At 35.8% G+C, this 144,179-nt stretch overlaps 1 protein-coding gene, 1 non-coding gene and 1 pseudogene across 2 annotated transcripts; all 3 read right to left on the bottom strand.

The window, feature by feature from the left end:
* Positions 1-26,824: 26,824 nt before the first annotated feature.
* On the bottom strand, positions 26,825-91,049 carry COLEC10 (collectin subfamily member 10). The gene is made up of 6 exons (XM_049773495.1): positions 90,809-91,049; positions 58,635-58,706; positions 50,836-50,907; positions 38,028-38,081; positions 35,646-35,741; positions 26,825-27,349 (listed from the first exon to the last, which is right to left on the bottom strand). The coding sequence occupies exons 1-6, from the start codon at positions 90,960-90,962 to the stop codon at positions 26,958-26,960; spliced, it is 840 nt and encodes a 279-aa protein (XP_049629452.1). The 5' UTR covers positions 90,963-91,049; the 3' UTR covers positions 26,825-26,957.
* LOC126009877 (U1 spliceosomal RNA) lies at positions 50,347-50,510 on the bottom strand. Its single transcript, XR_007496055.1, has one exon. It is a non-coding gene; the product is annotated as a U1 spliceosomal RNA (small nuclear RNA).
* Positions 91,050-131,252: 40,203 nt separating the features above from the next.
* LOC126010221 (uncharacterized) lies at positions 131,253-131,357 on the bottom strand (annotated as a pseudogene).
* Between the last annotated feature and the right edge of the window lie 12,822 nt (positions 131,358-144,179).

The raw sequence follows: 144,179 nt of genomic DNA, 5'->3' as shown, positions 1-144,179 counted from the left end.
ATTTCTTACTAACTTTGTTACATCTTCAAGCATATACAGCCATTATTCTCCCTCCTTAAATAATCAACATTGTTTTCTTTTTTTTTACACTGTATACTTTATTCTTATTCTATGTGTGTAGATAGCCTCACCCTCAACAACACTAGAACTGTTTTTATCATAAATAATATGGTGGCTTCTATATTTAGGCACAGTCAGATAGAATGAGATAGAGAAAAATGAATAAGAACTAAAGATATAGAAAAATGAGCAAGAATTAATGAGAGACAAATTTGAAAGAGAAAGAAGAGACAGTCAGCAGAAAAGAGTATTGTAAAAATATAAAATAGATAACAAATATTACAGTAAGGAAAGCCAATGAATTTTGATAAAGGTAGCTATAAGCTTTTGCTGATTGCTTGAATTTAAAGGAAATTCCTAATCTGAGTAGTAAACAGTCACCAAAATGGGACTGTCTACTGAGCTCTATTCAAGCAATAATCGGAGGAGGAACTCAATAAGAGGAATATAAAAAATGATATTTGTTATAAATTAAAATACCATATTAAAATTTAGAAATTTTGTTATTATAAATAGAATAGTCAGGTATAATTTTGAGTGTAGTCTAACTTGCCAAATAGTAATGAGCATTTTTGATGCTCTTACTTGTCATCTGTTTCTTTCTTGGTAATGTGTCTGTTAGCTCTTCTCTCTAGTTCCTGATGAGGATTTTTGTGCTGTTTTTTAACTTCATTTCTTACATATCCTGGATATTAGTTCTTTGCAAGATCTATGGCATATGGCTACTTTCCCTTTATTCAGAAAATCTTTTCATTTTGAATAATAGTTTCTGTCTCTAGATAGAAGCTTTTTTGTTTGATGTTGCCCATTAGTTTAATTAGGTTCCCTTGCCTTTGGGGTGACTCCCTGAAGACCTCTGAAGCCAATATTATGTAGTATTTTGCTTGTTTTTGTCAATAGTACTTAATGGATTGAAATCCACCATAAAAGTCTTTAATTCATTTCAAATAAAATTTTGTTCTTGGTATGGAATTATGACCCAGTTTTACTCTTTTTCATGTGACTATGTCCAGTTTTTCCAACCCCATTGTTAAAAAAAGGCTTCCTTTTGTCAATGTTTTCTTTTTTTGGCTCTTTTGTTATAAAGTTACTGCCAATACATGTGAAGAATAAATTCTGAACTCTTAGTTCTAGTCTTTTTTATCTAGAAGACACCAACATTCTGCAAGCACAGACATAATTTAGAAAAGAGATTTAAAATGTCTTATTAGTCCAAAGGCATTTTGCAATACTTATTTTGTAGCACAGGGTCATTATTTATAGTTAGGATAACCATTTTAACTATTAAAATGTTTCTATATCCAGGATGTTGAAGATAGTGTTCAATTATAATAATATTCACCCCTCTGAATTAGCTAATATTGTTCAGGAGCCACAGTGTCTAGCACTAGCCTTGCACATGGCCAACACAAATTCACTCCCTTGCACCTTGGTCCCTCAAGCACTACCAGGATTGACCCCTGAGCTGAGAACCAGCAGTAAGTAAGAAGCATTGCTAAATGTGGTACAAAAACTAACAACAAAAACTAGCTAACATTGTTCAAAAGCTTGATCACTGAATAGCAAAATTTGTATTAATTGATACACTTTTCAGTAAAATACCATACTTCTTAATAATTGGGTAAATCAGTCACTTTTATTTGTGTTAAATCTTTATTTCTAGATTTTTCATCTAATTTCTTGTTATATGGTTACATTGATGAAATGCAGTGTTGTGTATATTAAAAAAGAATTATTTGCTTCATCTGGTTATAATATGAGTTTAGCATTTGTGGTCATCTTTGGTGAAAAACTCATTAGATATTAGATTGTACCTAGATAAGTGTTATATAAAATTATCTAAGTTTAGATAATTATAAAAGTATTGTACTTTCTTTTTTGGGGTGGTGGTGGTTGATCACAGCCAGCAGTGTGTAGTGATTACTCCAGTAATAATAAGTGAACCATATGTTATGTCAGAGAATGAGCCAGGGTCAGTTGCACAGAAGGCCAGTGTTTTAATCCCTGTATATCTCCTTGGCCTCTATACTGTAATTTTAAAGTGATTTCATAGTTATAATATGTCATTTTTCATTTACAGTTTTATCTACTTAATTGAGGATATTTTGTTAACACATGTAAATTTATCCTAATCACATACATTTATTGACTACTGATATTCGTTCTTTTGTATTCCTAATTAGTAAAAATAGATGACTTAAAAATGTTCTGAATGTTATCACTGCACACTTTATCTATTTTAATTCTTCTTTAGGATTTTTTTTTTTTTTACCAAATTATCCATAGTAGAGTTTCATGAATACAACATTTTGGTTGCTGTCACCAGGGTCAACTACCCTCCACCAAGTCCCTCCCATGTTTCATTGTTGTTAGTTCTGTTATTTAAATATGTAAATATCTTTTTATTGTTGTTGTTGTTTTGTTTGTTTTTGGGTCACACCCGGCGGTGCTCAGAGGTTACTCCTGGCTGTCTGCTCAGAAATAGCTCCTGGAAGGCACGGGGTCCATATGGGACACCGGGATTTGAACCAACCACCTTTGGTCCTGGATCAGCTGCTTGCAAGGCAAAGGCCGCTGTGCTATCTCTCCGGGCCCCTTAAATATGTAAATATCTTAATTATTTACATAACAACTAAGGTTTATTATAAAATTTGTGTTTTAATTCAGACCTGGAAGTTTAGTGATTATGAATTTTTATTTTATATTTCTTCTTTTGTTTTTTTTTTCTTTTTTTTTTTCTTTTTTCTTCTTTTTAGTTTTTGGGTCAGTGCTCAGAGGTTACTTCAGGCTCTACACTCAGAAATCACTCCTAGGGGACCATATGAGATGCCGGGATTCAAATCATGGTCCTTCTGCATGCAAGGCAAATGCTCTACCTCCATGCTATCTCTCCCACCCCTCTTTTCTTTTTGCATTTCACTTTCTTCTGGAAATTCACATTAATCTTTCCTTTTATTTAGTCCAATTTGTCTTACCCATTTAGTGTTTCTTCATTCCATGTCCATCAGAATTTCCTGTTTTCTGTTGGTCAATAGAAATCTAAAATGTTAGTCTGTAGTTTAAGTTAGCATAAGCAACTCATCAAGGATAGCAGAAATATTATAAATTTTATGCTCTACCTTAGAGAAAGGATTAGTAATAAGTTATATTTTTTCTGTGTTAAATTAAGCTGTTATCTTTATTTTTCACATTTACTCCATATAAATTATTTCCTCCATGAGATAAGATGTATGTGATTACAAATCTAAGAAAAAGAGATATATAATCTACCATATCAAAATTTTAAGCTTGAATAAAAGTCAAGCCTTGACCTTGAGTCTCATATCCATTCTTGAACGAACAGTAGTGATTGACAAAGATCAAGACAGGTTCTGTATTTGGCTGCTCTAATGTGACCAACGGAAAAAATACTGAAAAAATTACCAATATCCAAATGCTGAACAAATGACCAATTGTACTCAATGATGCTATTTTAGTATAGACCTGGTTTTGTTGCAATATTAAAGGCATGAATCTTTCACTAAAGCAATGTTATCTTGATTGAAATGTCTCTTTTGTTAAAACTGCAACTCTGTAGTAAATGTCTTTATTTCATTAAATAGATCGTGGTAAATTGTCACCCAGAATGTAAATTGATTTTTATGAAATGTAATCTGTGAGCCTAACAATGACAAGTTACAACACATAAACAAGGAACATGAAAATCAAGACCACACAAGAGCAAAATCATGTTAACAGTAGTGAAATCTATTTTAAATCCATTAGAAATGCTTCAGTAGGTACCAGTAATGAGTTTTAACGTACCTAGGTCAGAAAAACCAAACAAGCGGCTAGTTCACCACACAGGATTTATTAATCATTTATGTTACCTGTAAAACTAGTCTGTTGAAATGAACTAAGTTTAAGGTGGGGAAGATGCCCAACCATGAAAATCTCAGACAGAAGAACTACACAGCTATTAAGCACCAAAGGCAGCCTCAATAAGAAACTGATGATTGTTTATACTATAAAGAAGAAAAGATTAGAAAAAATGACATTGGGCTTTCTAAACAGATATATGTGTTTTTATTTCGAATTTTTTTTTATCAAGAAAAATGACCAGAGGCTCAGCTTAGTGCTTCACTGGAAAATTTTTTCCTACAACCTTTCAATCTGGTTTTCTAGTTTTATTGATGTGCTCCATCACTTCTTAAATCACAATCATGCATCCTGCTGACCATGAAATTCTTGCAGAAAGTAGACAACTGCATTAATGTTTCCAAACTTCAACTATGACCTATAGATATGTGGACTTAGAGAATAAGTTCTTTGCTCCGTGGTATGCTTCTGCTTATCCACATGTTTAGTACTATCATAAAATTATTGAATGTTAATAAATGGAGGTAATGTCTATAGTTAAATTGTTATTTTTATGAAAAACTAAATCTACTGTGAGATATTGACAAAAATATTTTTTAAAAGATTTCCATTCCAGTCATCTTTTTTTTTTTTGGACATTTGGGTTGTTTTCAGATTTTGGATATTGTAAATAGTTTTAAAATGAATATAAGAGTACAAATATATTTTCTGCATGGATGAGTGGATGAAGAAGCTATGGTACATATACAAAACAAAATATTTGACTACAGAAAAATGAACTCATGCAATTTGTTGCATTATATGTGGGTCTGGAGAGCATCATATTGTGTGAAGTGAGTCAGGAAAAGGAAAGATTCAGAATTATCTTGCTTCTACTCGGGATATAAAGAAACAGTAATGAAACAACAAATGTCCCAAATATAGAGATTCTGTAATTGGTCTTTTGTAGAAAGTTTGCCATGGCAGGGGGTCAGGAAAGGGAGAAGAGTGATAGAGGGACACTAAGACAATAGTGGAGGGAAACAAATATTTTGGCAGAGGGTATGGTGCTGGAATGTTTTATGCTTAAAATCTTACCTCTTTTTTTTGCCTCTTAGAACTGTAAATTCTAAAGGTGCTCAGTTGTTAATCATCTTTTTTAAATAATATTTTATTTAAACACCTTGGTTACAAACATGATTGTGGTTGGGTTTCAGTCATATAAGAGGACACACCCCCATCACCAGTGCAACATTCTCCCAACAATGTCCCAAATCTCCCTCCTCCCCACCCCGCCCCACCTGTACTCTAGACAGGTTTTCTATTTTCCTCATACATTCTCATTGTTAGGATAGTTTGCAATGTAGTTATATTTCTCTAACTAAACTCATCACTCTTTGTGATGAGGTTCATGAAGTGGGCTGTAACTTCCAGCTCTCCTTTCTTTCATCTCTGAAAAGTAGTCATTTTTCTCTGAAAATTATTAATTAAATTGTTAATAATCTTTAATCCTAATACTTGTCTTCCAGTATTCATTGTGCTTCCTCATAATTTTCCCACAGTTTTGTTCAGTCTATATTTATAAAATTCATCCTGACTTTTCCACTTTGAATGTGCCAGTTACATCCTGACTAACCATGATGAAAGAGTACAAAGAATATGGGTGCAAATTTGAGAGGGTTGAATGTAGATCTTTATCATTTCCTATGGTAAGTGAAGAAAAAGAAGAGCAGAAAATATTTTTAAATTTTATTTTCTTATACATAAACATCATTAATAATAAATTCCACTCAATTGGAACACAATGTGCTTTTACTATTATAGAGACAATTAGTTCTTAGTTGAACTCTTCTAAACAAATATTTTGTGAGTGAATAAATTTCTTTCCCTTCCCAGACAAGAAGTTTGTATGAGTATATGGTAGACAAAAAGATTTATATTAATATCCTGGTCAATCTGGCAGCCATTAAGCAGAAAACTGACCCAGCTTTTAGGAAGAACATTCATAAAACTGAAGACTTTAACAGCACTATCTGATGAAATTTCACCAATGTCTCATCCCATTGTTTCAAAATCTAAAACAAAATATAAAAAGTTGAAGTGGACCTAATGAAAATAGTTAAAATGAATACATGTAGTTTGACCCTAAAGTCACACATATATGGAACTATATATATGATTTGTCAAATGATCTAAGAATTAAGTATTTTCTGTGCTTATATTTCAAATTTGATATGTAGCACACACATAACTCTATGATTCTTACAGAAATACTACATTTCTTGGGTTTCTTTGACACCAGTTAAGGCCCAATGACTCCCTTCTCACCAGAGAAATGTTGGAAATAATTATGAAACTTTCTATTCTAGGAAAATTTTTAATTTCCATATACTTCCCTTCAATTCTCTCTTACTTGTGGTAAAATAAGAAGCCCGGGGCTTCATATGGAATAAATAAGATACAAAAAAGGGATATGATTCAACTATGATATGAATGAAAAAGAAACTTTTATTGAAAGCAATAACTGTGATGTTAGGGGTAAATTTATTTAGACACAGATTGCTAAGGTTTTGTTTTAAAAATTTTTTGAAACAATTATGTATTACAAGTCCTTCATAGTTGGATTTCAGGCATACAGTGACAGTGAATTAAAGCCATCCTCACCACCAAGGTTGATATCACACCACCAAAGTTCCCAGCATGCATCCTTTTTTTAAAAAAAATAATATCTTTATTTAAACACTGTGGTTGCAAACATGATTGTAGTTGGATTTCAGTTATAAAAAGAACAATCCCCCCATCACCAGTGCAACATTGTCATCAACAATGCCCCATCTCCCCCAAACTACGCCTGTATTTGAGACAGGCTTTCTACTTCTCTTATACCTCCACTCTTATCTACCTGTCCTGCCAGAGAAACAGGCCCATTTTTAAGTTTAGATTGGCATATTTTGGGTCTCTTGATTCTATTGTTGTTTTTTTTTATATTTAATTTAAACACCTTTATTACATACATGATTGTGTTTGGGTTTCAGTCATGTAAAGAACACCACCCATCACCAGTGCAACATTCCCATCATCAATGTCCAAATCTCCTTCCTCCCCACCCAACCCTCGCCAGTACTCTAGACAGGCTTTCTATTTCCCTCATACATTAACATTATTAGGATAGTTCAAAATGTAGTTATTTCTCTAAACTCATCACTCTTTGTGATGAGGTTCATAAGGTGTGCTGTAACTTCCAGCTCTTTTCTCTTTTGTGTCTGAAGATTATTATTGCAAGAATGTCTTTCATTTTTCTTAAAATCCATAGATGAGTGAGACCATTCTGCGTCTCTCTCTCTCCTCTCTCTCTCTCTCTCCTCTCTCTCTCTCTCTCTCTCTCCTCTCTCTCTCTCTCTGACTTATTTCACTCAGCATAATAGATTCGATGTACATCCAAATATAGGAAAATTTCATGACTTCATCTTCTGGCGCCTACATAATATTACATTGTGTATATATACCACAGTTTCTTTAGCCATTCGTCTGTTGAAGGGCATCTTGGTTGTTTCCAGAGTCTTGCTATGGTAAATAGTGCTGCAAGAAATATAGGTGTAAGGAAGGGATTTTTTATTGTATTTTTATGTTCCTAGGGTATATTCCTAGGAGTGGTATAGCTGGATCGTATGGGAGCTCGATTTCCAGTTTTTGGAGGAATCTCCAAGACACTTTTCATAAAGGTTGGACTAGACGGCATTCCCACCAGCGGTGGATAAGAGTTCCTTTCTCTCCACATACCTGCCAACAATATTTGTTCTCATTCTTTGTGATGTGTGCCAATATCTGTGCTGTGAGTGGTGTGAGGTGGTACCTCATAGTTGTTTTAATTTGCATCTCCCTGATGATTAGTGATGTGGAGCATTTTTTCATGTGTCCTTTGGACATTTCTATTTCTTCTTTGTCAAAGTGTCTGTCCATTTCTTCTCCCAATTTTTTGATGGGATTAGATGCTTTTTTCTTGTAAATTTCTGTCAGTGCCTTGTATATTTTGGAGATTAGCCCCTTATCTGATGGGTATTGGGTCAACAGTTTCTCCCACTCAGTGGGTGGCTCTTGTATTCTGGGCGCTATTTCCTTTGAGGTGCAGAAGCTTCTCAGTTTAATATATTCCCATCTGTTAATCTCTGCTTTCACTTGCTTGGAGAGTGCTGTTTCCTCCTTGAACATGCCTGTAGTCTCAATGTCCTTGAGTGTTTTGCTTACTTGTTGTTCTATACATCTTATGGTTTTGGGTTTGATAATGAGGTCTGTATTCCATTTGGATTTTACCTTCGTACATGATTTTAGCTGGGATCTAAGTTCAATTTTTTGCAGGTGGCTATCCAGTTGTGCCAACACCACTTGTTGAAGAGGCTTTCTTTGCTCCACTTAGGATTTCTTGCTCCTTTATCAAAAATTATGTGATTGTATGTCTGGGGAACATTCTCTGAGTATTCAAGCCTATTCCACTGATCTGAGGGTGGGTCTTTATTCAAATACCATGCTGTTTTGATAATTATTGCAGTTTAAAGTTGGGGAAAGTAATTCCTCCCATACTCTTTTTCCCAGTGATTGCTTTAGCTATTCTAGGATGTTTATTGTTCCAAATGAATTTCAAAAGTGCCTGATCCACTTCTTTGAAGACTATCACGGGTAACTTTAGAGCAGGGGTCTCAAACTCAATTTACCTGGGCCGCAGGAGGCAAAGTCAGGGTAAGGTAGGGCCGCATAAGGGATTTTGCTTACCGAATATTCGCAATAAAAATCGCATTAGTAAGAAAAAAAATCGCAAAAAATTGCATTAAACATTTGCATATTCTAACGAAACTGCTCAGGGTATGCAAATGTTTAATGCAACTTTTTTCTTACTAATGCAATTTTTATTGCGATTATTCTGTAAGTGAATAATCGTGAATACTGAGATATTTGAAGGCTGGCTGTGGGCCCACAAAAAGTTGTACAGGGGCTGCAAATGGCTTGCGGGCCATGAGTTTGAGACCCCTGCTTTAGAGGGATTGCATTAAATCTGTACAATGCCTTGGGGAGTATTGCCATTTTGATGATGTTAATCCTGCCAATCCATGAGCAGGGTATATGTTTCCATTTCCACGTGTCCTCTCTTATTTCTTGGAGCAGAGTTTTATAGTTTTCTTTCTATAGGACCTTCATGTTTTTAGTCAAGTTGATTCCAAGATATTTGAGTTTGTGTGGCACTATTGTGAATGGGGTTGTTTACTTAATGTCCATTTCTTCCTTATTACTATTGGTGTATAGCAAGGCCATTGACTTTTGTGTGTTAATATTGTAGCCTGCCACCTTGCTATATGAGTCTATTGTTTCTAGGAGCTTTTTGGTAGAGTCTTTAGGGTTTTCTAAGTAGAGTATCATGTCATCTACAAACAGCGAGAGCTTGACTTCTTCCTTTCCTATCTGGATTCCCTTGATATCTTTTTCTTGCCTAATCACTATAACAAGTAATTCTAGTGCTATGTTGAATAGGAGTGGTGAGAGTGGACAGTCTTTTCTTGTGCCAGAATTTAGAGGGAAGGCTTTTAGTTTTTCTCCAATGAAGATAATATTTGCCACTGGCTTGTGGTAGATGGCCTTAATTATATTGAGAACAGTTCCTTTCATTCCCATTTTGCTGAGAGTTTGATCAAGAATGGGTGTTGAACCTTATCAAATGCTTTCTCTGCATCTATTGATATGATCATATGATTTTTATCTTTCTTTTTGTTGATGTTGTGTATTATGTTGATAGATTTATGGATGTTAAACCATCCTTGCATTCCTGAGATGAACCCTACTTGATCATAGTGGATGTTCTTCTTATTGAGGCATTGAATCCTATTTGCCAGGATTTCGTTGAGGATTTTTGTTGGGAACTGACTTGTTTGAGGACATTTTGCGGTTCTTTCTGCCATAGCCCAGCTTTTCACCTAAAAGCAATATGCAGTCTTGCTGCAAATTTTTGAGCTAAGAGAAAAGAATGTGCAGCTGCAGGACATAATTTAGCTCTAAGCCCGGAGGAGAGTAAAAACTGCCTGGTACAGTTATCAGAAACTAGGCCCCATTCCTTAAGACCACATTCCGGAGTGAATTAGGCTGTTTTCAATAAGTATATGCTACATTGTCTGTTCAAGATCACTGAGACAAGCACATCTTGCACCATTTCCTGATAGTCAAGCAATTAGGAATGCAGCTAGAAGGACACTAAAAGTTTCCATTGAAACAGCACGTTCAGCATAGCTTGAAGGTCATCCAGCCCCCTAGCCCACTGTCCATTTCGCGCCAAAAGTATGATTGACAGCACCTTTGTACTGCCCCCTTCTCCTTCACTATAAAAGAAGGAGTTGTATTTCAATAAACGCCTTTGAGCAGTGAGATATTGCCTTAGGTCTTTATTATTAACCTCTCTCAGATTTTTTACAGGTGTGGTTGTTCTTCTACTCAGCAAAATAGGAGTGCGGTTGTCTGAGAAGCCTTCCCAGCTAATTCCTGCTGGCCGGGCCCCCCTGGGGGGCTTCTGGACCCTGCATTTTGGCGCCCGACGCTGGGCTCGAAGACCACCGCCACACCCCGAACGACTATAGGTCGGCGAGTCCGGAGCTGTTTCATAAATCGCAGGAAATACCTCATCAGGGTAAGCGTTGAAACGAGTTAGCCTTAATCAAAAATTTAAACTGCAGTTTTTTCAGTCGTTCTGATCACCGCCCCTGATTGGCTTTTGGGGCTTCACCCATAGGATACGCTACCATGGGTGTTTTCGTTGAGTACTGAACTTAAATTCATTAAATATATACAGTCTGAGTTGAAAGCCAGACATGTAGAGGTTACCAAAAAAGATATTTGTAATTTTTTAATGTTTGTTCATGATGTTTGCCAGAAATCTAGTGTTCCTGGGCTCCCTCTTGCTCTGACTCTGTCTCTCAGTTTCCTTCCTCTTCTGACCCTTCATCTTTACTTCTGCCGCTGCACCCTCTGTGCAAAATCCTAAACAGCCCTTCACTTCCCTAGTCTCAGCTCCGTCCCTGTTCCACCAAAACCTTTACTCCCCTCACCACCCTCCCCTCCTTAGCCAGCAATTGCAACAATACAAAGCCTTTAATTAAAAAAGCCACACAGCTGTTTCAAGCCGTGTGACCCCAGCCCCTTACACGCTCTCCTGCTTGAAATCTATTGGGGGCGGCGCTGTCTCCCCCGCTGAAAAGCTGAACTCTTGCAAAGTTAACTTTTTCTCCGCAGTAAAATCTTTCCTTCCAGCAAGCAAGCACACATTCTAATCTCTGAGCTCATCGCTGGCTTCACCTTAAAGGGACAGCGCCCATTTTCCAAATCCCAGCTTAAACCCGGTTCCATACGTGGCAACAAACTTTTGCTACTCCCCCCCCCCCCCCCTCTTGGCCATGCGGCAGCTTCAGCAAAATTCAGCGAGCAGGGCGAAAACCTCCCATCCCTTACTATACAAATGCCTATCTTCCCTCAGGCTTTTATAATTGTCTCTCTGGTGCTACAAATGTTCCTTTTTTCCTGAGTTGGGATGCCTAAGTTGAAATGTTTTTCTAAATATAAAGGCCACAGTTGGTAAAATTAAAAAGTCTTAAATGTGTTACAAAATGTCATAAAAATTTCTTTAACCTATGCAAAGGTCACGTATGTGTGGCAATACTTTGTACCTGTTTTTAAAACTGTAAGTTTCTCTGTACCTAAGTGCAAAACATAAAAAAAAAAAATATTTTTAATCTTAAAAGTATATGAAGTTTGTAAAGTGGTTCAGGTCATGGGCATTTTTTAATAGTTTAAGCTCCTTAATCTGCGTTTAAATGTTTCTCATATTTTGTCTTTTTAATTGCTCTTTCCTCTCCATGTTTGCTATTCAAATCTAATAGTCAAATAACATTTTGTAACATTTTTAACTTTGTTTTTGAGGAATAATTTGTAAATATAACACAGGTGTCTTTCTTACCTCTGCATTGGGAAAAAAAGCAAAACTCCTTTGTTAAAATTACTGCACATGTTTAGAAAGTTAATTTTTTAAAAAAACTAAAATAATACAAGTGAGCAAAATAAGTTGGTCAGCTTTCCTTAACAATAATGTGTAAACATTCCAAAACTCTAAGCTAAGCCTAAGCTCTTTTGAATGCATATAAATATAGCAAAATAGCATTGCCATTTGAAAAACTTAAACCAAATAATCTAAACCTTAAAAGTGGTTAGGCAGTTCAAATAGTGGCATAAAAGCCATTTCAATAACAAAAACAATATAATAACTAATTAAATAAATTTGTTCATAAATTATTGTTCATAAACTTAAACCTTAAGTAGCTTTATTTCTTTTCTTAATTTCAAGCTTAATTTTAAACTCAAAGGTAAGTACAAATAATTTTGCATTTTCCAAGTTTAATCTTAAGTTGTCTCTGTTCATGTTGTGCTTAGCCCTTTTTAAAATAATATTGTTAATTAGTATCATAAAAGTAACTAAATTTTATAAGCAAATTAACAAGTATTAAAAATAATTTTGGTCTTAAGCTCTAGGTGTGTAAATGCATCAAATGTCTTTAACTATATTTTATAATGTCTAAACATTTTGTTAATTTGGTATCTAATATTTTTTACAAATTATTCACTTTAAGTCTTCAAAGTAAAAACAGTTGTTTTTTAAAGTCAGTTTTTTATACCTTTAATAATCATAGTTCATGCTCTTGTGTTTAATCATAAAAATTTTAACACTTTATTACAGCTGTTTTACAATTCTACTGTAAAACCAATTTATAACAAACCTGTTCCTTTACAGCAAATGATATCATACTTCAAAGTAAAAACTCCTTCTACAGCGCTCATTTTTTAACTGCTAACATTTTCCTTCATGATTTAAACTTCAAATTAAAATTGTTTTAAAAATGTTTTGTGTTAAAGCTAAACCTTAAAATTTATTTTCAGCAGTTCCACTCCAGCTACGTTAACAATTTTTTACAAACATGCCGGCTAAATATTTAAAAGCGCTTGTCAATTTTTCCAATGCAAATTTTGAATAAGTCCTCTTGTCTGTTCATGTGTGTGTGTTATGCGTGAAAGTGGCCACAATGTTGTGTTTCGTGTTTGTTCTGTCTGTCTATTTGTTATTTTTGCATTTCATATAAATACAATTTTTAAAGCCTTATCCATTTTTAAAATTTCAATTAATTTTTTTACCTGGCTTAGTCTCGTCATCTATAAACTGTGAAATCCTGCCAAAAATCCTGTGCTCAGCTAGCTTTGTTCTATCAGCATGGCAAAAAAGGTAGGGGATGGTAAACCCCAAAAATTTCTCAAATGGCCATCAGGAATAACTTTTTCCTGGAGAATTTCTGGACTTTGCAATCCCCAGTTTTTCTGCTGTGTGTAGTTAAGGCCAATACTATAAGGCCAAATGTGGCTAGAAAAAGAAGCATCTAGCTTTAAAATAATAACTAAGAAGTTTAAAAGAAATCATTTAAGTTCAGTTTAAAGGTTTCAAAATGCATTCCTGTGGCATTCAAAAATAATCATTTTACCTCCTGCCAAGTTGTTTTCTTATAGACCTCCTACAGCTTCCTGCAGTCCTATCTTCACCCACTTCAAAACAGCCTGTCACCCCCTGCTAGCCCACCATTCCTGCCGGACCTGTTTCTAACTGACTCTGCCTAAAGAAAATGCTGAAATTGGTACTCTGCCTGGCTGTCCTTGATGCCCACTGCCACCAACCACCCCCTTCGCACCAAGGCTTCATTAATTTGTTTGCTCCACTTCACTCTCCCTTGCAAGACGATGACAACACCTCTGGTTCCTTCTCTTCACCCTTTGCTGCCCATGCTGTCCTCCGGACCCCCCTCCTCTTCTCAGCTCATCCTTGTCATGATCAACGCTTCCGCCCTCCGTCCAAACGCAGACGCCTTCGGTACCTGCTATTCACCCACCTCGAACCTCATCTTGCAGATGGCCAACGCCTCCACCATCACTGACCCTGCCTATCTGCTATTCATCTCAACCGCCCTTCTGCTTTGGTAACCCCCTGCCTGTCTCTGACCCCTTCGCTCTGCAATCCAGCCCCAAGCCTCACTTCAGCATCACCTTCAAACAGGTGGTGAAACTTGAACTTTGCCTTTTGGTACCCAATATAATTCCCCCTATTGAAAATTGTAATCAAATTCTTGTCATTAATTCCTCCTTTCAGTTCATAATTGCCCCCAATTTAACGTTTCTTGCCTGTTTCACTGGTTTATCTCCCCCATTGTTTCACATTTGTTTTTTCAGTCCTAAAACTACTGTGTTTTCATTGTTTTAATGCCTAACTTACCTGTCAAACCTGCTCTCACCCTAGCCTTAATCATAGGCCTGGGTGCTACCGCTGTAAGCACAATAATTTATTCATTGGTTCATACTCTAAAATCTGTCAATGCCTTAAGTATAACTGTTGTTAATAATGTTTACAAACTTAAACTAAGTTTACAACACTTAAAGCACATTGTTAAATCCCTAGCAAAGATAGTGCAGCAAAACCACCATGCTTTAATTTGGTTTCCTTTTTTTTGAAGAAAGGGGGAGTCTGTGTAGCCCTTAAGGAACAATGTTGTATTTTTAAAGACAAAACAGGTTTAGTTAGAGATAGCGTTCAACATATTGGTGATGGTATAAAAGATTTTGAAAAACATTTCGATGAAGAACAAGGTTGGTACCAGGATTGGTTTTTCTCTTCCCCTTGGTTCCACACAATCTTGTCCACCGTTGTGGGCCCTCTTATTAGCCTCATGCTGCTCTTTTCTCTTGGCCCATGGATTTTCCGCAAAATTACTGCCTTTATTAAAAACCAGGTAGATGAAAAGGCAAAAACCTCTATTCAGGTTAACTACCAGCGTCTAACCCCGCGTGACTCCTGTGAAAACTTGGCTTTAGTCACCAAGCCGCCTTTTCAGCCACTAAGTTTCCAGGAGATAGAGCGCATAGCTAACAGACGGAGCTCGCTCCGGCACTTGTGCTCTCGGCTGTGGAGACACCTACGACGGGATTAGCAAGGTCCCAGTTAGGGCACGGCCCTAAAAGGCTACAACGCATAATTCGGATCTCTGCGCACACCCACGGCGTTTGTAGCCACCTTTTAAATGCGGCTTTGGCCGTGTCCGACCTGGTCAAACCTTGTATGCCTAAGACACGGTTCTTCCACCCGCTCACGACTTTCCTTCTTTTATTAGAAGAGAAAGGGGGAGATTTTTGTGTCTGCATTCATCAGTGATATTGGTCTGTACTTTTCTTTTTTTTAGCATCTCTGTCTGGTTTAGGTATCAAGGTGATGTTGGCTTCATAAAAGCTATTTGGAAGTGTTTCTTTCTTTTTTTTTTTTTTTTTTTTTTTGATTTCATGAAAGTCTTGCCAGGATTGGTAGTAGTTCCTCTTGGAAAGTTTGAAAGAATTCATTAGTGAATCCATCTCGGCCTGAGCTTTTGTTTTAGGGAAGATATTTGATTACCATTTTAATTTCATCAATAGTGATGGGGGTGTTTAGATATGCTATATCCTCTTCATTCAACCATGAAAGATTTTGAGTCCAAGAATTTATCCATTTCTTCCAGTTTCTCATTTTTAGTGGCATAGAGTTTCTCAAAGTAGTTTCTGATTACCTTTTGAATCTCTGCCATACCAGTAGCTGTGCGCTCTTTCTAAGGAAAGAATGCCACTGCAACAAAAAGAAAAACTCACACTAAGAACTGTGCTGGATCAGTGAAGCCCAGCATTTCTCCCCGGACTGTCTTCTCTGCTGTGTACTCGGGCTTAAGATTTGATCCTGTGTGAGGCTTCACCCAAGGAGAACTCCCCTTCCTTGGAGGCAAGTCGACCCACCCAGAGAGGTCAAGCCAGAGAACCGTGGCCACGTACATCATTTTGCCAATGAATACCACCACAGCACATAGAAAACCCACAATGCAAGTGTGACAATGGGGAAACAATGCAGGCCAGCATCAGACATAGAGAATGAAGATGGCAATTCTGATGACCAGAAAATGGCCAACCAACTAATTAATCTTTCAGATAAGGTGTTTAGACAAAAAATATGGAAGATGCTCAAAGAACTCAAAGAAACTGTGGATTGAGTTGAACAGGACACTAATAAAAACCAAGAAAATATGAAGACAGAAATCACAAAACTCCAAACTGAAATAATAGGTCAAATAACAGGCCTGTTTGTTCTTTGGTTTTTTGTTTTTTTTTTTTTTTTTGTCGGGGCATACCCAGTGGAACTCAGGGGTTAACTCCTGGTTCTGTGCTCAGAAATAGCTCCTCGCTTGGGAGACCATATGAAATGTTGGGATTGGACCCAGGTCCGACCGATGTCAATGGCTTGCAAGGCAAAAGCCCTATCACTGTGCAACCCACTCCAGTCCCATTAGATGTCAATTTTATTCAGTGAAAGAACATCTGTTAAAAAAAAACCTTGCCCCTAGTAATAGATCAACAAGCATACATTTTTAACTTGGGTTCTAGGAGACAAGGCCTTAAGTAAGGTGAAATCAAAAGAATTAAGAAGAAAACTAAAAAAGAAAAAGAGAGAGAGAACTAGATAGTGTGTAAGTATTCTAGAAAGAAAATGGAGTCCAGAAATCGGGGCCTTGCTATAGGAGTCAAATTGCTAATGGTAGACAATCCTGAGAAGAAATACAACCAAATGATTTATAATGTGCGGCAAAGAATAGATGAAGAATGTAGACTTCTTATCAATAGTTCTAGAGAAGCACAGATTTAACTTTCAAGAGGGGCTGCAGAAGACACAGAGAAAAGAGACAAAGTAGTATATCAGTGTTCCATATTCTTATCAAAATTTTTTGTGCGTGGTTACTGGCACTGAAATGAAAAGATCACAAGCCTACAAATTCTTGAAGAATGGTATTGCTAAAGGAGGTGAAACTTTGATTTTAAATATATATTAGTTGTTTGAGACCTAAAATATCTTTAGGGTACAAAGTTTTGAGGAAAACAATTGGGCCTTAAAGGCTAGCCCACTCCAAGAGAAGGCATGGTCTCTTATCACTACATTAGATGTGAAAGGAGAATATTAAATAAGGAGGGGCTCCCTGCAGTCCCAGAACCAGGAGCAGTAGAGAACAATGATCAAACGCACTCACTTTAGGAGCAGATGGAGAACAATGTGTCAGAGAAAGAAAAAAGAGCATACATGTGCTTCTGTATTGGCAGCCTGAATGACTTCATAGTCTCAAATTGACTAATGTACCTGTCAAATTACAAGGTGCAATGTCAGTTGAGTAATATTGCTCAATATTATAAATGTATTGTAATATCAACAACACTACCTTTAATATCTCTGATTACCTATTAAATTAATTATTAGTGAATAAGCAATAAAATTATATTAATAATGTCAGCTTAATAATATTTATAATAACAATATGTTTAATCAAAAATTATCCTGTTATATAAAAACTGTTAACTTGAAAAAAATGGTAGATAATAAAACCACTGTGAACATTAAAGCAATTTGTTTCATTGTAAGGGCTAGTTTCTTATTCAGGAACTTTATGATAAATGACAAAATAGGAAAATAGGAGTTTTAGTGTATATTAAAGTGTGATGGTACAATAAGATTAATTTCTAGCTGGCAGTCTGTTTCTGTAGCCTTCTTCCTAGGTTTTGATGTGAGGCAGTAAGCATAGCTTTGTTTACTGGATTGAGGTATTCAGAATAGTGTCTCAAAGAGGTCCAGTGCAAAAGCATCTATCTCCTCAGGTTTGCTTTTATGCTTGGTAAACACAATGTTTTGTAAAAAATAAACACTCCATTGTAGATAAGACAGCAATGTTTGAGTGAAATTTTTTAGATAAACATACAGAATTGCAAACACATTTAAATTTTGCTGCATTAACACACTTCATCTTCCTAGGGCTGAATCATTTGGCAGACACATTTTCAGTCTTTAGTTAACTGAGAAACAGGGGGGTGAGAGTGACAGAAGGAAAAATAGGATGTAGGAGGGCCCTACAGTTTAACAAGATAAGTACTGGTGTCACTTTCTCTCATATATATGTGTGCATATATATATACATCTGTATATAATACCACTAATCTTTGAACATTATATATAATGTACACATAAATGTATACATATTTTTATAATATTATTAGTCATTAGATACTACTTAGAACAACAAATCTAGATGTCTGACTTCTAAGCATGAGTGTTACAATTATTATGTACAATTATTATGCATAATTATAACTAATTATAATGTATTTATGGGCTAACTAAAATTGTATTAGCTATTATTTGTATTAATGTGGCTATTAGTTGTAGCAACTTCAAATCTGTAATCCTGGTGGTGATGAGTATGAAAATATTCTTTAGAAACTCTGGTTTAAGATTGTGTGGATCAATCATTGAGATTATTGTTAAATAATAATAATAAAATTATAGATAATATAAGTTAAATATAAGGATGCTTCAGAATCCATACATACAATGGATATTTAAAAATGTTATAAGTGATGGTAGACACTTTTCTAATAAATATTTGTTGCAGTATAAGGAATTTAATACCAAGATCTAGATCAATATTATGTCTGCTCCTATGTAATTGAGGGTTTGCTCGTGGAGATCAGAGTAACATATTCTTGGTTTCATGTATTTTTACCCTGAACCTATTGAGTTGGTAATTCGTAGAGGTTTGAAATCAGTGAGACCAATGATTCTGCTTTTAAAATATAAAGAGTATGAAGAAGGGCCCAGAGAGATAACACAGCATTGTTTGCCTTGCAAGCAGCTGATCCAGGACCAAAGGTGGTTGGTTCGAATCCTGGTGTCCCATATGGTCCCCCGTGCCTGCCAGGAGCTATTTCTGAGCAGACAGCCAGGAGTAACCCCTGAGCACTGCCAAGAGTTGCCCAAAAACCCCCCAAAAAAAAAAGTATGAAGAAGACTTACATAACTATTTTTCAAAAGACAAGTAGTAGTTTAATGTCCTGTCTCTATAACATAGGTTATTTGACAGAAAAATGCTTAGGAATAAATTCACACCTTAAAATATTTTTTGTTTAAAACATTGAGATTCTAAAAGTTATTCATAATTGGGTTTTAGACATAAAATGTTCCGAGAGCCATCCCACTACTTGTGTCAACCTCCCTCCACCAATATTCCAGAGTCCACCCCATATCACCACCACCAACACCCTACCACCACACCTCACACCAGCCTGCCATCATAACAGGCACCATTTAAAGTTTAGTTGTTAAAGCTTAGATCTCATTATTTGATTTTTGTGAGTCTGGCTTAAATATTTAGTTCTGTTCTTTCTAACATTATCAATGCATCTTGGACCCCTTAGCTACTGTTCCCTGTCATTTCATATGTGTCTTTCTCTTCCACTCAATTTATTTCCTTCTACTCATTATATTTTGAATCCTAGGATAAAACCTTTAGACTTTTAAAGATGTAGACACAATCATATATGCTGTTTTGCTAACTTCATAAAATTTCTTTGAAGGATGTTTATTAAGAAGTAAAGTCCCATGCCCCATGCTTACCAAAAAACTTGCTCTTTGAAACTTCATTTCATTGTCTCTAACATTATAAGCTGATGACCTTTATTTCATTCCAAATGTGGAAACCAAAGTTGTAGAGTTTTTTTGTATTCTTTTCATTCAATATTTTAAGTCCTTAAGGTCCCTTAGGACAGAACAATGTAACTATTTTGAGAATTGTGGGCATATAGTGCTAGTACAAAGTCCTTCATTCACTCTGAAGGTTGAGTTTCTGAAAAGTACTAAGGCCAGTAAAATCAAAGCTCATAAAAAAACAGAAGATTTAGGGAAATATTTTTAAAGGTGGGCATTTCAAGAAAGAATTCAAATAAAAATTCATTATCTCTCTGGTAAGAGTTTTCTAGAATTCAGAAATCTCTGTGTAAAATTGTGATCCATTAGGCCAGAGTTTTCCACTACTCTATGTCAAATATTCTTGGTAAAATTATTTCTCTGTTTTAACTAGAACTTAGTTTAATGTTTCTCACAGTTATATATACCTTTACTTCATTTTCCCCTAGATTGTAAAAAACAGAACTTTTGGTATTCCTGAGCCTTTTACACACTACATACAACATCAAATGTGTGTTTTTTCCTAAGAACTAAGGTTCTATTCATACAGTAAGACCAATGATTCTAGGGAATGATAGGGAATGGCCTCTTCTCTATCTCTTTTATGATCCATTAACATCTTTGTACAAAGACGGAAGCTTCACTATTGACAAATTAGTTTGTTTAATGATTCTAAAGTGAAGAAAATCTATACATATACCAATTGATGAACTAGTCTTAAAATTTTATGGAAGTACATTTATTTGCATTATTTCCAACAGCAGACACCAGCATGATTGTCTTTGTATATTCTATGTATACAATGATATAATCTAATATTGTATTCTATCTTATAAAATATATATAAAATATAAATTAAATATATATCATTATAAATTTGCAGATATAGTCTGTATTCTGAGGAAATTGTGTGGGTAAATACACATTGATATAGAATTTTTTTCACAATAAAATGAGTCAGCCAGAATGAAAGTGTAAATGGATTTAGAAATGTGTCAGTACTATGCTTCAAGAAAGGGTAATGTATTTCAAAAATTACTCTTGTCCAATTTATTTCAGTATATCTTTGAAAGGTGCTGTGTAGGAAAGGAAGTCATTTCAAAAATAGAACAGGTTTATATATTCAATCCCTGACAATGAATTTAATTTTAGACTTGAATTTGGTTGATTTATTCAAAAAACCCGACAGAAAATCTTCTCATAATATTTGAAATTTGCTCTGTTTTCTTTTCAATTGTCTCTACAGTCATTTTCATCTTCTTGTGGAGCTTTTATAACACATTTTATAAATTTTATAAATACATTTGAAGAATTAGTGAAAATTAGTGAATTTTCTTATCCTTCTAAATCAAAGCCTTTTCAGTGGTTTCCCCTATATTATGTATGCACATGGATTCTGATGGTGAATTTCTTTATCCACCTGTGATGGATACTTGTCCTGCTACTTGTCCTGAATCTCTCAAGGAAGTCTTACCAAATATTGTACCTTTTAAGTTAAATTATTTCCATTGAATCCCTCCCTTTCTATTACAAACTTACTATGAATAAATAGATTTTTATGATTGACTGATATTATGCCACAAAAGACTTAGACTATCATTCTTACCCTCCAACTGTACTTCTTATACATCACTAATAATATCTTAATTTACTGGATTTCGGGTATGACATCTAAGTATAGGGAAATATATGATGCTGGATAGAAACCTTATTAACTGGAACAATAATAAAGACAGTTTTCTCTGTCTTATTCTGCACTTTTCTTAAGCCCAAACTAGTCTCAAGGTGAGAACTCTGTGTTATAAATATCAAAAGATCGACTAAAGATAAGAGAAATAAATTTATTAAGTTTACTCTAAAAAAATCATATTTAAGTAGGGCTATTTAATGACCAAAACATTCAAATATGGATGCATAACACTTCTTAGGGTTACAGCTAAAGGAAGTTCTAGATCCATTAAAAGAAAAGAATATATAAAAACACATAACGAATGGTTTCTTTCCTTTAATCCCTATTTGAAAAAACATGATATATTATTTTAATTTTAAGAAACTTAAAATTATTTTTAAGTTATTTAAGCTACTTAAGTTATTTTAAGCTATTTTATGAAGACATAATTTCAAAGTATTACAGTCATATTTTATTTTAAAACTTCAAAGATTTTTGTGATAAGCAGGTTCAGATAAATTGCATTCTCAAAAGAATATTTTAATGTAAATATTATTAATTTAACATTGGTTTGCAGTACAATAGAATTTCAAAAGCAGCACAGCTTAATTTATATCTGAATAGATTCAGTGCACTGGCTTCTAAAATTCCTTTACCATTCTACTTAAAAAAATATCCTCAAGCCATTTTCCCCACTTTTCTCCTTCCCTTTAAGCTTTAGGTATCCATCTTTCTTTTTATAGAGCCTATAATTTAATTGTCTTAGTGTTGCCAGTTTAATTGTTTGTTACTTTTTAATCCACATATGAGAAAAACAATCTGGTAATTAAGACTTAGATTTTAAATTTTAAAGCAATACTGTTAAACCTGAGTAACAGATGTTACTGTTCCGTTAACCTTTCTTAGTCTACATATGTCTTCTTTCTTCAAAATATGCAACCCTGAGAGATGAAAATCATTTGCTTAATCACAAAAGGAGCCCATATTTGTGTAACTCACATCTGTGTAGATGAAAGAGAGTCTTTAATACCTGCCATTTTCGTGAATTAATTTTGCTGTCTTGTTATAGAGTGTATACATTTTTATAGGATTTAGATTCTAGTCTGGATATATTTCTTCTTAGTTAGTTGTAGAATGTAGTTGAGAAGGCAATGTTGTATGTAACATATACTTTCCTTGGAAACCTTTTTAGTTACTGGAATTGCCAAGATATATCTATAAAATATATCTAAAATATATAATATAAATATATAATATAATCTAAAATATATATAAAATATATCTATAAAAACATGTCTCATGCACTCTTAATTCATTGGTTGAGGGAGGTTGACACTGGTGGTGAGAAGGGTCCTAACTCATTGTATATATGTAATTCAACTATGAAGGACTCTGTAGATCAAGAATATTTCAATAGGGGCCTGAGAGATAGCATGGAGGTAAGGCATTTGCCTTGCATGCAGAAAGTCAGTGGTTCAAATTCTGGCATCCCATATGGTCCCCTGAGCCTGCCAGGAGTGATTTCTGAGCATAGAGCCAGGAATTAACCCCGAGCACTTCCAGGTGTGACCCCAAAACCAAAAAAGAATATTTCAATAAAATAAAATAAAATAAAATAAAATAAATGACACCTCCAAAAAGAAAAAAAAAACCTTACGCCTCTAAAAAGTTAAATACTTTGAGCATAAAACTGATATTATGTCATTATTACTTGAGGGATTAAAAATAATTTCTCTAGGGCCAGAGTGATGGTGCAGTGGAAAGGCATTTGCCTTGCACATGGCTGACCTAGGATGAACCACGGCTCGATCCCTGGCATCCCATATGGTCCCCCAAGCCAGGAGCGATTTCTGCACGCATAGCCATGACTAACCCCTGAGTGTTACCAGGTGTGGCCCAAAATCCCCCCAAAAATTCTCTAAGGGGTAAATTTGTTTAAATAAAGATATTAATATAAAAATAAAATAAAATGTCTTTAGTTTCAAAAAAATAAAAGGGGTAAATAATTTCTTGCTTATTTTTATTTAGGGTAAATCTTGATATTTCATCTGCTTTCCTATATGTTCGTAGTGACCTGCAATGTTGTAGTGAGCTGTATTTAGTTACATTTTCAATTCTAGTGCTATGTATAAGATTTCTGAATTAAAAAATAAATCAGTAAATTCTAAATTTGTATTGTTTTAGGAATCCCATAATCTCTGCTAATTGACTTAAATGTAATTTATTTATTTTGGGGGTTTTAACCACACCCAGGTTTGCTTGAAGTTTACTACTGGCTGTGCACTCAGAAACTACTCCTGGAAGGCTCAGGGGATGTTATGGGGTTGCCAGCAGTTGAATCCATGTCTGCCATATGCAAGGCAACAACACCCTACCTAGTACTGTACTATCTCTCTTGCCCTTCCCTAATTTTACTTTGTAAAGTAACAAGACATTTTATTTGAGTCTGCTATCATGAGGGAATTGTCCATGAACTCCCAGCAGTAAACAGAAGCAAAGGAGAACAGAAAATTGGCAGTCTCGATCAGCATGCTGTGATCCTGCTTTTCTCCTAGGACATTGATTTGGTAAATTGCTTAGCTTCCTTGGGCTTCAGTACTCTCAATGTGAAAATAACAGTAAAAATGTGTGCCCTTCATACATTGTAGTTTACTGGGATCAAACAAAAAAAATGATTCGTGAACACATTTGTTTTCTAGAGCACAAGATGCTTACAAAATTTAAGTTTCATGGAAAATATAATTAAGTATGTGATGCTTTCAAAATTTCTTCCGGGCAAGGCTGTAGGATAAACCCTAATTTTTAAGGCTGTCATCTCTTAGGAGCATTAGAAGTGAAGATAAGGCACTGAGAGAGAAGCATTGTTATGATTCTAATAATCATAATAGAAACACTGAGCACACAATAACACACTTCTGGGGGCTTAAAATAAGTTGGAATGTGGATCTCAATAAAAATGTGCCTAAGCAATGCTGCTTGCTCTTCTTTACTGGTTTCATTTTCTTTTTATAGTAATTATAATATATAATAATAATTATTATTATTGTTATGGTTTTAGGGCCATATGCAGCAATGCTCAGGAGTTACTCCTGCCAGGCCTGGTACCATATGGGATGCAGGGGATTAAACTCCGGTAGGTTGCAGGCAAGGCAAACAGCCTACCCACTGTGCTATCACTCCAGCCCTCTCATTTCATTTTCTTCACCTTCACGTTTGTAGATTATTGTTCCTCATTCTTGGTTGACATTTACCTCAAAATTATTTATTTTGATAATGTGTTCTTTTTCTTTTTTCTTTTTTATATTATTTTTTTTGGAGGGAGGTGATGTTTGGGTCAGACTCAATTCTGCCTAAAACTTGCTCCTTGCTCTGCACTCCGGGTTCAGGAGACCTTTTGTGATGCCAGTGACTGAACCCTGGGGAGCCAGGTAATGGATTTATTTCTCTGGATTCTGTTCTTTAATTTTCAATAAACTACTCTGCCTTCTAAGTTCATAAACTATTTTCTCAAAAGTCTGAATAAGTTAGTAAGGTATTTACTTGATGAATGACAAATATTGATTAAATTCCTATTATTGAGTTGAACAGAAAGTGATATTGGTGAGAGATGCCTGCTTTGTTGACATTGCATTTTAAAGGTGAAAGCTACAGAACTTCTCCTTAAAGACATAATATAGATAGGTCATACTTTGGGCTTGCAAACTACTATGCATAACTTTAAATGAATGGGGTTAAAATTACTAATTGCCACCATTAAAAATACAAAGATGTAGGCTCTAGATGACTTCTCTTAATAGCAGGACACACAGTGACACCTGTTCTGAAGGGCAACAAGAACTTTGTCTCCAGAGCAGCTGTTTCCTTTAAGGGGCAAACTGTGTCAGTGCTACAATTCCCACCTGTTCCAGTCCATTTATTTATGTCATCTGTATGGTCCCGGAAGGACCTGAGTTTGTGGCCCTCAGAAATAACCTAATTAAATCCTGTCTCACAACCAGTTAGTCATAGGTAAAATCATGAACAGATGGTTTAAATTGAACATATGTTGTTGATCTGTTTCTCTTTTATTTCATTAACCATTTTGCCAGAATTTTAAGCAGTCTAATCATATGTCACACAGTTTAATTAGAGCAGCAGTTTATAAGGGAATAAGTTTTGTTAAACTGTTAATTTTAAAATTCCATATGGGATTTGTCTTGAGGTTTAATCTGTAGTTCAGAGTAGAATTTTACTAGCTCAAAAAAGGAGAGTTTGGGCCTGGGGCCATAGTTTAGTGGGTAGAGCTCTTAGCTTAAATGTGTCCAACCTGAGTTTTATTCCCAGCATCCCATATGGTCCCCTCAACACTGCCAGAAGTAATTTCTGTGTGTAGAGACAAGAGTAATTCCTGAGCATCGGTGGGTGTGGTCCAAAAATAAGAAACAAACAAAAATTCAAAACAAAGGTTAATTTCAAACAAGTTTTAACTTCTGAAGTTATATTCTTTTATTGTCAGAATGCTAATGAGGCTACCTCTGGTGTGGAAATATTACAACATGTAATCAGAGGAGTCAAGTGTCCAAAAAACTGTCACCATGAGTAGAAGTAAGAATCAGAGGTATAAATTTAAAATACCTAAATTAATAACATCTTGAAACTTTTAGAAGGTTTTATTACCTTCTTACTTCATTTCTTATGTATTTGGGGGAAGAAAGCTGATATGGTAAATAACCAAATACAATAATAAATAGAGCCTATTATTAATAGTAGGTGATTTAGATAGGGGATCAGAAATAATATTGATTAGAAATAAATCTATCCTCTTTTTCTTTGCAAGATATTGATTTCAAATTCTGCTTTTTACTCAAATTATATTCTTACTATCTGGGGACTAGGGTTAAATTGTAGACCTAGATGTATCTTGATCTACGTGGTGTGCTTTAGTGAGGACCATAGATCAGAGGAACAGATTGAATCTGTGTAATTCTGTGTGAACTGAAACACAGCATTGGGCCAAATTTAGTTCCTTATATACAGGTCTTGAGTATAAGTATTTCTGTGTATGTGTAATCAAGATAAATTCACAACTGTAGCTCTAGAAAAGGCAGGTGACAAGTTCAAAAACTTTTCTTCTTGTGTTCAAGGACAGATAGTATCTGATAATTCTTAATAGAAGCCTTCCTTTGTGACTTGCTTTGGGCAAGGGCAGGTTGGAGGAATCACCATCTAACTTTTCAATTACCTTCTGGGCTAGATGAAGAGTGGCTTCAAAATCTGAAAGGATATGGCTGAGCAAATGCAAAGACCTTTAATTTGAGAGATAGAAAATTGACTGGACTATAGTGAAAACTACTTTTTAGGGACACATGTAGCCTAGTGAGTTACTGGCTTATTAATATGCCTTTGTTGAGGCTGGAGTGATAGTACACTGGGTAGAGTGCTTGACTTGCATGCAGGTGACTGGGTATCCCAGATAGCACCCCCCAGACTTCCAGGAGAGATCCCTGAGGCTTAATCAAAAGAAGAAAATGGGGTAATGGGAACATATGGGAACTCCTGAGCACAGCCATGTTTGCTCAAGTCCCTCTTAAAAATTCCATCTATGAAAAAATTAAAATCTTTACAGCATAGCCAAGCAATGGAAATACAAAACCTTAGATTATAATTACCTCCATGTCTTGCATTAGATCCAATGTAGCATGACTAAGCAAACAAGGATATATAAGAATAACTATTATGCTGTCAAAGGAATATAACTAATATGCAGTATAAGGGAAGTTACTTTTTCTTCTTAACAAACTCACAGACAAAATACATGCTTATATGACACTCAGTGTCATTCCATCTGCCTGAACTCAGCATTTCTACACAGTCCTCATGACCATAAGGGTCACTGGGCTCCCCTTCCTTCCAGTTGCTGTAGTTCTGCAGTGGAGTATTGTCTGTGAACACATACTGCCCCTCCCTCTCAAGATCATTCACTCCAATAAATACTCTGAAGAAGCCACTTTTGGCAACATAGTCTGCAATAAGTGTGTTGGCAGCTTGGTCCTTCGGCATGGCGAGCATTCCACCACGGATCCGACAGTGGGTTAGGGATTCCCGGTAGTTCTTCTCTTCTTGCACAATGTAGTAGAATTTCTCTTCAGTTTCCCTAATCCCTGCTATGACTTTGCAGGGAGGAAAAGAAATATGTGAATATACATCTTAAAAAGTGTAAAGGCAAGTACATAACATTGATTGATTTAAACAAATTTACTGTTTGAAAATTATTTCTTAAGCCCAAATTATGAGATAGAAACTGACTGAATCATTTTTCCTGCCATGTTAGCTATCAAATGGGAGAACTGACTGTCCTACTTTCCCAGCCACTTGGAAGCAGAGAACTATTTTAACAAACTGGTTCTATGAACATTTATGCTGCTCATCTCAAACAATACTTCCCAATCATGCTTGCATGCATTTACATATGTAAAGTCCCTGGAACACACCCTTCTCTCATACATAACCATGCTTTTTATGATTAGAAAGTTTAAATAATTATTTACTTAGGAAACTTTAACTCCTCTCAATCTCCAAAGTATTTTCACTTACAAGAATTTTTGTGGTGCTAAAAAGAGACAAGGCCTCTGTACACTGTTCCCACATGTTCCTATTGTATTCATTTACTTATTTCTATTGTGCATTCAATATAATCTATTTTGTACATCACTTCTACTAAACTGTGGATCCTAAACACAGTATACTAACACTAAATACAGGTGTTTTCTGCTAGTTTAAACATTGCTGATAGCAATATAGTAGGGAATGGTAAAGATTATTAAACTGATATAGAAATAATACAAAAAGTTTGTTCATGATGGGTCAAATTTCGGGACTAAAGATAGAGACTGAGATTCTATTTTAATCCAAAACATGTAGTAAACAGAGTAAGTTTCAAAATAGACCTAGGACTTCAAAATCAGCCCAAATTCATAAAAAGAAAAAGCATAAAATTGAAGGTCTGTACATTTATATTTAATTAATTAAAAAATGCTCACTACACGAAACTATGCCTGCCCAGTGGGGCCCGACTGTGAAAAATTGTGAGTGCTGCCTGTGTGTGTCTGTCTCCTGTCCTGTTGTGTGAAACTCTTGGGAGTGGGCCAAAAAGGCTCTCCCAGAAGCTCATTCTAGGGCAAGAACACCATGGAAGTGCTTCATAATGTGAAAACCAGCTATAAGCAGTACTATGCAGAAGCCAGGTCCCCTGTTTGTGATGTCAGGCTCAGAAAATCTACGAAACTATGCCTGCCCAGTGGGGCTAGACTGTGAAAAATTGTGAGTGCTGCCTGTGTGTGTCTGTCTCCTGTCTTGTCACGTGAAACTTGGGGAGTGGGCTGAAAGAGGCTCCAGAAGAGCATGGCTGCTCTACTTAGCTACGCAGCTGTACGCTTTTTCTAAGGAAAAAAAAAAAAACCATTGCAACAAGAAGAAAAAATCACACTAAGAACTCTGCTGGATCACTGAAGCCCAGCATTTCTCTCCGGACTGTCTTTTTTGCTGTGTGCTCAAGCCTAAGATATGATCCTGTGAGAGGCTTCATACACGGAGGACTCCCCTTCCTTGGAGGCAAGTTGACCCACCCAGAAAGGGTGGAGCCAGAGGAGTGTGGCTGCATACATCTTTTAGCGAAGGAATACCACCACAACACCGACAATATAAGTGTGAAAATGGAGAAACAACGCAGGCCAGCATCAGACATAGAGAATGAAGATGACAATTCTGATGACAGATAATGACAAACCAACTAATTAACCTCTCAGATAAGGACTTTAGACAAGCAATATGGAAGATGCTCAAAGAACTCAAAGAAACCATGGATCCAGTTGAACAGAACACCAATAAGAACAAAAAAATATAAAGACAGAAATCACAAAACTCCAAACTGAAATAACATGTCAAATAACAGGCCTGAAAAATTCAGTAAACGAAGTGAAAGACAAAATGGATAAGCTCTGGGACAGAGTAACAGAAGCTGAGAATAGAATTGGTGCTGTGGAAGATGAGATAAATAACAATTCCATACAGCAGGAGAGATTGAAAAAAAAAAACTTAAAGTAAATAAACACTCAGCATAATAGATTCCATGTACATCCATGTATAGGAAAATTTAATGACTTCATCTCTCTTGACAGCTGCATAATATTCCATTGTGTATATGTACCACAGTTTCTTTAGCCATTCCTCTGTTGAAGGGCATCGGGTTGTTTCCAGAGTCTTGCTATGGTAAATAGTGCTGCAATGAATATAGGTGTAAGGAAGGGGTTTTTGTATTGTATTTTTGTGTTCCTAGAGTATATTCCTAGGAGTGGTATAGCTGGATGGTATGGGAGCTCGATTTCCAGTTTTTGGAGGAATCTTCATATCGCTTTCCATAAAGGTTGAACTAGACGGCATTCCCACCAGGATAAGAATTCCTTTCTCTCTACATCCCCGCCAACACTGTTTGTTCTCATTCTTTGTGATGTGTGCCATTCTCTGTGGTGTGAGGTGGTATCTCAACGTTGTTTAGAGTTGCAACTCCGTGATGATTAGTGATGTGGAGCATTTTTTCATGTGTCTTTTGGCCATTTGTATTTCTTCTTTGTCAAAGTGTCTGTTCATTTCTTCTCCCCATTTTTTAATGGGATTAGATGTTTTTTTCTTGTAAAGTTCTGTCAGTGCCTTGTATATTTTGGAGATTAGCCCCTTATCTGATGGGTATTGGGTGAATAGTTTCTCCCACTCAGTGGGTGGCTTTTGTATACTAGGCACTATTTCCTTTGAAGTGCAGAAGATTCTCAGCTTAATATATTCCCATCTGTTAATCTCTGCTTTCACTTGCTTGGAGAGTGCAGTTTCCTCCTTGAAGATGCCTGTAATGTCCTGGAGTGTTTTGCCTATGTGTTGTTCTATATATCTTATGGTTTTGGGGCTGATATCAAGGTCTTTAATCCATTTGGATTTTACCTTCGTACATGATGTTACCTGAGGGTCTAAGTTCAATTTTTTGCAAGTGGCTATCCAGTTGTGCCAACACCACTTGTTGAAGAGGCTTTCCCTGCTCCATTTAGGATTTCCTGCTCCTTAATCAAAAATTAGGTGATTGTATGTCTGGGGAACATTTTCTGAGTATTCAAGCCTATTCCACTGATCTGAGGGCCTGTCCTTATTCCAATACCATGCTGTTTTGATAACTATTGCTTTGTAGTACAGTTTAAAGTTGGGGAAAGTAATTCCTCCCATGTTCTTTTTTCCAATGATTGCTTTAGCTCTTCTAGGTTGTTTATTGTTCCAAATGAATTTCAAAATTGCCTGATCCACTTCTTCGAAGAATATCATGGGTATCTTTAGAGTGATCGCATTAAATCTGTATAAAGCCTTGGGGAGTATTGCCATTTTGATTATGTTAATCCTACCAATCCATGAGCAGGGTATGCGTTTCCATTTTCACATGTCCTCTCTTATTTCTTGGAGCAGAGTTTTTTAGTTTTCTTTGTATAGGTCCTTCATATTTTTAGTCAAGTTTAATCCAAGATATTTGAGTTTGTTTAAATGGGGTTGTTTTCTTAATGTCCATTTCATCCTTATTACTATTGGTGTATAGAATGGCCCCATTGATTTTTGTGTGTTAATTTTGTAACCTGCCACCTTGCTATATGAGTCTATTGTTTCTAGAAACTTTTTGATAGAGTCACTATGGTTTTCTAAGTAGAGTATCATGTCATCTGCAAACAGTAAAAGCTTGATTTCTTCCTTTCCTATCTGAATTCCCTTGATATCTTTTTCTTGCCTAATCGCTATAGCAAGTATTCCAGTGCTATGTTGAATAGGAGTGGTGAGAGAGGACAGCCTTGTCTTGTGCCAGAATTTAGAGGGAAGGCTTTTTAGTTTTTCTTCATTGATGATAATATTTGCCACTGGCTTGTTGTAGATGTCCGTATCTATATTTAGAAAGGTTCCTTCCATTCCCATCTTGCTGAGAGTTTTGATCAAGAATGGGTGTTGGACCTTATCAAATGCTTTCTCTGCATCTATTGATATGATCATGTGGTTTTTATTTTTCTTGTTATTGATGTTGTGTATTATGTTGATAGATTTACGGATGTTAAACCATCCTTGCATTCCTGTGATGAAACCTACTTGATCATAGTGGATGATCTTCTTAATGAGGCATTGAATCCTCTTTGCCAGGATTTTGTTGAGGATCTTTGCATCTGCATTGATCAGCGATATTGGTCTGTAATTTTCTTTTTTTTAGCACCTCTTTCTGGTTTAGGTATCAAGGTAATGTTGGCTTCATAAAAGCTATTTGGAAGTGTTTCCGTTTGTTCAATTTCATGAAAGAGTCTTGCCAGTATTGGTAGTAGTTACTCTTGGAAAGTTTGAAGGAAGTCATTGGTGAATCCATCTGGGCCTGGGCTTTTGTTTTTCGGCAGACATATGATTACCGTTTTAATTTCATCAATGGTGATGGGGGTGTTTGGATACACTACATCATCTTTCTTCAACCGTGGAAGATTATAAGAGTCCAAGAATTTATCCATTTCTTCCAGGTTCTCATTTTTAGTGGCGTAGAGTTTCTCAAAGTAGTTTCTGATTACCCTTTGAATCTCTGTCATATCAGTAGTGATCTCTCCTTTTTCATTCCTAATACAAGTTATCAAGTTTCTCTCTCTCTCTCTTTTTTTGTTAGGTTTGCCAGTGGTCTATCAATCTTGTTTATTTTTTCAAAGAACCAACTTCTGCTTTCGTTGATCTTTCGGATTGTTTTTTGGGTTTCCACTTCGTTGATTTCTACTCTCAGCTGTGTTATTTCCTTCTGTCGTCCTATTTTTGGGTCCTTTTGTTGACCACTTTCTAGTTCATTAGCTGTGTCATTAAGCTACTCAAGTAAGCTCCTTCTTCCTTCCTCATGTGTGCTTGCAAAGCTATAAAATTTCCTCTCAGTACTGCCTTTGCTGTGTCCCATAAGTTCAGATAGTTTGTGTCTTTATTGTCATTTGTTTCCAGGAACCTTTTGATTTCCTCCTTGATTTCATCTTGGACCCACTGGTTATTGAGCATGAGGCTGTTTAACTTCCAGGTGTTAAAGTTTTCCTTCTGAGTCCCTTTGGAATTCAAAAATAATTTCAGAGCCTTGTGGTCAGCGAAGGTAGTCTGCAAAATTTCTATCCTCTTGATATTATGGAGGTATGTTTTATGTGCCAGCATGTAGTCTATCCTGGAGAATGTTCCATGTACATTGGAGAAGAATGTGTATCCAGGTTTCTGGGGATGGATTGTCCTATATATATCCACTAGGCCTCTTTCTTCCATTTCTCTCCTCGGGTCTAGTATATTCTTGTTGGGTTTCAATCTGGTTGACCTATCCATTGATGACAAAGCCATGTTGAGGTTCCCCACAATTATTGTGTTGTAATTGATATTATTTTTCAGATTTGTCAACAGTTGTATTAAATATTTTGCTGGCCCCTCATTCGGTGCATATATGTTTAGGAGAGTTATTTCTTCCTGCTCTACATACCCCTTGATTAATATAAAATGTCCACTTTGTCCCTTACAACCTTCCTGAGTATAATGTTTGCATTATCTGATATTAGTATGGCCACTCCAGCTTTTTTATGGGTGTTGTTTGCTTGGATAATTTTCCTCCAGTCTTTTATTTTGAGTCTATGTTTGTTTTGAGTATTCAGGTGCGTTTCTTATAGGCAGCAGAAGGTTGGATTGAGTTTTTTGATCCACTTAGCCACTCTGTATCTCTTAACTGGTGCTTTTAGTCCATTGACATTGAGAGAAAGAATTGTCCTGGGATTTAATGCCATCTTTATATCGAAATTTGGTGTGTCTTTTGGTTAGTCTTGTCTTAAATTAGGTCTTTCAGTTTTTCTCTTAAGACTGGTTTTGAGTCTGTAAAGTTTCTGAGCTGTTTTTTGTCTGTGAAACCATGTATTCTTCCGTCAAACCAGAAAGTGAGTTTTGCTGGGTATAGTATTCTAGGTGAAGCATTCATTTCATTCAGTCTTGTCATAATTTCCCACCATTGCTTTCTGGTATTGAGTGTTTCTGGTGACAGGTCTGCTGTAAATCTCAAGGATGCTCGCTTGAACGTAATTTCCCCTTTTGATCTTGATGTTTTCAGAATTCCGTCTCTATCTGTGGGATTTGTCATTGTGACTAGGATGTGTCTTGGGGTGGTTTTTCTGGGATCTCTTTTGGTTGGTACTCTTCCAGCATGCAGGATTTGATCATTGATATTCTTTAGCTCTGGAAGTTTCTCTTTAATGATGTTCTTGACCGTTGATTCTTCCTGGAAATTTTCTTCCTGGGTCTCTGGGACTCCAATGATTCTTAAGTTGTTTCTGTTGATCTTATCATAGACTTCTATTTTCATCTGTTCCCATTCTTTGACTAATTTTTCCATTGTCTGTTCATTTACTTTAAGTTTTTTTTTCCAATCTCTCCTGCTGTATGGAATTGTTATGTATCTCATCTTCCACAGCACCAAGTTTATTCTCAGCTTCTGATACCCTGTCCCAGAGCTTATCCATTTTGTCATTTACTTCATTTTCTGACTTTTTCAGGCCTGTTAGTTGACTTGTTATTTCAGTTTGGAGTTTTGTGATTTCTGTCTTCATATTTTCTTGGTTCTTATTAGTGTTCTGTTCAACTGGATCCATGGTTTCTTTGAGTTCATTGAGCATCTACCATATTGCTAGTCTAAAGTCCTTATCTGAGAGGTTGATTAGTTGGTTGGTCATTATCTGGTCATCAGAATTGTCATCTTCATTCTCTATGTCTGATGCTGGCCTGCGTTGTTTCCCCATTGTCACACTTGTATTGTGGGTTTTTCTACGTGTTGTGGTGGTATTCATTGGCTATATGATGCAGGAAGCAAACTCTTCTGGCTCTGCCATTTCTGGATGGGTTGACTTGCCTCTAAGGGAAGGGAGTCATTTGTGGATGAAGCCTCACACTGGATCAAATCTGAGGCCGGAGCATGCAACAGAGAAGACAGTCCGGAGAGAAATGCTTGCTTCTGTGATCCAGCACAGTTCTTAGTGTGATTTTTTCTTCTTGTTGCAATGGTGTTCTTTTCTTAAAAAAAGCGCACGACCGCTAAGTGAAGCTGCCATGCTCTGCTGGAGCCTCTTTTCGGCCCACTCCCAAGACGTTCACGCAAGAGGACAGTAGACAGACATACACAGGTAGACTCACAGTTTTCACAGTAGCGCCCCACTGGGCAGGCTAATTTCGTGGATTTTCCCAGCCTGATGTCACAAACAAGGGACTCAGCTTCTAATTAATTTCAATTTTTAAGCTCTGCTGCTAACACTAATAGCTAACATGATAACAAATAATAAAAATTACTAATACACACAAAGGTACAAAATTTACAATAGCATTATAGTTATACTCACTTGTATTAAGAGTGTGAAATAATTCTAACATATTTAAATTCAAGTTCATTAGCTCTGTCTGTCTTTGGGAATGGTCATCTTGGTCATACTTAACTTTAATTAGCATGCCTCCATCATTGTTATCTTTAACATTATCAACATTACCACCATGTATATTTGGTTCTTTCATCCTTTTTTATTCTGCAAGCATGACTTGTCTACTGTTTGTCTCCCATGGAAAATTACATTATTGGGGCTGGAGAGGTGGTGCTAGAGTTAAGGTGTCTGCCTTGCGAGCACTAGCCAAGGAAGGACTGTGGTTCTATCCCTTGGCGTCCCATATGGTGCCCATCCCCCGAGACAGATGGAATTTCTGAGCACTTAGCCTGGAGTAAGCCCTGAGCAACAAATGGGTGTCTCCCCAAAAAACAAAAAGAAAGAAAGAAAGAAGAAAGAAAGAAAGAAAGAAAGAAAGAAAGAAAGAAAGAAAGAAAGAAAGAAAGAAAGAAAGAAAGAAAGAAAGAAAGAGAAAGAAGAAAGAAATAAAGAAAGAAGAAAGAAGAAAGAAAGAAAGAAAGAAAGAAAGAAAGAAAGAAAGAAAGAAAGAAAGAAAGAAAGAAAGAAAGGAAGGAAGGAAGGAAGGAAGGAAGGAAGGAAGGAGAAAGAAAGGAAGGAAGGAAGGAGAAAGAAAGGAAGAAAGAAAGAAGAAAGAAAGAAAGAAGAAAGAAGAAAGAAAGAAAGAAAAAAGAAGAAAGAAAGAGAAAGAAAGAAACAAACAAAGAAAGAAAGAAAGAAAAAGAAAGAAAAAGAAAGAAAATTCCATTATCAAATTATAGGCAATGTACTTACATATAAATTCCCAGAGTGGTCCTGAAGAAAACTAGCATCTGCATGATTAATAAGCATTTAGAGAGACCATTAAACAGGTGACATTCTCAGTAAGACTGCATCCAGCAGATTTATTTCTGGATTGGAATACAGGGATGCAGGGCTAAAGAGTCTAAATCCATAGATGAATACACCAAGAAAATGAGAAAATACCCACCATTTTTAACAAACTTCATGGATGTCTTGAGGCGAGCAACACTAATATCCAATTGTCCGACTACTTTTCGGTATCTTCCACAGTCACAGACGGTGCCTTTTAAATGATAAAAACTACAAATTCATACTGAAGCACCTGCATTTTCCATGGAAAAGAATAGCAATCGCTCTCTTTCTTACATTTTCTAATGTTTGCTGGGTTGATTTTGTCTTTCTGTGAATAACTATACTTTTAGTCTATTATTCTTTTGTTTGTTTATCTGTATTTGGGGGTCACCCCCTCACCTGTGATCAGAGGCTTGATTCTCAGGGAGGTTGCTGTTGGCATGCTCTGAGGACCACGTGATACCGAAGATCAAATCCTGGACTCCAGCTTGGAAAATATTCATTTCATTTCTTTTGAATTCTTTGCCCTGCACTTAATCTTGGAAACAAGTTTCCACTTAACCTTTACATTAGAAATTCGTCTAATCTAACCTCTCTTGTATGAAACAGAACTATTCTAAGTCAGAATTTTAAAAGAGAAAAAGAGGACAGAGAACGCAGTGCAAGAGGTAAAGTAGATGTTTGACTCATGAGAGATCCTGAGTTTAATCCCACCATGATTCAACCACTAGCTCATATGGGCGAGTCTAAATAACCCCAGTTCACCTGGGAATTTAAGGATCTCCCTATGTAAAGAAAACAACCAAATAAGTATATATGAAAATTTAAAAATATAAACACAAGTTGATTCACACATATTGTGGACCAGTTGGCATTTTTGTTGAACACAGAATGTGCCTTTCTAATTTCAGAATAAAAATCTTTACAGCTTTTTAAAAAACATATTTCTAGTCAGTCTTCTTTTCTGTTTTTGCATTATTCACTGACTCATCCAAATCTCCCAAGATAGGAGAGATAACTCATGATAAATTAAAATGTTAATTGTGATTACCCATTTAGAGTATAACTTGAATGTTTCAAGCACTAAAATTAATATGTGAATAGGTTCAGATTATAGTTTGGAGAGGGCATTATTCCATATGTGTTTCAACTATAATCTTCATTTTACTCCTTCATTCCTCTATATCCATTTGTCTATTTTCAGCAACTTCTTAATATTTGACAGTGAAAAAATGTAAGAAAATGATTTAAAATAAAATTATTGAACTTTTTTCTATTTAATGTCTGCTTCATGCAATTTCTTCATTTGTTTTATATTTAGTGGCTGAGAAACAAAATTAATTTTATTCACCAAATTAATAAAACATTGTGACTCTATACATAGTACTGCTTAATATAAAAAATTTAAAATAGTACTTAGAATTTTTCTTCTCCACACTCCTGTGGATGTGTAGAGAAATGATTGAAGGAAGGGCCTGTGAGAAGCTTGTTTTTTTTTCCCTTTATTTCTGTAATACATGAAATAAAGTCTCTTTTGTCACTCAGGAAGAATATCCCAGGCTACTGAAGGCATTATCTATAACTCTGTTCTCTCTCTCTCTCTCTCTCTCTCTCTCTCTCTCTCTCTCTCTCTCTCTCTCTCTCACACACACACACACACACACACACACACAAACACACACACACTCTCTCTCTCTCTCTCTCTCTCTCTCTCTCTCTCTCTCGATCATGATCATTCATTTCTGGCTGACAGGAATCAATGTTTAGTTAAAATGCCAATGAAGACATAGTTTCTTTGGAGGGTGGTAGTGTTTGTTTGTTTTGTTTTTGGGCCACACCCTGTGATGCTCAGGATTACTCCTGGCTATGTGCTTAAAAATTGCTCCTGGCTCAATCCAGGGATCTAAAACTAAGGTCCGTTCTTGGTCAGCTGTGTGCAAGGCAAATTCCCTACCCATACAGCTGTGCTGTCGCTCCAGCCCTGAAGACACAGTTTTATTGTTGAAGCTCCTATGGAGAATTTGGGAGAGTGAGGTCTCTTTTTTTTAATTTAGATTTTTTAATCACCATTTGATTTTTAATCATAATAAATTTTATTTTAATCAAATTACCAAATTTGAATCATAGTTTTAAATTTTTAATTACCACAAATTATAGGTTCAAAGTTATTTAATATTAGGTTCTGTCATACAATTTTCCAACATCAATTCCTTCACCAATGTCCACTTTCTGAGAGAGTGGTTCTTACTAATGTGCTGGGTTTGTCCTCTCAGAGCAACAGTGATGAGGATAGAATACAAAATTATATCATCTCTTACTTAGAAACTAGAAAGTCACCAGTGATAAAGAAGATAGTTCCTGGAGTCCCCTTTGTTAGCTCAAAGAACACAAAATTAAGCTTATTGAAAACCTCTCATTTTTCTATAAAATACATATACATTGACATAAACATTTGGAAAGATGCAAGGAACAAAAAAGAAAACTGCACATAACATACCTGCTTTTCCTTTTCCTCCAGGAACTCCAGGCAAACCTTTTTCTCCTTTGCCTCCTGAAAATACATGTACATAGCCACAAAAAATATTACTTGAAATGGTATATATGTCAGTGATATGCTATCTTAAAGGACCCAAATCATACAATGCAGTTTTTAAGTTGCTTTTGCAATATCTCCCACTGATGCATATAACTAAGCAAACAAATCATAAGCTATTTAGACTAAGTGTAGAGTTCTACAAGAATGTATAATATTTTTAACTGTGTCACTATCCTATTGATTTTTATAATGTATCCTTCTGTACTATTTTAATTATCTGCAAATTTTTTATTTTAGTATTACTTTTGGTATGTTTGGATCAATTAATTATCATATTTCCATGTTCAAGTATATGTGTTAAGTTGCTTGACATAACTCTTGAACTCTCAAATAATTGCATGCTGTGCCTTTTAATTTAGTAAAAAATATGCTTAGTATTTATTATTCTATTCAAAAAATAGACTAACTTATAAGTATAATAAGTATGACAAGACTAAACTTCTGACTTAAAGTAATTTGCACTTTCTAGAAGCAATGTGATGTGTGCAAAATCTATAATATAGGGTGGTGTCAAACATACTAGACTGAAATATCAGCCTTAATAAGATTTCTATCTGCTCTTCTTGCTTTGTTTGTCACCATTTTCTTATTTACTTAGAGTCACTTTAAGGCATCCACAAAATAATTCTCAGAGAATGGAGATTATCAAAGCAAAGAGAAAAGATGGTCATTTTTCTCAGCTTCAAAAAAAGCTCTTGAAGTCACATTAGATGCAATAACTGAAAGCAAAGCTTTTGATTTTCAAGAAGAAATATTTGGCTGATGTTCTTAATAATCAAACAAAAAAGACCCCTATATGTCAAATTGCTTCAACAGCAATCTGGAAAAAGAAACAAAACTAACAATAGATGAATACAGAATAAAGGTTAACCAGTCTGGTAAATAGAGTGAGGTGGATCCTTAAAGAAACTAGGTGTGATAGAGAATTGACTGACTCAAGGGGGCATGAGAGAAATGAATGGAATTGCTATAGTATTTCTACGAAATCCGTCCTTTACAACAAATGAGAAAAAGCAGGAGTTTCTTTCAAATGCACAGGATTCCTTATTTTCTCAGTACATTTTTTATCTCATCATCTCTTCATCACTTATGTAAAAGGATTTCTGTGAAAGACTTCTACATATGTTGGTCATCCAGAAAGACATGTTTGCCAGAGGTCCTTTACACTTTGATTTCACCCAAGTCCCTTACTTTATAGTGATTTCAGACATTTATTAACTCTCCAAAAGTACATAGAAGGAGACTTCTGGACTTGTATATGGAGCAGAGGTAAAAAAAATTATATGATAAATATTTTAAGAGTGATGTTAGGGAACATGTATTTTGGAAGAGTGCAATCAGAAACAGTATTTCAGATGGACGGTTGAAAGAAGGTTTTGTAAGAAGATAACATGGGGGCCGGTGGCGCTAGAGTTAAGGTGTCTGCCTTGCAAGCACTAGCGTAGGATGGACCGTGGTTCGATCCCCCGGCGTCCCATATGGTCCCCCAAGCCAGGGCGATTTCTGAGCGCATAGCCAGGAGTAACCCCTGAGCGTCAAACGGGTGTGCCCCCCCCCCCCAAAAAAAAAGAAGATAACATGAAATCTTGGTTATCAAAAACTTAAGAAGATGAAATGAGTGAGATAAGATAAATATTTGGATTATTTAGTATATATTTGGGTAAAACTCATGAGCATATGCCAAACACCTTGATAATGTTCTGATTCCTCATTTTCCTTTTAAATGGAATGCAAAAGACTATATTGTAAGCTATATTAATGTAATAAAGGGAAACATATTTGCTCCATATTATTTCAGAAATATTTTTATGCTATTTAATGGCATTCACATACTAAATCTGATGAGTTGGTTACAACGACTAACCTTATCCTACAACTGACAATATGATTAGAGTCATTTGATGCCAATTCTGGGATTAAAATTTGAGCATTTCTGAGTTTTTAATTTCTGGTGCTTCTCCAATGAGTTAAACAATGATTTAATAAAGGGAACAATCATTTTCAAAAATGCAACTAAGGGACCGGAGAGATAGCATGGAGGTAATGTCTTTGCCTTTCATGCAGAAGGTCATCGGTTTGAATCCCGGCATCCCATATGGTCCCCCAAGCCTGCCAGGAGCGATTTCTGAGCATGGAGTAATCCCTGAGTTTTTTGTGACCCAAAAAACAAAACAAACAAAACAAAGTAACTAAAAGTTATAGGAAATAACTGTTTTGTCATCACTAAAAACCAATAAGTACCTAAGAGATAATATGGATATAGTTTCATCTATTTTAATACTATTTTATATGTATATGTATTTTAATTTATATGAACTGAAAGTTGACATTGGACTAAAAGTTGAAGGTCTAGTTCTGCTATGATCCTGGTTCTGGGTGAAACCTAATATTGAACACAAATGAAATATCAATAAAATACTTGTTTTATTAATATTGTAGACTTTTTAAGGGAAAATATAGTACACATTGGAGACCAAAGAGATGGGCAACATGATTGTCATGTATAAGTGGTGTGCAATAAAGGGAATGTTTGATAGGTTTGTTAGAAGCATCAAAAAGAATCATGAATTACAAAAGAAGACTTCTCTAAAGTGGTTGCCTTTAGTTAGATCTTAGTGATGTGGGAAACAGATTTTTGCATTGCTTCAACTTTATGTCATTTTTACAAGAATGCCTTTCCTCTGTTAACAGATGAGGAGCCAAAGTAGTTGTTTCTGTAGGAACTGGGTGGGTGATGTATAAAAAATAATGTATGTAAAAAAAAAAAAAGCACAACTTGAATCTTGGCACTATCATTACTAGCTAGGTGCAGATAAGCTGCTTAATTATTGTTTTTAAAAGGAACTCATAAATCCAAAGAACTTGTTTTATTTCTACAAGACTGACATTTCAACAGTTAAATTTAGTTTAAACACTTGACATCAACGATTTCAATCAATGAATAGAAAACAATGTACAAAACTACTACAGGAAAACATAGATGATCATATCAATATGCACAAAAAGTCATTTCACAAAACCAATAACGCTGTGATTTTTAAGAAAAAAAACATGAAATGGAAAAGCATTAATATGTCCTCATCTTGAAAAAGACTACTTCTATAACCTACTGCTAACATTATAGTTTATGTTGAGAAACATGATGCTTTTCTTTTCTTTTTAGAAATATTTTTGATTTTACTAAATAAGTAAAATTTACATTAATGAATCCTAAAAGGTTACAATGATACCTATGTTTTTTTGAGAATGATGATAGTATTTGCGTTGTTAGGTCTAAATAGTCCAACATTTTCATTCTTTTTTCATTTCTTTTTTAAAAATATTTTTTATTTAAACATCTTGGTTACAAACATGATTATGGTTGGGTTTCATTCATATAAGATGACACCCCCCCATCACCAGTGCAACATTCCCATCACTAATGTCCCAAATATCCCTACTCCCCTCCCTGCCCCCACCTGTATTCTAGACAGGCTTTCTATTTTCCTCATATATTCTCATTGTTAGGATAGTTCGCAATGTAGTTATTTCTCTAACTAAACTCATCATTTTTTGTGGTGAGGTTCATGAGGTGGGCTATAACATCCATCCCTCTTCTCTTTTGTCTCTAAAAATTGTTGAGAAATGTCTACATGATGCTTTTCAAGTAAAAATAGAAACAAGATATAGATGTCCCCAGACAATTTTTAACTTTTTAATGAATGACCACATTATTTTATATATCCCAAATTTTAACACTATTATTACAAAAGATGTATATATATATATATATATATATATATATATATACACATATGGATAGTTTAGATGTCATAGTGAGAACAGTCTTAGTGTTTGTGGTTTGATGTGCATAGTTGCTTAATTTCTTTGAATCTTCATTTCTTTATTTTTTGTTGTTGTTGTTGTCTCTTTTGGCCACACTCAGTGTAGCTTACCCCTAACTCTATGCTCTGGGGTTACTCCTGACAGGCTCAGTAGACCATATGGATCCTAGGGATTGTTCCTGGGCCAACAATATGCAAGGCAAGTAAGAGCCTTACTCACTGTATTATTTCTCTAGCCACCGTTTATTCATTCTTTTTTTTTTTTTTTTTTTTTTGTGGTTTTTTTTGGATCACACCCGGCAGTGCTCAGGGGTTTTTCCTGGCTCTGTGCTCAGAAACTGCTCCTGGCAGGCACGGGGGACCATATGGGACACCGGGATTTGAACCGATGACCTTCTGCATGAAAGGTAAACGCCTTACCTCCATGCCATCTCTCCGGCCCCATGTTTATTCATTCTTAAAGTAAAATTATGATATATAGATAATTATTGACATATGACTAATAAGTTCTTTTTTTTTTTTTTTTTTTTTTTATTGTAACATCTACGTTGAATTTGGAAGCATATTTCAAAATGTCTAATACTAGAATATCAAAATAGAAGCATACATTACATATAGAAAGAACAACATTTGTCAAGGAATTAATTTGTGAGAAAACACGTTTTTTTATGTTAGAAAAAAGGGTATGAGGAATTTAAGTGTATTCAAGAGAACATTCATGATAGAAATTTGGAATGAAGTTGTGTAGATAGAACAGTTGAGAGGAGATAGATGATATTAAAAGTTGTTTATAATTATTAAGAGAGTAGGTTTTCTTGAAGGTAACAGGGATTCATAAAAAGTCCTTAAGAATAGAAGTAATTTTAATTTTCTTTTTTTTTTTTTTTTTTTTTATTTTTTTATTTTTTTTTATTTTTTTTTTTTATTTTTTTTTTATTTAAACACCTTGATTACATACATGATTGTGTTTGGGTTTCAGTCATAAAAGGAACACCACCCATCACCAGTGCAACATTCCCATCACCCAAGTCCCAAATCACCCTCCTCCCCACCCAACCCCCGCCTGTACCCTAAACAGGCTCTACATTTCCCTCATACATTCTCAATATTAGGACAGTTCAAAATGTAGTTATTTCTCTAACTAAACTCATCACTCTTTGTGGTGAGCTTCCTGAGGTGAGCTGGAACTTCCAGCTCTTTTCTCTTTTGTGTCTGAAAATTATTATTACAAGGGTGTCTTTCTTTTTTCTTAAAACCCATAGATGAGTGAGACCATTCTGCGTTTTTCTCTCTCTCTCTGACTTATTTCACTCAGCATAATAGATTCCATGTACATCCATGTATAGGAAAATTTCATGACTTCATCTCTCCTGACAGCTGCATAATATTCCATTGTGTATATGTACCACAGTTTCTTTAGCCATTCATCTGTTGAAGGGCATCTTGGTTGTTTCCAGAGTCTTGCTATGGTAAATAGAGCTGCAATGAATATAGGTGTAAGGAAGGGGTTTTTGTATTGTATTTTTGTGTTCCTAGGGTATATTCCTAGGAGTGGTATAGCTGGATCGTATGGGAGCTCGATTTCCAGTTTTTGAAGGAATCTCCATATCGCTTTCCATAAAGGTTGAACTAGACAGCATTCCCACCAGCAGTGGATAAGAGTTCCTTTCTCTCCACATCCCCGCCAACACTGTTTATTCTCATTCTTTGTGATGTGTGCCATTCTCTGGGGTGTGAGGTGGTATCTCATCGTTGTTTTGATTTGCATCTCCCTGATGATTAGTGATGTGGAACATTTTTTCATGTGTCTTTTGGCCATGCGTATTTCTTCTTTGTCAAAGTGTCTGTTCATTTCTTCTCCCCATTTTTTGATGGGGTTAGATGTTTTTTTCTTGTAAAGTTCTGTCAGTGCCTTGTATATTTTGGAGATTAGCCCCTTATCTGATGGGTATTGGGTGAATAGTTTCTCCCACTCAGTGGGTGGCTCTTGTATCCTGGGCACTATTTCCTTTGAGGTGCAGAAGCTTCTCAGCTTAATATATTCCCATCTGTTAATCTCTGCTTTCAGTTGCTTGGAGAGTGCAGTTTCCTCCTTGAAGATGCCTGTAATGTCCTGTAGTGTTTTGCCTATGTGCTGTTCTATATATCTTATGGTTTTGGGGCTGATATCGAGGTCTTTAATCCATTTGGATTTTACCTTTGTACATGATGTTAGCTGGGGGTCTAAGTTTAATTTTTTGCAAGTGGCTATCCAATTGTGCCAACACCACTTGTTGAAGAGGCTTTCCCTGCTCCATTTAGGATTTCCTGCTCCTTTATCAAAAATTAGATGGTTGTATCTCTGGGGAACATTTTCTGAGTATTCAAGCCTATTCCACTGATCTGAGGACCTATCCTTATTCCAATACCATGCTGTTTTGATAACTGTTGCTTTGTAGTACAGTTTAAAGTTGGGAAAAGTAATTCCTCCCATATTCTTTTTCCCAATGATTGCTTTAGCTATTCGAGGGTGTTTATTGTTCCAAATGAATTTCAAAAGTGTCTGATCCACTTCTTTGAAGAATGTCATGGGTATCTTTAGAGGGATGGCATTAAATCTGTATAATGCCTTGGGGAGTATTGACATTTTGATGATGTTAATCCTGCCAATCCATGAGCAGGGTATGTGTTTCCATTTCCGTGTGTCCTCTCTTATTTCTTGGAGCAGAGTTTTATAGTTTTCTTTGTATAGGTCCTTCACATATTTAGTCAAGTTGATTCCAAGATATTTGAGTTTGTGTGGTACTATTGTGAATGGGGTTGTTTTCTTAATGTCCATTTCTTCTTTATTACTGTTGGTGTATAGAAAGGCCATTGATTTTTGTGTGTTAATTTTGTAGCCTGCCACCTTGCTATATGAGTCTATTGTTTCTAGAAGCTTTTTGATAGAGTCTTTAGGGTTTTCTAAGTAGAGTATCATGTCATCTGCAAACAGTGAGAGCTTGACTTCTTCCTTTCCTATCTGGATTCCCTTGATATCCTTTTCTTGCCTAATCGCTATAGCAAGTACTTCCAGTGCTATGTTGAATAGGAGTGGTGAGAGAGGACAGCCTTGTCTTGTGCCAGAATTTAGAGGGAAGGCTTTCAGTTTTTCTCCATTGAGGATAATATTTGCCACTGGCTTGTGGTAGATGGCCTTCACTATATTGAGAAAGGTTCCCTCCATTCCCATCTTGCTGAGAGTTTTGATCAAGAATGGGTGTTGGACCTTATCAAATGCTTTCTCTGCATCTATTGATATGATCATGTGGTTTTTATTTTTCTTGTTATTGATGTTGTGTATTATGTTGATAGATTTACGGATGTTAAACCAGCCTTGCATTCCTGGGATGAAACCTACTTGATCGTAGTGGATGATCTTCTTAATGAGGCATTGAATCCTATTTGCCAGGATTTTGTTGAGGATCTTTGCATCTGCATTCATCAGTGATATTGGTCTGTAATTTTCTTTTTTGGTAGCGTCTCTGTCTGGTTTAGGTATCAAGGTGATGTTGGCTTCATAAAAGCTATTTGGAAGTGTTTCTGTTTGTTCAATTTCATGAAAGAGTCTTGCCAAGATTGGCAGTAGTTCCTCTTGGAAAGTTTGATAGAATTCATTAGTGAATCCATCTGGACCTGGGCTTTTGTTTTTCGGCAGACATTTGATTACTGTTTTAATTTCATCAATGGTGATGGGGGTGTTTAGATATGCTACATCCTCTTCCTTCAACCGTGGAAGATTATAAGAGTCCAAGAATTTATCCATTTCTTCCAGGTTCTCATTTTTAGTGGCGTAGAGTTTTTCAAAGTAGTTTCTGATTACCCTTTGAATCTCTGTCATATCAGTAGTGATCTCTCCTTTTTCATTCCTGATACGAGTTATCAAGTTTCTCTCTCTCTCTTTCTTTGTTAGGTTTGCCAGTGGTCTATCAATCTTGTTTATTTTTTCAAAGAACCAACTTCTGCTTTCGTTGATCTTTCGGATTGTTTTTTGAGTTTCCACTTCGTTGATTTCTGCTCTCAGCTTTGTTATTTCCTTCTGTCTTCCTGTTCTTGGGTCCTTTTGTTGAGCATTTTCTAGTTCTATTAGCTGTGTCATTAAGCTACTCAGGTAAGCTCCTTCTTCCTTCCTGATGTGTGCTTGCAAAGCTATAAATTTTCCTCTCAGTACTGCTTTTGCTGTGTCCCATAAGTTCTGAGAGTTTGTGTCTTTATTGTCATTTGTTTCCAGGAACCTTTTTATTTCCTCCTTGATTTCATCTCGGACCCACTGGTTATTGAGCATGAGGCTGTTTAACTTCCAGGTGTTAAAGTGTTTCTTCTGAGTCCCTTTGGAGTTCACAAATAATTTCAGAGCCTTGTGGTCAGCGAAGGTAGTCTGCAAAATTTCTATCCTCTTGATCTTATGGAGGTATGTTTTATGTGCCAGCATGTAGTCTATCCTGGAGAATGTCCCATGTACATTGGAGAAGAATGTGTATCCAGGTTTCTGGGGATGGAGTGTCCTATATATATCCACTAGGCCTCTTTCTTCCATTTCTCTCCTCAGGTCTAGTATATTCTTGTTGGGTTTCAGTCTGGTTGACCTGTCCAGTGTTGACAAAGCCGTGTTTAGGTCCCCCACAATTATTGTGTTGTTGTTGATATTATTTTTCAGATTTGTCAGCAGTTGTATTAAATATTTTGCTGGCCCCTCATTCGGTGCATATATGTTTAGGAGAGTGAATTCTTCCTGCTCTACGTACCCCTTGATTAATATAAAATGTCCGTCTTTGTCCCTTACAACCTTCCTGAGTATAAAGTTTGCATTATCTGATATTAGTATGGCCACTCCAGCTTTTTTATGGGTGTTGTTTGCTTGGATAACTTTTCTCCAGCCTTTTATTTTGAGTCTATGTTTGTTCTGACTATTCAGGTGCGTTTCTTGTAGGCAGCAGAAGGTTGGATTGAGTTTTTTGATCCATTTAGCCACTCTGTGTCTCTTAACTGGTGCATTTAGTCCATTGACGTTGAGAGAAAGAATTGTCCTGGGATTTAACGCCATCTTTATTTCAAAATTTGGTGTGTCTTTTGGGTAGTCTTGTCTTAGATTAGGTCTTTCAGTTTTTCTCTTAAGACTGGTTTTGTGTCTGTGAAGTTTCTGAGCTGTTTTTTGTCTGTGAAACCATGTATTCTTCCATCAAACCGGAAAGTGAGTTTTGCTGGGTATAGTATTCTGGGTGAAGCATTCATTTCATTCAGTCTTGTCACAATATCCCACCACTGCTTTCTGGCATTGAGTGTTTCTGGTGACAGGTCTGCTGTAAATCTCAGGGAAGCTTGCTTGAACATGATTTCCCCTTTTGATCTTGCTGTTTTCAGAATTCTGTCTCTATCTGTGGGATTTGTCATTGTGACTAGGATGTGTCTTGGGGTGGTTTTTCTGGGGTCTCTTTTGGTTGGTACTCTTCGGGCATGCAGGATTTGATCACATATATTCTTTAGCTCTGGAAGTTTCTCTTTAATGATGTTCTTGACCATTGATTCTTCCTGGAAATTTTCTTCCTGGGTCTCTGGGACTCCAATGATTCTTAAGTTGTTTCTGTTGATCTTATCATAGACTTCTATTTTCGTCTGTTCCCATTCTTTGACTAATTTTTCCATTGTCTGCTCATTTGCTTTAAGTTTTTTGTCCAATCTCTCCTGCTGTATGGAATTGTTATGTATCTCATCTTCCACAGCACCAAGTCTATTCTCAGCTTCTGATACCCTGTCCCAGAGCTTATCCATTTTGTCATTCACTTCGTTTACTGAGTTTTTCAGGCCTGTTAGTTGACATGTTATTTCAGTTTGGAGTTTTGTCATTTCTGCCTTCATATTTTCTTGGTTCTTATTAGTGTTCTGTTCAACTCGATCCATGGTTTCTTGGAGTCTGTTGAGCACCTTCCATATTGCTAGTCTAAAGTCCTTATCTGAGAGGTTGATTAGTTGTTCAGTCATTATCTGGTCCTCAGAATTGTCATCTTCATTCTCTATGTCTGATGCTGGCCTGCGCTGTTTCCCCATTGTCACATTTGTATTGTGGGTTTTTCTACGTGTTGTAGTGGTATTCATTGTCTATATGATGTAGGCAGCACACTCCTCTGGCTCCTCCCTTTCTGGATGGGCTGACTTGCCTCTAAGGGAGGGGAGTCCTCCGTGGATGAAGCCTCACACTGGGTCAAATCTTAGGCCCGAGCATGTAACAGAGAAGACAGTCCAGAGAGAAATGTTTGCTTCTGTGATATAACGCCGTTCTTAGTGTGATTTTTCCTTCTTGTTGCAATGGAGTTCTTTCCTTAGAAAGAGTGCACGGCCGCGTAGCGAAGCGGAGCGGCCGTGCTCCTCTGAGCCTCTTTTTGCCCCACTCGCAAGAGTTTCACGCAAGAGGACAGTAGACAGACATAGACAGGTCACACTCACAGTCTTTCACAGCTGAGCCCCACTGGGCCGGTGTACTTTCGCGGATTTTCCCCGCCTGGTCGACTAATAAGTTCTTAAGGAGAATGGAAAAGGTAATGAGAGGTAATGTTATTTTGAGGTGAGCTCTTCTTGACTATAATTTCACCCTATTTTAGCTTCTATACTCTAAACCATATAGACAGTAAAGGAGAGTAAGCTAAAACTTAGTCCATAAAGGATGATTCTCTAATGATTAATTAATTAAAATTAATTCTAATTCTAATGATTATTTCCTCCAAATGAATTCTAGGTGAGTGCCACAGACACAACTTATTTTGGCCCATAAGTGGGAACATATCGGTAATAGCTATCTTAAAGTTGAAGTACTATGGGTTGCTTTGGAACTATCATAATGTTTTCACTGTAAAAGAATTGTTACCTTAAGTAAAAGTACTAATTTTTCTAGAAGATTATGTTAATTTACTAAATCTTCCTTTTTTTTTCTTTTATTCTTGAAGGTAAATATTCAGAAAGCTACATTTTTTACGCAACATTAAACAAGTACAGAAACTTGGAATCATTCAATAAAAATATATGGAAGGGTCATTGATCACATCAGAACAGTATGTTTCAAAATACATATTAAAAGGAAATTAATCCATATGAGCAACAATATTGAGAATACTTCAAAAACTTCCAGGAGATGTTTATAAATTTTGACAAGGTATTTCTGGAAGAAATAGAAAATTAGTGTCAAGGGAAACTATAGAACAGGATCATGATTCTGGGTATAATCTTTATATTTATAAAATAAAGAATATAGAATTATAGAATTTTCCTATATATTTTCTATATAGAATAAATAAAAGGACAAATCAAGAAGTCTTTATGAATTTTTAATTACTTCATCACTTTTTTATTCCTAACTATATATTTATTAAGTTTTACTGCATATCAGACATTTGGATAATCTACCTTAAAAATAGGGTTCCATTTGGCCAGAGAGATAGTACAGGGATAAGGTACCTAGGTACCTATCTACCACATAGCTGACATAGGTTTGATACTGCATATGAGCATTACTAGGTATTATCCTTAAGCATAGAGCCACAAAAAAAAAAAAAAAAAAAAAAAAAAAAAAAAAAAAAAAAAAAAAAAACCTTAAGCACAGCCAGGTGCATCCCAAAACCAAAAATAAATTAAAGGGAAAAAAAGATCTCACATAAAACTGCTATTTATTTTTGCAGATGAAATAAATATACCTTTTATATTTGGTTTCCTGCTAAGTTTCTAGTGTGTTGTGGAGCAAAAGGGAAGGCAACAGACCACAACAGTAAGGAGAGTGATGACAGGAATTCTGCAGCTCATGGACCTGGGCGTGAATGAGGAAATGGCCTGAAAATAGTGTGGCTACTTAATCCTATATCTCAGTCACTTTGAAAGTCAACTCTTCCTTGTCTCTGTTGCCTTTTGCCCTCTACCCTCAGCCATTTATAACTGTCTTTTAAGGCCTAGGCCAGTCTATCTTTAGACTTTGCTTTACTCTTTCACCTCATTCCTTTAGTAATGAGATAGAATGTTTTCCAAGAAAGTCTCAATTTCTTGAATGAGTTTGTTTCAATAAAGCCACATTTTTCTTTGTTTATAAAAACAAAGTACAAAAGTGTGTGTGTATATTGAATATTGAAAATACTTAGAATCTGCTACCATGCAGATTTATGAAAGAAGAAAGCAGAGGAGTTCTTAGACAAAGAGAATGTGTATTTCTGTTATTGGAAGCTAAAATTATGTACAACCCTAGTCAGGACTCAAAACAGAATAGTGTAGATAAAGAGATAGGCATAGACAGACTTTACATTTCTATTGTACTATATTCCAGATATAGGATGATTCTATTATATTTCATAATATAAGTATTACATCCTCTGATGACTTTAGTCATGAAGAAATTTTTTTTCCAGGAGAGAGCACGAATACAGTCCCCCTCTACCACAAATTTTGCAGTCGAGTTTCCCACATTTGGGGAAATCACAGGGGTCAGCACATCCGGAGTGCAATGGATAAGCCTCAACCTGGGAAAACCACCTTTGTGATCATAGAATCTCCCCTGCCAAGTAAGTATAAGAATTATTTTAAACTACTATAGTAGATTATTAAATTCATTTTAACTGATTCAAGAACTACAGCCAATGAATTTTAAGAGACCATTCTACATAGAGAATCAGAACTTCATGTTTGATTCTATTTCTCAGTTTTAGTTTAATTTCTCTCAAGATCTTTTTGTTTAAAGATATACTGTTTATGTCTATGGAAAAAAAGTTAAAATGTGAAGAAATGAAATACTCATATTTTAAAGGAAAGAAAGGAGATAATTTCCTTTAAAATATATCTAGGGTATGCTCAGTTGGTGTTAAAATGCTACTTAAGAATTGTAAAATAACACTTACCTTTCTTGCCAATAGGTCCGGTCTTGCCAATATTTCCCTGGTCTCCTATATCACCCAGTTCTCCCTTAATTCCTAAAAAGCAAAGCATATTATTTTATACATAATATACATAATATTTTATGCTTATTATTTTTATATATTTAAAGATGTGGCTAACATAATATATTCACCTGGGGGCTGAGAGATAGCATAGCAGTAAGGCATTTGCCTTAGATGCAGAAGGATGGTGGTTGGAATCCCGGCATTTCATGTGGTTCCCCAAGCCTGCCAAGAGCAATTTCTGAGCATAGAGCCAGGAGTAAGCCTTAAGCGCTGCCGGATGTGACCCAAATATATATATATATATATATATATATATGTATGTGTATGTAAAAGTAAAAAGCTTTACTTTTCTGAGAAAAGTTTATGTCCATATTTTACCTACATTATCTAGTTTTATATCCTTCTAATTTAGGCAATAAAATTAAATTTTGTGTCAGAGCAGATATTAATATGTATACCAATGGTAATATTTCTAAAAGGTCAATAGCAGAGCATGTTAACTCCAAGGGAGGGGCTGAGCCAAAGCATTCTATTCAAAGTCTTGTGGAAATTCTTTTGCTTCTCTTTCTAGAAGAGTAGGATTTCAAGGGCCTGAAAGAATGCTCAGTAGTTTAATGGTCCTGTCTTAACAAGAATGAGACTATAACTTCAAATTGTGGTTGCAAATCCTAGTAGCCCCATGATCTAATATTCCTGATCAGAGAAAACAAACAAAACAAAAAATAAAATGATGGGGCCAGAGCAATAGTACATCAAGTAGAACATTTGTTTTGTACATGGCTGAATTGGGTGTGGTCCCCTGCACATCATATGATCCCCCAAGCACCACCAGAAGTAAGTAGCTTCTGAGCATTGCTGGGGATGAGCTAAAAGTACCCAAATGGAAAAAGTAAAAATATAATTTTAAAAGTAAAAAGGTAAAATAAATAATTGAAGCAATAACACAGCAGGGAGGGCACTTGCCTCACATGAGGTTTATCCCATTACTATCCCTGGCACCCTATATGGTCCCCTGCGTACTGCTAGGAGAGATTTACAAGGATAAACCTTGAACATGGCCAGGTGTGACCCAGAAACAAAAAATTAAAGTTTGTCTCTCTTTTTCCTTAACAAAGCAGTAAAGTGGTACTGGGAATATAGCTCATTGATATGGTACATGTCTGAAATAGCTGAAGTCTAAATTTGATCTTCAGCATCACAAATCAAAACAACTAAGCTCCCCATTTCTGCATCCTCACTCCTAATAACTCTTCACTCCCTGTCAAAAAGGATATATAAGAAATACACATAATAAAATGTAGTGGTCAAATAATAGAGATTATCCCTAATAGAGTTTTGTGAGATAAATAAATACCTTAGGACTGGTAAATTTCTCCAACCTTTTTACTAATATTTTCTTTTTTTAGTATTTTTTAATTTATTTAAACATCTTGATTACAAATATGATTGTGATTAGGTTTCAGTCATGTAAAGAACACTCCCCTTCACCAGTGCCAACATTCCCACCACCAATGTCCCAAATCTCCCTCCATCACACCCCACTCCATCTTGTACTTTAGAGAGGCTTTCCAGTTCCCTCATTCATTCACATGATTATTTTAGTTCTCAGTGTAGTTATTTCTATAATTGCACTCACCACTCTTTTGTGGTGAGCTTCATGAAGCGAGCTGGAAGTTCCAGCCCTCCTGTCATTGTCTCTGAGGATTGTTGCAAAAATAACTTCTTTTTCTTAAAACCCCTAGATGAGTGAGACTATTCTGCATCTCTCTCTCCCTCTGACTTATTTCACTCAGCATAATAGACTACATGTACATCCATGTACATCCATGTATAGGAAAATTTCATGACTTCATCTCTCCTGACTACTGCATAATATTCCATTGTGTATATGTACCACAGTTTCTTTAGCCATTCTTCTGTTGAAGGGCAACTTGGTTGTTTCCAGAGCCTGACTATTGTGAATAGTGCTGCAAAAAACATAGGTGTGAGGAAGGGGTTTTTGTATTGTATTCTTGTGTTGCTAGGGTATATTCCTAGGAGTGGTATAGCTGGATAGTATAGGAGCTCAATTTCCAGATATGGGAGGAATCTCCATATCGCTTTCCATAGAGGTTGGACTAGACAGCATTCCCACCAACAGTGGATAAGAGTTCCTTTCTCTCCACATCCCCGCCAGCACCAATTGTTCTTATTCTTTGTGATGTGTGCCAATCTCTGTGGTGTGAGATGCTATCTCATTATTGTTTTGATTTGCATCTCCCTGATGATCAGTGATGAGGAGCATTTTTTTCATGTGCCTTTTGGTCATTTGTATTTCTTTTTTTTTTTTTAATCAAAGTGTCTGTTCATTTCTTCTCCCCATTTTTTGATGGGATTAGATGATTTTTTTTTCTTGTAAAGTTCTGTCAGTGCCCTGTATATTTTGGATATTAGCCTTTTATCTGATGGGTATTGGGTGAATAGTTTCTCCCACATGGAGGGTGGTTCTTGTATCCTGGGCACTATTTATTTTGAGGTGCAGAAGCTTCTCAGCTTAAAGTATTCCCATCTGTTGATCTCTGTTTCCAATTGTTTGGAAAGTGCAGTTTCCTCCTTGAAGATGCCTTTAGTCTCAATGTCATGGACTGTTTTACCTACGTGTTGTTCTATATAACTTATAGTATCAGGTATGATATCAAGGTCTTTAATCCATTTGGATTTTAACTTTGTACATGATGTTAACTGGGGGTCTATGTTCACTTTTTTGCAAGTGACTAATCAGTTCTGCAGCACCACTTGCTGAAGAGGTTTTCCCTGCTCCACTTAAATTTTTTTGCTCCCTTGCCAAAAATTAGGTGGTTGTATGTCTGGGGAACAATGTCTGAGAACTCAAGCCTATTCCACTGATCTGAGGGTCTGTCTTTATTTCAATACCATGCTGTTTTGATAGCTATTGCTTTGTAATACAGTTTAAAGTTGGGGAAAGTAATGCTTCCCATACTCCATTTCCCTAGGAGTGCTTTAGCTATTTGAGGGTGTTTATTGTTCCAGATGAACTTCATAAGTGTTTGATCCACTTTTTTAAAGAATGTTATGGATCTCCTTATAGGGATCACATTAAAACTGTATAATGCTTTGGGGAATGTTACCATTTTAATGATGTTAATCCTGCCAATCCATGACACGGTACGTGTTTACTTTTCCGTGTGTCCTCTCTTATTTCTTGGAGCAGGGCTTTATAATTTTCTTTGTATAGGTCCTTCATGTTTTTGGTCAATTGACTCCAAGTTATTTGAGTTTGTATGGCACTAATGTGAATGGGATTGCCTTCTTGATGTCCATCTCTTTCCTATCATTATTGGTGTATAAAAAGGCCATTAATTTCTGTGTGTTAATTTTGTAGCCTGCCACCTTGCTATATGAGTCTATTGTTTCTAGAAGCTTTTTGGTAGAGTCTTTAGAGTTTTCTAAGTAGAGTATCATGTCATCTGCAAACAGTGAGAGCTTGACTTCTTCCTTTCCTATATGGAATCCCTTGATATCTTTTTCTTGCCTGATCGCTACAGCAAGCAATTCAAGTACTATGTTGAAGAGGAGTGGTGAGAGAGGACAGCCTTGTCTTGTACCAGAGTTTAGAGGAAAGGCTTTTAGGTTTTTTCCATTGAGGATAATATTTGCCATTGGCTTGTGGTAGATGGCTTCAACTAGATTGAGAAAGATTCATTTTATTCAATCTTGCTGAGAGTTTTGATCAAGAATGGGTTTTGGAACTTATCAAATGCTTTCTATGCATCTGTTGTTATGATCATGTGATTTTTATTTTTCTTGTTGTTGATGTTGTGTATGGTGTTGATAGATTTATGGATGTTAAACCATCCTTGCATTCCTGGGATAAAACCTACTTGGTCATAGTGTATGATCTTCTTGATGATGCATTGGATCCTATTTGCCAGGATTTTGTTGAAGGTCTTTCCATCTGCATCCATCAGGGATATTTTCTGTAATTTTCTTTTTTTGCAGCCTCTCTGAATGGTTTTGGTATCAAGGTGATGCTGGCTTCATAGAAGCTGTTTGGTAGTATTCCTTTTTCTTCAATTTCATAGAAGAGCCTGGCTAGGATTGGTAGTAGCTCCTCTTGAAAGATTTGAAATAATTCATTAGTAAATCCATCTGGGCCTGGGCTTTTCTTTTTAGGCAGCTGTTTGATTACAGTTTCAATTTTCTCTGTAGTGTTGGGGTGTTTAGATATGCTATATCTTCCTTATTTAATTGTGAAAGGTTATAAGTTTCCAATAATTTATCCATTTTTTTAGGTTGTCATGTTTATTATCGTAAAGTTTCTCAAAGTAGTCTCGGATTAACCTTGTATCTCTGCAGTATGTGTCCTGATCTCCCCTTCATTTCTAATATGGGTTATCAGGTTTCTCTCTCTTTCTTGGTGAGTTTTGCCAATGGTCTATCAATCTTGTTTATTTTTTCAAAGAACCAACTTCTGCTTTTGTTGATCTTTCGGATCGTTTTTTGGTTTTCCACTTCATTGATTTCTGCTTTTAGTTTTGTTATTTCCTTCTGTCTCCCTATTTTTGGTTCCCTTTGTTGGTCATTTTCTAATTTTGTGAGCTGCGTCATTAAGTTATTCAGGTATGCCCCTTCTTCCTTCCTGATGTGTGCTTGTAAAGCTATAAATTTTCCTCTCAAAACCGCTTTTGCTGTGTCCCATAGATTCTGGCAGTTTGTGTCTTCATTATCATTTGTTTCCAGGAAAGTTTTGATTTCCCCTTTGATTTCATCTCGGACCCACTGGTTGTTCAGTAACAGGGTGTTTAATTTCCAATTGTTAAAGATTTTTTTTTGTGTGGCTTTGTAGTTCACATCTAATTTCAGACCTTGTGGTCAGCAAAGGTAGCCTGCAAGATTTCTATCCTCTTGATTTTATGAAGGTATGTTTTTTGTATCTGTATGTGGTCTATCCTGGAAAATGACCCATGTACATTGGAGAAGAATGTCTATCCAGTTTTTTTGGGGGGGTGGAGTGTCCTATATATATCTACTAGTCCTCTTTCTTCCACTACTCTTTTTAGGGTTAGTATGTTTCTTTGGGTTTCACTCTGGTTGACCTATCAAGTGTTAACATGGCCGTGTTGAGGTCTCCCACAATTATTGTTTTATTATTGATTTCTTTCAGATTTGTAAGTAATTGTATTAGATAATTTGCAGGTCTCTCATTGGGTGCATATATGTTTAATAGTCTGATTTCTTCCTGTTGCACATATCCCTTGATTAGTACATAGTGTCCATCTTTGTCCCCTACCACTTTTCTGAGTGTAAAGTTGGTGTCATCAGATATTAATATGGCCACCCCAGCTTTTTTAAGTTTGTTGTTTGATTGGATGATTTTCCTCCAGCCTTTAATTTTGAGTCTATGTTTGTTCTGACTATTCAGGTGTGTTTCTTTTAGGCAGCAGAAGGCTGGATTCATCTTTTTGACCCATTTTGCCACTCTGTGTCTTTTAATTGATTAATTTAGTCCATTGATATTGAGGGATATGATTGTCCTAGTATTTAATGTCATCTTTGTAAATAAGTTTGATGTGTTTGTTGGTCTCTCTTGTCTGAAAGTAGACCTTTCAGTTTTTCCTTTAAGGCTGGTTTTTTCATCTGTGAAGTTTCTGACTGTTGTTTATCCATGAAGCTATGTATCCTTCCTTCAAACCTGAACGTGAGTCAGGCAGGGTGCAGTATTCTCGTTGAGGCATCCATTTCATTCAGTCTTGTCACAATATCCCACCACTGTCTTCTGGCCTTGAGAGTTTCTTGTGACATGTCTGCTGTAAGTCTTAGGGATGCTACTTTGAATGTAATTTCCCTTTTTGATCTTGCTGCTTTTAGTATTCTATCTCTATCTGTGGGATTTGTCATTGTAACGAGGTGTGTCTTGGGGTGTTTTTCTTTGGGTCTCTTTTAGCTGGTACTCTTCGGGCATGCAGGATTGCATGTAGTCTTTAACTCTGGGAGTATCTCTTTGATAATGTCTTTGACAGTCGATTCTTCCAGGAGATCTCCTACCTGTGTCTCTGGGACTCCAATCATTCTTATGTTGTTTCTGTTGAGTTTATCAAAGACTTCTTTTTTCATTTGTTCACATTCCTTGAGTACTTTTACCATTGCCTGATTGTTTGTCTTAAGTTTTTTTCCAATTTCTTCTGCTGTGTTGAGTTTTTTTGCATCTCATCTTCCAGCATGCCGAATCTGTCCTCAGCTGCTTTTACCCTGCTGGCGAGGCCATCTACTGAGTTTTTCAGTTCAGCTACCATGTTTTTTAGATCTGTTATTTCAGTTTGGACTTTTATTATTTCTGTCTTTGAGTTTTGTTCAGATCGATCTATGCTTTCTTTGAGTTCTAGAAACATCTTCCATATTGCTATTCTAAACTCCTTGTCTGAGAGGTTATTAGATGGTCAAAGTTTTTTAGGTCATCCGAGCTATTGTCTTCATTCTCTGTGCATGTTGATTTCCTGCGAGGTTTCCCTATTTTCCTGCTTGTAGTGTGATTTTTTTCTGCCTGTTATGGTGGAGTTCATTGGGTAGAAAGAGTACGCGGCAGTGGAGTGCTATTTTTCTGGGCTCTTTTTGGCCCACTCCTAAGAGATTTTGGAGAAAGGACGGTGGAAAAACACACACAGGCAACACTCACAGTCGGGAATCACTGGGTGGGCATAGATTTACCCAGCCTGACATCACAAACAGGCAACCTTCCTATCTGCGGATAGCCAGTTTTCATGGTTTGACACAGTTCTTTGGTGCTCCAGCCCTTGGGTGAGCCTCTGGGAGTGCTATTTTTCTGGGCCTTTTTCGGCCCACTCCCAAGAGGTTTCGGAGACAGGACAGTGGAAAAACACACAGAGGCAACACTCACAGTCAGAAATCACTGGGCAGGCCCTAATATTTTTCATGGCTGTCTATGATAACATCAATATACTTACCAGTTACAAAGCTTTGTTTTTGTGACAATAATTTTGCAATTGATTGTATATATTTATAATATACTAAAAATGTCTTATTCAATATTTCTCTAATGAGGTCTCAAGGGACTGTGAGGCTTTTCTTTTTAACTACAACTACTGGAGATTTAAAAATTTCTACTTGACTCTTTGTCTCAGCTGACAGGAAATAGATCTAGTGCTTAAAATACATGTGTTGCTGCTGAGTAATAGTACAGCTTAAGTCCCTTAACTTGTATGTGGTCAACCCATATATAAGTCCCGGCATCCAATATTGTCCCCAGAGTCCACCAGGAGTAATTCCTGAGTGCCAAGCCAAGAGTGATTCATGAGCACTGGAGACTGAGTTGAAAAACTTCCCTTAATTGCCCTCATCTTTGTTTTTCTACCTTTCTCCTACATCACTAAAGGTTATGATATCTTGGAGAAAAGAGAGTGAATCTATGAACCTGAAAGCCCTTTCTGCTACTTTTGCTTTTTCTTTTTGTACTCTAAATCAGACATCACGAGTTACTTGGAAACAAGCCAAAGCTATGAACACATATTTTTCTAAAATTGATAGATTCTTACATGTCCCAGAAACTACTATTTCCTAGAATTTTCCCTGAGGACATCTCTCCCATAGCTAGAGGATTCAGTTTGAAGATTATGTCATGAAATGTTGACATCTCACAAATCTTCAGAGCAAAGGATTTCATGAAAGTGTCTCGTTTCCAGAGTAAGGGTAGTAAAGAGAAAGTGAAATCTACAGGTTCAATGTTGAGCTATTTTACTTACCTTTTGGCCCCATACGTCCCACTTTTCCATGCTTCCCTTCGTCACCAAGGTCTCCTTTTTCACCATCATCTCCTTTTGAAATAAAAAAGAGTGGAGCAGCTCAAATAAAAATACAACTACATACTTCCCAGGACTAGGATAACAATTCATCTCTTAATTAAGATTTACCTAAAAATCTGAGATGAATACAGACTTTGATAGTATCAAGGACACTTGAGGCAAGAGAATAAACTATTTTCTCTCTCTCTTTTCTCCATTCCAAATTTATGTCTAAAAATATATTTGATGGTAAATCCCTTAAAATTCTTTAAAAGTTTGCCTAAAATTTTACTCTTTTTAGAGAATCTGGAAAGTTCTGGAAAATATATGAAGGCATATATTGATATGCTGAATAGTTGTACTAGCTTTATAAAACTATAAAATTATATTTAAACTTATATATGTGATTATCAAAAATTTTACATACATCTATAAAATAACTTTGTACATATGCAAGTCCATATCTAGAGTATATCTAAAGTCCATATCTAGAGTTCACATCTAGAGTAGCATTCCTTATTCATTGGAAATTTATTATACTAAGACCTTTTCAGTGAAATCAAATAGAACATAACTCTTTAATTTTTTCCTATACATAAATATGATGCATTTTTAATATGAAAATTAGACATAAGAGGTGAGCAACAATAACTGAAAATAAACTAGAACAATTACAATGTACTTTGATAGAAGTACATTCTCATCTCAAAATATCTTACTTCTAACTTGCATTTTAAATGTTCTTGTTGGACTTTGGTTGACCATAGATAAGGGGGAGCTATTATATATAAATTAATTGCTCTTTATATGCTTGGGAGCCTTCAAACTGTAGGCATGAACCAGGAAGCTAAGAACAGAAAAGTACCTAGGAATGGGGAAGTATTACAGAGCAGTTCTGGGTGAGCAGAGACTATCTTATTCAGAGGGATTACTCTTGCCTTGCACCAAAGCAATAGGAGCTTACAAAATGATGCCTTTCATGAAAGACGTATTTGATGGTACACCAGGATATGCAGATTTAAATATCATGATGCTCACCAGTTGGTGAAGGAAACCTACTTAAATCAGTGATGAAATGTATTAGTTGAGGAGAAGGATAGTTCGAGAATTGAGTCTCACCTTTACAATTCACTATTTGAGGAAGTTGAATATATGACTTCTTTTTCTGAGTCTCATCTTCTACAATTTGAACTTAAAACCAGCTACCTCAAAGAGTTCTCTAAAAGTTTAGATAGGAAATAAAAATAAAAGACCTGGGCATGAGCAATGCTTAATACTAGTGTCCATTACTCCTATTTCCAAGATTCATTTTCATTGTCCTTAATTTGTGGATAATCCTTCTCTCTCTAATTATACCAATTGTTTTTGAATCAACAATCTAACACCTGAATGTGCTTTGAAAATGAAGAGTATAACATGCAATATTATAACCTGAATTATCACTACAGTAATTTATGAACATGAAGGAACTTGGTACATAACCAAAGGAAAGTAGAGAGAAAAAAATATTCATAGGAATAAATATTTTAAGAGAGGAAAGGCTGATATATTCACTAATTTATCCAGGAAAAACATAACCAAAAATTCTCTGATATTCTTCTGGAATCAGAATGATGATATTTTATATTAAGTTATAAGTGAAGATTAAATTGTTAGACTTCCTGGTTGTGAGATTGTTCAAGCTCTGCAACATATCACATCATATGCAACATATCATATCATAGTGAAGTTCTAGAATCTCCTGTGCAAATTTTTGAAAAAGAAAATGAAGATTAGTTCTGTAATGAGGATTGACGTAAATGGACAAGATGGCATTTTCAATTTCAAGTTAATTATCAATGTTTACCGAGCAGTTACAATGTGTGCTGGGAACTGTGCCTTTGTCATCATCACAGCAGCTGTATGGGGTAAAAAAAAACTAATGGCATTCATGAATGGAACAACCAACATGGTGTCATGGAAGTTATGAACTTTCTCTGGTCATAAAGCCTGATGGTGGCAGAAATAGGATTTAATATATGACTCTCTCTCCCTTCATATGCCCTTTGGAAAATACGTACATTCTTAAGACAAGATTCTGCGACCCTTAGGGATGATAAATTTTAGAGAACTTACACTGAATAAATTTTATCAGGGAGAAAAGGAGACATGCAGAAAAATATTTTTTGTTCCATTTTAAACAAGAAGCTGGGAAGAATAAAAAATTGAAAACCTAACTTATTATGTTAATGACTTAATTCTCAGGGAATGCATCCTTGTTAGAGTTTGGGAAAATGGAGACCTGGCATTGCCATCCACCTAATGAGGAGTGCTGGGAAATCCTTGACTTTTTCTGAGACTTGTTTTTCTCATTGGTAGAATGGACAGAATAATACCTTATTCCCGAGGATTTTAAGAAAGATGAAGTAACAAAATATTTTCTTTTAGGAATCCCTCATAAAAACTGTCAGGTGGGTTCTATTCTCTAATTACTGCTATTGTGTAAAATAACACTTTCCTCTCAGTCATCTTTTTTAATCTGTGCCATTTCTTATAATCATCAGGGATTGTAGGATAACTGGGGTTATGAGTGATTTATTCTAACATGCCTAGACTTTAGCACAGTGCTTTACTTTGGTGCCTAGTAGAGTGGAATGGAATATAACCTGTGAGGTATAAAAGTTTTCCAAATGTAAGAAGTATTAATTGTATATTGCATATACAATACAAGCTCAAGGGATCCTGGTGTTTGATGTGGGTTCTGTCATTGATCTCCCAAAAGCCTTTGAAATAAATCCTGTTCTTCCATCCATTTTGCAGAGGAGAAAATGGGTCAAAGAGAGGTCAGGTAACACCTCAGCTTTAGATTGTTTGTAAGTAAGAAAGTCAGGATTCAAATCAGGTCATTTGCCTTCAAAGTTCATGTTCTGAACAAGCTATATAATTGGGAACAAATTTCTATGTTAATTAACATTGCTGGGACTTATAGGATTGTTTTATAAAATGAGGACAAAATCGCAAGTCATGCTTACCAAAAAGCAATATTTGAGAGGCATTTTCTTATTCCCCAAAAATACACAGATATGAATTATTTCTTATCTTTCTCTTCCTGTGAGCTTGTTCATTTTTAAACAAGTGCCTAACTAGAAGCAGCCAGATGAATTACTTAGTTATCTGCTGCTCCCTGGTGGTTTCTGATGGAGACAAAGGAGGGTGAAAATAGGATTATTATACTTGTGACCTACGTGCCTGCATCCCAGTCTTGTGATGAGCAGTCTCTGGCAGAGATGAAGTAAACAACTCGTGCCCTTGCCTTAAGCTTCAGTCCATGATTCATTTGATCTCTGGGACTTGCTTTAATGAGAATAGAAGAGTGGTATAAAAGCAAGCTTTGAAAAGGACCCCCCCCCTATAGCTCACAGTAGCTGGCTTCTATTCTCTTGTCAATATTTCATTGGATTAGTAGGGCAATTTAGACTTCCTTTAAAAATAGCCACTTACACTTTAAAATTAAATGAAAAGCTATCAAAGAAAAACGAATTCCAATTCCATAGAAATGATTTGTTTCACAACACACACACACACACACACACACACACACACACACACACACACACTATCCCCAGACCACACCCTTGCTGCGATAATCCCTCAGCAGAATTCCAGTTGACTAATTTTTCTTAGGTAGGATCTATTTGTCCTCTAGACAAGCAAATAGTCTTCTATAATTAAATTCTAAGTTTGAAATAAAATAGCAAACACAGGTCAGTACTCCTATTCAAAGAAAGCAATTTTTTAAAAATTAGCAGATTGGTTTTGAAAACACTAAGGAAATTTCACTGTAAGTTGCACTTTTCTCACGGCCACAAACAATCATATAAGTTTAAGGAAAGTTCTTAGGAATCTTTCTGTTCATCAGCCTTTAAATTGAGAGGCATAAGAAGTATAATGTGTTTCAATACAAAAATGCCTTCTTCACACCTATATTCATTGTAGCACTATTTACAATAGCCAGGTTCTGGAAAGAACCAAGATGCTATTCAACAGAAGAATGAATAAAGAAACTGTGGTACATATGCACAATGGAATATTATGCAGCTGTCAGGAAAGATGAAGTCATGAAATTTTCCTATACATGGATGTACATGGAATCTATTATGCTGAGTGAAATAAGTCAGAGGGAGAGAGATATACAGAGAAGAGTCTCACTCATCTATGGGTTTTAATAAAAACAAAAGACATTATTGTAATAATGCCCAGAGACAACAGAGATGAGGGCTGGAAGGACTGGCTTTCTATGTGATGCTCACCACAAAGAGTGGTGAATGTTATTAGGGAAATAACTACACTAACAACTACCATGACAATGTAGTGAGAAAAGTAGAAAGCCTGTCTGGAATATAGGCAGGGGGTAGGGAGAGAGAGAGATGGGAGCATTGGTGGGGGAATGTTACTGGTGAGTGAGAGGTGTTCTTTTTTATGACTGAAACTCAACTACAATTATGTACACAATCATGGTGCTTAAATAAGGGTAAAAAAAGGAAGTCTAATGTGTTTTCTTCATGATATCAGGATCTTAGCTTAAAATAAAAATTCTCTCCCCTCTACATATTTTTCTCTACATGCAAATTGAATTATTTCCTTGGAAATTTTAATAGTTTTATTAATTATATTGCATAGCAACCCTATATACCAGTGGCACTTATTGGAAATTACTTTCCAATAATTTTCATTCTCCAATTAAAACTTTATTTCATCAAAATATTTGCATCTCCTTGAGATCTGTTATGGTCAGCCTTCTCCCCATTCACCTAGTTTTTTAGATCTTCACCTAAATCGATCTTAAATTCTTTCAACAAAGCCATTTCCACACAGTGATCCCTAAGTCATGGCTTAAGGGGAAGATGGAGTTGGACCTTTTATTTCTGAGTTTGTTTCATCTCTAAAATGAAGAAAAATTTAATTTCACAGTATTATATATCTTGAAGGAGGCAACATTTGAACTTCGTTTAGTACCATCTGGCACTTGCAAAAGTCCTCTTTTGTTGTCAGAAGAATGCAAGGAGGAATAAAATAATGGTCATTATCATATATATCATCAGAAATATTTTCCCTTTTTCCACTATATTAATAAATTTTATATAGATATTGTTTCTTCCCTTGTGTGTAAACTCTTCACTCTTCACTAAGAACATTTTCACTCAGTGATAGAAAAAATTATATCTACTACTGAGAACTACAAAATGCATTTTAAATGTGTCACTTATTTACTGAATAGTTTTAAAAATTACATATATATCATTGAAAATCTCTGTTAAATACTTCAGTATTTAAATTACATTTTAATCTAATAAACTGAGCAATTTAATTTTTAATTTTTAAATTATTTTGGTTTGAGGGCCACACTTGGCTGTGCTTAGAAATCACTATGTTCATTCCAGGAATGCAAGGATGGTTTAACATCCATAAATCTATCAACACCATACACAACATCAACAAGAAGAAAAATAAAAATCACATGATCATATCAATAGACTCAAAGAAAGCATTTGATAAAGTCCAACACCCATTCTTGATCAAAACTGTCAGCAAGATGGGACTGGAAGGAACCTTTCTCAATCTAGTTGAAGCCATCTACCACAAGCCAATGACAAATATTATCATCAATGGAGAAAACCTAAAAACCTTTCCTCTAAACTCTGGTACAAGACAAGGCTGTCTGCTCTCACCACTCGTCTTCAACATTGTACTGGAAGTTCTTGCTATAGCGATCAGGTAAAAAAAGATATCAAGGGAATCCAGATAGAAAAGGAAGAAGTCAAGCTCTCACTCTTTGCAGATGACATGATACTCTACTAAGAAAACCCTAAAGACTCTACCAAAAAGCTTCTAGAAACAATAGACTCATATAGCAAGGTGGCAGTGTATAAATTAGCACACAGAAATCAATGGACTTTTTATACACCAATCATGATAGAGAAGAGAAGGAAGTCAAGAAGAAAATCCCATTCACACTAGTGCCATACAAATTCAAATATCTTGGAGTCAACTTGACCAAAGACGTGAAGGACCTATACAAAGAAAACTATAAAGCCCTGCTCCAAGAAATAAGAGAGGACACGGAAATAGAAACACATACCCTGCTCATGGATAGGCAGGATTTACATCATTAAAATGGCAATACTCCACAAAGCATTATACAGATTTAATGCTATCCCCTTAAAAATACCCATGACATTCTTCAAAGAAGTGGATCAAACACTTATGAAGTTCATCTGGAACAATAAACACCCTCAAATAGCTAAAGCACTCCTAGGGAAACGGAGTATGGGAAGCAATACTTTCCCCAACTTTAAACTCTACTACAAAGCAATAGTTATCAAAACAGCATGGTATTGGAATAAAGACAGACCCTCAGATCAGTGGAATAGGCTTGAGTTCTCAGACATTGTTCCCCAGACATACAGTCACCTAATTTTTGACAAAGGAGCAAGAAGTTCTAAGTGGAGCAGAGAAAACCTCTTCATCAAGTGGTGCTGGCAAAACTGGTTAGTCACTTGCAAAAAAAGCAAACATAGACCCCCAGTTAACATCATGTACAAAGGCAATATCCAAATGGATTAAAGACCTTGATATCATACCTGATACTATAAGTTATATAGAACAACACGTAGGTAAAACAGTCCATGACATTGAGATTAAAGGCATCTTCAAGGAGGAAACTGCACTCTCCAAACAATTGGAAGCAGAGATCAACAAATGGGAAAACATTAAGCTGAGAAGCTTCTGCATATGAAAATAAATAGTGCCCAGGATACAAGAGTCACCCACGAAGTGGGAGAAACTATTCACCCAACACTCATCACATAAGGGGCTAATATCCAAAATATAAAGGGCACTGACAGAACTTTACATGAAAAAAATCATCAAATCAAAAAATGGGGAGAAGAAATGAACAGCCACTTTGATAAAAAAAAAAGTAATACAAATGGCCAAAAGGCACATAAAAAAATGCTCCTCATCACTAATCATCAGGGAGACGCAAATCAAAACAACGATGAGATACCATCTCACACCACAGTCATTGGCACACATCACAAAGAATGAGAACAATTGGTGCTGGCGGGAATATGGAGAGAAAGAAACTCTTATCCACTGCTGGTGGGAATGCTGTGTAGTCCAACCTCTATGGAAAGCGATATGGAGATTCCTCCCAAATCTGGAAATTGAGCTCCCATTTGGCCCAGCTATTCCACTCCTAGGGATATAGCCTAAGAACACAAAAATACAATAAAAAAAAAAAAACCTTCCTCACACCTATATTTATTGCAGCACTATTCACAATAGCCAGGCTCTGGAAACAACCAAGATGCCCTTCAACAGAAGAATGGCTAAAGAAACTGTGGTACATATACACAATAGAATATTATGCAGCCCTCAGGAGAGATGAAGTCATGAAATTTTCCTATACATGGATATACATGAAATCTATCATGCCGAGTGAAATAAGTCAGAGGGAGAGAGAGAGATGCAGAATAGTCTCACTCATCTATGGGTTTTAAGAAAAATAAAAGTCATTTTTGTAACAGTTCTCAGAGACAATGAGAGGAGGGCTGGAACTTCCAGCTCACTTCATGAAGCTCACCACAAAGAGTGGTGAGTGCAGTTATAGAAATAAGTACACTGAAAATTACCATAACCATGTGAATGAATGAGGGAATTGGAAAGCCTGTCTAGAGTACAGGTGGGGGTGTGGTGGGATGGAGGCAGACTTGGACATTGGTGGTGGGAATGTTGCAGTGGTAAAGGGGGTGTTTTTTACATGACTGAAACCTAATATCAACCATATTTGTAATCAAGATGTTTAAATAAAGGGAAAAAAGAAATCACTATGCTCGGGAATCATTGCTGGCATGCTTGGGCCATCTTGGACTCTCTAGAGTACTGGAGTTTATACATCAGTCAACCATGTGCAAGTTGAGCTCCCTTTCTGCTGTGTTTTTTTCTAGACCCAACTTTATTATTTTTTAAAGAATAGTATCACTTTGTATTATGGTAATGTTGATTTACAAGATGATGTGTTTTAGGAGCATATGTTTACAGATATTTAGAATATATCTTGGCATAATGCACATCTCAACGAAGTATGGGTTACTTTTTATGATAGTTTATTAAACATGCCTCTTCCATTTAGTTTTTTCCACTCTGATAACCTCAGTTCTGTGGTTATTTATTCCAACTTTCTCAGAAAGTGTCTCTGAATAACATTTATATATACCAAAAATGCTATCATATGAACTTCATTTTTAATAGTTCAGACCATCATGATCATCATTAAGTCTAGACCTGTACTTTTACTTATTGAAGTTCAATGTGGAGAATAAATTTTCATACAAATAAGTTCTCCAAAAAGGCACATGGTGCACTTTAATATTCGGGAAAGCTCAGGGAAGCTGGGGGGCAATTCTCTCAAAAATTGTCCATGCATGTCTGCTTTTCCACTAATCTCCCTGAACTTGGCTTTGAGATCAGAGTTGCATTGCAGGTCAATGAGCTCCATTTGAAGCACAGGAGGGGCATCTTGCACATCAAAGGAAAAGGGGTCCACAAAAATTTGGAAAGTCGCTCTGTGCTTTTTGAAGTCTGCAAATCTGTGATCAAATTCCTTCTCTAGCTTAAAAATAGCATCAACATATTTCTCACCACTGAATGGTATGCCTGCATCCACAAGTTCCTTGCATGCCAAGAAATGGCAAAGGTTTGTCTGAGAGAGCTGGGATTTCCATAACACAAGTTTTGTGGAAAATGCTCTCACATTGTCATAGACAGTACTGATAAGCTGTCCTGGGCCTTGTAACATCTTGTTTAGTACATTCAGCTTATGTGTGATGTCAACAAGAAAAGCTAAGTCCATGAGCCATTAGTGGTCACTCAGAAACAGCATTCTCATCCTTCTCCATGAAGGCTTTCACTTCTTGTCTCAACTCAAAATATCTTTTCAGGACATTTCCCCTGCTGAGCCAATATACCTTGGTGAAATAGAGCACATCTCCATGTTCTGACTCCATTTCCTCTAAAAAAGCACGGAACCTCCTGTGCTTTAAGCCCCTGGATCTCATTTGGTTGATTCATTTCACAACAACAGACATCACACTGTCACACGACAGGCATTTACTGCAAAGGGCCTGCTGATGGATAATGCAGTGAAAAGCAATGGCCTTCTCTACACCCTCCTCTTCAAGTTTTTTTTGAACATGTGCCACCAGTCCATCAAAGGTGCTCCATCAGTTATTATTCCAACAAACATCTTCCATGGCAAACCTGCATTCTCAATGGCATCACACAGATGCTGAAATATCTCATTAGCGGTGGTCTGGCCATGCATTGGAATTATTGTGAGCAGCTTCTCTGTCAATTCAAAATTGTAATCAACACCACGGACATAAATTGTGTGCTGTTCAGTGTCTGTTATATCTGTGCCCTCGTCAAGAGCAACTGAGTATGCATCAAAACATTTGGCTTTCTCACACAGTTGATGATGCCACTTGACATGTCAGAAATGCGCTCTGCCACAGTGTTGGCAGAAAGGCTGATTTGCTAAACTGACCTTTTTTTTCCAGACAGATAATACTTGCAGCCTGTAACATGCATTTTTAACAAACTCTTCTTTTGGAAATGGTTTCCATGCCTGAGCAATCATCTCACTAACCATGTAAGTAGATTCGACTGATGTAACATTCTCTTTGGTTGCTTTCTTGAAGAAATCTTGTTCCCTCATTAGACATGCTTTAAGACTGGCAACCCACTTGGCTCTCTCATTTTCTTAATATTTTGCACATTCCTCAGCATGTTTAGTTGAATAATGGCATTTCACGTTGTATTTCTTTTGCACTGCAACTTTCTCTGAGCAAATAAGACCTGTCGGGATGCCCCTGTACTCAACAAAGAAATACTGCGTCTCCCACTTTTCCTGAAATTGTCTGTGCTCATCATCAATCTTTCTCTTCATTACAGGTTTTTATGAAGTCATGATGAAGGTATGACAAATTTAATTTTGTAATAAACCTATCTCCCTTCTCTCCCTTCTCTTACTTAGGCCTCCGATAATGCAAGGGACAGCAGGCAGGAGCAGCGGAAATGATGTCTGCGCTAGGCACAAAGCATTCCCGATTATTCACTTACTGAATATTCACAATAAAAAATCGCATTAGTAAGAAAAAAAATCGCAAAAAATTGCATTTAACATTTGCATACTCCGAAGTGAACTGCTTGGGGTATACAAACGTTTAATATTATTTTTTCTTACTCATGCAATTTTTATAGCGATTATATGGTGTGCGAATAATCGCGAATACTGTGTTATTTGCAGGCCAGCCGTGGGCCACAAAATGTCATGTGGAGGGCCGCAAACGGCCTGCGGGCTGTGAGTTTGAGACCCCTGCTATAAACTGATGTGAATAATGTCCTGAAGAGGAGAGATTATTAACAGGCTATTCACAGAAGACAGGAGTCTGGTATCTTGAATATGGGATGGTCCGCTAATGAAGCTCATTGGTTCTACACTTAAGTATCCAGAGTTAACTAGGACCTCATTTGAACTGTATTAACTTAGGTGTGATATATAATCTTTTAGAATTTTTTTTATCTGAAATTGGAAGTAGATATAGAACTCGCCTGTTCTAGAGTCTCCCAAACTGAGGTCTGTTTTCTTTCTCTGAGGCACCCAATACAGTATTTTAATAGTTTGTGATGGAAATTGCAGGTAGAGGATAAAACTTTTTATAAAGAGATATTTTCACTTCTTTTATCCTGTCAAATGTGGTGCCAGCTAAATTTTGTCGTTACCTTTTCATTGCCTGCACATAGGTCTCTTCAACTGTTTAAAAGGGCCTGTACACCAGTAAGGGCAACCATATGAGTTGAAGGGGCCAATAGGAGATAATAATCCTTAATTAAAAGTAGGTCGCTGAGAATCACAGATCTCCAGTTATAAAGTGGATATAACTAAGGAGATTGTAAATCTATGGTGTCATATTATCACAGTTCTTTTTCCTCATTTGAGACACTTAAGAGCAATTTTATTCATATTCTTTTAAGAAAAATATTAAATAGCAAGCATTATTTCTAAATGAAAAGTGATTTGTAGGAAGCTGGGGAGATAGTTGAACAGGTTGGAGCACATACATGAGGTCCAGTGTTGGACCACAAGTACAAATTATCTCCACTACTGGGGCAATCCTGTTGTCTCTAATGCCACTGATCCAGAGCTTAGAAATATTCATCATAGTGGGCACATTGGTTCTCCAGACCCCTTAGTAATGCTCAGAAATTCTCTTAGAATAAGGAAGAAATGGACATTAAGAAAACAACCCCATTCACTAAAGTGCCTCACAAACTCAAATATCTTGGAATCAACTTGACTAAAAATGTGAAGGACCTATACAAAGAAAATTATAAAACTCTGCTCCAAGAAATAAGAGAGGACACACAGAAATGGAAGCATGTACCCTGCTCATAGATTGGCAGGATCAACATCATTAAAATGCCAATACTCCCCCAAAGCATTGTACAGATTTAATGCGATCCCTCTAAAGATACCCATGACATTCTTCAAAGAAGTAGATCAGGCACTTTTGAAATTCATTTGGAACAATAAACACCCTAGAATAGCTAAAGAAATCACTGGGAAAAAGAATATGGGAGGAATTACTTTCCCCAACTTTAAACTGTACTACAAAGCAATAGTTATCAAAACAGCATGGTATTGGAATAAAGACAGACCCTCAGATCAGTGGAATAGGCTTGAATACTCAGAGAATGTTCCCCAGACAGACAATAACCTAATTTTTGATAAAGTAGCAAGAAATCCTAAATGGATCAGGGAAAGCCTCTTCAACAAGTGGTGTTGGCACAACTGGCTGGCCACTTGCAAAAAATTGAACTTAGACCCCCAGCTAACATCATGTATAAAGGTAAAATCCAAATGGATGATAGACCTCAATATCAGACCTGAAACCATAAGATATATAGAACAACACGTAGGTAAAAACACTCCAGGACATTGAGACTAAAGGCATATTCAAAGAGGAAACTGCACTCTCCAAGCAAGTGAAAGCAGAGATTAACAGATGGGAATATATTAAAATGAGAAGCCTCTGCACCTCAAAAGAAATAGTGACCAGAATACAAGAGCCCCCCACTGAGTGGGAGAAACTATTTACCCAATACCCATCAGACAAAGGGCTAATCTCCAAAATATACAAGGCACTGACAGAAATTTATAAGAAAAAAAACCATCTAATCCCATCAAAAATGGGGAGAAGAAATGGACAGACACTTTGACAAAGAAGAAATACAAATGGCCAAAAGGCACATGAAAAAATGCTCCACATCTCTAATTATCAGGAAGATGCAAATCAAAATAACTATGAGGTACCACCTCAGACCCCAGAGATTGGTACACATCACAAAGAATGAGAACAAGCAGTGTTGGCGGGGATGTGGAGAGAAAGGAACTCTTATCCACTGCTGGTGGGAATGCTGTCTAGTTCAACCTTTATGGAAAGCAATATGGATTCCTCCAAAAACTGGAAATCGAGCTCCCATATGACCCAGCTATACCACTCCTAGGAATATACTCTAGGAACACAAAAATACAATACAAAACCCCCTTCCTTACACCTATATTCATTGCAGCACTATTTATCATAGCAAGACTCTGGAAACAGCCAAGATATCCTTCAACAGATGAATGGCTAAAGAAACTGTGTTACATATACACAGTGAAATATTATGCAGCTGTTAGGCGAAATGAAGTCATGAAATTTTCCTATACATCGATGTACATGGAATCTATTATCTGATTGAAATAATTCAGAGAGAGAGAGAGAAGACACAGAATGGTCTCACTCATCTATGGGTTTTAAGTAAAATGAAAGACATTCTTGCAATAATAACTTTCAGACACAAAAGATAAAGGAGCTGGAAGTTACAGCTCACTTCATGAAGCTCACCATTAACAGGGATGAGTTTAGTTAGAGAAATAACTACATTTTGAACTATCCTAATAATGAGAATGTACGAGGGAAATAGAAAGCCTGTCTAGAGTACAGGCGGAGGTTGGGTGGGGAGGACGAAGATTTTGGACATTGGTGATGGGAATGTTGCACTGGTGATGGGTGGTGTTCTTTACATGACTGAAACCCAAACACAATCATGTATGTAATAATGTTGTTTAAATAAAAAAATTATAAAAAAGAAAAGAATTATTCGTAAACATTGTGTTTGCCATCTTCACTATCATAAAGCAGCATCATTCTACTACACAATGGAGAACCTGAACTAAAACATTACTGTTCAAGAAATGTAAGCAACAACATGCTTCTAAAGTATATGTTTATAGGAGTCAGAGGTTCTCTCAGAAAATTTTCTGAGATTCTTTCTGTTTATTCCCTCCTCCAATTATATAATGAATGCACATGGTCTAATATTAGTTTTGTAAAACAATAAATACAATAAGAATTTTGAAATACAATAAGCAATAAATACTCTTTAGAAACATTGGTAACATTGAAAATATTTTGTTTATTCTGGGCCTAAAATATGGCTGTAGACAGAAAGAACCATGTTTACCCTAGTTTACAGAGAATCATATGCCTTTAAGCTGTCCAGGAGAAATATTTAGATGGAAGGTAGCAGCTCTTAAGCAAGATGCATTTATTTGTCAAAGAGCTCAGCTTTCCCACAGCCCATGTTGAGGTGGGAGGGAAGAAACCTTGGAATAATGGTGGAGGTGTTCTAGCAGGAGTGGAAGTGTGGAGCTTCAAGTGAACTAGATAATTTAGTGGGTTGCTTTAATCTCTGGTATCCAGCCAACATAAATAATGGGATGGCTAAGGGTGGGGGATTGCAGCAGATAAAATGAAGCTTCCAGCTCTTCCCTCTTTTAATCTCTCTTTGTATATTCCTCTGTGTTCAGTATGGACTGTAGGATCAAGTAGGGACTGCACACCAGACAGATGGCAGAATAGTTACAAGGTTCATAGTTCCTGACAGGTTAAGGGATCAGGCAGGACTTAAATACCCAGGTAGTGACAAGGTACTGAGTGCAGTAGTGTTACCTGTGCACAAACGACTGATCAGAAACGAAAGAAATCATTCTTTTTCACTCTTGTGGTTATTATTTAGAGATTTATTTTTATTTTTATTTGCCGGTCCATTTTATCTTCCACTTTTCTTTTCTTTTCTCTCTCTCTCTCTTCTTTCTTTTTTGGTAGTTTTCACCAAATTTTTTCTCCCCTTTTTCTTATCCTTTTTATCTCCAATGACGGTGGAATAGATGCTCAATCTACAACAAGCTGTTAAGTAGAGACCAGTTGCACTAGCATACTGGGGGGTAGAGGAGGGAGATATGGGATGTATACTGGGAACAGGGTCAGAGGGAGGACAGCATTGGTGGTGAGAATGTCCCTCATTCACTGTCACTATGTACCATAAATGATGCAGTGAAAGATTTGTAATGCACTTTGGTCACAATAAAAATAAAAATATGTGATTACATTCTAATAAGTCATAGATGTAGAAATCATTCTGCCATTCTTTTGGTAATATAAATTGCTAAATATGCCAGCAATGAGTAAAATTTGAAAAATTCATATTTTTATCTTGATAGAACTACTATAAGAACAACTAAACATATAAACAGTGTAGTTAAGAAAAGCTCAAAAATAATCTGACATTTAATCATCATAGAACTGATGAAAATTCAGTCATACTAAGTAATTGTTTAAATTTCATATTTTTAAAATTGATAAGTATTTTTGTAAAGAGTGAGCTTCATGTTATATTAAGTAAAAATATCTGTTACTTATAGGTAATGTGTTATTTTTAAAAAGAGATAAGAAAATATATAGAGAAAATTGTTTCTCCTAGTCCTAACTTGAATTATTCTTTTAAAATGCTTTCCTTGGATTGTTGTTGGATGCCAATACAAGGGGCTGCAGCCTGACCATTGGCTGTTGCTTTTAAATGGACATTTTGTAATAATCAAGGAATATGTATAACAGGAGAAATCACATTCCTAGACATATATGCACCCAATGAGGGACCAGCAAAATATTTAATAAAATTGTTGACAAATATGAAAAAAGATATCTATAGTAACACAATAATAGTGGGAGACCTCAACACTGTCCTGTCACCCCTTGATAGGTCAACCAAGCTGAAATTCAACAAAAATATTCTAGCTCTGAAAAGAAAAATGGAAGAAAGTGAACTAGTAGATATATAAGACTCTCCACCTCCAGAAAACTGGATACACATTCTTCTCCAATGCACATGGGTGTTTATCCAGGATAATGGATAATGTGGGCCATAGAACATATCTCCATAAAATCAAAAGGATAGAAATCATAAAGACTACCTTCTCAGATCACAATGAACTGAAATTAGACTTAAACTACAAAGGGATACAGAAGAAAAACTTTAATACCTGGAAATTAAACAACTCACTACTGAACAACCAGTGGATCAGAGATGAAATCAAAGAGAAAATCAAAATATCCCTGGAAATAAATGCCAAATGAAGATACAAATTATGAGAATTTATAGAACACAGCAAAAGTGATACTCAGGTGAAAATTTATAGCTTTGCAAGCACACATCAGGAAGGAAAAAAGGGCATACATAAGTAGCTTAATGACACAGCTTATAAAATTAGTAAATGATCAACAAAAGGAACCAAAAATAGGTAGGCAGAAGGAAATAAAAAGCTAAGAGCAGAAATCAATGAAGTGAAAACCCAAAAAACAATCTGAAAGATCAATGAAAGCAAAAGTTGGTTCTTTGAAAAGATAAACAATATTGATAAACCACTAGCAAAACTCACAAAGAAAAGGAGATAGAGAAACTTAACAAACTGGATAAGAAATGAAAGGTGGAAGATTAATATAGATACTGCAGAGATTCAAATGGTAAATCAGAGACTACTTTGATAAACTCTATGTCACAAAACATGAGAACCTGGAAGAAATGGATAAATTCTTGGACACTTATAATCTTCCATGGTTGAAACAAAATGATCTAGCATATCTAAACAGACCTCCCACTACTAAGGAAATTGAAATGGTAAACAAAAGTCTCCAAAAACAAAAGCCCAAAGTCAGATGTATTCACTAATAAATTATTTCAAATCTTTCAAGGAAATATTACCAATCCTTTTCAGGCTCTTTCATGAAATAAGAAACAGAAACATTGCCAAATAGTTTTTATGAAGCTAACATCACCTTGATACCAAAGCCAGACAGAGATGCTGCAAAAAAAAAAAAAAAAAAAAAGAGAGAAAAATACAGACTAATATCCCTGATGAACACAGATGCAAAGGTCCTCAACAAAATTCTGGAAAATAGGATCCAACACCCCATCAAGAAAGTCATACACCATGACCAAGGAGGTTTCATTCCAGGAATGCAAGGATGGTTTAACATATGTAAATAAACTAGCATAATATACCATAGCAACAAAAATAAAAATAAAAACAGCATGATAATATCAATAGATCAATAGATGCAGAGAAATCAATTGATAAGATCCAACACCCTTATTGATAAAAACTCTCATCAAGATGGAAATGGAAGGAACTTTTCTCAATATAGTCAAGGCCATCTACCACAAGCCAATGCCAAATATTATTCTCAATTGAGATGAATTCAAAGCCTTTCCTCTAAAATCTGGTACAAGACAAGGCTGCTCTCTCTCATCACTTCTATTCAACACAGTGCTGGAAGTTCTTGCCATAGCGAATAGGCAAGAAAAAGATATCAAAGGCAATCTGATAGGAAAGAAAGAACTCAAGCTTCACTGTTTTCAGATAACATGATTCTATATTTAGAAAACCCTAAAGACACTACCAAAAAACTTCTAGAAACAATAGAATCATATAGCAAAGTGGCAGACTATAAATTTAACACACAAAAATCAATGGCATTCTTATACACCAATCATGATAGAGGAGAAATGGACACTAAAAAACAATTCCAGCACATTAGTGTCACACAAACTCAAATATATTGGAGTCAACTTAACACTTTAGGTGAAATACATATACAAAGAAAACTACAAAACACTGCTTCAAGAAATAAGAGGACACAAGAAAATGGAGACACAGACCCTGTTCATAGATTGGGAGGATTAACGTCATTAAAATGGCAATACTTACCAAAGTATTTTACAGATTTAATACAATTCCTCTAAGGATATCCATGACGTTCTTCAAAGAAGGTGATCAAAAACTCCTGAAATTTATTTGGAAAAATAAACACCTATGCATAGCTAGAGCAACCCTTGGGAAAAGATATATGGGAGACATCACTTTCCCCAACTTTAAATTGTATTACAAAGCAATAGTCATTAAAAAAGCATGGTATTGGAATAAAGACAAACTCCTCAGATTAAAGGAATAGACTTGAGTGTTCAGAGTATGTTCTCCAAACATACAATTAATTAATCTTTGATAAATGGGTAAGAAATGCAAAATGGAGCAAGGAGAGCCTCTTCAACAAGTGGTTTTGGGTCAACCACTTGCAAAAATGTGAACACAGACCTCCATCTAACACCATACACAAAGGTCAAATCCAAATGGATTAAAGACCTTGATATCATATCTGAAACCATAATGTATATAGAACAACACATACATAAAACACTCCATGACATTGAGATTAAAGGCATCTTCAAAGAGGAAACATCACTCTCCAAACAAGTAGAAGTGGAGATAAACAGATGGGACTATATTAAGCTGAGAAACTTTTGTATCTCAAAGGAAATAGTGCCTAGGATAGAAAAGCCATGCACAGAACAGGAGAAACTATTCCCCAATCCTCATCAGATAAAGGTCTAATATCTAATATACACAAGGTACTGACAGGTATGTAATCAGACTTCTACAACAAAGGCCCACAATAATCCCTTAGAGATCGTATACAGGAACAGAAGTATAGAACACCATGGGAAATCACTGACTGCAATGGAAACATACCATAACACTATGTTTTAATGCCTTTATCTTACTATATTTTAAATAACCTCTCAGCTTTTCTGTTCACAGGCGCCCTTGGATACAAAGGGCGGACAAACTAAGACGGCAACTCGGGGTACCACGCGAGATACCATACCTTGCTTGCAATACGAGATGGCCCCGAGAAAACTCTTTGACATACACTTTATCTCTAGGTTACACCTTCTTTTAGGAACTGAAGCACGTGACCAGTCAGACCACCGAAGCAGTAACTGAGACGTACAGACTTAAACTACAGGCTCTACTTTTTTTTATTTTTTCTCTTTTCCCCCTTTCACTTTTCTCTTTTCTATTCTTCTCTTTGCTTTTTTCCCTTTCTCTTCTCCCTTTCTTTCTAAGCTATTTTCTCTTTTCTCTCTCTTCATACCCCTCCCATATACCTTCCCCTTTCTCCCCTCCAGAAATCCAACTATCCCTTCACCCCCCAATCCCATCCAGATCTCCCACCATATTGAAACTCTTCACCCTCAGTCCTTAATCTATTAGGCATCAAGATCGACCTCCTACCCAACGAACCAGTACCCAGCACCCAGGCGAGGGGACACCCAGTCAAACCCACACCTCGTCTCCTGCAAGAAAAGACAGCCAACTCCCCTGCGGACTCATGATGCGAGGCCCTCCATACCAACTCCCCCTAATGTGGACTGTTTCTTGAAACTGGACCTAGGTCCAAAAGTATCCCCAAAGCAAGAACTCTTCCAAGACCTCCCTGCCGCAAATTTTTACCAATCTGAAGAAGGTCAGGGGTGTGATATAAAGATGCCTGGGAACCCATGCACCACAAGAAAAACCCAAAAGACAATGGGAAAAACTGTACTTCCAACATAGGCATAAGACCTGTAATATAGCACCGCTTTACCTGCTTTACCCCAAATGTAAGATAGTCTTTTGCACCACTTTGGTCCTTTAAAAACTTCGCTAACTCATTTTATTTCTTTTCTTTTCTTTTCTTTTTTTTAAAATTAATTAAGTTATTTTTTTAAATGTCTGTCCTACATATACATTTGTGAGCTGATACATTTTTATTCCTTTTTTTTTATCATTTTTGGGTATGTGACCTGTTTCTGTTATCCCCTCTGTCCACCCCCAAATACACCGACAATATAAGGTAGCACCGTTTCTCCCTGCAAAGGCACACTAAATAAAGGGGAAATCTTACATAAAAAAAAAGAGCTCTTGTCTACTAGAGATAAGAACTCAGTTGTTTACAATACAGGGATATCTCCTACCCTGAAAATATGTCATGTGGAATCAACTTAGACTTCAGGTGATTAGATACCATTCATCCAGCCTTGAACCCTGGACCCCAGACATAGAAACGGCACAGTTCCTCACAACAGCTACAAGAAACAAATCCCAGCCGGGACAGCCTTAATACTGTGGGGCCACCAACAAGGACCAGCTCTAACATGATATCCTGACAACGAGGAAAATGTGAACAACCTGACCTTAGAACAGATTAGCCTACCTTACCAGCCAATGACAAGACAAAACCAGAAGACTTGTCACCCTTTGGTAGGTCCAAAAGCCAAGATCGTGAGTTATAGAGGACTGGCTGCTAGAACCATGACCAGACTGTATATATCTTGGGACCAATAAAAAAACCCTAGTTTAGGGTTTGAACTATGACCTGCACAATACTTATGATCCCCAGTTCCAAAGGTCTGGCAGAGACAATTGTAACGGAATGGGGCTTCGGGAAGCACAAAGAAAGACGCTATCCTAGGCGCCATCCCAGGTTCAACACAAAGACCAAGATCTCCAACCACAGAAGATGGATTAAAATGACACTGAAGGAACGGAACCTCAAGAACCACAAAGACTGACTTCATCATAAGTCCCACCTCAGGATCCGTGCAGATACAGAGACCTCTAGACACAGAGGTCTGATTGTATCACACAGGACAGGGCAGAAGTCTTCCACACACCACAAAAGCACCACCGGGAAAATAAATGATCCTGAGCAGAGTCTATAGTTGATCCCATGACAATATACTCCAAGGACGGAGAAACCCCATATTTCTTAGGCCAAGTGAATTCCTCTTTGAATGACCCCAATATTTACTGTGCCAGGGCAGGAGGGAAAAAACAAAAATAAAAAAAGTACAAAACCTCGGTTATTTTTTTATATATATATTATTTTTTATCTTCATTTATTATTATTATTATTATTTTTTTTTATTTACCTACCTATCTTTGGTAGATTTCTCTGTTTGGGTGTGATTATTGAAATTGTTGTCCCCAGTTATACTTTTTTTTTTCTCTTCTTTTCTTTCCTTTCTTTATGTGCTATGCCATGTTTCTTATTTCAAGACCATAGCGGTTTTCGTTTTGATTTGTTTTTGTTTGTTTCTTTTTTGTTTTTGTTTTTGTTTGTCTGTTTTTCTTTGTTTTGTTTTTTTTTTCGTTTGCTTGTTTTTTTGTGGTGCTAATCGATATAGCCGGAATCCTCACTGGATATTTGACACTTCTTTTGGTACGGGGGAGTGTTTCACCTTCTTTATCTCCTTGATCTCTCAAAGCGTTGATGAGAGCCCCTAGAAGGATTCCGCACATTTTCGGCATATTAGTCTCTTACCCCAGCTTATTTCTTTTCTCTTTTTCAAACAAAACCATGCATCTTGAACTAACTAGTCCTACCTCCAGTTAGAGGGGGAAATAAGGGAGACATCAAGACCAAACAGGTGCAAGACTACTAGGTAGTGGGTCAGATACAGAGGGGACCACATATTCTAGCCGCCCTGAGGGTGAGGGAAGAGGAAATGGGAGGGAGGACAAAAATGGAGGTATAGGTAAAGACAATCTGGTGATGGGAATCCCCCTTGCTTTTATGTAAATATGTACCTAAAATAATATTGTCAACAATATGTAAGCCACGATGATCAAAATAAAAATCATATTAAAAAAAAAAGAAAAGGTATCTAACCCTATCATAAAAATGGGAAGAAGAAATGAACAGACACTTTCTCAAAGAACAAATACAAGTGGCCAAAAGGCACATGAATAAATGCTTCACATCATTAATCATTAGGGAGATGAAAATCAAAACAACAATGAGGTACCATCTCACACCATAGAGACTGGCACACTTTACAAAGAACAAGAACAATCAATGTAGGGTGAATGTGGAGAGAAAAAACTCACTGCTGGTGGGAATGCCATCTATTCCAGTCTTTATAGAAAATAATATGTAGATTTCTCAAAACTCTGGAAATTGAGTTCCCTATGATCCAGCTATACCACTCCTAGAAAAACGAAAATGTGACATCAAAATGTCTTCTGCACACCTATATTCACTGCAGCGCTATTTACAATAGCCAGAATCAGAAACAACCAAGATGCCCTTTAACAGATGAATGGCTAAAGAAACTGTGGTACATATACACAGTGGAACATTTTGCAGCCTACAGGAGAGATGAAGTCATGAAATTTTTCTATACATAGATTAATATGGAAACTATTATGCTGAGTGAAATAAGTCAGAGGGAGAGAGATAGATGCAGAATAGTCACTCTTCTATGGGTTTTAAGAAAAAAAAAGCATTATTATTATAATACCCAGATGGGGTATTATATATAGAGATGAGGGCTGGAAGGACCAGCTAATGATATGAAGCTCACCACAAAGAGTGGTGAGTGCAGTTAGAGAGATAACTACACTAACAACTATTATGACCATGTTAATAAGAGAAAATAGAATGCCTGTCTTGAATACAGGGAGGGGTTGGGGAAAGAGGGATATGGGAGGCATTAGTGGGAAGGTTGCACTGGTTAAGAGGGGTGTACTTTTTTTTTTTGGTATTTGGGCCACACCTGGCATTGCTTAGGGGTTACTCCTGGCTGTCTGCTCAGAAATAGCTCCTGGCAGGCACGGGGGACCGTATGGGACACCGGGATTCAAACCAACCACCTTTGGTCCTGGATTGGCTGCTTGCAAGGCAAATGCCGCTGTGCTATCTCTCCGGGCCCCAGAGGGGTGTACTTTTTATGACTGAAACCCAACTACAAACATGTTTGTAATCATGGTGCTTAAATAAAGACATTATTTAAAAAATAAAAATAAAATAATTTTTTTTCCTAGATAGGTAAATTAGTATAGCCAGTAAAGCACGTACCTGCACCTGGTTTCATCACCAGCACCATATATAGTCCCCTGAATATTGCCAGGACACAGAATATTCAGGACAATGAATACTGCTGAACAAAGAGCTAGGGACAAGTCCTGAGCATTACTAGGAATAGGCCCAAAGTAAAAACCAATAAAGCTTAATTATTTCTTTTTGCAGTAATGCCAACTATTTAATTAAGCTGCCAGTATCTTTTTGATAAGGTCTGAGGTTCTATACTTTATCCTCGAGGGTTTTTCAAAACTTCAGATTTGCTTACCCATTTAATCTTTGAACAAATATTTATTGAGCTTCTAAGTACTAATTTTTTATTGGATGCTAAGACTCACATTACTTCAGACTAGACTTCATCCAAGCCTCAAAGTTGGCTAGTAAGAGGCTCTAAGCAAGGTCTTGTAAATGTCATGAGTGTTATCAAAGGAAAATTATCCAGATATTTTCTTAGTGTCTAACACGGTGAAATTTTAGAAATGTCAATTATATTATGAATTAAAAAATTGGCTTTTCCTTCCATTGCTCTGAAATAGGAAGATAAAATAAAAACATTTTTAACACTTTTATTGTTAAAAATAATGCAAAGTATGTAAGGAAAAGAACATAGTTAATTACAACAACACTATCATTGTCAGGAATTTAGGCTGCTAATATTTGTAAGGTGCTTAATATTTCTCCACAGCAGGTTGTTAATGTCAATAACTAAGAGGTCACTTCAGCAGGTTCCTAGATAACTAGCAAGGAACTGTGAGGATTTCAAGAATGCTAACAATCTTTTCTGCTTGCATTACAATGCACCAAATCTTTGTTTTTAGTCTTACTTGGTTTAAAAGAAATTCTTGGGATAGCCCTTTTGTCAATTATAGGAAAAATAAAAAAGAAACAAAAATACAACATTGTGACTAATAAAAAATATAGCATCAAGTTGTAGGGAAAGTTTTCTTCTGCTCATGTATGCCATTCATTATTAAAATGCATTGTTGGCCCTGGACAGATAATATAGGCAATTGCATTGTATGAGTTCCACCTTGTTCCACATATATCTGGCATTATAGATGGTTTCCAGAGCAATACCAGGAGTAATCCCTCAGCATGGAGCCAGGAGTAAACCCTGAGCAGTCAAGTGAGATTCCCATACGAACAAATGAAAAATATTTTAAGAAATGTTCTCTTATCCAACTCAGCGGAAACAGATGCAAAGAGTTCTATGCTCCCAGAATTAGGTGGCATAATTTTGTGATATAATGCATTAATTAAAAACATGTGTCATCACAAGACTTGGCTCTGGCTCAGATTCTAGAAACTCAATTAAAAAATTTAAGCTATTTAATACCTCAATAGACTAGCATCTTATCATATTGTAGTTTTCATAGGTCAGAAATCCAGGGAACTCAGTTGAATCTCTGCTCAGAGTCTTACATACAGTGCCCAACCCAAGGAGTCGGGAAAACTTTTTTCCCTCTAAGGATTCTAAGGAAGAAATGCTTGCTTATTTATATTATTGGCTGGATTCAGTTCTTTAGTATTTTAGGATTCAGAATAACTATTGGATAACTATTGGATAACTATCACTTTGAGTCAGCTCTAGCTTATATAGCCAATTACTTTCCTTGACTTGAGTTTCCCAGCTCCATCTTCAAAGCCAACAATGTCAGCTTGAGTGCCTTTTACGTTTCCAGCCATCCTAAATCTTCTTTTATTGTGATATATTTATGATTCACCTTCCCACCTTTCTTTTCTTTTTATTGTAGTTTAAAATATTGTTAATAATAGTTTCATGAATACATATTTTCAAAACCATATTAATCACAGTGCCTGAATCACTAATATCCTGTCCACTCTTTGCTCTTGTAAATCAATTCTGTGAATCAATCATCCAGTTCTGTTGCCTTTGACTCTTTAATGTATGGGAATATCCCACATATGAGAGAGTTCTTTCTGTATGTGTCCCTCTCCTTCTGACAGATTTCATCATAATGTCATCTAGTTCTATCTATAAAGCAGCAAACTGCATGATTTCATCCTTTCTTACTGCTACTTAGTATTTGTGTAAGTGGGTCACAACTTCTTGATTCATTCATTCATCCATAGTTGAACATTTGGGTTATTTCCAAATCTTGGCTCTTGAAATAATTGTTGCAATGAACATACCCATGTGTGTATTTATCCTTTTGAAACAAGGTATTGGTGCTTCATAAATTGATGCCAAGAACTCACTTAAATTCTAGAAGTCTCAGTTCCTTTGTTAGTAAATCAAAACAACTAACTCACTCCTTCAGTTTTTCCAAGAGAAAAATATGTTATAATGATAAAAAGAGGCAATTAGTGATGAAATTCAGTGAATACTTCAGATATATTGTGTTATAATATCATTCAATGAGTCATATAGAATTTTGAGTTAGGTAATAAAGATAAGGAAGTGACATCTTTTGGGGGGGAAGTATGGTTTGAAATGATAGACCACAACCTAGCTATACTCAAGACTTATTATTAACCATCTGTTTAGAGATCACTGCTGGTGGTTTTGCAGGACAGTATGCAGTGCCTAGGATAAAGAACCAGCTGGGCTGTAAAGGTAGTGCCATAATTCTTTTACTACTTCTGCCTGTGTGATGCACTTTTATCCTAGATAGTGAATATGTAGGCTTTCAGCTTCCTTATTTGAACTCTCTTGCTTTCAGAGGTTATTTTTCTAGTATTAAAACATGTTAATTCATTGAGTTAACACATTACTCTATAGATACAATATACAACATTTCATCTAAAATCCCTTTTGGTATGAAATAAGGCAGAAACAAATTTAAATGACAAAGTATTGTTCTCAAGGTGACAATTGTGTTATTATTACCACACCAATATTCAGTCCATGGATATCCAAATTGTGTGAAAATGACAGTCTCCCTTGATCAGCATTAAATAAATCATTAAAAGCAAAAGTCAGTAACATAGATCATATAAAATGTTCGATTGCTGAGGCAATAGTCATGTAATACTAAGTGGTAAATCTCAGTTATTTTGTTTGTTTACCTTTGGAATGCACACAGTAATGCTCAGGTCTCCCTCCTGGCTCTGTGCTCAGCAATCATTCTTTTTGGTTTCAGGGAACCATCTGAGATGCTGAAGATTAAACCTACATTGTCTGTGTACAAGGCCAATGCCCTACCTGCTGTACTGTTTCTCCAGTAATTTTCAGACACAAAAGAGTAAAGAGCTGGAAGTGACAGCTCACCTAAGGGACCGGAAAGATAGCATGGAGGTAAGGCATTTGCCTTTGATGCAGAAGGTCTTTGGTTCGAATCCCGGCATCTCATATGGTCCCCCGAGCCTGCCAGGAGTGATTTCTGAGTCTGGAGCCAGGAGTAACCCCTGAGCGCTGCCGGGTGTGACCAAAAACCAAAAACCAAATACATATACATATACATATATATATGTACATATATGTACATGTATATATATATATATATATGTACAGCTCACCTCAGGAAGCTCACCACAAAGAGTGATGAGTTTAGTTAGAGAAATAACTACATTTTTAACTGTCCTAATAATGAGAATGTATGAGGGAAATGGAAAGCCTGTCTAGAGTACAGGAGGGGGTCGGGTGGGGAGGAGGAGATTTGAGACATTGGTGATGGGAACGTTACACTGGTGATGGGTGGTGTTCTTTACATTACTGAAACCCAAAAACAATCATGTATGTAATCAAGGTGTTTAAATAAAATATATATATAAAAAATTTTAAACTGTAAACTGTTTCCAGAGCTTCAGATCTGAACTTACATTCAAATGCCTATATATATGGTTCCCAAGGCAACTGATACAGGATGCCAAATTAAATAAGAGAGTTGAGGAGGAAAATGGAATGGTATGAAACAGATCCTTTTTGGAATTCAAATTTTTTATTTAAAAATATTTTTTATAATTTTAAATTTATTTAAATTTTTTATTTTATTCATACCTTTTGACTCATTTTTCCCTCACTTTTACTTGAATTTTGTTCTCCCTTCTATGACCAATCTGGAAATGTTTTCTAGGCAAAAGGACAAAGCGAGGGAAATGTTATAAAACACTTACACATTGAAGTATAAAAGCTAAAAAGTCAAGTCACTTAACATTTTATCTGTCGTTATGCATAAATATATATTAAAATTCATGATGAAAAATTCAGTGAGTTAACGCAATTAATATAAAGGTTTGGGGAAAATACCTACTTGTTTAAACCCTCTGATAAAGTCACCAGAGAGAAATCAGCCACTTAATTTATATCAAGGTGACTGAGTAAAAGCAATTCTATGCTATGTTTATACATTGACCTCACAGAACTTCTTCTCTAATGTTAATTTCTGAGACTGAAGGAAAGATCATTTCATGCTTAATGAGAATGATAAAACGTGAGAACAATGATATAACATGGACAAATGGAATTAGATTTGCTTAGGAATTTGGAATAGAAATTTTTTCTACTCCTGCCACCATTAAAAGCTGTGATTTCAAGTTGGGGTGAGGCAGGGCTGCATAAGGAATTTCACACACACACACACACACACACACACACACACACACACACACACACACACACACACGGACAGCGGGCAGGAGCAGCGGAAATGACCTCTGTGCTAGGCGCAAAGTATTCAAGATTATTTGCTTACCGAATATTCGCAATAAAAAAATCGCATTAGTAAGAAAAAATCGCATTAAACATTCGCATACCCCGAGCAGAAGTTCTCGGGGTATGCGATTGTTTAATGAAATTTTTTTCTTACTAATGCAATTTTTATTGAGATTATTTGGTAAGCGAATAATCACGAATACTGCGATATTTGAAGGCTGGCCGCGGGCCACAAAATGTTGTATGGAGGGCCACAAACGGCCCGCGGGCTGCGAGTTTGAGACCCCTGACCTACAAGGTAACTAATGTACCTGATGCACTATAACTCTGTCATCTCAGTTTCTTCATTAGTCAAGTGAGAATTAGAATCTTTTCTTTCTCAGAGTTGACAAGAGAGCTAACTTTAAAGAGGCTGTAAAGCACTCAGATAAGCAATTGGCAAGAGCTCAGTGTGTGTTAGCATGCCTTCTCTGGCTACCATGAGTAGGGTTCTGTTGGAGTTTTGCAGAAGGAAGAAGAGTTTGCCTGGTTCCAAGACTTCATCACAGGCCACTCAGGCACAGATATCGTGATTATTATAGCAGGAACTTGGACGTTCAGAAGCAGAGGAAAGCCTTCCACACCAAGGGAATTAGCATCAGGGTTGTAGACAAATTAGACTAGACCAGGTGATGGTGTTTCTGGCCATCAGTAGAAATAATTTGATCAATGGAGAAGTGGTGCTCTGGCTATATTCCCAGGAACACTCTTTGTGGACAACAGCACATACTGGGGAGTATTTTCAAGGTACTGCATTAATAATTGGTCAAGGCCACATGCTAAAACATTTGAGAATTGAGGTTATTATTTAATCCTGTATATTTATCTTGAACCTTTGCAATACATCCTGAGTTCTTGAAATCCATGAGAGAGTGGAGGTAAAGACTCATGGTGCAGTTGGCATTCAAACTGAAACTTGTACAAGAGAAATGAACTCTTGTCTGGGAGAAGAATTGGAGTGAGTTTGAACCAGACAAAGAAAAGAACAGAAATATCAAGAGCAAAGATCCAGTATCAGGAACAAGGCATAAAGCAAGTATGTCTGAAGCAAAGAAGTAGAAAAACAGTATAAAATGATTTGGGAGAAATAATGAGAAGCCAGAAGTATTGAAAAGGACACTTTAAGTCATCTACAAAAGTATCATTGAAGAAAAAAGCTCTAAATTAAAACCTGAGTAGAAAGCTAAAATAATAGGAAGCACTATTATTAATTTTAAATATACTAATGTGATAGGGTCACATCAAAAAGAGACATGTTACTTCTTTCACCATATTTTAGTATTCAATAGGATGTTGGCTCTGAAGGTATATTCTTAGGTATTAAGCATTTCTAATAGAGAAAGCATATTCCACTACTATGCTTAGAGTAGAACTATTCACAAAGCCCAAATAAGAGATCAACTTAGATGGTTATTAATGGATGATTGAACAAAAATCTTAAAATAAATCCTCAATGACATACTACTCTGCCATTAAAAATAGATAGAATTGTGTTGGAACAAAATGGATAAAACCTGAGGTGATTGTGCTAGTAAATGAAAAAGTAGGCAGTGAAAAACAATCATCTAATGCTTTTAGTCATTGTTGGAGAGTGAATAACTAAGGCAAATGAACTGGTAAAAACCAATAAAATTAACTCCTAGTTTTGTGAACAATTAAGTGGTGACCAGAGGTAAATTAAAGAATTATTGGTAGAAAAAAGGAAAGAGGTCTTTCTGGATATGGGATAGTGGTGATGAGTTGATAATAATAATACACATTTAAGATATTAAACCAAGCCCCTGAAATTCCATAATATTGTAATCTAATGAAAAGTCAGTAAAATATAGTAGCTTAAAGGAATTAAGAAATTTATAGAGGATCAATGAATTATATTTTCAGGCTAGTTTCTAAAAGAGACTATGGTATACCATGAAATGATATGGCCTGTACCAGAGTACCAAAGTAAAGTTCAAGTTGCATACCTACACCTGTTTGAAAGAATTTGGGTACTTGGCCTCGTTAAAATAGTTCTTTTATCTTTAAGTTTGAAGTAATTGAAGTCGCATAGCTAAACAAGATTATGCATTTGAAAGTGTCCTAGAAATTTTATGACATCACTCAAATATTTATTGTTTTTAACATTTCTTTAAACATTTCTTGTTAAGATTCTTTTATCATTCGTGTTTTCTAGGAAAACCACTAGAGGTCAGAATTACACACGAATTGTTTAAAGAAATCACCCAGCTAGGAAAAAGCAAGAGAGCATTTTTCCTACCAAGCGTACAATAATACCTTTAAGGGGTAGAAAGAAAATAAAGATGGCTTTGAGTAAAGAAGTGTTGACAGCTAGAATGATGCTTATTCTCAAAACTGTTTCTCAACAGAGGGAGAGGAAGGAAAGTAAAATTGAATGAGTTAAGTGTTTATTATTTCCATACAACTGGAAGTTTATATTGATTATCTTATATTATCTTAAAACAAATCTATGATAAAAGTTTATTTTGTAAATAAAAACATTGAAGCATAAATAGATTAAATTATATAGAGAAGTTCAGACATCAAATCCAATGTTTTCTTATCCATTAAATTGGGCTGGTGAATTAATAGTTTTTTTTTTAATCTGAAACTCTAAATCTACAAAGTTTCAGTCTCCCAAGTAATTTTGGAGAAAATCTTTCATTCTTAAATTCTCTTATTGCTTACTTCTCAAGATTTAGAAGTTTCCAAGTGCAATGCTGATACATATAGTATTTGTATAAAAAAATGAATTCTTGATCTTAGGCAAAATAGGAGCATGAATAATAACTCAGATCTTTAAATATTTAATAAGCCCTTAAATTTGTTTTTTCTTATTTCATTTTATAAAACTAAAATTCGTAAATATGCCTTTTCTAGAGGTAGAGATAGATAATCACCATGTACATGAAGGAATGTGGTATGGTAGATGTTAGTTTATATTTTAAAAGAAGAACAAAGAAATGTCCTATTTTTTAATGCAGTCTCAACATCTAGCTTAGTGCCTAGAACAGAGGAAAGGCAATGTTGAAAATAGTCTTTTTGTTCCATGAGCAAATACAGGCAATCTGCAAATAAAAAAAAAGATAGAGAGAGAACTGGGTCCTGATCCTAAGAGTTTACATTCTAATTCTCAACTTAAAAACATAGATACAAGTATTAGGGCAAGTTCATTCTTAGTTTGAAATCTCAAATATCACATAATACTTGGAATTCAGTAGATATATTGTACATTCCATAATAGTAGAAACTCTTTCATAGAAAGGAAAGTTACAATCCTTTTTTGGTGCAAAGGGAATCCAGCCTATGGAGAAAAAAGAGGAAATCACACCAGGTTCATCACATACTTAGATTAGAATCCAGGGTCTTCTCTCATCTCATCCCAACTTCCTCATCCTGCCATACTCCTGGCTTACATAATCACAAAAGGGTTAAGTTGATTGATGGGGCTAGAAAAGGAAAAGCACTTGTCTTCCAGGAAGCCACAATCGCTGCAAGTCTTATGGATCTAATTCAATTTTTAGCATCTCTTATGGATGCCAAAACACTACCAGGAGATTCCTTGAACACAGAACCTAGAATAAGTCCTGAGCACAGCTGGGTATGCCACCCACCTCAAACACAAAGTTAAATTAGTTGTTTTGTTTGAAATCTTCACAAGGTTATTAGAGGAAACGTATTAAGTGTGTAGTAGGTAAAGAAATTAGAAATACCAATGGTGGACACCCTTCTGCTATCCGACAACTATTAATTACTTTTTCTATTTCTGAATTATTATTTTTCTTTGCCACAACACACACACACACACCTCAATGTATCTTGCATACCTAAAATACGCTCATCTGTTAGCAGGTAATGATGGCCTTTGAATTAGGATGCATGATCTTTGTATATTATCTTAGCAAAACGACCCATTTTTTAGTTTTAAAATTTGTCTGCAAAAAATTTGTTTAACAGTTCTCATATTAGTTCTCACAGTTGCAGGGACAGGAAACCCTGAATTTTCAGCATTCTCCATGATACTCCAGAAACAATACAGTTTCTGCAAAGTCCAGTAATGGTTTTAAGTAAATACTTTATTTTTAATCGAGGCTTTCTTTTCTGAACATTTGCCCTCACATTATTCATTTATTCACCCAAGAAATTATTTGGAAGCCCTGAGGTCTCATTCTTCTTCTCTGCATTTATTTTATGGTATCAAAGGTTAAAACTTGGATTGCAATCTTAGGAGAAATTAATTCACTGATTAAGAAACATGCACTTTAAGCAATACACATTTAAATAACTGACAAGCATAGGGCATTACATTTCTGGTTTTCCTTTTGAAAGACCCCTTTTTCTACTTTAAATTTTAAACAGCTGCAATTCTTCTACCCTATGCCCTGGAGAAACACAGCATGAATTACTAATGAGAGAGTACTGATTTGTACTGCAGTGACCACTTTCAGAACATAAGGGTCAGAGCTGAAGCCAGGAAAACAGCAACATTTTTTATCAACCAGTTGCTTGAAGCATATTTGTAGTTTGGCTCCACTTGAAAAAGTCTGTAAAATTCTATCATCCTTCAGCTGAAGGCACTTAGCCTCAAAGAATCCACTAAATAGAGAAATGTTCATTTCTATATAAACTCCCAAACTCTGGTAATCATTTTCTTCTTTGGAACCCAGGAACCCACAAAGTTGTACAATATACAAAAGATTTAAGTGTAATTTACAATACTTTTGCCTACTAGCTCTATTAGAATCAGCATGAGAAAAGCATCAGAAAAACAACTTGTTCAAGTTTAGAGATATGTTTAAGGAAAGGATTCCTTAAGACTGTCATTTTGCATGTTTATTTACCAGGAGTAAATAAAAGAACACTTTTATCTCTTCCCTGGAGAATTTCAACACATCACTTGGCTGGGGGTTCACTCCCTCCCAACCTTCTTTTACATGTTATCAAGGGGAATTCTAAAATAAGTAGATGTAGTGGTTTGTCACAATAGGCGGAGGGCTCTAGAGCAGAGAGAATCAGAGAGAGTAAGCTTGTTAAAAGCGGTTGGCCTATCCTTGCATTTGGGGGACCCAGTTTTGATATGTGGCTTCCCATGTGGCCCCCAGAGCACTGACAAGAATAATTTCTGAGTGCCGAGCCCTGAGCTTTTGTTAGCTATGACCCTAAACCTTAAGTAAATACATAAATAAATAAGATTGAGAGAGAATTAACATAAAGAGGACAGCAAAACAGAGAGACACAAAGAATTAGCCTGGGTTTGGGGCCTGCAGCAAGAGAGATTACTTGTTATATATGCAAACCATGTTATTTTTTCTCACCTTTGGGTCCTGGTGAAATTGTGTGTGTGGCACAGACTTCCATTGCAGTACGACTATCCATGTCCAGACCCAGAATCTCAATTTGCAAAAGAAAGAGCATTGAAAGGATAAACTGATTTCTTCTAAGGGGGCCTCTAAATCTCAAGCCGCCCATTGTTGTGGTTCTTTAAGAAAGTATAAAAGCCACCTAGATTTGCCAAACAAACAGGCTTCTATTAAATAAAACCATCTGTGTTGAGGAAGAAATGAAGTATCCAAAGCACACATCCAAAAAGAACTGCAAACGAGACAAGAAGGAATTATATCTTGGGTTGTTTATTTTCTCAGGAATCTCAGTGGCCCATACATTGTCCAGACTGTTTATTTTCAAGTGACAAGAGTTTACTGAAAATTATCTCTGAGCTAAACATTCAAATGTTTAGGCCAGTAGAAACAGCCCTAACAGGCACTCCTACTCCATCCCTGAGCACACAATTGAATACCCTAAATTGCATTTAAATGTTTGGCTCCAGAAAGATTGGGCCAGCGTTCCTTGAATTACCAATGAGTTCTATAAGCATAGTGAAAGCCTTTTGAGTTTTGAATAGGGAAATATTTATTACCTCTCAGGGTAATGAATCCCAAATCTCCTTGGGATTTAGCCCAAAAGGAAAGAATACCAGCTTTTCTAAAATGCAATTTGGCAATAGATATAAAAATATTATAGCTTTTGCCTTGTTGATTGCCTTTCTGACATAGTATACTAAGAATATACTCTGAAATATGGACGAAGTTTTATTTGAAAGGATATATCAAACTGAAGAAGCATAAATGATCTAACAACATCTTAATGGTTTCAATTCATCATAAATAAAACAAGATTATGGGAATGGATTGATAGCACAGAGAGTATAGCATTTGATTTGCATATAGTAGACCCAGGTTCGATCCTAGTATTTTATATAGAATATTGAGCCCACCAGAGCTGAGTACGGAGCCAGGAGTAATCACTGCCGAATGTGGCCCCCAAACAAAACAAAAAAACAAGGTTATGATAAATATATTTGATTAATATAATATATATTGATATTATAAATATCAATATATAATATACATTTAGTTAACATAATATATAACTATATTATGTTATAAATATAATAAAATAAATTTTATTAAAATAGGCTTATAGCAAGTTTTACTTACAGTGGGAGAAATAGGTTATGATATTATATTTCTTTAATGGCAATATAGAGACAGAGAAAAATGATTCACATATAGAGTCATATATATAGAAATATAAATAGCTATGAATTTTTTCTATTTTTACCCATCCACACATCCACCCATTAATTCATCCATTCATCTATCCATCCATCCATCTTCCCATCCATATATACATACATATATATATATATATATATCCATCCATTGATTCTTTTATACATACATTATTAGTCAACCTTTGTGCCATCAACCTTTAACTTGTATGAGTATTCTAGGCTTTAGTAAGATATTGGAAATCTAAAATTAAAATCAACAACAGGAAGATCCTTCACTTTCTCCATTATTGAAGAGGCATTTCACTGAGTGTTGTACTAGATGGAGTTTTGGGCTTATTTTCCTTGAAATTGGGAAAGAATGAAATTACAGATCCTATTAAAAACCAATAAAGAATCTGTTGTAGGTGAACTCTATCACCAACAGTACTATAAATCTCATTGCAAAAATTTATGTTTGAAAAACATCCCACTCTTATAGAAGCAGAATGGTGGGACACAAATGGGATGAAGGGATTGGTGTTGAAACATTGTATGCCTGAAACCTAATCATAAAAAGTATGTAATTTCATGGTGACTATATAAAAATTAAGAAAAAGAATTCTTTTTGAGAGATCTCATCAATATAATTGTCTGTTTAAGAAACATGGATTTATTTAGTTGCTAAGTTTGCTGTTATAAATTACAGAGTGGCTTAAATAACAAAAAAATGTTTGATTTCACAATTCTATGAGCAAGACATTTGGAATCAAAGTGCTATCAGGATCATACTTCTGAAGGGGTTTGGAGAGGATTCATTCCAGGTCTCATAGCTTCTTATTTATAGCAAAGCTTCACTACCTACATGGATGCCTGAATGTGTCTGTGTCCAAAATAAACAACCAGTCATATTACATTATATCACTGCTACTTTTAACTTTTTTACCTCCTTAAATTGATTACCTTTGGAAATAATATCTTCAAATACAGTTATTTTATGAGGTTTTACTCAGTATCTCATTGGTTAACACTTTAACATAAGAAATTTTTAACTATAAGAAATGACTCATTTTCAAATGACAGGCTTGTAGTATGACTGATATTTTCCCCAAAAGCAAAACAGGAGAGGGAGATAAGAAGATGCCATTAATTGAATAACCATTATGTGTAAGATTAAATTTTTTGTTTAGTTTGTCTAATTTAAGCTTAAAATAATCCTGTACAGTAGATAGTAAATATATAATTTTGCCAAAAATGTGCTTGAAATTTAGGAAACTTAAGCAGCCTTCTCAAGATCACTGTTATGGCTAATTTAGGTGTCCATATAGTTGACTAGATATTATCATGATATGTATCTGAGACTTTTAAGTTGATATTAGCATTCAAATCAATATATTGAGTAGAGCAGTTTTTTTCCTCCAATAATAATATGTTCATCCAATCTGTTAAGAGCCTAGCCTGTACAAAATGAAAGAAATAAGAATTTTTTTCTCTATGCTTGCATAGGTACTCAGTTTTTCTCTTCCATTTGTATTAAAATTTATAGCATTATCTGCTTTTGAATTTAGCCTTTAGACTTTAACTGGACTGATTATTAGGTCTTTGACCTTGAACTAATTAAGTTTATATCACTAACACTCATTCTCAAGTCTTTGAGCTTAGAATAAAATATGCCTCCAGTTTCCCTGGATCTCCAGTGAATTGATTATGAAACTTTTCAATTTCTATGATGGTGTTCAAAGTCCTTATAACAATTCTTTTTGCTGTCAAGATGAAGATAGATAGATAGATAGATAGATATAGACAGACAGACAGATAGAATCATCTATATATAAATGTCTAATTTCACTGGTTCTGTTTCCCTAGAAAAATACAAATTCTTTCCTTAAGTTTCTGCCTTAAAATGCTATTTTGTTTCCACAAACATGAATATTAAAGTTTTGTGATTGCATTAATTTTCATACACACTTAAAATGTCCATTTGTATGCTTAGCATTTGTATGATTAGCAGTAACAGGAAAATCGTGGAACTTAATAGAAAGGTGTTAGATACCTAAACTTTTGCTTCTGACATAACTAGAAATGACATATAGCAAGTCACTCAACTTTAATTGTCACAAAGCTTATAAAGCATGTTTAGACTTGATACTAATTAACTTTCTGACTTCTGTGATTTTTTTAAAATATTGTTCTCCTTTGTTACTCAACTATTTTAAATCTATTTCATTTCTTCAGGCACTCCATGAAACAATAAAAAATAGATTCATTTCATTTATATAAAAAAACCACTAGGTAAAAAAATTTGAAGCAAATGGTAGCCCTCAGTACTTTGGTGGAAGAATAATAGTCTGTTCTTGTTTTTTCCAGATTCTCATTCTTTCTCTCCTTTTTTTTTACCAGATCAGTAATACATATAAGTATCAATAAATAGGAATGATAGACACATACACTAAAATTTAATTTTCTGTAGATAATTCATCACATATTTTATATGCAAAATATAAATTAAATTAGAATTAAAATTTTCAAATATTACCAATTTAACTTTTACTATGATGAACTCTATCTCTTCATTTTAACTCTTTAAAAAAGACAGTGAGGGGCCAGAACAATAGCACTGCGGTAGGGAGTTTGCCTTGAATGCATCAGATCTAGAACGGACCTGCTCCAAGAAATAAAAGAGGACATGCAGAAATGGAAACACATCCCTTCTCATGGATTGGCAGGATTAACATCATTACAATGGCAATACTCCCTAAAGCACTGTACAGATTTAATGTGATCCCTCTAAAGATATTCATGACATTCTTCAAAGAAGTGAATCAGGCTCTTTTGAAATTTATTTGGAACAATAAACACCCTTGAATACCTAAAGCAATTATTGGGAAAAAGAATATGGGAGGCATTACTTTCCCCAACTTTAAACTATACTACAAAGCAATAGTTATTAAAACAGCATGGTATTGGAATAAAGACAGACCGTCAGATCAGTGGAATAGGCTTGAGTACTCAGAGAATGTTTTCAGAAATACAATCACTTAATTTTTGATAAAGGAGCAAGAATTCCTAAATGGAGCAAGAAAAGACTCTTCAACAAGTGGTGTTGACACAACTGGTTAGCCACTTGCAAAAAAGTGAACTCAGACCCCCAGCTAACACCATGTACGAAGGTAAAATCCAAATAGATTAAAGACCTTGATATAAGACCTGAAACCATAAAGTATATAGACCAACACATAGGTAAAATCCTCCATGACATTGAGTCTAAAGGCATCTTTAAGGAGGAAACAGCACTCTCCAAACAAGTGGAAGCAGAGATATACAGATGGGAGTAAATTAAGCTGAAAAGATTCTTCAAAGGAAATAGTATCCAGGATTCAAGAGCCACCAACTGAGTGGGAGAAACTATTCACCCAATACCCATCAGATAAAGGGCTAATATCCAAAATATACAAGGTACTGACAGAACTTTCTAAGAAAAAACATATAATCCCATCAAAAAATGGGGAGAAGAAATGAAAATACACTTTGTAAAAGAAGAAATACAAATGACATCCCATATGCTCCTCCAAGCTAAGAGTAATTTTTGAGAACATAGCCAGGGGTGACCACTGAGCATCACTGGGTTACAGAGTGTGGCCCAAAAAACAAAAACAAAAAACACACATGAAAAATATTTAAAAAGACATGCTCTGGTTTTGGTCAGTCTCTGAATGTTGGTAACAATACATACAAAGAAAAGTTTTTACTTGCTAAATTGTCACATTGGGTTCATTTACAAACTTGTATATTACTGTTGTATTGAGTTCTCTGTTTTCTTTAGAGATTATGGTTTCTAGGACTGATATTTTCTCACTTGGTTTATAAATTTGGGGGGATTAAACAGATAATTTTAATAAAGAGGACTCTGATGGGATGAAGAAGATTTCTCTATTTAATCTACGAGTTGCCACAAAAATATGACTCAATAAATCACTATTCATCTGAGAAAACACTATTACCACTAAGAAAAACTGGCTAATGAAAGCTAAAGTTTCCAGGGGAAATAATGAGGAAGAATGATTGTAAGGATCAAAAAATAATAAAATGGAGATTATAGATATATTATAGATAGATAATTTGGATTGCAGGTCTTGAGTTTAGGGCAACATCTATAACTTGAATTTTTTTTCTTTTGTTTTTTGTGTCACACCCAGTATAGCCCAGGGGTTATTCTTGGCTATGCTCTCAGAAATCGCTACGAGTTTGGGGAACCATATGAGACTCTGGGCACAGAACCGAATTCTATTTTGGGTCAGCTACATTCAAGGCAAATACCCTACCACTGTGCTATCACGCCGGCCCATATAAGTTGAGATTTTAATTTGAGAGTCATAGGTATATGAGAAATATATGCCTATGATTGAATAGAAAGATCATTCCAAAACACAATTTTTTTAATTTTTCAATCTTTCTAAAAAATGTTTTTTTTTTACAAGTTTTTCACAGTTGTATTTCAGTAACATAGTGACAGTGAATTTGGGCCATTCCTACCACCACCAGTGTTGACCTTCCTCCACCATAGTTCCCAGCATGCATTCGGTACCTCCACTCTTAGTCTCCTAGAGTGCTAGCTTATCATGTCCATTTTGTGTATAGCTTGCTACAGTTTGAGTCCCTTAATTGTACTGTCATAGATATTGGTTTGGGTTTGAGGGCTGACCATTTTTTATTTCCATTCTATGCACTGGGACTTGACAGAGTTTACATTTGGGGCCAAAAGGAGAGACAAGGACCAGAAAGAAAATCACACAAAACTTGGACACTAAGGAAAAAGAAAGTTGAAATGAATTGTGTTAACAAGTATAGAAAGCATATTGTGAGGTATTAGTCAGCAATTTACAAATTCAGTGGTGAAATTGCATAACACTAAGAAAGGAGTGACAAAGGAGTCCCATGACCACTGGAGTCACATGACCAATGAGAAAGTCTTTTATATTGATATAGATTCTGCTCAAGTCTGTTCTATGATCCTTTAGCACCCCAAAATGTTTTATTTTTCTTCTTATATATTTAACAAGAATGAATTAAAATTGGCATGATAGGTATGGCAATGGAATCTAGACTAAGTATCCAAGAAATTTGTTGATGACTAAAATAAAAATAATGCTATTAAAGTCGGACTTTAAAATAAATTATCTGTGATTCTTTAAATAGGATAAGGATAAATATTGTGGACTTGATGCAAAGTTAACTTAAAAGCTCATGTAGGGAGCCAGAAAGATAGCACAGCTATAGGGCATTTGCCTTAGATGCCAAAGGACGGTGGTTCAAATCCCAGCATCCCATATGGTCCCCAGAGCCTTCCAGGAGCGATTTCTGAGCGTAGAGCCAGAAGTAACCCCTGAGCACTCCCAGGTGTGGCTCAAAAAACAAACAAACAAAAAAGTTCATATAGGTTTATCAATCCAATGAATGGGAATTGAATTTTGTACAGAAAATTCAAAATAAGATGTGATTGAATAAGTGAAGAAAATGGTTAAATTATGTTAACTGTTTTACTTTGGGTATGTGATAATTTTGTACTACCAACGAGAAACATTTTTACTAACACTAGTAAAATGTTCATTGTTGCCTAGAAAATGAAACTGTTGAGAAAGAACTTCAAATCAGTTCCGCATTTTTCTTTACAACAGTATTGTAATTAACCAAACACCTGTCATACTATTTGATATTGGAATTGGTTAAATGGTAAATCCAAACAGAGAAAAATCAGAAAGAATCAGTGACTTATTTATTAATTTTTATTACAATTTTATATTTGCCCAAGTGTATTTATCTTCTACTTATTAATGTACCAAAATTCCAAACTCAGCTTTAAGCTTCTTCACTTATTATGTGCTACTCCTCTAAAGTGAATGACAAGTGTTATTTTCCCTCCACTATAACTCATTTTTCATAGTCAAATGGTGTTCCCATAAATATATGTCTGTCACAATTCCTGTGTTTTATAAATAAGATTTTTTTGGCAAATAAATCTTTACAGATATAATTAAGACAAGGATCTCAAAATAAAATAAGAATAGAGTTAAAGAGCTTCGAAGGTTAAGGAAATGAATTATCGTTGAATTATAAGAAATTCAATGTGTCTTTATGAGTCACACAAAATCGACACGAATGAAAAGTAGTTTTGTGAAGTCAGACATAGATATTGAAGTTAGGAAGCCACAAGCTAAGGGAAACTCATAGAAGAGGTGAGAAATACACAAGCGCAAAGTCTTCTGAATGATCTTGACCCTACCAATTCCTTGATTCCATACTACTGGCCCTCAGAACTACAAAAGAATACACTTCTTTTATCAGGTTACCAAACATGTGACAATTTGTTTCAGTAGACCTGGGAACAAATACACCATTCTTCTGGAGATTGATCCACAGTCACTGAGAAAAGTAATACATGGAAACATTTACTCAAAGACTGACAAGAGAAGAGAGCAACATCTGTTCTCATGCATTTTAATTATATGCATCCAGTCTAAATGATACCTGGAGGGAAACAAAACACAGAATCTGAAACAAGCATATCCTAAGGCAGAAGTGTTTTACTAGATAAAACAGAATAGTCACAAAAATGACAACCTCAGATCCGAAAGGAATTTCCTGACAATTGATAATAACTCAACTTTGAACTTGTTTATGTCTTTTTTTCTATTCACACATTTTTATGTTGGGCTGATGTTTTCTCTTGTGAATCACTTTCATTTAAAATTTATAAAGCTATAGAAATTAAAATGCTTTTTAAAAAATAATACACACAAAAACTTTATGCCAATATATATACTCCTAAGATTAATTTATTTTGACATTTAAAATATTATTTATAAACATTTTGTCAAATGACTATAATAGGCTTAGTAGAAAGAACATATGCTACCTTCCATTATTAATTCACTAGTGATACTTACTCCTGTGAGAATACTATTTTACTAATTTTTGTGTTTCTTCTTTATCTTCCCTGTATTTTTAGAAAAGAAATTTACACTGAAAGTCCTAATTTTAAGTTTTTAATGTAGATTGAATTCTTATTATTGAAAACATAGGCTTCTATTTTTATTCCTATTCACTATGGTTCTTTTGCATACATTTTCTAATTTTTATTTTGTTTTGATATTATCACTTTCATATAGTATTCTGTTTCTATTATAATGATTCTCTAAACAATCATACATAGTTGAGATACATAGTAGAATATAATTACATATTTTTCTTGTAATAATTTGTTTCACAAGAGTGAATGAATATGTTGTTTCATTTTGCATAGATTTTAATGTAAAATCCCATATTAACTTTTGATTTATTAGTTCTGTGAGAAATATAAAGTATTTTATTAGTTCACATTTCTTTTCTTAGAAATAATTTCTAGAAAGCGCAAATCCCATATTTCATCTGGATAGAATGTTCTTTTGTTTTGTTTTTGTTTGGGGGCCACACCAGGTAATGCTCAGGGGTTACTCCTGGCTCTACACCCGGGAATTCCTCCTTGGTAATGGTGCTTGAGGGCCATATGGAATACAGGGAATTGAAGATAAGTTAACTCTGTGCCTTACCTGCTGTTCTGTTGCTTCAACCCTAGATAGAATATTCTCTAGATTTAATGTAAGATATTTTATTGGAATGTGGTATCACCATTCTCAGGAAGATATGCTATACATTTTTCTGTATCCATTTTTTTGTTTTCTCTATCATTCTGTTTTAACATTTCTGCTAATAGTTTTATGAGAATGAAGTGACAGATGCATATTTGAGATAATAACTGTGAAAATATAAACATTCTCCAGATAAACTTCCAAATCTTGTGATATGACTGAGTATAGAATTTCAGGTTAAAAAAATGTCTGTGCTTACTTTTCTGTTCCTTGACCCATTATAACTTATATGTTTATTCAATTACTGTTGTCTTGGGGACTTTCTGAATGGAGTAAGGCATAAACCGAAAGATATAATATGTCAGGGCCAGAGAGATATTAAAATTAGTATAATAATTGTCTTGCATGCAGATTAAACTCAAGTTTAATTAATTAAATCAGTGTTTAATTCCCAGCATAAGGCATCACATATGGTACCTCTAGAACCATCAGGAATGATCCCTAAGAAAAGAGCGAGGAGAAAGGTCTGAGCAATGCCAGGTGTGGCTCAAATATATAAACAAAATATTAAATCTGTCATATGCATTCAGATATTCTAAGATTATCTCATGATATTTAAATTATCTGAGTAACAGAATGAGAAGAAATATTTGAATTGAAAATTCATATAAAAAAAGAAGAAAATTCAAATTAGGCACTAATATTCAGGATATAAAAAGTACTAACAAAGATCAACAAAAACAAATTCAAAACTCTTATCAACATTTTCAGGGAGGGACTACAGAGCATGAAAACTGGCTAAGCTTTGCAAAAGCTGGCTCCCTGTGTGTGACACCAGGCAGGGAAAATCCGCGAAAGTACACTGGCCCAGTGGGGCCCAACTGTGAAAAACTGTGAGTGTGACCTGTCTATGTCTGTCTACTGTCCTCTTGTGTGAAACTCTTGCGAGTGGGGCAAAAAGAGGCTCCAGAAACCTTGCTCGCACAGACGCCATTTTCAGGGAGGGACTACAGAGCATGAAAACCGGCTAAGCTTTGCAAAAGCCAGCTCCCTGTGTGTGACACCAGGCGGGGAAAATTCGCAAAAGTACACCGGCCCAGTGGGGCCCAACTGTAAAAAACTGTGAGTGTGACCTGTCTATGTCTGTCTACTGTCCTCTTGCGTGAAACTCTTGCGAGTGGGGCAAAAAGAGGCTCCAGCAGAGCTATATCACAGAAGCAAACATTTCTCTCCGGACTGTCTTCTCTGTTGCATGCTTGGGCCTAAGATTTGACCCAGTGTGAGGCTTCATCCACGGAGGACTCCCCTCCCTTAGAGGCAAGTCAGCCCATCCAGAAAGGGAAGAGCCAGAGGAGTGTGCTGGCTGCATCATATAGACAATGAATACCACCACAACATGTAGAAAAACCCAAAATACACGTGTGACAATGGGGAAACAACGCAGGCCAGCATCAGACATAGAGAATGAAGATGACAATTCTGAGGACTAGATAATAACCAACCAACTAATCAACCTCTTAGATAAGGACTTTAGACTAGCAATATGGAAGATGCTCAACGGACTCCAAGAAACCATGGATCAAGTTGAACAGAATACTAATAAGAACCAAGAAAATATGAAGACAGAAATCACAAAATACCAAACTGAAATAACATGTCAACTAACAGGACTGAAAAAGTCAGTAAACGAAGTGAATGACAAAATGGATAAGCTCTGGGACAGGGTATCAGAAGCTGAGAATAAACTTGATGCTGTGGAAGATGAGATACATAACAATTCCATACAGCAGGAGAGATTGGACAAAAAACTTAAAGCAAATGAGCAGACAATGGAAAAATTAGTCAAAGAATGGGAACAGATGAAAATAGAAGTCTATGATAAGATCAACAGAAACAACTTAAGAATCATTGGAGTCCCAGAGACCCAGGAAGAAAATTTCCAGGAAGAATCAACAGTCAAGAACATCATTAAAGAGAAACTTCCAGAGCTAAAGAATATATGTGATCAAATCCTGCATGCCCAAAGAGTACCAACCAAAAGAGACCCCAGAAAAACCACCCCAAGACACATCCTAGTCACAATGACAAATCCCACAGATACAGAATTCTGAAAACAGCAAGATCAAAAGGGGAAATCACGTTCAAGCAAGCTTCCCTGAGATTTACAGCAGACCTGTCACCAGAAACACTCAATGCCAGAAAGCAGTGGTGGGATATTGTGACAAGACTGAATGAAATGAATGCTTCACCCAGAATACTATACCCAGCAAAACTCACTTTCCAGTTTGACGGAAGAATACATGGCTTCACAGACAAAGAACAGCCCAGAAACTTCACAGACACAAAAACAGTCTTAAGAGAAAAACTGAAAGACCTAATCTAAGACAAGACTACCCAAAAACATACCAAATTTTGAAATAAAGATGGCGTTAAATCCCAGGACAATTCTTTCTCTCAACGTCAATTGACTAAATGCACCAGTTAAGAGACACAGAGTGGCTAAATGGAACAAAAAACTCAATCCAACCTTCTGCTGCCTACAAGAAACGCACCTGAATAGTCAGAACAAACATAGACTCAAAATAAAAGGCTGGAGAAAAATTATCCAAGCAAACAACACCCATAAAAAAGCTGGAGTGGCCATATTAATATCAGATAATGCAAACTTTATACTCAGGAAGGTTGTAAGGGACAAAGATGGACATTTTATATTAATCAAGGGGTACGTAGAGCAGGAAGAATTCACTCTCCTATGTCACACCCCACTCAGAAGAGGCACACACCACAAGGTAGAGTGCCCTCCTGAGAAAGAAATTATATGCCAAAAAGGCCCGCAAAAAGCAGTCAAAATCACTTGACCCTTTGCGTGTATTATTTGGACATAATTTCATAAGGGCTGTAACTATTTCTCTCTTTATTTTAAACCTTTATTAGAAATCAGGCCTTAGTAAATTCTTTCTAACTAGAACAGCAATCAAACAGCCAAAAGTCTCCCATTTAATAGCTCCCTGTAATTTTTGCTACCTTGGAGCCTAAATTCAGGCCTTTCCATAAACTTAGCTCATAATAAAGTAATTTTCTTGTTTTCCCCATAACACTGATACATTCCTCACATCCATATTCCCCTGTAATTACGTTTTCCTTCTGTTTTACCCAATACAAAGTGAACCCAAAACAAACTGGCCTTTTCACCTTCAGTATCAGCTCTTTAATATGCTAATCTAAGACAGGGTCTTTCCTTTCTTTCCCAGCCTCTTTGATGTCTAGAATTTGCATCTGCCTTCCAAGTCTCTAATCTTTAAAAACAGCTAGCTCAAAAAATAAATTTGTCTTTCGTTTCTGCTAACGAAAGTCCCCATGCAATCTGCGTGGTTTCATTCATTTCTACAACATATTTTTCGTTGTTCGCCATCCGTGTACCCACTTTCTTCCCATGGGATTTTTCCCGAAACTCCACGAAGGATCTGTTTGCAGGCGCTGGTGTCTTGCGAACAGGTTTGGCCCACAACACTCCTAAGCATATATGCACCGAATGAGGGGCCAGCAAAATATTTAATACAACTGTTGACAAATCTGAAAAATAATATCAACAACAACACAATAATTGTGGGGGAACTTAACACGGCTTTGTCAACACTGGATAGGTCAACCAGACTGAAACCCAACAAGAATATACTAGACCTGAGGAGAGAAATGGAAGAAAGAGGCCTAGTGGATATATATAGGACACTCCATCCCAGAAATCTGGATACACATTCTTCTCCAATGTACATGGGACATTCTCCAGGATAGACTACATGCTGGCACATAAAATATACCTCCATAAGATCAAGAGGATAGAAATTTTGCAGACTACCTTCGCTGACCACAAGGCTCTGAAATTATTTGTGAACTCCAAAGGGACTCAGAAGAAACACTTTAACACCTGGAAGTTAAACAGCCTCATGCTCAATAACCAGTGGGTCCGAGATGAAATCAAGGAGGAAATCAAAAGGTTCCTGGAAACAAATGACAGTAAAGACACAAACTATCAGAACTTATGGGACACAGCAAAAGCAGTACTGAGAGAAAATTTTATAGCTTTGCAAGCACACATCAGGAAGGAAGAAGGAGCTTACCTGAGTAGCTTAATGACACAGCTAATAGAACTAGAAAATGCTCAACAAAAGGACCCAAGATTAGGAAGACAGAAGGAAATAACAAAGCTGAGAGCAGAAATCAATGAAGTGGAAACTCAAAAAATAATCCGAAAGATCAACGAAAGCAGAAGTTGGTTCTTTGAAAAAATAAACAAGATTGATAGACCACTGGCAAACCTAACAAAGAAAAAGAGAGAGAGAGAAACTTGATAACTCGTATCAGAAATGAAAAAGGAGAGATCACTACTGATATGACAGAGATTCAAAGGGTAATCAGAAGCTACTTTGAAAAAATCTACGCCACTAAAAATGAGAACCTGGAAGAAATGGATAAATTCTTGGACTCTTATAATCTTCCACGGTTGAAGGAAGAGGATGTAGCATATCTAAATACCCCCATCACCATTGATGAAATTAAAACAGTAATCAAATGTCTGCCGAAAAACAAAAGCCCAGGTCCAGATGGATTCACTAATGAATTCTATCAAACTTTCCAAGAGGAACTACTGCCAATCTTGGCAAGACTCTTTCATGAAATTGAACAAACAGAAACACTTCCAAATAGCTTTTATGAAGCCAACATTACCTTGATACCTAAACCAGACAGAGATGCTACCAAAAAAGAAAATTACAGACCAATATCACTGATAAATGCAGATGCAAAGATCCTCAACAAAATCATGGCAAATAGGATTCAATGCCTCGTTAAAAAGATCATCCACTACGATCAAGTAGGTTTCATCCCAGGAATGCAAGGCTGGTTTAACATCCGTAAATCTATCAACATAATACACAACATCAATAACAAGAAAAATAAAACCACATGATCATATCAATAGATGCAGAGAAAGCATTTGATAAGGTCCAACACCCATTCTTGATCAAAACTTCAGCAAGATGGGAATGGAGGGAACCTTTCTCAATATAGTGAAGGCCATCTACCACAAGCCAGTGGCAAATATTATCCTCAATGGAGAAAAACTGAAAGCCTTCCCTCTAAATTCTGGCACAAGACAAGGCTGTCCTCTCTCACCACTCCTATTCAACATAGCACTGGAAGTACTTGCTATAGCGATTAGGCAAGAAAAGGATATCAAGGGAATCCAGATAGGAAAGGAAGAAGTGAAGCTCTCACTGTTTGCAGATGACATGATACTCTACTTAGAAAACCCCAAAAACTCTATCAAAAAGCTTCTAGAAACGATAGACTCATATAGCAAGGTGGCAGGCTACAAAATTAACACACAAAAATCAATGGCCTTTCTATACACCAATAGTAATAAGGATGAAATGGACATTAAGAAAACAACCCCATTCACAATAGTGCCACACAAACTCAAATATCTTGCAATCAACTTGACTAAATATGTGAAGGACCTATACAAAGAAAACTATAAAACTCTGCTACAAGAAATAAGAGAGGACACACGGAAATGGAAACGCATACCCTGCTCATGGATTGGCAGGATTAACATCATCAAAATGGCAATACTCCCCAAGGCATTATACAGATTTAATGCCATTCCTCTAAAGATACCCATGACATTCTTCAAAGAAGTGGATCAGACACTTTTTAAATTCATTTGGAACAATAAACACCCTCGAATAGCTAAAGCAATCATTGGGAAAAAGAATATGGGAGGAATTACTTTCCCCAACTTTAAACTGTACTACAAAGCAACAGTTATCAAAACAGCATGGTATTGGAATAAGGATAGGTCCTCAGATCAGTGGAATAGGCTTGAATACTCAGAAAATGTTCCCCAGACATACAACCACCTAATTTTTGATAAAGGAGCAGGAAATCCTAAATGGAGCAGGGAAAGCCTCTTCAACAAGTGGTGTTGGCACAATTGGAGAGCCGCTTGCAAAAAATTGAACTTAGACCCCCAGCTAACATCATGTACGAAGGTAAAATCCAAATGGATTAAAGACCTCGATATCAGCCCCAAAACCATAAGATATATAGGACAGCACATAGGCAAAACACTCCAGGACATTACAGGCATCTTCAAGGAAGAAACTGCACTCTCCAAGCAAGTGAAAGCAGAGATTAACAGATGGGAATATATTAAAATGAGAAGCTTCTGCACCTCAAAGGAAATAGTGCCCAGGATACAAGAGCCCCCCACTGAGTGGGAGAAACTATTCACCCAATACCCATCAGATAAGGGGCTAATCTCCAAAATATACAAGGCACTGACAGAACTTTACAAGAAAAAAACATCTAACCCCATCAAAAATTGGGGAGAAGAAATGAACAGACACTTTGACAAAGAAGAAATACACATGGCCAAAAGACACATGAAAAAATGTTCCACATCACTAATCATCAGGGAGATGCAAATCAAAACAACGATGAGATACCACCTCACACCCCAGAGAATGGCACACATCACAAAGAATGAGAATAAACAGTGTTGGCGGGGATGTGGAGAGAAAGGAACTCTTATCCACTGCTGGTGGGAATGCCGTCTAGTTCAACCTTTATGGAAAGCGATGTGGAGATTCCTCCAAAAACTGGAAATCGAGCTCCCATATGATCCAGCTATACCACTCCTAGGAATATACCCTAGGAACACAAAAATACAATACAAAAACCCCTTCTTTACACCTATATTCATTGCAGCACTATTTACCATAGCAAGACTCTGGAAACAACCAAGATGCCCTTCAACAGACGAATGGCTAAAGAAACTGTGGTACATATACACAATGAAATATTATGCAGCTGTCAGGAGAGATGAAGTCATGAAATTTTCCTATACATGGATGTACACGGAATCTATTGTGCTGAGTGAAATAAGTCAGAGAGAGAGAGAGAGAAAAACACAGAATGGTTTCACTCATCTATGGGTTTTAAGAAAATTGAAAGACATCCTTGTAATAATAATTTTCAGACACAAAAGAAAAGAAAAGAAAAAAAGAGCTGGAAGTTCCAGCTCACCTCAGGAAGCTCACCACAAAGAGTGATGAGTTTAGTTAGGGAAATAACTACATTTTGAACTGTCCTAATAATGAGAATGTATGAGGAAAATGTAGAGCCTGTCTAGAGTACAGGTGGGGGTCGGGTGGGGCGAAGGGAGACTTGGGACATTGGTGATGGGAATGTTGCACTGGTGATGGGTGGTCTTTACATGACTGAAAACCAAACACAATCATGTATGTAATTAAGGTGTTTAAATAAATTTAAAAAAATAAAAAAAAACAATAGTTCTCAACCTTATAAAGTTTAACCTTATAAGGTTAATAAAAAAAAACTCTTATCAAAATATAGGGAGAGGAAATGAATCGACATTTCTTCTTAGGGAAAGAGTAGATTGCCAATAGGCACATGAAAAAGTATTCAGCATCACTTATCATTAAAAAATCCAAATCAAAACAATGATGAAATATCATATTACACTAGTAAAAATAGCCAATATCAAAAATGGTAGGAACAGGGGCCAGAGCATTGGTGCAAGTGGTAGGGTGCTTGCCTTGCACGCACTAACCTAAGACAGACCGAAGTTCAATCCCCTGGCATCCCATATGGTCCCCCAAGCACACAGCCAGGAGTAACTCCTGAGCATCACTGAGTGTTCCCCCTCCCCACAAAAAACAGTAGGAACCCTGTTGGTGGAAATGTTGTATGGTTCAGACCCTGTGGAAAATAGTTTGGAGAGTCCTCAGAAAACCTAGAAATTACCTGCCATATGATATAGTATTTCAACTTCTGTTTACCTATTCCCACTTAAAAAGAACATTTATTCAAAAAGACATATGTACTTCATTATTTATTGCTGCAATGAGTATAGCAGCCAAAATATGGAATAAAGTTAGGTGTCCAACAACAGATGAATGGATTATTAAGTGTGGTAAAAATACACAATGGAATACTATGTAGCTACAAGGGACAATGAAATCATGCAATTTGCTGCAACCTGATTGGAACTCAAGATATCATGTTGAGTGAAGCAAGCCAGAGAAGAAAAGACAAACCAAAAAAATCTCACTTACTTATGGTATATAAAATAATTGTATTAGGAAATGTAATGATGTAAAAGAGGAATGCCTAGATCACCCTAGACCTTAGATGGAAAAATCAGAGAAGAAAATAAATCAAAGCAGGAAGAAAGGTAAGGAAAGGAAGTAATGGGGAAACAAGGGACCTGGGTTTTGTTTATACTGGTGATATGGTGGTACATCTCTACACTCAAAATATGAACTTACAACACTAAAAACATGAGATTTAAGCTGAAACTGTGGAATGTTAATGTTCCTGACAAGGTGGCAAGCAGGAAATTGGAGAGGTTGGATATAGAAGTGACGAAGTATCGCAGCACCGGTGATGGGAGTGGACACTAGTGGTGTCAAAATATATGCCTTAAATTCAACTATCAATAACTCTATAATCCACAATTATTTAATTAAATAAAAAATGAAAATGTTTAGGTTCATTAAATTTATTCCCCTAAAATTTATCCCCCTGATATTATAAAATTTATTCCCTTAAAAATTAGTCTTAGAAAATAATTTTATGGTCTTATGAAAAGATAAGTTCGTCGTTTTTGCATAGTATATATAAAACTCAATAAAATAGTAACAAATATAATTATTGTGATCAGCTTATTAAATAATTATGGTAGAAAACAAATATAGTAGCATTTATTATTGAAAAGATGCTATAGCTTTATACAAGAATATTACATTTCTACCTATCTCAGGTGTTTTGTGGAGCAGTTTTATAGCACATTGACGATCTAGTAGAGTAATTTTGTTGCCATAGTAAGATTCAGTATGGAAGGGGTAGGAAAACACCAATCCACAAAGGTAACTAAATGATGAGTAATAATGTTAATAGATTGTTAGAAATGGTACTAAAACAACTTAGAGGAAAAAATTTCTTCAAAAAATGGTATTTGAAAAAATCATCACACAAGAAAATTAACTAAGAACAATAATTCATTATACACAAAAATTAATTAAAATTGAATCAGGGACTTAAGAGAGAAACTGTAAATCTTACAGAAAAACAAATAGAAAAAATAAACAACTTTGTTACCTTATGATAAGAAAAATTTTGTATAATATTTCTAATAAATTTTACATTAAAATTTATAATTTATAATTTTTCAATATTTTAATGTTTGTGCCTCAAAAATACTCCACATATTAAGAAAACAAATGTAAATGTAAAATTAGGAGAAAGTATGAGATAATCATGTATCTAAGAAAAGACATATCCAACTAAACAAATTAAAACATTAAATATACATTTTAATAGACATTTTGGAAAAAAAGATTAATGTTAATCACAACTGTCCAGTATTAGAATACACTCTTAGAAAAATGGGACAAAAATCAAGTCCAGAATAAGACCTTAAATTTATGGTTAATCTATAACAAAGAAACTGATGCATGAAGTGGAGAAAAGTAAGTGGCATGGGAAAAATGGATAGTTATATGCAAATTAATGTACCTGGAACTGTATTTAACATTATTCACAAAAATTAATTTAAAGTTACTAAATTTACTATAATAAACAAGAATTTATAAAATACATTCTTTAGAAAAAATTAGACAAATTCTATGAGATTTAGATCTTAGAAGTGTCTTCAATGACTTGAGTTCATTTTCCAAGATAACCAAAACAAAATAAGCAAATAAAGTACATAAAATTAAAGTTTCTGCACATCAAAAGGAAATATTGAAAAAATAAATAATACCACTGAGCAGGAAAAAATTTGTACATTGTACATCAAATAAAGATTAATAGCCAAGATATTAATCACAAGATCAACAAAAGAAAACCAATAATCCCTATTAACAACTAGGGAGAGGAGAAATTTATCTTTTCTCTGAAAGATAGATAGAGAGATAGATAGATAGATAGATAGATAGATAAATAGATAGATAGCCATAGATATATGAAAACATATTCATTATCACTTATCAGGGAAGTAAATCAAAATAGCACTGATATATCATCTTCTCTGAGAATGGCATATATTGAAAAAATTAAACAAAACAAAACTGGAAATAACCAGTGTTGGAGGTGTTGCAGTGCAAAGGAACCTGATTTTTTGTTGATGTGAATGTCATCTGGTATTCTTCTATGGAAATAAAATCTTTCATTTTTCCTCCATGGAAAAATTATTCAAATGCCTCAAAAATTAAGAACAGAACTCCCAACTTACCTTTTGGCATATCACCCTAACTAAAAAATTATTTGAAAATATAAATGCATCTATCATGTATATTTATTATAGCAAATAATACAATAGCCAGGATATGAAATTGACCTCAATGTCCAATAGCAGATAAATTAAAAAAAAAATGTAACAAATAGACACAATGGAACATTAGACACTTCTAGGGAAGATGAACAGAACTGGAGGATATAAAATTAAATAAAATAAACTAGAGCAGGGGTCTCAAACTCGCTGCCTGCGGACCTTTTGCGGCCCTCTGTGCAACATTCCGTGGCCTGCGACTGGCCTTCAAATATCACAGTATTCGCCATTATTCGCTTACCGAATAATTGCAATAAAAATTGCATTAGTAAGAAAAAGATCACATTAAACATTCACATACTCTGAGCAGTTCCATTCTGGATATGCAAATGTTTAATGCGATTTTTTGCGATTTTTTCTTACTAATGCTATTTTTTTTGTGAATATTCAGTAAGTGAATAATTGAGAATACTTTGCGCCTAGCACAGACGTCGTTTCCACTGCTTCTGCCCACTGTTCCTTGCATTATCAGAGGCCTAAGGGAGAGAAGTTTATTACAGAATTAGATTTTGTCATACCTTCATCATGACTTCATCAAAGCCTGCAGTAAAGAGAAAGATTGATGACGAGCACAGACAATTTCAGGAAAAGTGGGAGACGCAGTATTTCTTTGTTGAGCACAGGGGCATCCCCACAGGTCTTATTTGCTGAGAGAAAGTTGCAGTGCACAAGGAATACAACTTGAAACGCCATTATTCAACTAAACATGCTGAGAAATGTGTAAAATATCGAGGAAATGAGAGAGCCAAGTGGATGGCCAGTCTTAAAGCGTGTCTAATGAGGCAACAAGTTTTCTTCAAGAAAGCAACCAAAGAGAATATTGCATCAGTCAAAGCTAGTTACATGGTTAGTTATTGCTAAGGCATGGAAACCATTCACAGAAGGAGGGTTTGTTAAAAAAAATGCATGTTACAGGCTGCAAGTATTATCTGTCCAGAAAAGAAAGGTTAGTTTAGCAAAATCAGCCTTTCTGCCAACACTGCGGCAGAGCGCATTTCTGACATGTCAAGTGACATTTATCATCAACTGTGTGAGAAAGCCAAATGTTTTAATGCATATCAGTTGCTCTTGACGAGGGCACAGATATAACAGACACTGCACAGATCACAATTTATGTCTGTGGTGTTGATTGTAATTTTGAATTGACAGAGAAGCTGCTCACAATAATTCCAATGCATGGCCAGACCACTGCTAATGAGATATTTCAGCATCTGTGTGATGCCATTGAGAATGAAGGTTTGCCATGGACGAGGTTTGTTGGAATAATAAACAAAGGAGCACCATCAATGACAGGAAGGAAAAATGGACTGGTGGCACTTATTCAAAAAAAAACTTGAAGAGGAGGGTGTAGAGAAGGCCATTGCTCTTCACTGCATTATCCATCAGCAGGCCCTTTGCAGTAAATGCCTGCTCTGTGACAATATGATGTCTATTGTTGTGAAATGCATCAACCAAATCAGATCCAGGGGCTTAAAGCACAGGAGGTTCTGTGCTTTTTTTTAAAGAGAAAATGGAATCAGAATATGGAGATGTGCTCTATTTCTCCGAGGTATGTTGGCTCAGCAGGGAAAATGTCCTGAAAAGATTTTTTGAGTTGAGAGAAGAAGTGAAAGCCTTCATGGAGAAGGATGAGAATGCTATTTCTGAGTTGAGTGATCACAAATGGCTCATGGACTTAGCTTTTCTTGTTGACATTACACATAAGCTGAATGTACTAAACAAGATGTTACAAGGCCCGGGGCAGCTTATCAGTGCTGCCTATGAGAACGTGAGTGCATTCTCCACAAAACTTGTGTTATGGAAATACCAGCTCTCTCAGACAAACCTTTGCCATTTCCCAGCATGCAAGGAACTTGTGGATGCAGGTATACCATTCAGTGGTGAGAAATATGTTGATGCTATTTTTAAGCTAGAGAAGAAATTTGATCACAGATATGCAGACTTCAAAAAGCACAGAGCCACTTTCCAAATTTTTGTGGACCCCTTTTTCTTTGATGTGCAAGATGCCCCTCCTGTGCTTCAAATGGAGCTCATTGACCTGCAATGCAACTCTGATCTCAAAGCTAAGTTCAAGGAGATTAGTGGAAAAGCAGACATGCATGGGCAATTTTTGCGAGAATTGCCTCCCAGCTTCCCTGTTCTTTCCCGAATGTTCAAGCATACCTTGTGCCTTTTTGGGAGCACATATTTGTGTGAAAAGTTATTCTCCACATTGAACTTCAATAAGTCAAAGTACAGGTCTAGACTTAATGATGATCATCTTCAAGCCATACTGAGGGTCTCAACTGCTTCCTCTCTAAAGCCAAATGTGGTTCAGATTTGTGAGAAGAAGCGCTGTCAAGTCTCTGGCAGCAAGGAATAGAAAAAAAATGCCATGTTCAGAAGAACTGTTCATGATCTTCACTCAATGTTTTTATTCATGTTCAGAAGAAATAATTCAAACTGTTAATAATGACATTTGAGGACTTTTTTTTGTGAAATTCCTTATGCGGCCCTGTGTCACCCTGACTTTGCCTCCTGCAGCCCCCAGGTAAATTGAGTTTGAGACCCCTGAGCTAGAGGGAGTAGAACAAATAACAGGTAATGTCACTAATTTGTGGAGTATATAAAGCTAGTTAAACAATGAAATAAATGATAGTATGAAATGATGGAAAAATATTCTTTCTTTGATTAAAAACTGATTAACAGTAGAGGAAATTCAGATCAGATCAGAGGTGAATAAAGAGAGGTGGAGGGTCATGAACACTTCGGTAAAGGAGGAGTGTATAAATATGTTATTAATTGGGGTTGTGGTAGAAGGATGGTTGGCTGCACACAATTATGATAAAACTTTGATGAGTGATGGCTTGCTTTTTTATAAAAACTATATCACAGTGATATTGGCACAACTACAGATATATTAAAAATATCCTACTTTGTACCTTGAGTTGGTTTATTGTAATGTACATAGCTTATCTATATAAGACTGTAAAAGTCTATCATTAAAATTGCATTCCAATGTTTTAATTCTCAAGTTGTGCTTATGAGCCTGGAAATGATCAAATAAACATGGTTTTGCCTATGCTTTGAAAAATTAAAGTCCTTATAGACTTGTTGGATGATCAATCTTAAGATTGTTTCCATTTGGAAATATACTGATTTAGCACACCTCAATGGTATCCATATGCTAGATTTTTCCAATTAGAGCACTCAATAGAAAATAATAAACAAAGAATAATGAACAAAAAATATATGTTAGTAAATTTTACCATGAAAACACTTCTAAGTACAAGCAAATTATAAAATTAATTATGCTAAAGAGCTCAAGTATTCTCAACACTTCTACCTATTAAGCAATCAATAAATTCTTCTAGAACTAATGGAGTTAGAGGCAAGTTCTTGACTTCCATTGTTTTTGCTTTGTGATTACTTACATAGTTTTATCTTGAATAGTATTGGATGAAGTAGAATTGTACAAGCATACAATGATGGAAGTTTATTTGAATGATAGACAGGCATAATGAAAAAATCATCAATCAACTCACCAATGAGATGTTATTTATTTGATGTAACACCTGGAGATACAATAGACTAAAGGACACAATCTTTCCCTTAACATATAATTTTTGTAAGACATGACATAGAAGTTTAGAAGCTTCCATTACTTGGACTGGAAAAAAATATAGTAGGTAAGGTATTAAAATGTTAAAGTTCATAAGAAATATTAAATAAGGAATTTGCCTTGTATGTGATCCACCTGTTTGATTTCAACTCCACCTTTTCAAGCACCACCAGAAGTGAGTGAGTCCTGAGTAGAGTCAGGAGTAATCTCTGAACATTACCAGGTAGGTGTGGTTGAAATAATCCCACAAAAAGTTGCCATTACTTGCTCTTATTGAGAAAACAATGGGTATCCAAGTATCAGGTGACATAGAAGAAGGGATCTGATCCTAGACTTAGTGGCTCAAGAAAGTTGTGTGCAATAAATGCTTATATCAAAGTGATTTGATTAATATCTTAGTTTCAAGTTCTAAAACATGGAGTAATCACCAGCTAGATCACAAAGTGAGATGCATTATTAGCATATCAAAAGTCTTCCTCATTTTACTGTTTCCCCAAGGGTTATTCTGCCTGAATTATGTATACTTTATTTTCTACAAGTGAAATTTACAAAATTAAACCTCTGGTTTATTATTTTCTAAAAATGTTGTGTATACATACATACATATGCACATATAGTATATAAGTATGTGTGGATTTGGGTGTGTGAGTGCTTGAGGTTATTTACTAAGTAGAGTGTTGTATTAAAATTTAATTATATAGTCCTAGTGGTACATGGATGGTGAGCCCTTTCTCGTTCCAGCCCAGTGCCTGCAGCCCCTATGGCCTGGTGGGTCTGCAGGTATCAGGGTAATGGTGAAGAAATGATCCACAGACAGTCAGTTTAAGTTTTAGGAGACATAATGTTTTATTACAACGCCCTTTCTCACATAGCTTCTAAGCTAACCAGCCTCCTGCACCCAACCCACATCTCCTTTCTACCTGCTGCGTCTTCTTTGCTGCTGCTTCTGTCTTTCCCTACCCCCAGGTAACTTCTTAAATTACCAACCACAGATCCCTCCCAGCTATAGGAAGGTCTCCCTCTCCAGGTGAGATAGGCAGGAAGTTGGGTAAGGGTAACATCTCTGGGTTCTTTGTTTAAAAAAAAAAGTAAAAAAAAAAAAATAAAATGAGACAAGATTACAAATCTTTTGTTGTCCTGACCTCCGCCAGTCAAAGGCAGGGCCAAATATTCCCCCAAAAAAGTGCTTCTCAAATAGTGGGGCCCACCTCCCAGGGGGCCACGAGGCTCCATAAAGGGGGGCTCGTTTGACCTTGGCAAACACTGTCATAACAAGCTAAGCCAAGTCTCGTGTTTATGTCTCTGTATGTATCAGGAGCTGAGACTTGTGTCCTGCTTCAAACTCAGCTTTGAAAAGCTATGCATTACAAAACGTGCTCATTATAGCCATTAATCCAGACATCACCTCTGATTAAAAAATCAGCTCAAATTATTTTATGTTTTTGTTTTGCAGGTTAAAGTATTTTTAAATAAAGATACTATTTACAGTTGTGTGGGGGAGCACACAGAAAAATGCTATCTTCTTTTTAGGGGGGCATGACAGAAAATAATTGAGAAGTATTGTTCCAAAGCAACAAAGTTTAAAGTGTATAATAAAATATCAGCCTTTTCCAAAAATAGAACTTTTCTGCAAATACGTTTGTAGTTTAAGATTCATTTTTTATAATTAATATCTTTATTTAAACACCTTGATCATAAATATGATTATATTTGGGTTTCAGTCATGTTAAGAACACCCCCTTCACCAGTGCAACATCCCCATCACCAGTGTCCCGAATCTCCCTCCTCCCCACCCCGCCCTGCCTGTACTCTAGACAGGCTTTCTAATTACCTCATTTATTAACTTTGTTATGAGTTCTCAATGTAATTATTTCTTTAAATGCACTCATCACTTTTTGAGGTGAGCTTCATGTCGTGAGCTTGAATTTCCAGCCCTCCTCTCTTCTGTTTCTGAAAACTATTGCAAAAATGTCTTTTATTTTTCTTAAAACCCATAGATGAATGAGACTATTTTGAGTCTATCTCTCTACCTCTTATTTCACTCAGCATAATAGATTCCATGTACATCCATGTATAGTAAAATTTCATGACTTCATCTCTCCTGACTGCTGTGTAATATTCCATTGTATATATGTACCACAAATTCTTTAGCCATTCCTCTGTTGAAAGGTATCTTGGTTGTTTCTAGAGTCTGACTATAGTAAATAGCGCTGCAATGAATATAAGTGTGAGGAAGGGATTTTTTAAATGTATTTTTGTGTTCCGAGGGTATATTCCTAGGAGTGGTATAGCTAGATTATATGGGAGCTCAATTTCCAGTTTTTGGAGAAGTCTCCATGTCGTTTTTCATAAAGGTTAGACTAGCTGGTATTTCCACCAGCTGTAAATAAGAGTTCCTTTCTATCCACATCCCCACCAGCACTGCTTGTTTTCATTCTTTGTGATGTGCACCAATGGCATGAGGTGGTACATCATAGTTGTTTTGATTTGCATCTCCCTGGTGATTAGTGATGTGGAGCATTTTTTCATGTGCCTTTTGGCCATTTGTATTTCTTCTATGGCTAAGTGTCTGTTCATTTCTTCTCCCAATTTTTGATGGGATTAGATGTTTTATTCTTGTAAAGTTCTTTCAGTGCCTTGTATATTTTGGATACTAGCCCCTTTTCTGATGGGTATTGGGTGAATAGTTTTTTCTACTCTGTAAGTAGCTCTTGTATCCTGGGTATTATTTCCTTTGAAGGGCAGAAGCTTCTCAGCTTAATATATTCCCATCTGTTTCTCTCTGCTTCCACTTTTTCAGAGAGTGCTGTTTCACCTTAAGTCTCAATGTCATGGAGTGTTTTACCTATGTGTTGTTCTATATACCTTATGGTTTCTGGTCTGATATCAAGGTCTTTAATCCATTTGAATTTTACCTTTGTACATGGTGTTAACTGGGGGTCTGAGTTCACTTTTTTGCAAGTAGCTAACCAGTTCTGCCAACACCACTTGTTGAAGCGGAAAGGCTTTCATTGCTCTATTTAGAAATTCTTGCTCCTTTATCAAAAATTAGATGATCGTATGTCTGGGGGCATTCTCTGAGACTATTCCACTGATCTGTCTTTATTCAAATACTATGCTGTCTTGATAACTATTGCTTTGTAATAGTTTAAAGTTGAGGAAAGTAATGCCTCCCATATTCCTTTTCCCAAGGATTGCTTTAGCTATTCCAGGGTATTTATTGTTCCAAATGAATTTCAGAAGTGTTTGATCCACTTCTTTGAAGAATGTCATGGGTATCTTTAGAGGGGTCACATTAAATCTGTACAACGCTTTGGGGATTATTGCCATTTTAATTATGTTAATCCATATCCAATGAGATAATAATCCAATCCATGAGAAGGGTATGTGTTTCCATTTCCACGTGTCCTCTCCTATTTCTTGGAGCAGGGTTTTATAGTTTACTTTGTATAGATCCTTCATGTCTTTAGTCAAGTTGATTCCAAGATATTTGAGCTTGTGTGACATAAATATAAATAGGGTTTTTTTCTTAATGTTATTTTCTTGCCTATCATTATTGGTGTATAAAAGGTCTATTAATTTTTGTGTGTTAATTTTGTAGCCTGCCACCTTGCTATATGAATATATTGTTTCTAGAAGCTTTTTGGTAGAATCTTTAGGGATTTATCAGTAGAATATCATGTCATCTGCAAACAGTGAAAGCTTGACTTCTTCCTTTCCTATCTGGACTCCTTTGATATCTTTTTCTTGCTTAATCACTATAGCAAGTACTCCCAGTGTTATGTTGAATAGGAGTGGTGATAGAGGACAGCCTTGTCTTGTACCAGAATTCAGTAGACAAGCTTTGAATTTTTTTTTTCATTGAGGACAATATTTGCCATTGGCTTGTGGTAGATGGCCTTAACTAGATTGAGAAATGTTCCTTTCATTTCCATCTTACTGAGAGTTTTTTTTTATCAAGAATGTGTGTTGGACCTTATCACATGCTTTCTCTGCCTCTATTGATGTGATCATATGACTTATTTTTACTGTTGTTGATGTTGTGTATTATGTTGATATATTTACAGATTTTAAACCAACCTTGCATTCCTGGGATGAAACCTACTTGATCATAGTGAATGATCTTAAATAGGAATTGAATCCTATTTACCAAGATTTTGTTGAGGATCTTTGCATCTGTGTTCATGAGGGATACTGGTCTATAATTTTCTTTTTTAGCAGAATCTCAAGATGGTATTGACTTCATAAAATCTATTTGGAAGTGTTCCCTTTTTTCAGTTTCATGAAAGAGCCTGGCCAGGATTGGTAGTAGTTCTTGGATTGTTTGAAAGAATTCATAAGTGAATCCATCTGGGCTTGGGCTTTTGTTTTGGGGCAAATATTTGATTACCATTTTAATTTCCTCAATAGTGACAGGGATATTTAGATATACTATAACCTCCTATTCTACCATGGGAGTTTATAAAAGTTTAAGAATTTATCCATTTCTTCCAGGTTCTCATGTTTAGTGGAATAGAGTTTCTCAAAGTAGTCTCTGATTACCCTTTGAACCTGCAATATCTGTAGTGATCTCCCTCTTTTCATTTCTGATGTGGGTTTTCAAGTTTCTTTTTTCTATCTTTTCTTTTTTTTTCTTTTTCTCTCTTTCTTTGAGAGTTTTGCCAATGGTCTATCAACCTTGTTTATTTTTTCTGGGAACCAAATTCTGCTTTCGTTAATCTTTCGTATTGTTTTTTGGTTTCCACTCCATTGATTTCTGCTCTCAGCTTTGTTATTTCCTTCTGTCTCCTTATTTTTGGTTCCTTTTGTTGATCATTTCCTAATTTTAAAAGTTGTGTCACTAAGCTATTCAGGTAAGCCCCTTCTTTCTTCCTGATGTGTGTTTGCTAAGCTATATATTTTCCTCTCAGTACCACTTTTGCGGTGTCCCATAGGTTCTGATAATTTGTGTCTTCATTGTCATTTGTTTCCAGGAAAGTTTTGATTACCTCTTTGATTTCATCTCAGACCTGCTGTTTATTCAGTAGTAGGCTGTTTCATTTCCAGTTGTTAAAGTTCTTCTACTGTGTCCCTTTGTATTTCACATCTAATTTTAAAGCCTTGTGGTCAGCGAAGGTAGTCTGTAAAATTTCTATTCTCTTGATTTTATGCAGGTATGTTTTATGTGCCAACATGTGGTCTATCCTGGAGAATGATCTATGTACGTTGGAGAAGAATATATATCCAGGGGCCGGTGAGGTGGCGCTAGAGGTAAGGTATCTGCCTTGCAAGTGCTAGCCAAGGAAGGACCATGGTTCGATCCCCCGGCGTCCCGTATGGTCTCTCCAAGCCAAGGGCAATTTCTGAGCGCTTAGCCAGGAGTAACCCCTGAGCATCAAATGGTTGTGACCAAAAAAAAAAATAAATAAAATAATATATATCCAGGTTTCTGGGAATGGAGTGTCCTATAGATATCTACTACGCCTCTTTCTTTCATTTCTCATTTCTGGGCTAATATATTTTTATTGGGTTTCAGCCTGGTTGACCTATCAAGTGTTGACAGGGTCTTGTTTTCGTTTTCTACAATTATTGTGTTTTTATTGATGTCCTCTTTCAAATTTGTCAATAATTGTATTAGATATTTTGCTGGTCTCTCATTGGGTGCTATATGTTTAGTAGTACAATTTCTTTCTGTTGTACATCTTTGTCCCTTAGAACTTTTCTGAGTCTTAATGAGTGTCATCTGATATTAATATGGCCACCCCAGCTTTTTTAAGGGTGTTGTTTGCTTGGATTATTTTCCTCCAAATTTTGATTTTGAGTCTATGTTTGTTCTGACTGTTCAAGTGTGTTTCCTGTAGGCAGCAGAATATTGGATTCATCTTTTTGATCCATTTCATCACCATGTGCCTCTTAATTGGTGCATTTAACTTATTGGCATTGAGGGAAATGATTATCATGGGATTTAATGTCATCTTTGTGTATAAGTTTGGTATGTCTGTTGGTCTGTCTTGTCTTAAAATAGCACTTTCAGTTTTTCCTTTAAGGCTAGTTTTATATCTGTGAAGTTTCTGAACTGTTGCTTATCTGTGAAACTATGTTGCTTATCTGTGAAACTATGTATCTTTCCTTCAAACTTGAACGTGAGTCGGGCTGGGTGCAGTAAACTAAGTGAAGCATACATTTCATAGTCTTGTCACAACATCCCATCACTGTCTTCTGGCCTTGAGAGTTACTTGGGACATGTCTGCTGTAAATATTAAGGATGCTCCTTTGTATGTAATTTCCCTTTTTGATCTTGATGTTTTCAGTATTCTATCTGTATCTGTGGAATTCATCATTGTAACTAGGATGTGTCTTGGGGTGTTTTTCCTCAAGTCTCTTTTTGCTGGTACTCTTAGGGCATGTGGGATTTGATTGCATGCAGTCTTTAGCTCTGGGAGTTTCTCTGTGATATTGTCTTTGATTGTTGATTCTTCCTGGGGATCTTTTTTCTGGGCCTCTGGGACTCCAATGATTCTTATGTTGTTTCTGTTGCATTTATCAAAGACTTCTGTTTTTATCTTTTCACACTCCTTGAGTACTTTTTCCATTGTCTGATCATTTGCCTTAAATTTCTTTTCCAATCTTTTCTGCTGTATGGAGTTGTTTTGCATTTCATCTTCCATTTCACTGATTCTGTTCTCAGCTACTGTTACCCTGTTGGAGAGGCTTTCCATTGAGGTTGTCAGTTCGGCTCTCGTGTTTTTCAGATATGTTATTTCAGTTTGAAGTTTTTTTATGTCTGTCTTTGTATTCTGTTCATCTAGAGCTATGTTTTCTTTGGCTTCCATGAAGATCCTCCATATGTCTATTCTAAACTCCTTATCTGAGAGATTAATCAGATGGTTTGTATTTTTTGAGATCATGAGAGCTATCATCTTCATTCTCTGTGTATGGTGTTTGCCTGTGAGTTTTTTCCACTGTCACGCTTGTAGTGTGATTTTTTCTGAGTGTTATGGTGGGGTTCATTAGAAAGATCATGTGGCCTCCAAGTGAAACAGATTGGTCGTGTTCTTCTGGCATCTCTAGGAGACAGTTTTTTGGGGGCCCTTCCTGGCCTTTTCAGGAGAGTTTTAGGAAACAAGAGAAAAATGCAGAGCTGACAGATCCCCTCATTTTCTCTCAGTGGCCAATCTTACAGCAAGGCTATATTTTGCCTATATTCACAGACAAAGGAGTCACCTCTCTGCCTGGAGCCCCTGGTAGCTGATTTTCACTCACTCACTCACTCACTCACTCACTTGTCTTTCTTTGCCTTTTGGCCTGAAGGGCTCCAGGAGACAGTTTTTTGGGCCCTTCCTGGCCCTCTCAGAGCTTCAGTCCTTTCAGTTTCTTCTAGTCACCAATGCTCTCCCCTATTCAGAGTGACTAGTTTAAAATTATTAATTCTACTTAACCATGCACTTTTATACTGGAACATCCTTAGTTCCTTTCATTAAACTTCTTTAAACACAATTACAAGAACATTACAGCAAAAAATACAGTTTGAAAACAGTTTACTACATTAAGATACACAATAAAATATAGCAATTAAGGAATATTACTTAGGAAAAACTATAAAACACGTTTAAACCTGAAAGACAATGACATAACTAGGATTAAGAGTTAACCTAAAACAGTTCAAACACAGTTCTTAAAAATCAGCTTCTCAGTTGGGCTTCACTGGCCTGTTCTCTCTCCTTTTTCTTCTTTTTTCTCATCACCATCACCAAGTTGTCCAGACATGGATAAACTATGGGTTGACTCTCCAGGCCATGCAAAAACAACAGGTCCTTTCACTTTCTCCCAGTCGCCAGTGAGGTCAGCATGGAGAGTACATCTGGGATCATGAGGTACCAAAATTAAACCAGGGTTCTCACATAAAAGAATATGCTCCAGACATTTTAGTCATGGTCATAACCTCTTAGAAAATACACTGAGCATAGTGGGATCATGAATGATTATAGAGATAAGGCTGCCATTCTTGTACTCAAAGAGAGGTATGTCAGAGATAAAAATTTATTAGCTTGATCGTAGAAAGACTTCATAGCTTTATAACTTAGTAGCTTCATTAAATAAGACAAGTTTATTTATAATATATTCAGATAAAAATATAAAAAATAAAATTTTAACACAGAAGTTCGGTGCTATCACTAGGGCATCAATACTCTTTTCTGGCTTCACAGTAGTTTACAGGTGACTTTTCTCTTCACTATCAGGACAGAGCAGCCACAGTTTTTTAGCCCTGAACTATTCTAGGGAAGGTGTAGAAAATTGTACATTAAGTAAATCAGTCAGCTGAGTTAGTCATCTTTTTAGAGAAACATGCTGGTATACTGTGAGTGAAATCCACTTATATCTCATTAACTAGAATTATATCCAATGCTATTAGCCAAGAGAGATTAATAAATAAAATGCATTAATAAGGTACTTCTAGGCTTTGAAAACAATAAATGGTATTGAGTAATATCTGACTATGAATGATTGACTCTTTGGCAGATGTAATGGGAGTATAAAGAATCAAGTGGATTTCTTTTCAAATTGGAAGTGATAAGACATGGTAATTGGTTATGTAGAGAAAGTTAGGGTAGTTTATAGATTTCAGGTTTATGTAACTATATATTGTATCATTTATAAAGACTAGAAATGCCAATTTGAAGGAAAGGATGATGAATTTAACTGGTTTCATAGGTCTATAAATACAACTTAGTATTATGCATAATTTGCACTCATATACTTTGAGATTTACATAAAATAGATAAATCCTACAAATGTAAAATTTAGTAAGAATTAAGAAATATTTAAGGGGATAATTCAAATAGGTCTAACAAAGCATGAAAGTGTTTTACAGGATGATTTCACTTATATGGGGTATAAAGAAAAATGGAAAAGGAATACTATGCATAAAAGATGGGATGCCTAGATAATAACCCTTAGCTCCAGAGAATATAGGGTAGAGAAACAAAGAATTTGAGGAAGAAGAGATAGATAGGAAGTAAAGGGGAACAGTTGTCTAAGGGCTATGAGTACACACAAGGTATAAAGGATCTGAATAGCTAAATATCCAAACCACAGAATCAACTATACTAAAAACAAGAGATCCAAACTTCAACAACTAAAATTTAAAATATTCCTATCAAGGTTGCCAGCTGAGATGGTGGGCTTCATGTAGAAGGCCAGATACTGAACCCAGGTTGGTTTTACATACTGTACAGTCCCTAAAGACACAGCATCTTCTTTTGTGTGGAAAAGGGCAGGGAGTTTGAGCAACACCCAGTGATGATCAGTGATTACTTCTGGCTATGGAATCAGAAATCAGTCCTGGCTCAGGGGTCTATATGAAATACAGGGGATTGAATCCAGGTCTGTCCTGGGTCAGCCACATGAAAGGCAAATGCCCTATCACTGTGCTATCACTCCAGCCCCTCAAGTGCTTAATCTTTAAAAAAACTTGCTTTACATTCTCTAGGACAAGTAGATAATTACAAAATTGAGCATCTTTAATAGAAACTATGTTAAGCAGAACACATGACTTTACATTTACAATGTATAAGCCTTACTTTCAATTCTTTCATAGATTTTGCCTCTGGGAAGATTATTTCCATATACAAATCCTCTATTTTATAAATGGAGATCCATTTCACAGTAACTATGGTCTGTGTGTGAAGATGATTCAAATAAATGTCTCTGATACCTGGTCTTTAGGTACTAGGTCTCTAGGTATTAGTAATTAATGCTGAATTACTCATGGGCATCCTTGCCTCTTCTTGATGTGAACAAAGTCAGGGGTGAGAGTGTTTCTGGGTATTTGTAAATGCCCTCTCATCTTTACTTATTCATTCTAGGAAGCCAGAAGTAGGAATAAGCAGATTTTCACATAGACTCAAAGGTGTTTTGGTGACCTGTTGGCTTGCATGACACTTAACACATCAAGGCATACAAGCTGGCTTTTGTGAAACTGATAACATACAGAATATAACCCATCTCCAGGAAAATATTTCCTGCATTGCAGAGATATTTATTTTAACTCTGCTGAAAGATGTATGGCTTATAAATTGCATGTTCCTTTTTTAAATGTCTATTAATGTTTTATATATTCCGCATCATAGGATTTTGGTGGCTTACATTTTATATGAGTATCAAAATTACATTTTTATTAAGTGTATTTGAAAGAAATTAAACAAATATCTTCATTTTCTAAGTTCCCAAAATTGATTAAGTGTGTATTTTTATAATATGCATATTAAATGAAGACGTTTATTTGTATAACTAAGTTTTCTTTCAAAGAAACTAAAAGCCTTCAAGGGCACATCACATTGTACACAACTGTAATATTTTGTTTAAAAATGAGCTTTTTGTTGTTAAAGTATATATTAAACATTTTACTTTTAGAGACAAATATTGATCATAAAACGTGGAAGAAAGAGAGCTGGAGAGATAGTATAGCAGGTAGGTTTTCTTGTCTTGCATGTGGCCAACTTGAGTTCAATCCCCAATTTTTTTTGTGTATTTTTTTGTTTTGTTTTGATTTGGGGCCACAGCTAACAGTGCTTAGGCATTTGATATGATTGCTATCTTGAGAAATAGATTAAATCTACACTCTAAAAATTGAGACTTGATTCTAGAATGTTTTTATGATTTAGTTAATGTATTAAAAGAAAGTAGTGGTGTGAAGTGAAAGCCCAAGTACAGGACTGAGGCCTGTGTAGCATGAAGAGACTAATTTTTCCTGTTATGTAGGCTTAATCAATGCATTCTTCAAATCAAATTTTCTTCAGCCACGTCAGAGAAATACCATAATATGAAGGGTATTTCCCTGGCATATGGCCCCTTAGTCTTCCAGAAGTAATTTCTGAGCCCAAAGCCAGGAAAAATGCCTAAGCACAGTTGACTATGGCCCGAAATCAAAACAAAACAAAAAGTACACATAAAAATAATTGTTGGTTTTTTTCCTTGAGCCTCCACCTTACACACTTTCTTAGCCTTATCAGCTTCACTGTAATGACTAAACATTCCTGAGATAATGTTCAGCTTCTATTAACTCTACATTCTGAAGCTACAATTTTTTTAAGCCCACTGGCTCTATCACCTACATCCATCTCTCAGGAGCTTTCTGTTCTATTGCACTCACATACAGAACTTAATACTCTTAATACTTAATACTTTTAATATTCATAGCCAAAGCAATGAAATGCTATGTATTTTCTTTTCACTGAGAAACTGAGAATAACAGGATAATGGTTTCCAGAACACATCAAACTACTTAAAACTGCTAGATGCTCCTATATTCATAGTTATCTAGCCAATGACAAAGTGGGACACTCATCTTTAACATTACTCATGCCTTTACTTTTTGACATTTTTATCTAGAATTTTACCTCTTCCTCTCTCTTGGTTCTCAGCTATTTTAACTCTTAATTTAATTTAAAATATTTTTTTGGTTGTTGGCCCAGACTCGGTGACACTCAAGGGTTACTCTTGGCTATGCACTCAGAAATCGCTCTGGCTTGTGGGATCATATGGGACACTGGGGGATCGAACTGAGGTCTCTCCTGGGTCAATCATGTGCAAGGCAAATATATTACCACTACACTATTGCACAGGCCCCTAACTCTTTGTTTTTTTTAGAACTTAAATTCCATTAGTAAAATCTTAATTTCTTTTTTATTAATATCTTTATTTAACACCTTGATTATAAATATGATTATAGTTGGGTTTTAGTCAAGTTAAGAACACCCTCTTCACCAGTGCAACATTCCCATCACCAATGTCCCAAATCTCCCTCCTCCCCACCCCACCCCCGCCTGTACTCTAGACAGGCTTTCTACTTACCTCATTCATTCTCTTTGTTATGAGAGTTCTCAATGGAGTTATATCTTTAACTGCAGTCATCACTCTGTGGTAAGCTTCATGCCATGACCTGGACCTTCCAGCCCTTCTCTCTTTTGTCTATGAGAATTATTGCAAAAATATGTTTTAATTTTCTTAAAACCCATAGATGAGTAAGACTATTCTGCATCTGTCTCTCTCCCTTTTATTTCACTCAGCATAATAGATTCCATGTACATCCATGTATAGGAAATTTTCATGACTTCATCTCTCTTGACTGCTGCGTAATATTCCATTGTATATATGTACCACAGTTTCTTTTTTTATATTTTTAACATAATTTTTATTTTAATTGTAGTGGCTTACATATCGTTCACAGTAATATTCCAGGTACATATTTACATAGAATCAGGGGAATTCCCACCACCAAATTTTCCTCCCACAACCGCTGCCATCCTGCCTCCCATATCCTCCACTCTTCCCCCCAGGGGCTGCTAGAATGTGTGGTCCCCTCTGAGTCTATTTAATTACTTAGTGGGCTTATAGCTGTTTGGTCTTGGTGCCTCCATTATTGCCCCCTCTAGTTGGGAGGCGGGACTAGAAAGATCAAGTTATGGGAATTTGTTTGAGGAAGAGAAAGGTAATATAATGGGGTAAAAATCGACTACACCGATTATAAGTGGAGTTATTCTTGAGGTTCTCATCCTTGGTTTGAGAGACAATGGGGAAAAGAAGAAGGTGAAAGACCACAGCAGTTCAAAAAGAGGAATCAAATAAGATATTCAGTGAGCACTGCAGCCATAAAAATATGTACCATATAGGTGCCATGGTCTTGAGATAGAAAATATGACAAGGCACAAGTAGGAAGAAGAGAAAAGAAGAAAAATTAAGTATATAATTTAAAAAGATGGACAACTACTTCAATATTTACCCCAAAACAAAGAATTTGATCAAAAGTAGATAAAAAAATTAAAAAATTAAAAAAGGACTATTTAGTGGTTTTTGTCTCTCCCCACAGCCCCGTATAGGCACAGTAAATGTTGGGGTCATCCGAAATGGGAATCCCCTTGGCCTAAGAGATACAGGGTTTCCCTACCCTTGGAATATATTGTCATGGGATTATCTATAGACTCCTTTCACATTCATTTACTCTCCCCTTGGTGTTTTTGTGCCATATGGAAGACTTCTCCGATCTGGATGATAAAAACAGACCTCTAAATCTAGGGGTCTCAGTCTGTGCACAGGTCAAGGAGTGGAACTTATGGTGATGACTTTCTTTGTGATTTTAGAAGTTCTGTTTCCTCGATGTCATTTTAATTTGTCTTCTGTGGTTAGTGGTCTTGGCCCTTGCAATGAAGCTCGGATGGAGTCTGGGATATCGTCTTTCGTTATGATTCCGGAAGTTGCAATTGCCTCAATCAGGATTCTGGCGTTGTAGGGCATGTTTGTTATTTAGGATGTAGAAAAGACCCTAGACTAGGGCTTTCTTGTTGGTCCCAGAATACATACTGCCTGGTCATGGTTTTATCAGCCAATCATCTGTAGATCACGTTCTTGGCTTTTGCACAGCCCATAGTGTAGTAAGTCTTCCAATTTGTTTTATCATTAGTTGGTAAGGTAGGATAACCTTTTCTTATGTCCATTTGTTCCCAAGTTCCTCGTTGTCAGGATCTCATATTAGAACTGGCACATATTGGAGATCCAGTAGATTCAGGATGTCCCAGGTGGGCTTTGGTTCCTGTGACTGTTGTGAAGAATTGTGTCGATTCTATGTCTAAGTTTCAGGATTGAAGTCTGGATGGTTGATGTATAATGTTCTGGCGTCTAAGATGGATCCACATGACATATTTTCAAGGTGGGAGATTCCCCTGTATTGTAAATAAGTATGAGTTCTTATTTCTAGTAGATAAGATCTTGTTTCTATACATAGGATTTCCCCTTTTTTAGTGTACCTTTGCAGAAAGAAATGGTGCTTCATTATATTGCTGGTGCATTTGGGGGTGAAAAGAACAGAGAAACAAGTCACACACCCAAAAAACATAAAAATAAAAATAAAAAAATATATTTGCTCACATATGTATAGTGAAAAATGATTGTAAGTAAAAATGAAATAAAAAATAAAGAGCTAGTGTTATACAGGTCTTATACTTATGATGGAAGTAAATGTTTCCCCATTGACTTTTGAGATTTTCTTGTGGGGTGTGGGTTCCCAGGCACCTTTTCATCGTACACCCTGCCCTTCATGAGATTGGTGAAAGATTTGAGGGGGGATATTGTTTAAAGTTCTTGCAATGGGAGTCCTTTTAGGGCTAAGTCTGGTATCCAGCAAGAGTCCACAATAGGATAAGTTGGTAGAGATAGTCACACAGCATGAGTCAGTTAGGGGTGTTAGTTGTCTTTTCCTGCAAGGGATGAGGTGTGGGTTTGAGCGGATGTCCCTTTGCTCAGGTGCTGGGTACTGGTTCGTTGGGGTAGGGAGGTCAGTCTTGATGCCTAATAGATTAAGAACTGAGGGTGAAGAGTTTTAATAAATTGGAAAATCTGGAAGGGATTGAGGAGTAAAGAGGTAGTCGGATTCCTGGAGGGGGAATAGGGAGAGTATTTGGCAGGGGCAGAAAGGAAGAAAGAGGAAAATAAGATTAGATAGTAAATTTAAAAAAAGGAAGAGGGAGTAGTGAAAAGAGACGTGAAAAAAGTGGGGGCATGTCATATTGCTTTAATATGTACGATGAGAGGGCCTCTTAGTATAAGTCTGCAGGTCACCGTTGCTGGTTCGGTGGTCTGGCTGGTCACATGCTTCAGGTCCTAAAAGAAGGTATGCCCTAGAGATAAAGGGTATGTTAAAAAGTTTTGTCCTGACAATTTTGTAACGCAACCTGGGTATGGTATCTCGTGTGGCTTAGCTCTGAGATGCCATCTTAGGTTGCCCATCCTTTGTATCTAAGAACACCTGTGGACAGAAAAGCTTAAAGGTTATTTTGAATATATTAAGCTTAAGGCATTAACACCTATTATTTTGAAATACTTCGGTTGTAGTCAGTGATTTCCCATGGTATTCTTTACCTGTAACCTTGTATAAGATCCCTAAGAGATTATTATGAGCCTTTGCAGTATCAGGCTGATTACATACCTGTTCACTCTTTGCTGCTGTTTCTGCAGATGTTGATTTCTTTATGGTTTAATGTGTGGTCGAGAGTTTATGATGTTCCTATTTCATGTGTTCTGGGCACTTCTGCCCAGTATATGTGTGGTATTTCAGTGTTCGGAGTTTCTACCCTGTTAAATCCTGTTATTTGATCTTTAAATATTAGATGTATATATGGTGTAGTTTCTAGGTGCTTAAGAATAGTGCTATCATTCTGTGTTTATCGTTCATCTTCTGACTTACTTTGTTTAACATAATATGTTCAAGGTCCATCCATGTTGCTGCAAAGTCTGTGATTGAATCATTTTTACTGCCATGTAGTATTCCATTGTATATAGATACCACATCTTAATGATCCACTCATCTGTTGTTGGGCATTGAGGTTGGTTCCAAGACTTGGCTATTATACTGAGTGATGCAATAAATAATGGGGTGCACACATATTTGGGGATGAATGTCCTTCTGGCTTGGGGGTAGATACCCAGGAGAGCAATTGCTGGGTCAAATGGCAGCTCAATTCTGAGTTCCTTGAGCACTCTCCAGACTGTTCTCCATAGGGGTTGGACTAGGGGCATTCCCACCAGCAGTGGATGAGAGTGCCTTTCATACCACACCCCCCGCCAACAGAGATTGTTTCCATTATTTTTGATGTGAGCCATCCTCACTGGTGTAAGGTGGTACCTCATTATTGTCTTGATTTGGATTTCCCTAATGATGAGTGAAGGTGAACATGTTTTCATGTGTTTGTTGGCCATCTTTCGATCTTCTTCGGTAAAGTGTCTTTTCAATTCATCTCCCCATTTTTCTATGGCTTTATTTGGTTTTGTGGGGCTCATCTTTCTGAGTGCTTTGTATATTCTGGATATCAGCCCTTTATCGAACATATTGAGTGCAAAGATTTTTCCCATTCAGTTGCCTGTCTTCTTGTATTGAGTATGGTTTCTTTTGCCATGCAGAAGCTTTTTAGTTTGGTGTAGTCCCATTTGTTTATGTTTGATGCTAAAGTTCTTGCCATTGGCAATCTATCATCAAAGACTTTTTTGATATATAGGTCTTCGAGTGTTTCACCTATTTTTTTCTCAATAAACTTTATGGTTTCGGGTCTGATTTTGAGGTCTTGATCCATTTTGAGTTGACTTTTGTATATGAGGTGAGGTATGGGTCAATTTTCAATTTCTTACAGGTGGTTTTCCAGTTGTACCAACACCATTTGTTAAAAATATTTTCTTTGTCCCATTTCAAGTTCTTGGCTCTTTTGTCAAATATTAGCTGACTATATGTCTGGGGGCTTATTTCTGGAAATTCTGTTCTAATCCACTGGTCTGAGGTTCTATCTTTGTACCAGTACCATGCCGTTTTGATCACTATGGCTTTATAGTATAGCTTCAGGTTAGGTAGCCAGATGCCACCCAGCTTCTTGTTTTTTAGTATGTGTTTGGCTATCCTGGGTCTTTTATGGTTCCAGATGAATTTTATGATTGATTTTTCTAAGTCTTTAAAGAATGATGTCTGAATTTGGATGGGGATCGCATTAAATCTATATAGGAATTTGGGTAGGATGGTCATTTTGACTATATAGATTCTACCTACCCATGAGCAAGGGATGTTCTTCCATTTCCTTAGATCCTCTTCAATTTTTTTCTGAAGTGTTTTGAAGTTTCCCTGGTGTAAGTCCTTCACTTCCCTTGTAAGGTTGATCCCTAGGTATTTAATGTTTTTGTTAAAATTTTAAATCGACTTGAATTATTAATCTCTCTCTTCTACGTCAATATTTGTGTAGAGAAATACTACTATCTTTTGTGTATTCACTTTGTAGCCAGCCACTTTGCTATACTGGTTAATTATTTCTAGGAGTTTTACTGTGGACTCTTTAGGATTTTCTATGTATACCATCATATCTTTGGCAAAGAGGGATAATTTGAGTTTCTCTTTCCTAATTTGGATTCCTTTGATACCCTTCTCTTGTTGGATTGCTATTGCTAGGACTTCTAAGATTATATTGAATAAGAGTGGAGAGAGTGTACAGCCTTGTCTAGTTCCTGACCTTAGTGGAAATGTTTTCAGTTTTTCGCCATTGAGGATAATGTTGGCTGTGGGCTTTTCATAGATAGCTGTAACTATTTGAGGAAGGTTCCTTCTAAGCATATTTTGCTGAGTGTTTTCAACATGAATGGGTGCTGAATTTTGTCAAACGCTTCTCTGCATCGATTGATATGATCATGTGGTTTTTGTTTTTCTTGTTGTTGATGTGGTGTATAATGTTTATTGATTTATATATGTTGAACCAACCTTGCATCCCTGGGATGAACCCCACTTGGTCATGGTGTATAATCTTTCTGATGTAGTGCTGGATTCGTTTTGCTAAAATTTTGTTGAGAATTTTTGCATCTATGTTCATTAGGGAGATTGGTCTGTAATTTTCTTTCTTGTTGCTGTCCTTGCCATCTTTGGGGATGAGTGTGATATTAGACTCATAAAAGGAGTTGGGGAGGGTTCCTGTCTTTTCTATGGTTTGGAAGAGCCTATGGAAAAGTGGTAGTAGTTCTTCTCGGAATGTTTGATAGAATTCACCTGTAAAACCATCTGGACCTGGACTTTTGTTCTTAGGGAGTTTCTTTTTTTTTTTAATGCATTTACTGTACCTCCTCTTCCTATACAGTCAGTGTAAAGAACACAGCCTGTGGTAAGAATTGGGAGGCCTTATCTTTTCTTTTCCTTTTTTGATTTTTATTTTTTTAAATTTATTTAAACACCTTAATTACATACATGATTGTGTTTGGGTTTCAGTCATGTAAAGAACACCACCCATCACCAGTGCAACATTCCCTTCACCAATGTCCCAAGTCTCCCTTCGCCCCACCCGACCCCCGCCTGTACTCTAGACAGGCTCTCCATTTTCCTCATACATTTTCATTATTAGGACATTTCAAAATGTAGTTATTTCCCTAACTAAACTCATCACTCTTTGTGGTGAGCTTCCTGAGGTGAGCTGGAACTTCCAGCTCTTTTCTCTTTTGTGTCTGAAAATTATTATTACAAGGGTGTCTTTCATTTTTCTTAAAACCTTAGGGAGTTTCTTAATTACATCTTCGATTTCCTCTGAAGTGATTGGTCTGTTTATAGTTTTTAGATCTTCAGATTCCAGTCTTGATAGCTGGTATTTTTCCAAGAATGTGTCGATTTCTGCTGGGTCCTCTAGTCTAATGGAGTATAGTTGTTCATAATATGACCTCATGATATGTGGTATTTCTTGGGGTTCTGTTGTAATCTCTCTCCTTTCATTTGTGATCCTATTAATTTGGGTGATTTCCCTCTTTTTTTTTGGTGAGTCTTGCCAGTGGTTTGTCTATCTTGTTTATTTTTTCAAAAAACCAACTCCTGGACTCATTGATTTTTTTGTATTGTTTTCTTGGTTTTAATGTTGTTTATTTCTGCTCTGGTTTTTATTATTTCTTGACTTCTCGTTGTGGTTGGATTTCTTTTCTGCAGTTGTTCCAGTTCCTTAAGGTGATCCTTTAAATTGTTGATTTTGTTATTTTCCTCTTTTCTGACATAAGCCTGTATTGCTATGAGTTTCCCCCTAATTACTGCTTTCGCTGTGTCCCACAAGTTTTGACAAGTTGTCTCTTCATTATTGTTTGTCTCAAGGAATCTTTTTATTTCTTCCTTGAGTTGCTCTTTAATCCAACTATTGTTGAGTAGCATGTTGGTTTTCTCCATTGTTTCTTCTTCCAATCAACTTTGACCTCTGTTGCATATTGTTTTGATAAAGTGCATCTGATAATCCTTATACTTGTGGTTTTATATAAGTTAGATATTTATCCTAAGGCATGGTCTATTCTGGAAAAGGTTCCATGTGGGCTTGAGAAGAATGTGTATTCTGCTTTTTGGGGGTGGAGGACCCTATATAAATCTACTAGCCCTAGATCTTTTAATTTTTCATTTAGGGCTCTTATTACTTTGCTATTTTTCTGCTTGCTGGATCTATCCAGTGGTGATAGTAGAGTACTGAGATCCCCTACTACTATCCCATTTCCTTTCATGTGTTTCTCTAGGTTTGTGAGTAATTGCCTCACATATTTTGCTGAGTCTACATTAGGTGCATAAATATTGACCAGGGTTAGTACTTCTTGATCTATTCTTCCCCTGATTAGTATATCGTGACTTTCCTTGTCTCTGATCACTTTCTTGAGGTTGAATGCAATTTGGTATGATATTAGGATGGCCGTCCCTGCTCTTTTTTGTTTTTCATTTGCCTGAATAATTGATTTCCATCCTTTTATTCTAAGTCTGTGCCTGTCCTGCATTAGTAGATGTGTTTCTTGTAAGCAGCAGAAGTCTGGTTTATGTTTTCTAATCCAGTTCTCTAGTATATGTCATTTAATGGGAGAGTTTAGACCATTAACATTTAGGGAGATTATTGACAGCGAGGGCTGTTGTGTGGTTGTGTTGTGTAGGTTTGTTGTTGCTGTTACAATTGGGAATTTGGATTGTGTAATTCGTCTCTGAGTAGGTCAATTAAGATTGGTTTATTTTGCGCAAATATTGCTAGATCATTTTTATTTGAGAATGTTTTTAGTCTTCCTTCCCATATGAATGAGAGCTTTGCTGGGTATTGGACCCTAGGTTGGAAATTTCTTTCATTCAGTCGTTTAAATATGTCATTCCACTGTCTTTTTGCTTGAATTGTTTCAAATGGGAGATCTGGTTTGATTCTTATATCCCATCCTTTGTATTTGAGGGTTGTTTTTCTCCCTTATGGCTTTTAAGAGTTCATCTTTCTCTTTGTTTTTTGCCATTTGGATTACTATATGTCTTGGTGTTGGCTTATTAGGGTCTATTTTATTAGGGACTCTTTTTACTTCCTGGAGTTGCATTGAGGTCTCTTTCCAGAGGGTTGGAAAATTTTCTGCTATTATTTACCTGACCACTTGTTCTTCCCCTTTCCCTGTTTCCTCCCCTTCTGGTATACCTACAATTCTTAGATTATTTCTTTTGTCTTTGTTTATTAAGTGTTGGACTTTCTCTTCCAGGGCTTTGCCTTTTATTTCCTTGTTGGTTTCCTGGACGGTTTTTGATAGCAGTTTTTCTTTGAGTTGTTCTATGTGCTTTTCCAGCTGTGAAATTCTACTCGTATAGCTTTTTACATTATTTATTGTTTCCTTAAATTCCATTTGTATGGAATTTCTCATATTCTGTAGCATTTCTTCCCTTAGTTGGTTGATTTTTTTATTCATGGTTTTCTTGTACTCACTGGCTAGTGCTTCTTTCATTTTATTTACCATGATTTGCATTTCTTTTTTCATGACTGTTTTCAATCTTCATCCTTGGATCTTTCCGTTTTGTTGTACTTGGAAACTTCTTTATGTTTCCTTCCATATCTCCAGATGTTAGGGTCTTTCTTGGTTTACCCATATTTCTTTGCAATTTTTTGTGTTGCCTGGTTTGCAGGGCCTTTCGATTAGAGCATGCTTTTGCCACTTGCGTTGTTTGATTTAGGTATTTCTGGTTTATTTGGTATTTTGTTTCCAATTTTACGGGCTCTTAATTATTTAAGAAATTTGGGTGTTAGGTCTGAGCTGGCTAGACCTATATGTTGTGTTAGGCTAGGGCCATTCGTGCAGTCGTCGTGGTTGGGCAGGGCTTCCCTACCTGAGACAGGAAACACCCAGCAGGCCGTTCGCTCGGTTGGCATGGTTGGGCGGGGCTTTCCTATCTGATACAAACAGGAAAAACCCAGTGAGGAGAAGCTAGGGCCGTTTGCTCGGTCGTGGTTCCACAGGGCTTCCGTACCTGAGACAGACAGGAAAATCCCGGCGGGGAGAATCTAGGGCTGTTCGCAAGGTTGGCATGGTTGGGCAGGGCTTCCCTACCTGAGACAGGTACCACAGTTTCTTTAGCCATTTATTTTTGAAGGGCATCTTGTTTGTTTCTAGAGTCTTACTATTGTAAATAGCACTGCAATGAATATAGGTGCGAGGAAGGGATTTTTGTACTGTATTTTTGTGTTCCTAGGGTATATCCCTAGGAGTGGTATAGCTGGATTATATGGGAGCTCAATTTCCAGTTTTTGGAGAAGTCTCCATGTCGCTTTCCATAAAGGTTGGACTAGATGGCATTCCCACCAGAAGTGGATAAGAGTTCCTTTCTCTCCACATCCCCACTATCACTGCTTGTTCTTATTCTTTGTGATGTGCTCCAATCTCTGCTGCATGAGATGGTACCTCATAGTTTTGATTTGTATCTCCCTGATGATTAGTGATGTGGAGTATATTTTTCATGTGCCTTTTGGCTATTTGTATTTCTTCTTTGGCAAAGTGTCTGTTCATTTCTTCTCCCCATTTTTTGATGGGATTAGATGTTTTTTTCTTGTAAAGTTCTGTCAGTGCCTTGTATATTTTGAATATTAGCCCCTCTTAATTTTTCTTGCACTGCCAAAGAAGAACAAAGGTTGTTTTTAGTTTTGTTTTCATTATTTAGAATACATTTTTCTTTCTCTTTTCTATACTTTAACATAAATTCTAGGGAAAAATAGGTTTTATCTATAAATTCTATAATAAAAAGTCTCTTCTTAAAATTAATATCAATATCAGCAACATTTCTATCAACATCATCTATCTACATGCATCCATCCATCTCTATACCCATCCATCCATGTAGAAACTAGTAATTTTATGTTGGTGTTTAGAAGATGTGTAGCTCCCCAAGTTTCCATCAGTGCTAACGGATGCAGTCAGCTTTGGAGCATCAATTTTAGCCTTAGACTTTCCTGATAAAAGACATTTTAAAAAGTTATATTATATTAATGGTGTATTCTCCCAAGGTGGAAGAGTTTGAAATTTTTAAAATGTATAATATCTTTATTTAGGTACCATGATTACAAACAAATTTGTAGTTGGGCCTCACTTATAGAAAAGAACACCCTCCATTACCAGTACAACCTCCAGTCACCAATGGCCCCCATCACCCTCCTCCCCTACATCCTGTCTATATTCAAGAGAGGCATTCTATTTCTCTTACTCACTATTATTGTCATAACAATTGTTAGATTCATTATTTCCCTAACTGTACTCACAACTCTTTGTGGTAATTTCTGAAGTTTTAATTTTGGAAAAATTGCAAAGTTTAGATAATTGATTTTCAGATTATTGGTAGAGATAGAAAATTATACTGGAAATGATGGCATGTTATTTTTTCTCCAACATAAGAGTAATGTTGGATGACTATTTTTCTTCTTTAGAACCAATAAAAGTTGTTAATAATGGGCATTAATTAAAAGTCTTTTTGAGCACTAGAGATTGAGGAGTAAAACTACTCAGTTATGTGTCTAATCACTGAATATAGTACAAAATTATTTAATCTTTTAACCTAAGAATGCCTTTGTTAAAGTGACAATTAACTAACCCCAAATTTAAACATATGATTATGCTATCATTATGCCTTAGTAAAAAATAAATTCATTTTAACTTAGTGAAAAATTATTTATCTAATTAATTAGTCTTGGAGATTTGAGTTTATCATATTCAATGATGATTCATTTTATGTGAATTAAATTTACTCAAATTTTAGAATTTATCTTGAGACCCATGCTATTAATAAGTAAAAGATAAAATGTTTTCCTATAGTTTATCTTTTTAAAAATAAAATCAGGCAACTCAGACTTTCAGTTTGCTTACATTATCAAGGAAAGCTATGTTTTTATTAGTTGAGCATTTTAAAATTATAATTGTCACAAAATTCTTGACATTGGACACTAAAATATACTATTTTTTTCTCTTGTCAGAACTGGTATTTTCTTTGTAGCAATTGTGTTATTAGAAAAATATAGAAAGTGGGGGAACTTTAGTATATAAATTAACCAACATCTTTGGAATTTGTGTTTAAGAGTAAACATATATTGGGGCTGGAGATATAGCAAAGCGGTGTTTGCCTTGCAAGCAGCAGATCCAGGACCTAAGGTGGTTGGTTCTACTCTTGGCATCCCATATGGTCCCCCGTGCCTGCCAGAAGCTATTTCTGAGCAGATAGCCAGGAGTAGCCCCTGAGCCCTGCCAGGTATGACCCAAATACACACACACACACAAAAAAAGTAAACACATATCTTTGCATATAAACATTTTCAAGGTGGAAGCTTCATAATCCCAGACAGGTGGAAGGGAAAGCTTAAAAATGCATCAATATATTATAATTTAAATCAATATTATAAGAGAACTAAGGTAGATAACTATTATTTAAAGTCTGACGGTGAAGAGTCCATGTTGCATTTTGGGGTTTGGTTGTCAACATTTCCATAGAACTTTTTCACCATCAGTTATAGTTTAATCAAAGCACATTCCTGTGTACCATATATAAGAAAGTCTCCCCAAACCAGATGTGGAGGAAAAATGGATAGATTTTACACCACATTAGTTATAACATACTATTGGTTACTGATTATACACAGAGGCTTGAGACAGCTGGTCATGGCTATGCTTTTGGCTTGGAGCAGTGCCCTGAATTTCCACAGTTGAAATGAGCCCATGTGGCAAGTGGTAAACCAGTTTCACTAAGACTCTGATGTACTAAAATATTTACCTTGTGTACTGATCTCTATACTCTAATTGGAAGGTTACAATTCTTTTTAGGTTGCTGATGTATTATCTCACTAGCACTTACCTGTTGGTATATATCCAAATTACATGTTGTATAATAGAATGTGAATTGGGAATTTTGAATTAGGAGAAATAAACCAGCGTTTCAACACTTCCCTCCAAAATAATATTCCTAAAATTTATTACATTATCATATGATTTCTGGACTCTCAAATTCATACTGATTTCTTAAGAGTTAGAAAATTTTATACTCCAGTGTCAGCTGGGAGCACTAACTGGTTTATAAACTACAGAAAGATAGCCTATAGTTCAGAATTCTATTTACATAAAAAGAAATTAAATTCCTAATAAAATAGAATAGAAATTTTGTTTGTCTGCAAGTAGGTAAACAAGCAAACCTTAAATAAAATGAGAAAAGACTAATGTAATAATTATAATTAGAAATCAAATAATCAGTTTTCAATTATGAAAAATATCTGTCATCACCAGCTTCAACTTACTAATTAGCTGTGTAGGGTGAATCATTTGAACTTTTTAAGAGACTCCACTTAAAAGATGGGTTGGTCAGTATAAAAAATGGAAAAAGCAACTGTTGAAGAAAGATTTAATTAATATTTATCTGGATCATAAATTTATGTCAAGAGTTCCAATTTTTTGTACATATCTAGGCTTAAAATACCCTTCATTGATCATGCTCTTACTGAGAGAGCTCTTTATAACCTGTAAAGAGCCACCAATGAAGCAAAATCAAGAGTAAAAAAAAAAGAGGTTGTGAGATGAAGGTTGTAGATTCTAAACAGAGATGAGAGGCACATATTCAGTAGGATAAATCTACAAATAGCTTGGTTCCTGACATCAGACATTATTTGTAATGACAAACTTCACATTAACTAACAGAGAAGAAAAAAGCTTTCAGTTAGAGACAGATGGTGGCGCTAAAAGTTATACAACTGCATGATTCATTTCTAAAAGAAATCAATGTTGAGATGACTTTTCCTCCTGCAGAACAAATAATGATCTTCCTATAATTAAGTAAATGTTCTCTGTGCCATCAAAACAAACTGTCAAAGCCACAGTGAGGCCACTGACACATCCTTCCTTCAACCGTAGCTATAGTATTTTAATCTAAGCACAATGCAAAGATACATGAGTAAATTTACCGTAAATTTTTAGTAAATAGTATGTGTCATTGGAAATAACTTCTGCTTTTCCAAAGACGGTAGATTTATTTAGTAGGAGTTTTAGAAACATACAACAATAATTTTGGCTAAAGCAATTCCCTGCATTCACTAAACCAGAACTGTCTGAAACTAGTTATTTCTAGAATTACACAGAACCAAAATAGCAAACATGGAAACAGAGCTATGAGTTAGAATTCATCAAATGAGAAGTAAAAGTTTTGAATGTTGAAGTATAAAATATCACATCTGTTAACTATTTATAGAAGCCCACTTATTTTTAATCCACAATTTATGCACTAATTAAAAGCATTTTTCATAAAAAAAAAACAAAAACATGAGTTTAGAGTGAATAATACACTTATATTTTCCTGGCTATCAGTTTTTTTAATAATAATTTTTATTTTGACCAAAGTGGATTGCAAATCTTTCACAGTAATACTCTAGGTACATAGTGACATTGAATCAGGGGCATTCCCACCACCAATGTTGTCCTCCCGCCAACCCTGTTCCCAGCTTGCATCCCATATTCCCTTTCTTTGCCCCCCTCCCCTCACAGTCTGCTAGTATAAGTGGTCTCCTCTGTGTAGCTTGTTGTAAATTGAGTTTTCTGGCCAAAGTGAATTACAGTTCTTTCACAGAAATATTTGAGGCGCATATGCCAATGAATGAAAGGTATTCCCACCACTAATGTTGTCCTTCTTCCACCCCAGTTCCCAGCATGCATCCCACATCTCTCGCTTTTACCCCCCATAATGCTAGTGCAACTCTTCCCCCATTGTATATCTTGTTGTAGATTGGGTATCAATTCTATTGTCATTGACTTTGAATTTGGTATTCATGTCTGATCAGTTTTTATTTCCACCAAATGAACATATGACTATCTGGTCTTGGTACCATCCATTTTCCCCTCTCAAATTACGAGGCTGATTAAGATGATTCTAGTAATGTTGTTTTATTGGAGATATAACAAAAGATATGGGAGAAGAAAAGGTAAAAAAAAATCAAGAAAAAAGGCAAACAAAAAATAGAAAAACTATGTGTTATAAATAGCCATTTTGAAGAAGAAAGGGAAAAAAAGAAAAAGATAACAAAACAAAATAAAAAAGACCAGCAATTTCTTAAAAAACGGTGTTTCTTCTTCCTCCTTCTTCCTCTTCCTCCTCCTCCTTCTTCCTCTTCCTCCTCCTCCTCCTCCTTCTTCTTCCTCTTCTTCTTCTTCTTCTTCTTCTTCTTCTTCTTCTTCTTCTTCTTCTTCTTCTTCTTTTCTCTCTCTTTTTTTTGCATAAACATGGTAAAAATTGGGGAAATTAGAACGGGAATTCCCTTGGCCTAGGAGATACAGGGTTTCTCTGCCCCTAAAGCATACAGCCATGGGTATAACTATAGACTCCATACTCACTCATTTTCATACCCCAAGGTCTTTTTATGGTGCCAGGAAACTGGCTATCAGTTTTTTCTTCATACATAGTCGGTTCAAAATATAATTGACCTTTGGACTTTTTATTAAAACTCTGCAACGGAGGCAAAAAAAAAAAACCTGAAGTCAAATGCAGTCAAATAGGGTTACATTATATCTAGTACAATCATTTTGACTTCATTGTCAACATGAGTTGTGATCTAAAAAATATTGGAGGAAAGAAAAATAGGAAACATTCAAGTGAAAACTCTCCTATGTGTAAAGGTAAGGGACTTGACTGTCATTTGAGAGGTGTTAATGTCTAAGGGAAATTCCAAGAGACATTCGGAATGGTATGTATCCTACCTTATATCATTAGCATCTGGGACAAATGGCAATGGGTAATATATATATTTTACTGGGAAATAATAATATTGTATAAATTAATTGAAAATCTGTGGGAGTCTAAAATTAGAGCTAAAACTAGGGATAATCTTATTCTATCCTGTTATTATATAGATAACTTGTATAGAGAGAAATGCTTTAACTAAAAGATGTAAAACAATTAGCCAAAATGATTCATCTATATGTATGCTGGGGTGTTTCTGAAAAGGGCTAATTCTACTATCACAACATTATTTATTTGGTGGGGGGCACATCCGTGAGGCTCAGGGGTTATTCCTGGCCATGTGCTCAGAAATCGCTCCTGGCTTGGGGGACCATATCAGATGCTGGAGAATTGAACCGTGGTCTGTCCTAGGTTAGCGCATGCAAGGCAAGCACCTTACCTCTTGCACCACCGCTTCGTCCCCTACTATGACAATTGTATAACATTTTTAATTTTCAAAACAAAGCATTCTAATCACCATGTTTTATTTAATCATAAACTTTGTGATAGTTTTCATGTTTTCTTTTTTTTTAGATTTTTGGGTTTTGGGGCCACAACTGGCAGTGCTCATTGTCATGTCATAGATATACTATTAAAAAATAAGTTGTACAAGTAACCATTAAATTATTTTCTAGCTCCTATATTCTTAAAATCTAACATGCTCCAAATTTTCATTTAACTTGCATGGACTTATGTGAGAATGACTTGACATAAATATGTTTAATTTTATTTAAAACATGGATATTCACTATAGAAACACTGTATAGTTTTAGAAATATGAAATAAGAAAATTTTTAAATCTTGAATATGCTGATAATAATGTTCCCTGTGAAAAAATGCAATATTTTAAAGACTAAATTAAAAGTCATACTCTGAGACATGTTAGAATAATTTGTAGTTGAGTGGCAGACAGGAAATGTTTTTTTCATATTGTTTTTGGCAACACATTACAGTTTAGAATACTGGTAGGTTTTTGTTTGTTTGTTTGTTTGACTCTTTTATGCGGCAATATCATATGAAAAGCTGTCTGGTTGCTCTTGGTTACAGAGACTTTTCCTATTGACTCACCTTCAATTTTTAGGCAAAGTCCTTGGCTTCCTGTGATTGTTTCTGGGTTTCTGTAAGTCCTTGGAATCATCTCTGTGTATTCTGAAATGAGAGACTGGATTATAAAAGAACAATTACAGGGCCCATATAACATTAGAAGCTAGTAAATAAGAGGCAAAAAACTTTGCCTTAAACTCTCAGTGGCCCTCAAACTATGGCCCGCGGGCCACATATTGTATTTGTATCTGTTTTGTTTCTTCATTGCCAAATAAGACATATGCAGTGTGCATAAGAATTCGTTCATAAGTTTTGTTTTTACTATAGTCAGACCCTCCAATGGTCTGAGGGACAGTGAACTGGCCCCCTGTTTAAAAAGTTTGAGGACCCCTGCCTCTAGATCTTTATCTGGTTTAATAGCTTTCCTTCCCTAAAATATGTTTACTAAATATATTGCAAAGATAATTTGGGATAATTTTTTGTCTTTCTGTATTCTTCTAAATTCTAATATTTCAGAGCTTTTTCCTCAAGGTTTCTTACTAAAAGAGAGAAACTATACTTATATAAATTCCCTCCTGTAATGATTTTCATGGCAAAATTTAGGTGTTGAAAGGTATCTTCATTTCATTACTGTGCTTACTTCTACCCATGTTTTAGTAAAAGGAATAGTTAATAAAATGAGGTTATTTAACAATTAATTTAATAATTTTCTGAATATGTATACTATCACAATAAACCCACCATTGAGATATGTCTGCTATATATTATAGTATATATGTGCTATATATTTTATTATATATTATACTATATTATATATTGTTAAAAATAACAGGATATACCATATCTTTAATACAATATATATGTGTGATATAATATATGTAATAATATAATATAAAATATACATATATAGAGAAAAAAACACAGGTAAAAGATTCTAAGTTTCAGAAAGGCTAATTACTCAGCCAGTAAGTGGCAGGGCTAGAATTCAAGCCTGAGGCTTGAATTCAACCTGAGGCTAAAAAATTATAGTTTTTTATTACAGTATATGCTATGGGAGTGATAACAAATCTGTATCTTCACAAAGCCTGGCATTTGTTTTTTGGGCTTCCTCCTGAGGTGCTCAGAACTTATAATCTTCTGTGTTCAGGGGACTATAATCGTTGCCTGAAATAGAACCCAGTTCAACAGGATAAAAGGCAAGATTCCAACATTAAATCTGGCCCTCAAGGTACTCCACAAATGCAGTAAAAGGGTATATATTGAGTTCATTTTATAAATAAAGAATTAATGTATAGTCAGAAAGAATTAGTGTTTCAAAGTTGGCAAATTGAAGTCTATCACTTGAAGCCTTATTTTTGGTCTATACTTTTAAACCAAATACACTAAATCAAAGGTATTTTCTATGAAAATCTAAAATATAAAAAATGAAATCTTAAAAATATAAATAGTGGAGTATAACTAAGTAATTGTCAACATATTATTCACAAATATTGCAGGGAATAACCTTTACAATTCTCTTTCCCCCATTTCATTGTCCAATGTCTGATCAATATGAATTTATAATTAAGCAAGATACAGAGGATAATGTGACCTAGACGTTTATGATTTTTGTGTTTTCATATATTAACATATTAACTAGCTTATTTTCTCTAAATTATGAAGCTAATATAGAAATCATTGGTTTGAGGGTGATACCCAGCAGTGCTCAGGGGTTACTCCTGGCTCTGTGCTCAGAAATTGCTCCTGGCAGGCTCAGGGAACCATATGGGATACCAGGGTTCAAACCACCATCCTTTCTGAATTGGCTGCATGCAAGGAACACCCTACAACTGTACTATCTCTCTGGCCCCAGAAACCACATCTTTTCTTTTCTTTTCTTTTCTTTTCTTTTCTTTTCTTTTCTTTTCTTTTCTTTTTTTCTTTTCTTTTCTGTTCTTTTCTTTTCTTCTTTTCTTTTCTTTTTTCCTTTCCTTTCCTTTTCTTTTCCTTTTCTTTTCTTTTTTCTTTTCTCTTCTTTTCTTTCTTTTCTTTTCTTTTTCCTCTCCTCACCTCTCTTTTTTCTTTTCTTTGGGTTACTCCTGGCTATGTGCTCTGAAATCACTTCTTGCTTGGGGGACCATTTGGGACATCGAGTATAGAACGTAGATCTGTCCTGGGTCAGCCGTGTGCAAGGCAAATGCCTTACCCCTGTGCTACCACGCAGGCTCCATTTCTTATATGCATTTTCACAAGGAACTATTTGCTAAAGATTTATTTTTATTTATTTGCTAAAATATATAATAATAAAATATTTGATTTTTTTATTGTTTATGTGTGTGTGTGTGTTTGGGTCACACCGACAGCACTCATGGTTACTCCTGGCTCTGCACTCAGAAGTCACTCCTGGCAGGCACTGGGGACCATATGGGATGCAGAATTCAAACCACCGTCCATCCTGGATCAGCTGCTTGTAAGGCAAACGCTCTACTGCTGTGCTATCTCTCTGACCCCTATTTTTTTCTTTAATACTGAACATGGTAGGTATTCCTATATGTTACTTATATTAAAATACTAATAAAAACATTTGGGTGTAGTTATTTAAGCTTGGTCTTACAGTTCCAGAAAATAAAGTATCAAAATCTCAAGCAGTTTTTTATAGTCATGTGAGAATTTGAACCCAGCTAGTATTTTAGAAAAATACTCATTACCACTGAAAAATTCTGTAAAACAGTATTTTTGTCTTATCTATTTTGAAAACATACATCAAATATTGATGTACTCAATAAAATACCATTTTCTTTCTTTCTTTTTTGTTTTTGGGCCACACCTGGTGACCCTCAGGGGTTACTCCTGGCTGTATGCTCAGAAATCACTCCTGGCTTGGGGAACCATATGGATTGCCCCAGGCGATTAAACTGAAACTCATCCTAGGCTAGTGTGGGC

This window comes from Suncus etruscus, chromosome 5 (genome assembly GCF_024139225.1).
Source record: "Suncus etruscus isolate mSunEtr1 chromosome 5, mSunEtr1.pri.cur, whole genome shotgun sequence".
NCBI lineage: Eukaryota > Metazoa > Chordata > Mammalia > Eulipotyphla > Soricidae > Suncus > Suncus etruscus.
This window is presented reverse-complemented; position numbering and strand designations above follow the sequence as displayed.

Excerpts from the sequence above, each read along its gene's own strand:
- COLEC10 (XM_049773495.1), bottom strand. The coding sequence starts at position 90,962 with ATGGGCGGCTTGAGATTTAGAGGCCCCCTTAGAAGAAATCAGTTTATC. Across the intron at positions 50,908-58,634 it reads GGGACGTATGGGGCCAAAAG|GAATTAAGGGAGAACTGGGT; the intron begins GTAAGTAAAATA and ends TTTGCTTTTTAG. Across the intron at positions 27,350-35,645 it reads CATGAAGTTTGTTAAAAATG|TCATAGCAGGGATTAGGGAA; the intron begins GTGGGTATTTTC and ends CTCCCTGCAAAG.